Source organism: Xiphophorus hellerii, chromosome 4 (assembly GCF_003331165.1).
Source record: "Xiphophorus hellerii strain 12219 chromosome 4, Xiphophorus_hellerii-4.1, whole genome shotgun sequence".
NCBI classification, from domain to species: Eukaryota; Metazoa; Chordata; class Actinopteri; order Cyprinodontiformes; family Poeciliidae; genus Xiphophorus; species Xiphophorus hellerii.
The window spans coordinates 2,126,843-2,251,792 of NC_045675.1; the positions used below are offsets into that span (position 1 = coordinate 2,126,843).

A 124,950-nucleotide genomic window follows, 5' to 3' on the forward strand; every position below is an offset into this window, starting at 1 on the left:
TTTTTTTGTCTGCATGTAAAACAGTTGACTTTGTTTTGCTCAAGCAAAAGACAAATAAAAATGTGTTTTCCTAACCAAGGAAAAAGTTTGTACACCCTCCAGATAGCTAGTCTCATCGTCTTTGTCCAAAATGACTTCAGTGAGATGCTTCTTCTTCTCTCGCCCACTCATTACCGTTCTTAAATGTTCAACCCATTTCAAGTCACACCACTATATCTCGGTGAGACCCAAATCTGGGCTTTGACTAGGACATTCCAGAGCTTTCCATTTCTTGAGAACATTTCAGGATGTTTGGAGATTTCTTTTAGCATAGACAGAACCTTAGCATGTTGACAGTTGCTATGAATAGTTTCAGCAGCTCTTACTTTAAGTCCTCCAGAGTTTCTCACTGATTGTTCAAACTGAGGCGACCCAGACGGTTCAGCTCAGAACTGCGCCACATAAAATTTAAATATGTATGAGAAGATTGTGGAAAGATAACTATTTCCTTTTTGTTTTGATTAATATAAAAAATGTGGTCCTTCATGATATGATGAAAAACATTTTAATGCTTTAAATGTGCATTAAATTTTTTTTCACCATAAGTTGTGTATCAAAATCCAGTTTGCTTCGTTTTTTTGTTCAGATTTTTGTGAAATTTGACAAGTTTGTGTGTTTTACATTAACTCTACTGTAAATTTGTTTAATAAAATACACAGAGCCTAAGATCCTCCCAAAGGACAACAAACATGCACAATATGTTGCAGGTAAACTTCCTTAACTGAACTGCAGCCTTTTCTTACTGCCTCCACCTCCACCTTTTCATCATCGTTGTTTCTTTTTCTTTTTTTGCCAAAAGCAAGAGTTGCCTGGAAGAATTTTGCGGCAGAATATTGCTCCAGATTTCATCATCCTAATTAGTTAAGATGAAATAAAAGAGCTGAGTTTTATGATTATTTAGCAGAGTGAAGTAGCTGGCAGTTCTCTTTCACCTGCAGTAAACAGCCTAAGGAGGTCTCCTTGCATATTTTGCTCATTTCTGTCTCATCAAGATGTAAAAAAAACTTGTCCAGCTTGTCTTGGAAGCCAGATTCAAAAAGTAAGAATCTGCATTTTTAGAGCTGAGGTGACATTTTGTAATTATTTAGTCTAAGCTCTTAGTGCATGTTCAAATTCACTCTCCACTCACTCGAGGTGGGCAAAGTACCCAAAGTTTAGGGTAGCACTACTTCAACATATTTTACTCAAGTAAAAGTAAAAAGTATCCAACCAATAAATTACTCAATTAAGAGTAAAAAAGGCAAAAAGTCAACTCAAGTAACTGATCAAATTATTAATCATTTAAATTACATCGTCAGACAGACCAAAATAAAAAGTTAAGTGGAAGTTTTGGTATTTTAAGGAACAAAATGACAATAATTCATATAAATAAAGAATAAAATCAGGCAAAATAAAATGTTTCCAAATCAGTTTCTATCAATAAAAAACTTCTGAAACTTTAGCAAAAACTGCAGGTGTGTGTGTCTGTATCTGGTGGATCTTTGGTTAAATCATGTATGTTTATCATTTAGTGGGTAGAAAATCCAAAACATTTTACTCAAGTAAGAGCAGAAATACTTCATAATACAATTACTTAAGTAAAAGTAAAATGTACAGCATAGTAAAAATACTCCTAAAAGAACACATTTTCTAAAAGTTACTCAAGTAAATGTAAATGAGTAGATGTAACTAGTTACTATCCAACTCTGCACTCGCTGCAAAAAACAACTTTCATGCAACTTGGATGCATATTTTCCTCTCGTGGTGGCGCCCCCTTGTGGTACGCTGTCCTGCAGGAATTACTCATGTCAAAACAAGCCAATGCATACACCTGAACTTAATCTAGACACACTCACTTGTATTTTACACAGTAGATCACAGACTATCACTGAAGAGAGAATTTTGTTCCTAAATGTTGGCACTGAAACGCTTCCTGTACCAATCTGAACTCCCTGCGATCCTAATTTATGCAATATGACTTATTAAAATGCATCTAGATTCAAAGAGACCCACTGAGCGCTTATGCAGGGCATTATAATTTTAAAAGTTCCCTTTGTAGTTTAGTGTTTCATCAGTGCAGGATGTGATGAAATGATTGTGACACTCTGTTGGAGAAGTGAAACCGTGTGGCTCGGTTGCAGTGCGGGAACATCTGAGAAGGTTTTAATTTGATTCTCAGTGAAGTTATGCGACTATCATCCAACAAAAACACAGCAATCAGCTCTGAATAAAACTCCCATCTTCCGTCTTCACAGGGTTCTGCTGGTGCTTGAAATCCTTGAAAATTCTTGAATTTCTTAATGAAAGTCCTTGAACGTGCTTGATATTCAAACTGCACAGTTTGTAGTAAAGTGTGATCTAACATTTGATTAACAGCCTAAAACTGGAAAACATTTACAGTTATATTTTTATTATTGTGACATTAAATCAGACTTAACCTTTATTGTTTCAGGTCAGAAACAATTACCAAAATTATTTCGATTTGCTAAACATAAGAAAATCTAACATGAACATTTTTAGAGTTGTTTGTGTGACTGTGTATTCTGTTTAAGCATTTGAAGGTGATTTACATTAACAGGATTTGTTTGGATTGTTTCTATGTAATAAATGTTTATTATTCCTTTGGTTCAATGACTTATTGATTTGTGTCATTTAAATAAAAGTTAGCTTTTATTTTAAAAGTTGTACAAACATATTGAAATAATTGTTAGTGTTAAATTAGTGTTTCAAACCAGTCAGGTGTATGAGAGACATTTGAAAATGTGAAATTTTGTTATATTTTAGTTTCTCTTGTCTCTGCTGTACAATTCCATCACAAGACATTATTAATGTCAGTGATAAATTATACCATCAAATAGTGATTTGAAACTGTATTTTTTAGTTCATTTGTATTGTTTTTATCTCCAAATCGCATGAAAAGTTTGAAGACTTACGATTATAATGCTTGAAAAATACTTGACTTTCACAGTGGAAAAAGTGTACAAACCCTACTTTATTTTGGCTACAGTCAATAATTTGAGTTATTTCAAGATTCAAGTTATTTGTACTTGAAACAAGACAAAATGCTTGTATGGTTTTGCCATGTACATTTAGACTTCCAGATTGCAAAATTCAACAGAATGAACTTGAAGTCGGAATATCTGACTTGGAACATCTCCAATAGAAGAGATAACATGCTGACAATATGTAGAAATAACCTTTTTATTTGTATTTCTAATCACTTCTCATTAAACCGGCCAGTTCTGTGTAACGATGTTCCTTCACACTTTGAATAAATGGAGAAATGTTGTTCTACACACTCAAAGTCAGACGTCGCTCCCAGATCCGATCTCAAACTGCCGTCACGAACTGAAGGCGGCAGAAACTTAAAGAACAAATCTATTCTCCTGACGGCGGGAGCTGATTGCTTCAGAGGAGCTGGATGTTCCTGATGAGAGCAGAGATATTCAGCCAGGCGGTTTCACAGCGCAGAACACGGTCTGCAGACTCAATAATTCATACAGACAGAGCAGCACTGAATTATTGAACTGAGCTGTTAGTACAATGAAAACTCCAGCGCAAATGTCCTGAGAGCCGCTCTGCTTCCGGTGGAGATTCACAACAAGAAACTGACAATAGCTGTTTATCCCTGACCTTTGACCTGTTGGTGAGAGACTTTAGACACTAAAACCAGACAGAACCGTCCATCCCATCCTAAGACAGCCTGAGGTCAAATAAAATGTTTAAAATCCAACCAACTTACTTTGTTCTCTTATTTTGAATAAGGTGCAGATTAGAGACAGAGGAATCTGTTCATTCAGGAACAGAAACGGCAAATTATTTTTAATAAAACTCAAAAGTAGTGCTGCGACTAGCAATTACTTTAGTCATCAATTATTCTGATAATTAATCAATTAATCATCAGAATTCATTCAACCACTCATGCTAAAAAAAACTAAAGTGTCTATAAAGTTACTCCTTGTTTAATGGCTGAAATTTTTACATGTAGTTTGTTCTAAAACAGTTTATATCAATTGTTGCAATTATGTAACATACCTGACCAAATAATGACGAAGTTGACATGTTCGGATTTAACTTTCTGACCCAAATGCAGAATCAACAGAGTTCAAATAAGGAATTGGTTTTATTTTCAAAGAAATAAACAACTGACAGATCTTGATCCTTCAGGAGGATGGAAGGGGTCACGAGATCAGTGGCATTCATGGTGGATCTCATGTGACCAAGACCGAAAAAAAAAGGTAAAAATTGCCCTTTATTGAAGTTTCACAAATCAGATAAAAATTTCACAAATCCCAAACATGGTTTTAAATATTCTGCTATTAGAACAGAATAATCCAGTATAAAATATAGTTTTTATCTACCGCGACAGCCCATTGGTTGATTTCATTGACGGACACTGGGCTTATCCAATTAAATCCCTCGGTTCTGCTTGGCCCGCCCCTCTCCACCGAGGTTATAAATGGCGCCGTTTCAGCTACCGGAGTCCGAGAAAAGTGAGCGGATACGAGACGGGGTGAGTCAGAAAAACTACGACAAGTAAAACTAAAAAGCGTGTAAACCCATTCAGAAAAATGTGTTAAACTAACCGATATGTTAATTACCACACAGTAACGTCACCGAGGGTATTACTACCGTAAAGGAGGGGAGGGAGAGAAGCTAAAGTGAGAGGAAAATACAGTAGTTAAAATACAGTAGTTAAAATACAGTAGTTTCCCAGAAAAAACGGAAGACTTGACAGGTATGGGGATAACACAGGAATGATGATGGCCCGAGGAATTAATAATGAACAGGTTTTGAGATGTTCTTAGTAATAAGAATAATTGTGAATTTCAATAGAAAACGTAATAAGGAACAACAAAATAGAACAGCTATTGAAACCATTTTTAAAATGTTTAAAAACTACTAGACATCTTCACTAAATACTATCTAGGGGAGTTGTACCCAAAATGTTCAACATAGGAAATGATTGCAAGAATGTTAGGGTTGTGCAGTTAAATTGCTGTTAGTAATTACTACAAGTGAACTTATTGCACTACACCTCTGTTAAGGTGTCTATGCTTTATTATGTTAAATTAGTTTGTATATGTACATATGTATGGTAAACTTATTGTCAGTAAATTGGTTTTCATAGAGTAAAGAATAAATCATGTATTTTATGTCATTTGCTTGTACTGGTGAGGTTTGTTAATGAAAAAAAAAAAAACAGTGTCTGGTGAAATGTCTGTGTGGCTGGTAGAAAATTTCCACCCCTGGATATATCACAGATTACAAAAGAAAATAAAAACGGGAGACAGCGGATAATATTGGAAATAGCGCCCCCTTCAGTTCCGGAGTGCAACGGTCCCGTTTCCAAATAAGGTATGAGACTGCCAGCGGTCCGTTACCGCCCCCTGCTGTTAGCTGCAGGGAGGCGGACTTGGCGCCGCTTACGGTTTTGTGTTTCGTCATGACTCGTTTCGGTAAGTTAATTAAACATTAAAGCAGATGAATTCATAGTTATATCAGTAAGCTTTAAAACACAATAACATAACTGGTTTTAGTTGTACTTTATTTTTGTAAAGTTGATTTTAAACAGTTAGCTTTCCGTTTCTTGAAGCCAACAAACCGCTAACAACAGTTATGTAACATTAGTTTCACAATGGCGGCAGAGTGACGTAAACTGCCACTGCATCTGATATGCTCCTTGTTACAATAAGGAATAAGTACTTTTCACATTTAATTAAATTGTCTGAAATGTATCTTCGGATTTAAGATAATTTCTACTACAATCAGATTCGACCTCCGGTCCATCCAACAGTCTGGATGGAACCAGCACCAAAGACAGATGGGTTGACCTGAAGCCAGGTGGGCATCACCTTCCAGCTGGCATGCTGCCTCATGTACAAGGTGAGGTATCTAGTTGATTCATTTCTTTTTCAGAGTAACAGTTAACACAGTGGCTTAGATTATAAAATGAGTTAAACCCTAATATAACATACAAGGCTATTTTAAATGTTCAACTTGCATAAATTATCGATACACTAAAATGTAAAATCATTTAAACACCTTATTTGAAACAAAATTGACATTTTAATGAAGACTTTGTCACCCACCTTTATTCTTTATTTTTATTGAAGCTATTAAGACAAGTCAAAGCGGTGGCAGCAGATGAACTTACAGTCACATCAGTAAACTTCAAAACACAATAAAACTTAATGTCCCATGTTACCACTAATGTCATGATTGGTGAGATTTGGCAAATGGCTAACATACATACATATATACATGTATATATAAAACATATATACAGATTGCCTGTGTTGTCATAACTTGTAGTTTACTTCATCTCCACAAGGTGGCAGCAGTTAGCAAGAGATGTCAAATTAGAATGAGTAGAAGGAACATTTTTATATTTAATCATAGCACATTGGAGCACTGTTGCCTTGCAGAAAAAAGGTTCTGGGTTCGATTCCCGACCCAGGGTCTTTCTGCATGTTGTCCCTGTGCATGGTGGGTTCTGTCCGGTTTCCTCCCACAGTCCAAAAACATGACTGTCAGGTAAACTGGTCTCTCTAGATTCTCCCTAGGTGTGAGTGTGTGTGTGCATGGTTGTTTGTCCTGTCTGTCTCTGTGTTGCCCTTCGATGGACCAGCGACCTGTCCAGGGTGACTTCACCTCTCACCCGTTGGCAGCTGGAGATGGGCACCAGCACCCCTCCTGACCCCAGTGGGATAAGGGTGTTCAGAAAATGGATGGATGGATAGCACATTGGTTCCAGTGTTGCAAAAAGGATAAAACTATAACTATTGTGCAGTTATTTATCGTTTGTCAACCACTAGGTTTGTACAACTATATAAGGATTACATTAAAGTGGGAAAAGCAAAGCAAAGTCTCAATCCTAAAAAAACAAAAGCAATGTTCAGGGATCATTACATAAAGGCTTTATGGACCCATTCAGATGCATAATACCGGGTGTTTATTTTAAAAGCCCTGGTTGAAAACCAACAAGAAATAATCCAGATGGTCATCAGCTGGTTTTTGGTGCAACAAGGAGGATTATGAACATTGCTTTAAGGCTTTGTGATCTGAAAACTTCTAACCTGCTCCTTCTTGATTCTTCCAGGCTGGTGTTTGAAATGCAAACTCCTTGTTCAGAGACGACCTGAAGGGGAAAGGACTGGGAGAAAGTGTTCACAGGAAGCTAGAGAAGCCCTGCAGAGTTGGGATTGCTCCCCCACTGGTTGGTGGCACCAGGACAATGGGTGGGTAAAGTTTTGCCATTAAATGAATTTCCCCCTTTGTGGGACAATAAAAGTTTCTGACTTGTTCCATCTTCATGTTTCCACGCTGGCGTGAAGCAAAACGCAGACGTACGTAACGATGTGAAATGAGAAAAACAATTTCAGGATTCTTATTTTTATATAGATGTGAGTCCTTCATAAGCATCGGTAATTTTTGTTTCATAGTCAAAGCAGAATGAAGAATTTAACTCAATTATGCTGGAGAGTTAATATATGAAGTTTGCAATTTGCTAAGTGCTAATCAGTATGTTCTAGGCGAGTGAAATGATTTGTGTTCCTTGACCAGAAAGAAACCTGGGCTGCAGTAGTGAGAGCGCCGAATCCGAAGCAGCAGACCATCAGGGAGGTCACCTGTGAGGTTGTTGTTCTGCTTTACCATCTTACACCTTGGTATATACTATTGCATCTCACAAAATTAGAATATTGTGTAAAAGTGCAAAGTTTCTTTCCTGTTATCTCAGAAAGTGACATGGTCATTTTATGTAGAGATGCATTACGCAGAGTAAAATATTTCAAGACTCAATTTCACTTTTGGCTTAGAGATATAAAGGGATAGATGTGTTGTCCTTAGAAGCTCTTGAGACAACATTAAACTTAGGAGCACAAGAAGCAAAGATTTTTTGAGAAGGATTTAAGTAAACATGCAACTTTCACCTCCCCACCAAAAAAAAAACCAAAACACTAAAGAAACTCACAGGCCAGGTTAGAGGTTAGCATGTAGGTTGATCAACCAGCAGAGCGTGAAGGTCCTGCAGCTCCTTCAAGCTGCTCCAGGCTGCTGATGAGGTGATTATCACCAGGTGTGCAGCCTGCAAAGAGCCTGACCCGGCAACAAAGATCGTCTCTGAAAGAGAACTCTCACTCTCATAAAAACACACACACCAGAATCCTGACACAAACTGGGTCATCAATAAGACATTGATCCCAAACACAGCAGAAAATTTATTAGAAAATCATCATGATGCTGCAATGGCTTAATCAAAGTTCAGACCACAACCTAATTGAAATGCTGTGCTGAAACCTTCATAGAGCTGTGGAGAAACACATGGAGAGTTACTGTATATCCACATGATGTCAGTGTGGAGCTTCTTAGCACACCGTCCATTTGATACAATTAATTATATTTCACCATATCTGAAAATAAATGTACTTTTCTGCTTAAACAGAGTCTACAGGATGGTCTAATGATAAGATTATTGAGGAAAGGTCTAATTATTTTCTTGATCAAACATATTAAACTGCTAAGCACTTTAGAATAGCCATGAAAACAGAAACCAATAGATAATGAATTTATTCTTCAGCATCTAAAATTTCACCTGTCCGCATCACTCAAGCAGTAATAAAAGGTGTGGGAAGATTATCTGAGTTTTCCGCTGTGTTTTAACATCCAGCTGAGTGATTAAATATTCATCAAACAGAGCAATTCTATTAAAAAAAAAATTTAAATCCAATATTTCCCTTAAGACCAGCAGAAAAGTCTGAATGCTGTGCAGGTACATGACCTGAAGGAGACATTTACAGTCAGGTGAAAACGGAGAAGACCAGGACTGCATCCAGCTTTTCAATGTAAACAGCTCAGGCTTTTTACAAGGACCAGCCTGAAAGATCTGAATGTTTGCTAAAAAAGTCAAATTCTCTGTAGTTTAACCTTCAAAAAACTGGAAACACTTTACTTTAGCCACTGAAAACACAGGATGTTTTCACTGATTTAATAAAGAGGATTTAATTGAGGAAAAAGTGAATTTAGTTAATATAAACGAGCAGATTGTACTGATTGATAGCTCCAGTTATGTTAGGAAATTGTTTAAGGCAGAATTAATTCAAATATCACATTATTCAACAGCATTGAAGAGAAATCTGGCTAATATTTGGGTGACTCCAACCCACACACAACATTTTCAGAAGGTTTTATAAAACGACAGTATCATTATGTTTGGAGTGGAAACAAAAAAATGATTTTAATGAACATGATGTTCATAATGCTGATGTTTTAAAAACAACTTCAACCAAACCACTAGCAACATTTTATAAACTGACTTTCAAATACGAGAGAATTTTGACATTTATGTTTAAAACTATAAATGTTTGGGTTGTTTTAATAATGTCCTTCCTTATTTATTTTAGACCTACATATCTGAGTGTCTTCATGTCCGTTTCTCACTAAACTGCTGAATCTCTCAGCATTTTGTTGTGAATTCATGTTTAGCTGATGTTAAACATACAGTCATATTCAAAAAATAACTTCCACAATCAGCACTTATTCACACACATTCTTTAGTGATCGCTATAATTTTTACCTCTTCACTCATAATACAATACAAAATTTAAAGTTTATACAAAGCCAGTTGACATAGTCTCATGTTTTCTCACGTTTTGTTACGGAAATCATATTTATGTAATTTTATGACCAAGAGTAAGAAAAATAGACTTGTATTCATGGCTACAGAACTAAAAGTCAAATGAAAACTGGTTTTACTGGTAAAAAACCACAACTTTCTCCTGCACATGGCAAATTCCCAGAACAATTTTCATTTATCTTTTCTGCACTGAACTAAGATTAGCTCTTTATTCTTACAGTATTTATAATATCCAAGTTTCATGGAATATAGAATCATCAGCATAGGATGTTTTTTACCGCTCAACAGTACCGACCCGGTTTCTTAAAGTCTCTCCAAATCCAAACACGGTCCATATTTTCCAGAGTTGTGGTTGCGATAATCTTGGAGTATTCACAGCGACTGTATTTTATAGGAAAAACACGGAAGAGGATCCAGTTTGGGGGTTCTGTTGGACGGACACCCAGGTGTCTCATACATAAGCCCAAATATGCATCTTCAATGTAAAGAGGTTTAACGTGTCTGGAAGCCTCAATGAGCTTTTTGGTGAGATCCAAAGACAAAATGTAGCCCAGACCCAAAGCATAGGGAGGGTAAACATCTTCGCTGATAAGATCCACAGGCACGTAGAACTTGGACTTGGGATCCCTGGAGACTCGTCCTCCATGTGCCACCAGGCCGGTCATGTAGTTTGTCCTTGGAGCTTTGAGGAGCAAGTTGACCAGATTGGGAACATTTAGAAACATGTCTGAATCGATTTTCATGGCGTAAGCGGCGCTGGAGCAGTAGGAGTTCAGCCACTCCAGCATCACCATGGTCTTTATGGTCAGGTTCTTGTAGCAGTCCACAAAGTCTCCCTGGATCAGGTCCTGATGCTCTTTGCTCTCCTGCAGCAGCTGCCGGTGGACCTGCTCTGCATCGTCTCCAGTCTGCATCCCCAGCAGGAAGAACAGCGCCACCACTTGGTTGTTAGCCAGCTTCTCGCTTCCCCAGCTGTTACGGATGATGTCGCGATGAGCTCGGTTGCGTGGCGCCACTTGTACGATCAGAACCACAAACGGCTTCTCCTGCTTACATTTCAGTTCCTCATTGATAGTAAAGTGGTACTCATAGGGGTACTCCACCAAGTACGGTCCAGGAGACACATAAGGAGCCGCTGTCCGTTGGGCAGTCTGGGTTTCTAGCGCCTTCTTGGTGACCCGTGATGAAACTGTCCTCTGCCGTTGAGTCTGTGGCTCCTGCGTTGTGGCGACGCTCGTAGTTCCAGGAAGTTCAGCAGCGGTGTTTGTTGAATTATTTTGCATCAGCCGTTGAGTCGGTGGCTCAGGTTTAATGTCCTGAAGGTGAGGAGATGCAGATAAGTTGTTTGTGACAGAGCTTTGGTTCCTGAATGAGAAGAGTTTTGTCAAATTATTTTGCATCAACCATTTAAAGTTCCAATCAGGTGCCATGTTCCTTATGTTTGTGCTGCAGAAAAACACCACAACTCCTAGAACCAAAAATAAGAAGAAGCATTGGTTTCGTGACAGAGTGAAAGGTCTGTCACTGTTCTTCATTTTCTGTCTGGAAACAAAATGAAAGAAATGTAAACGTTATATTAATGTTTATCCTGCTTAATTACCAAAGCATTGAGTTTACTGAATAGAAATCGAAAAAGTGGTTAAAATAAATCTTTTATAATAATAATGCATTTTATCTGAAAGCTTTTTTCAGGACACTCAAGGGACAATTTAAAGCAAAAGCAACAATTAGAAAAGAAGTGCCATGAAAAAGAGACAGGAAGAAATGAACTAAGAAGAATCTAAAAAGATGAGTTTTCAGACCAGATTTAAACGAAGTTAAGGAGCAGAGCGACTCAAAGCTCAGCTCCCCATGGTGGACAGACGAGCAGATGAGAGGAGGATCTGATCTTAGGGATCGGGTCCGGCGAGACGACTTAGGGCTTTAAAGGGGATTAGAAGAAATTTAAAGACTACAGACATTCAGAGGTTTTCAGAGGCAGAACAAAGCAAAAGTGAGAAAAAAAAAATCAAAAAGAAATAGAGACTAATCTGAGCGTTTGAATTGACAACATTTCAAAATGCAGGTCAGACCTGGTGTGTGAGTTCATCCACTTTTAAATGTTTGAAAGTGTGAATTCCTGAATACTAACGTCATGTAGGGTGCGGCCATCGGAGAAGAACCAAAGTGCAGACAGAACAGAGTTGTCATATGAGCCGTGATTTCACGAATAAGGTCTAAAACACTTACAACAACTGGGAACTCAGAACATGAGATGGGGAGGACCAATGGCAAACTGAAGGAACCGATGGCCAGTAATGAGTCTGAGAGGAAGATATCCAGAGGAGAGAGAGGAGATGGCAAAGTAACTCATCAGGGAAACTGATTGCAGCTGGGAAGGGAGCAGTGACGCTTAATGAGGTGAATGAGGAAGGGAAGAAAATGGCAAAGAGACTAAGAAAAAAACAAAGATTAAAGTACAAGGAGAAAACCTCAATAAAAGCAGAAATAAATGCCAAATCTAACAAAAATAACACCTAAAAGGAGAAACTAAGCTAACAGAACGAGAAGATAACACAAAGAGCAAAACAAATGCAAAACTCAAGTACTGAACAAATTGAAAGAATAAACTAGGCTTGGTGAAATATATTGAAATAAGAAATTATTTTTCTAACTAAGGAAAATCTTGGGGTTTCACCAAGAAAAAAAAAAGCCAGCAGGGAAGCAGGGCTGAAATACAAAAGACACTTTATGTTGTGGGTTCATCAGACCCACAAAGGCTGAAGACTGGCATGAACATAAATTCATAAAATACAAATAATTCTGACCAGTCAAAGCTATTTCTCTTCTTAATTAAGTTTCTATTCATTAAAAAAATGCAATCTACATAAGACCTAATGTGGGAGTTAGTTAATCTGAGGTGGTTTTTATATTTTTCAGACCAGAGTGACCGTCCAAACCTCATGGTAGGAAATGTTTTGCACAAGCTGCAACCGTCACCGTCAGACATATCAACGTCCTCCAGCTGCAATTTATCGCATGTATAAGACTCTTATCTACCATATTGTCACCTTCCTAAAATAAGTCATTTTCTTTGCCAAGGTCGGGTAACAACATTCAAAGTGCAATGTAAAATATGCAAATGTTAAAGGTCACTGCAAAACTCGCTGCTGCATAGATTCAAATCTGCAGCACATAAATAAATCATCCTGCCTGAAAACTCCCCTGTTCTCAGTTTGGCAGGACTTGTGCTGAATTTCTCTGAAATGGAAGCGTGCAAATTCACATACAGGTAAAAAAATATTAAAAACAAAAACTAAGAATTTACAACATAAAAAAATAATACTGTATGGTTATTGAAAAGAGCATAATTAGAATGACAGAAAACGTGTCACAAATCTGGGAGGCAGAATCTGTGATCGACCAGGTAACATCACTACTTACATCAATGTGGTCTGAAAACTTTACTGCTGCAGCTCCAGACATCCTGTTCACAGAGCAAGTCTGTCCTGGCACACCAGCTTCTCTGTATGGAACACCTTAAATGCCAAGACAAGATAGTAAAAAAAACAAAAGGAAAGCTTTGTACCTTTGTCCAGCCATCACAGAGCTGCGCTCCACTGTATGCAGTGTTAAACCAGGACTCTGTGTTTCTGCTCCAAACAGCAGGACGCCAGCCGCACCTTTATTTGCTCTTGCTTTAAATACAAATCAAAACTTATTTTCTCTGACTCAGAAAGGAATCTGTAATATTTTCCTAATAATAATCAATTTAAGCCAAACTACTGCAACACTTTACAGAACCTATTTGATAAAAACCCTCTGAAAACAATTCCTTCCCCAAACATGAATCTGCTGACCATTCCCTGACCTGGAGCTAATGCTGGAGATTTACATCACAGCAGATTTGCCTTTGGTTCACGTTTTAAAGCAAACATCAGGCTGTTGGAGCTGCTCAGCTGGGTTTTCTTTTTTCACTTTAAAAAGTGTCTTGTAGAGAAAACCTTTGGAGGAATCAGTTCTTTCCTGCATCACTTTTTTGTTTCAGGAGTATCTACAATTAAACAAAACAGGTAAAAGCTCAGGTAAAATAAGTGAAATTAAAAGTCAAACTAGAATGAAGTTAAATCAAGGTTGCAGAAAGGAATGAGAGTTTGTAGCTTAGCTGAAGGTGTAATCTGTTTGCCTCAACCCGGTGAACTTTCCATCTGTAACCGACCACTCTACATCTGGACTCAAAGTTATCACATTTTAAAAAGTTACCCATTATTTTAAAAGCTTACCTATTTGAATCTTAAGGCTATACTTTAGCAAAATTCATGAAACAATCCAATGAGTTGACAATAAGTGTTTTCCTTCCCTTAAAGATAATTAATTATTTTGAAAAAGATTTGATAAAAAAAAAAAACGTTACGCTTTCTCTTTTATTTTGTTTGTAGGTTGAAAATGCAATAATAATAAATGTTTCCACATGAAAAATAAGATGTTTATTCAGATCTAAATCCAGTCAGTCAGTCCAGAGGGAGAACGTAAAATCTGTTGAAGAGAAGTTATGAAGTTATGTTTCTCAGTTGCTTTGGTGCTTTTCTCTGAACAGAATAAAAATTCTCATGACTGTTAAATCAGCCTCAACTTTAAACCGAAGCTGATGTGATGAACTCAAATTTATTTATTTGAGTTCATCACATCAGCAGTTTCTCTTTCCTTCCAGTATTCAAACATCCTTATGGACCTGGCAGTGGAACTAGTATTTTTGATAAATATTCAAGTATTATTGACGTAAAACAAGCTCCTATGTCTTGCTGAAAGATTACTTGTAAGTTAGTTGTCACTTGTGTGTAATTTCAAGTTTACTGAAATATTTGCAAAAGTACCTGGGAGATTTTGTGTTTTTTCTGTCTGACACCGTCCTGCATTTTCCTAGAAAGAAAGAAATCAAATCTTTGAATTAGCATTTTCATTGTTGGTATTTTTGGAAAAGTCAAATGAATTAAAAATGTTTAGTTTGGTTTTGACTGCTAAGAATCTCATGTTGTAAATATTTATTTGTGTTTCCATTTTAGAATCATGCAGAGAAACAGAACCGTTTAGAAAACCTGCCGACATGATTCACCTGAGGCCAGGTAGCCGTGGCTCTGCGTTTATTCAGGACTGCAGACATCCTACAGGTTTGACCCAACTTCTGTTTTAAATATTCAGGAGGTCCTCAGGGACGCCTCCTCCCACCGGACCTGCCGGTCCTGACGCTCACCATGTCAGAACCATACCAGTTCAGAGTGGAAATGTTAACCATGCTGCACTGGGAGCTTCCAAGTGTCTCTGCTGCAACGTCTGTAAAACCATTCAGTTTGCATCACTTCCTCTGTTCTTTGGGTCGACTTCGGATGAAATTCCAAAATTAAAAGTAGAAACAGAATTAAAGGACTTCAGAAGGTTTATAATTTTATAATTTAGGAAACCTGATGACATGATTTTTTAAATTCTCTGCTAACAGAAATTAGCCATAATAACATATTTAGACCAAAAATATGCAGATTTAGTTTTCAAACCCAGTTTAAAATTCCTGTTTAATATTTTTAAAGGTTTCCAGGAATGTAACATGGAAGCTGCATCTCATGTTTAATTATCTAAAATCATAAAAACTATAAATTAAAGTCAACTGAGCCGATTTGCTTCTGGATTTTTTTATTCAAACCTAAACTCAGAACCAAACCTGGTGAGGCAGCATTTAGTTTAGTTTAGCTTAGTTTAGTTTAGTTGTTGGCCATTCCGCCCAGGTGGAGTTACTCCGACCTGAGATCAGACATTTATTATCTTTATAGGCTCCAAACACAGAAACAGACCGAAGTGAGACCTCTTGTTAATACAACAGCTTTGTTGTTGTGTTGTTTTTTGTCTGATGAGCCCGAAGTTTAAATATACAGTAAACAGAACATATTGTAACTGAAATACTTTGAGATGTTTTAACATAATTATTAGCTACTGTAGGTATTAGATACAGAAGCTTTATGTTTATGAAAATATAAATAACAAAAAATGTTTCTTCTGAATTTATTTTGTGATTATATTTGTTTTACTGTTATGTATGATTAATTTTCTTTATGCAAACTATAATGTAAACATGTAAAGCGCTCTTTTATTTTCTTCTGCTACCTTTTTTACCGCTCAACAGTACCGACCCGGTTTCTTAAAGTCTCTCCAAATCCAAACACGGTCCATATTTTCCAGAGTTGTGGTTGCGATAATCTTGGAGTATTCACAGCGACTGTATTTTATAGGAATAACACGGAAGAGGATCCAGTTTGGGGGTTCTGTTGGACGGACACCCAGGTGTCTCATACATAAGCCCAAATATACATCTTCAATGTAAAGAGGTTTAACGTGCCTGGAAGCCTCAATGAGCTTTTTGGTGAGATCCAGAGACAAAATGTAGCCCAGACCCAAAGCATAGGGAGGGTAAACATCTTCGCTGAAAATTTCACGAGGTAAGTACCATTTGGAGTTGGGATCCCTGGAGACTTGTCCTCCATGTGCCACCAGGCCGGTCATGTAGTTTGTCCTTGGAGCTTTGAGGAGCAAGTTGACCAGATTGGGAACATTTAGAAACATGTCTGAATCGATTTTCGTGGCGTAAGCGGCGCTGGAGCAGTAGGAGTTCAGCCACTCCAGCATCACCATGGTCTTTATGGTCAGGTTCTTGTAGCAGTCCACAAAGTCTCCCTGGATCAGGTCCTGATGCTCTTTGCTCTCCTGCAGCAGCTGCCGGTGGACCTGCTCTGCATCGTCTCCAGTCTGCATCCCCAGCAGGAAGAACAGCGCCACCACTTGGTTGTTAGCCAGCTTCTCGCTTCCCCAGCTGTTACGGATGATGTCGCGATGAGCTCGGTTGCGTGGCGCCACTTGTACGATCAGAACCACAAACGGCTTCTCCTGCCTACATTTCAGTTCCTCATTGATAGTAAAGTGGTACTCATAGGGGTACTCCACCAAGTACGGTCCAGGAGACACATAAGGAGCCGCTGTCCGTTGGGCAGTCTGGGTTTCTAGCGCCTTCTTGGTGACCCGTGATGAAACTGTCCTCTGCCGTTGAGTCTGTGGCTCCTGCGTTGTGGCGACGCTCGTAGTTCCAGAAAGTTCAGCAGCGGTGTTTGTTGAATTATTTTGCATCAGCCATTTAAGTTTCCAATCAGGCGCCATGTTCCTTATGCTTGTGCAGTAGTAAAGCAGCACAACTCCCAGAACCAAAAAGAAGAAGCAGCACCGACTTCGTGACAAAGTAAGAGACCTCTTGTCTTCTGCAGGTTGATCAGTATTCCTCATTTTCTGTCTGGAAAAGAAAAAAAAATTTAATACGTTATTTTAATGTTTATCCTTCTGAATTGCCAAGTGTTCAGTTTATTGTCTAGGAATTAACAAAGCGATTAAAGAAATATTTTATTCTCTTAGTGCATTACATTTAATAATAACTTCACAGTTTGACTCGTTCACAAAAACAAAAGTTCTATCTTCTTTGTCTTAATGTCGGCTGATGAGCCAAAAATGCCTCACCAAGCACCTACCGCAGTGAGCTTCACTATTATAACCCTGTTTGTTGGAGATTTGCTCTGCCTCAGTTAGACATTGTTTCTCTGGTGAATGCAATGTGCTTCCGTACTTTGTCAACAAGGCACTGAAGGTTTGGTGCAGCCTGATTGGCTTTGTGGTGGAGGTCATTTTGCAATATTTGGATTTCAAATTATCCAGCAACCAAGTTGAACGTTGCACTGAGCTGTTCAGCAACGCATGTTGTGTCCTTGATCATGAAAGGATTGGAGATGAATGAAACATGTGGCATGGCTCCAGCTGATCAATGTCACAAAACCTGTTCTTGTCCAAGTCTGACTTTCCTGCACCTTTGTCAAATATGTAGAAGCATTGTGTTTCAGCATTAACCGCACAAATCGAAAATGCAACACGTCATGTTGGTGATAATCTTATCTTTACCTGGCAGCTCACATTTCAAATGGTTCAGTGTTGAAGTAACGCCCATTAAAAACCTGTTTTTCCCCAGCAGTGAGGTGTATTTGCCTTTGGATTGCATGTGAAACCCTTCCTTGTTCATCTCAGGTCCAGAAAATCAAGATGGTGGTTAACCTCAGTCCACCAGCTTCTGCCCCACAGCTACAGAGAAACAGAAAGACGATCATGGGATTTAACAGAAATTTACATCATTAGCACACATTACTAACCTCATCTTTAATATAATTCATATATATTTTTAGTACAGAAAATAAAATGATGCATATGACATTCAAAGACTATCACACAGTTGATAACTGAAACATTACTTTGTGTCAAAAATTAAAACATACCTGAAAGAGAGAAAAATCGAGATGGTGGTTCACATCAGTCCAGCATCTTCTGCCCCTATACCGGTGGGTCCCAAAAGTTTTCTTCTGGGCCCCTCAGTGGCTCCCAAAGGTTTTCTTCTGGGCCCCCCAGTGGCTCCCAAAGGTTTTCTGGGCTCCCCTATGGATTACAATAAAATCCCCCCCAAAAAGAAAAAGAATCAACTGGGCTCACATCGTTCAACCAGACATAAACCTAAACATATATTTTGCTTTCAAACTCCACTGAAGTTTATTTCACACTTCATGTTGCAACAAAACAAACTACAAACCGTCTTTATAGTGAAATACTTCTTTTGTGTTACTGTTTTTGTTGTGTTTTTCATCCATACCGCTTACCGCACCCCCCGCCCTGCAATGGCACTGCGCCCCCACTAGGGGGAGCGCCCCTCACTTTGGGAACCACTGCCCTATACATTAAATAAAATACAAAAAATAACCATAAACAGCAATGGTTCCAATGAAGAGTTGACAGAAGTTACCAGTTATAAAATTAACCACATAAAATGCACAACATTAATAATGTTAACAGTGAAAAACAAACAAAACATGGCAAATTTACACATGAAACCCTGGACACATCGAAATTTGTCAGACAAATATAATATTTGTGAATAAAACAGCTGATCCTAACACAGACCATAGTTACTGATGGCAAAGGAAAAAGGGGGCGGAGCTGTCTGTTACCGGTTGCTATGGTAACCACTAACTGCCTAGAGGCAGCGTAACAAACCGCCGATAAATATCAGGAGACCTAACACAAGGAATTCAAAGAATAAATAAATCAATTTTAACAAACTTCACATCTGTAATAACTTTAAAATAAAACCCTGTTACACATTTGTAGCATAAAATTATCAGTGTAAATTTTGATTTACCAGTAAAATCCAGTGTGGTCACAACATTTTAGTTTATTATTATGTAAAATTGATCCCAATGGTGTTCTAAATTAAACTTTAAGGTTTCAAAGGGATTAAAAAAATATCCTGTACTTATCAGAGTATACAATCCATCAGAACGGTGATTGAAAATGCAGAAATCAGTCAACAGAGTCTCATCCTGTCATCATTGGAGGGCGGCGCCTTTCAAACTGTTTTTAACGTTTTTAATTCATTTTAAGTTCACTTCACACTCAAATTAATTAATATTCTGAATCTTTTTGCCCAAGAAACAGTCTTTGGTTTTGTTTTATTAAATTTTTTCTAACCTACCAGGATTTTTAAAGTCTCTTCAAAGACGCACATGGCCCATATTTCCCTGAGTTGAGGTGGCGATTATCTCGGAGCAAAAGCACGTCTGACACCGTCCTGCATTTTCCTAGAAAGAAAGAAATCAAATCTTTGAATTAGCATTTTCATTGTTGGTATTTTTGAAAAAGTCAAATGAATTAAAAATGGTTGTCTTTGGTTTTGACTGCTAAGAATCTCATGTTGTAAATATTTATTTGTGTTTCCATTTTAGAATCATGCAGAGAAACAGAACCGTTTAGAAAACCTGCCGACATGATTCACCTGAGGCCAGGTAGCCGTGGCTCTGCGTTTATTCAGGACTGCAGACATCCTACAGGTTTGACCCAACTTCTGTTTTAAATATTCAGGAGGTCCTCAGGGACGCCTCCTCCCACCGGACCTGCCGGTCCTGACGCTCACCATGTCAGAACCATACCAGTTCAGAGTGGAAATGTTAACCATGCTGCACTGGGAGCTTCCAAGTGTCTCTGCTGCAACGTCTGTAAAACCATTCAGTTTGCATCACTTCCTCTGTTCTTTGGGTCGACTTCGGATGAAATTCCAAAATTAAAAGTAGAAACAGAATTAAAGGACTTCAGAAGGTTTATAATTTTATAATTTAGGAATCCTGATGACATGATTTTTTTAATTCTCTGCTAACAGAAATTAGCCATAATAACATATTTAGACCAAAAATATGCAGATTTAGTTTTCAAACCCAGTTTAAAGTTTCCAGGAATGTAACATGGAATCTCATGTTTAGTTATCTAAAACCATAAAAACTACAAATTAAACAACTGCTTCTGGATTTTTTTATTCAAACCAAAACTCATTTTCAGAGACTCAGGAAAACGCAGAGACTGAGGTTCTTGTGAATAAAGATAATCTTTATTCGAACAAGTTTTTCACTGTTCTTTGACTTCCACTGTTGTAAATTAAATGTAAAGACTAAAAGATCCCAAACAAAACCAAATGCAATGCTTATTAGGGAGGAAAAAAGCAGAAGAAAATTAAGATAAACTATTTTCCATCACATTTTGATATAAACCTAAAGGTTACCTGAGCTTCTTTTAAAACAAAAACCTGCAAGAAATTCAACTCATTTCTTATATCATGTTTTAGTTTTACCAACAGAAACAAAATAAAACAAATGGATGAAAACATTAAACTATAAAAACACCTCAATATATAAAATATTTCCTAGTCACCATTGCAGTAGGTGCAAATTTTTTTTTTGTGCTTAATTCACATTAATAAACGTGCAGCTGGAATCAAACCTGAGCTGAAAAACAGCTGACTTTCACAAGAAATACCCACAATATTTCAAAATATATTCCAAAACCTTATATATAAAGATATAATTTTGGCAAATTATATCACAAGCCTGTCTTTTATAATTAAAAATGTTCTAAAATTAATTCCTTCCAGTCTGCCAGGTGTTTTAAAAAATGTGGCTGTTTTTATTAAAGTTTCCCCAGGATGTTTATCACTGCCTGGTGTCATGAGGTGTGGTGAGGGTTGGTGAGGCAGACGCTGTAGACCCAGGTAGGATAAATTAATGGATTTAATGATGAATGTCCAGAATAACACAGTCCAAAATAACGGGCAGCACGGCCGAGCGGAAACCAGGGCTCGACACCGGTAGCAACCGTACAAAGGAATGGACACGGAACAACACGAACGCACATTAGACGAGGACCCGACGAGGAACAAAGAACACAGGTGGAATTAAATACACGGGAGGGTAATCACAGAGACGAGACACACCTGGGAACAATCAAGGGGAGGACAGGACAACGAAGAGACGCAAGGACACAAAAAACTCTAAATGAACACAGAAAACACAGATCCTGACACCTGGCAAACAAAAATTACAACCATGATCCTGTAAATTAATCTGTAGACAAAGCAAAAAAAAACCAAACAAAACTGAATTGAAATTAAAAAGGTTTGTGTCGATTTTTCAGTGATGATACTCAGACAGGTTAAAAGAAGAGTCTGGCAGAACCAGAACCAACCCAGGTGATTCGGTATTTCTCTGGAAAACCCCCGCTTTGTTGTTCTGTCATTTTCTATCTGCTGATCCTGACTTGCCTTTGCAGTTAACAGTACATATCGTCACTTTGCAACACTTAAACATAAATATTACCTCCTGTCATTATTAGATACAAAAACTTTATGTTTATAACAAATATTAAGAAAAATAAGATGTTGAAAAATGTCAATTTTCTGCATCAATCCAGTATTTTCTAATACTTGTATATATCAGAATGTGTGCCTGGTTTTTTGTCTAATTACATCTTTTATTTTAACAAATTATATCAGATCTTATAATCAAACTAAATACTAAAGTAAACATTTCATCAAATATTTACTTGATTAAACTGTTCGTAAAAACGGTTGATTTTAGGCAGGAAAACCTCATCCTGAATTACATTTTTGACACAAATACGTTTTCTAATATAACATGTAAACACAAAGTGTTCCTTTGTTTTAATTTGCTACCTTTTTTACCGCTCAACAGTACCAACCCGGTTTCTTAAAGTCTCTCCAAATCCAAACACGGTCCATATTTTCCAGAGTTGTGGTTGCGATAATCTTGGAGTATTCACAGCGACTGTATTTTATAGGAAAAACGTGGAAGGAGTAACTCGGAGGATCTGTTGGACGGACACCCAGGTGTCTCATACATAAGCCCAAATATACATCTTCAATGTAAAGAGGTTTAACGTGTCTGGAAGCCTCAATGAGCTTTTTGGTGAGATCCAGAGACAAAATGTAGCCCAGACCCAAAGCATAGGGAGGGTAAACATCTTCGCTGAAAATTTCACGAGGTAAGTACCATTTGGAGTTGGGATCCCTCAAGACTCGTCCTCCATGTTCCACCAGGCCGGTCATGTAGTTTGTCCTTGGAGCTTTGAGGAGCAAGTTGACCAGATTGGGAACATTTAGAAACATGTCTGAATCGATTTTCGTGGCGTAAGCGGCGCTGGAGCAGTAGGAGTCCAGCCACTCCAGCATCACCATGGTCTTTATGGTCAGGTTCTTGTAGCAGTCCACAAAGTCTCCCTGGATCAGGTCCTGATGCTCTTTGCTCTCCTGCAGCAGCTGCCGGTGGACCTGCTCTGCATCGTCTCCAGTCTGCATCCCCAGCAGGAAGAACAGCGCCACCACTTGGTTGTTAGCCAGCTTCTCGCTTCCCCAGCTGTTACGGATGATGTCGCGATGAGCTCGGTTGCGTGGCGCCACTTGTACGATCAGAACCACAAACGGCTTCTCCTGCTTACATTTCAGTTCCTCATTGATAGTAAAGTGGTACTCATAGGGGTACTCCACCAAGTACGGTCCAGGAGACACATAAGGAGCCGCTGTCCGTTGGGCAGTCTGGGTTTCTAGCGCCTTCTTGGTGACCCGTGATGAAACTGTCCTCTGCCGTTGAGTCTGTGGCTCCTGCGTTGTGGCGACGCTCGTAGTTCCAGGAAGTTCAGCAGCGGTGTTTGCATCTGTAAATCCTGTGTTTTTGGAGACGGTGCTTTGTTTTCTGAACACAGTGAGTAGTTTCATTGAATGACTGTTCATCCACTCTTTGGGGTTCCACTCGTGCCCCTTGTCCTGGATGTTGGTGCAGTAGACAAAAAGCACAACTGCGAGAACCAGAAGTAAGAAAAGGCTGTGGCGCCGTGAGAAGCCAAAACATCTCCTGTTTTCTACTGGTCTGACGCCATTCTCCATTTTCTGGCTTAAAAAAAGATTTAAAAATAAAACACTTTAGTTGTCAGTAAAAGTTAGTCAACTGCTTGAGTACATTTGCTAAGATAAACATAATGATGTTGTGCCTCCATGTTCTGTTATTCAATAAAGACTTCTTTTTTTCTTTGCCACTAAAGGAGAAAGTCTTATTTTTTGTTAAACTAAGAAAGCAGCAAAAACATTTAAAGGAGCTACATACCTTTGTCCAGCCGTAGCCGAGCAGCTCTCCGATGCGCTGCCCAGACTTTTAATTTGGGTGTCAGTTTGAGTCCATTTGCAGAAGGAAGTGTTGCTCCGTTAAAAAATTTATGCCTCTGCTTCTGCATTCTGTTTCACCCATGTGTGAGGCTCACCTGCTCATTATGAGGCACCAGAGGTTTGATAAGCCAAGAGAAAAAGGAGAAATGTCAAAAATGCTTTCCCTGTAGCTCTGCTCTTCAGGTAACAGGTCTCTGAAACAAAGGTCTGCAGCCGCACCTTTGTTTGCTCCACCTCCTCTTAAATACTCAGGAGCCCCTAGTAACACCTCCCATTACATGAGGCGGCGCTCCTTTGTGCCAGGCGTGTTGCTCTGCCGTTTGTGGGTGGTAGAGCAAGACATGATGGTTTTGCTGCTGATTCGTCAGACTCATTTACAGTAAATCCCCAGAAATATTCTTTTTTAAATTAATGCAAATGTGTATTTTAATACAAACGTTCCTGTTTTGTCTTGGGAAGTGTCTTCACCACAAGTTCTGTAAAATCATTCAGTTTGTACAGTACAGTCATGTTTTTTGGACCTCTTCATCATTTCTGCAGTCGGTTTTGTAAGAATTTGTAAAAGTCAAAGAACAATGTTGAAATTTGAGGAAGTTCCTGTTCCCTTTTTTTGTCATTTTACAATAACTTGAGTTTGTAAGCAGTTTGTCATGCTGAGAATAACATTGAAAATTGTTTCTGTTGATGCCGGCGCTAGTGACATCCGAGTCCTCGGATGTTTGGGTTTCGTAAAACCGGAGGAGCCGGTTTTACCCTGAACAGGTCCAGAACTGTAAGGCATTTGATGAAAAAAAAAACACAAACTGGAGTTTTGAAGATTTATGATTCTTATCAAGGCCTCCAACACGATAAGGTTCAGCCTTTGGCCTGCAGCCCTGATGGGAGGGCAGAGTCTGCTGGCTCTGCTGCAGGAGCCGTGCAGCAGACGCAAGTCTCTGACCTGCTGCTTCAGTTTGTCTGATAGCATCTGTGGCTTTGGTGTATCATACCATAGCAACTTTCTTTTTGAAGCCCTTTATACACCAACAGGACCAACGTGCTATACACAGTCATAAAATACAATGCAATTATAAAATAGAAAAGATCAAATATAAAACACATATTGATATACAGACACAAGAAAACAAAGTGAAACCTCTCAGATTGTGCCAAAAGCCAAAGAAAAAAGATGGGTCTAAAGACGGGACTTAAAAACAGTGAGTGAAGAGGCCAAAGGAAGATCATTGCATAGCTTGGGAGCTGCCACAGAAAAGCCCGGTTCCCTCTGAGCTGCACTTTGTCTTTGGCGCCTTCAGAAGCAGCTGATCAACTGACCTGAGGGGACGGGACGGTGTGTATGAATGTAACGGCTCAGACAGAAAGGGAGGGACAAGGCTATTAAGAGCTTTAAAGACAAATAAAAGGATTTTAAAATGAATAATAAAATGTACTGGCAACCGGTGTAAGGTGTAACCAGTGTAACCAGTGTAATCTATACAAATTTTACTGCAGAAGCTTTAGTTTCCCTTTTATTCTTCAAGTCGGTTCAGGTTTGGGGAAGGTTTTTTTATTCTATTTCCCTTTGTAGCCCAGCCTAATGTTTGACTTTCTTGGTTATATTTTATCCAAGGTGTAAATACATGCCTACGTGTTCATTTTGACTGAATTATGTGCTTGTTTCTATATTCTGCCTCACATTTCTGAAACCTACCTGCAGTTGATCCATTTCAAAGCCTATTATCTTCTCCATAATCTTCCCTCTTCTAAGAGAAAACACATTTTTATGGAAATATTACAGCTTTCTAGTTTTATTTTCAGTCACAGCAGAAACAGCCAAGTCCAACCTGGCAGGGCCATATTTTCTGTCACAGCCAGACGGATTCAGAGGAAACTCTATTATGAAAAAGTATTTCAGCTCAAACTTGAATTTGTCATTTTAACCAGATTTTGGTAACAAAGATCTTCCAAAAATTAGTGTATTGTACAAAATAATACTAAAACAGGCAGGTCAAGCTAAACCTTTCATTAATTTCAGTCTAGCTTTAACTTTAGCTTAGCTTTATTATTTTTAACTGTACACAGTAAGAATATACAGTAGAGGAACAGTATAGCAAAACAAAACAGGAAACAAAGATATTTTCTATAAAGTTTAACATTTAGCCTAGCTTAAGTCACAACTTTAGCTAAATGTAGCCTTAGGTTAGCTTTCACCAAATTTCAGCAAACTCATTTTAAGCAAATTTTGAAGCTAAAAGGTTTTTGTGCTACACATGAAACAGGTTGAACTAATTACATGCAGATCAGGCTAAGCTTTGTTTCAATTAAACCCAGTGAGTTTCAGTCATTTTAACCATAAACAGTAAATATATACAGTAATATTTATGTAGCCAAACAAAAACAGCAAAAACATTTTACATAAAGATTAGCTTAGCTTTAGTCAGACTTTAGCTAAATTTAGCATTAGCATAGCCTTTACCTAAAGTCCGCTCAAGTTCAAGTTGGTAATTTCACCCAAATTTTGGCACCAAAGTGAGCCTTAAAAAAGCTTTAGATCAGTTGTAAGTGGCTAATAAACTGTTAACAATGTCCTCTTTTCAAAGTTTCTATAGCAGGAAGTACTAATTTTATTATTGTAACCTTACAATAGTAAAGTTTAAATTGTTTTGCATTTGCAACTTTATTGCAGCAAAACTACTGTAATATGTTTATGACAATGATGATAGCAGCATGCATCCATCATCACCACCTCCAAAGGTGAAACATGAGTCACCACCTGTACTGCAGGTACGTGATGTTTGCTTAGTCGGGTCTGATTTCTGAGAAACTGTAAAAGTTCTGAGAAGCCTGCTTTTGTTTCAGTCCCTGCCCAGGTTTGGCCCACAGAGGATAGACGTTAGGGTTCTTAGAATTGCAGAAGCAACACAGAGTGCTCAGGCAAGAAGATCCGTGGAGAATGAAAGGAGAATAATAATAGCTGCAACTTCCTACCACTACTGCTGCTTTGCTTTAGACAAATATATCCTGAGGAAATACAAAGAAATTATTTCATTTATCAAGACTAAATGTAGAGAAGCCTGTAGACTGCAGGTAGGCAGTCAAAAAAACACTGGAATAACATGAATGAGAGGAAGTAACAAAAGACGTGTTCTAATTATTATAATTAGTGAATTGAAACTGAAAACGTAAAAATGTGAGGGTGAAAATAGAACAGTTTGAAAAATGTTATGATTAATCCAAATTAAAAATGTTAAAAATGATTAGACACATACTTGTGAAATACTATCTGGGGAAGTTGTAGCCACAATGTGGAAATTTTTCACACAATGATTACACGACTTAAAGGGGCAGTGTCCTGTAAAACCGACTTTTCTTTTTTAAAACTTTCTATCATGTTGTAAAATTATTCACTCATCAAAACATACATTGAGTGTTGCTTTGATTCTTTCATGCATGTTTGAGAAATCCTTTAATCTCCATGGCAACCATTCAGCTGCAAAACGCCTGGGTGGGCCTAGCCCCGCCTTCGAAACGCAGCTCCTTCAGACTAGCCAGCAGTAATTAGCAAACACTCAGCGAAACTTGCATCAGCGGAAACCATTTCTCATTGATACGCTGGTAAAAACATTAAAGGGTTAATAAAGGAGCCATGTTGTGATGACTTCCTGAAGGCGGAGCTTCAGAAAGAGCAGGCGCTTCTTAAAGAGACAGGCCCAATTTCAAAGCATTACTAAGTAAAATTTCTTGTAAGTCGCATTAACTGAAGATAACATAGTTATTTCAACCTATAAATGATTAAGAGCTGGAAAACACATAATACTTTCCCTTTAAACATCAATCAGACTTATAAGACGACTGTTTTGTGCACAAATTCTGAGAGAGAGAACTGATTTTATAGCCTTTATTATTAGCTCATGTTATTAGCTTATAATTATTATCACCTTGTAATATTAGTGAAACATTAATTTGCTGAAATGGATGATTTTTCAATGGTAGCCATAGTGAAATCCTGTTTGTTTTTTGAACTTTAAGGATCCGCTCTATATTTTATATGAATAATTGGTCTTGCTATGTGTACAATTGTGTATTTGTATGAGCAGTATTTTTTTTTTTTTTTACAAAATAATGATAAAACAAATGTAGCAGTTTATTTGACATCTACTTTCACTTCAGGATAGGAATTGACAAAAATATCTGAGTAGTAAAAGAGCTTTTTTTTTTAACATGGATATTCTCATGCACTTTCATTGAATTTTTTTTTTGAAACAACAAAACATGCAAATTTATCCTCTAGTATGTCATTTATCGTCGCATATCGTATAAATAATCATAGTGGAAACTTTGGCCAAAAATGCCAGAGTCATATATAAAACATAAAAACTTACAGTGTGGCACGAAGGATGAGAAGCCGGCATGAATGAACCAGAGAAGGTAACGAAAAAATCCAGTAATCTGAAGAGAAAACAGAGAGCTTGACTACAGAATGACAATTCACGGAGGTGAGGAAGGGAGGCGACAGGAAATGGCTGCAGAATAAAGCAAGCAGGCAGGGCAAAGGTGAATAATTAACACAAAGGAGATAAAACGCTAAGAAAATACAATAGGAGTGGCGTTCACTGTACCATGACTTCATATCAAAGTAGAGGAAAGGGTTGCAGAATATCAGTTAAAATCTTTAAAAAGGTTAAATAAAACAGAAAATGGAAGAGGTGGCAAAAGTAATGGGAGGAAGAAAGGAAAGGAAACGTTTTATAAAATCAGAAGGAAAATTTGGAGAAGTGAGAACAGAAAGGAACAGGAGAGGAGACAATTATTTCACGACTCAGAACTGGGAAGACTGGACTTAATGGAACATTATTCATATCAGGGAATCATCAGACTGGGAAAAGTGACTGTGGGAAAGCTGAGACAATACAACATGCTATTTTTATTGCAAGCTGAGAGAAATCTTTTCAATATGAAAATAAAAACGGACATCAGCTGCAACTCTATTGAGTAACTAAGGAAGAAAACAACACGGAGTGGTTGGAGCATGATGTTGACATGTTTTTAAATGATTTATCGTGTGAGCAAACTTATTCTCATGGGATTTTAATTGTGTTTCTTATTTAATGGAAACATCACAATTGAGAAATTCTGTTTTTTCCACATTAGCAGAACATTGACAAAGTTTTGAGCACATTTGTGCTCTTGCTATGTGTATAATAGCAACAAGAGCAGAATCTGTTGGGCTTGATTTAATTATTGTAAAACTTAGTAAGAATTATTATTAATTGGATACATAAAACATCAGAATTGAAAACGGGTGTACTTTCTTTTATTCTGACTTCATTATTTGTATTTTATCTAGTGACCAAAAAATGTTAGCAAGAAGCTAAGCAAAGCTAAAAAGAATCGCAAAACGTCTATGGGTCCCGTTGCTGTACGTAATGACGCAACGGGAGCACGTCGTGCCAGGCGTGCTGCGTCATATCTTCCAACACATCCACCGCTCGGTGGCCGGCTTCCAGCCAGGCAGCCAGCCGCCTCAGGCCCCGCTCCTCCCTGAACCGTTATCCGCTAATCACCATCACCTCCCCCGGTGGAAGCAGACGCGGCTCCGCCTCGGCCATGACTGGAAGGAGCCGCTGACACCTTCCCATCCTCCGCCGGAGAACCGGGACTTTTCGTTTTTAGCTCGGTGAGTGTTGTTTTTTAGTGACTTTGCGGAGTTAAAAAGAGTATCGTTGACGCTGAACGGATCTGTTTTTGTTCCGGAGATCCTGCTGGGTGTTTTTGTTTGTTTGTTTCTGCCTCGGGCTGGTTGAGTTATTTTCTGCCATGTGGAGGAAACGCTGAGATTTGTCTCCGTTTCGGACAGTTTCTGGCCGGATGTCCTGGATTAATCAAATCCTGTTTTCTGTTTCCACCAGAGACAGAAGCCGCCGTCATCCTGATCAACTTCAATCCGTTTCACTCCATTTATTCACCCAGAAACACCAAAAAGTTCCTAAATCACAGCCATTCATTCATTCACTCATTCATTTATTCATTCACTTATTGCTAAACTGTTTAAACCACCGGAAGATATTATCTAGCTAGATTAACAAACTTCAACATGTTTTACTAGGATTTAGCTGAAGGTTAGCATCTCTAAAGATCAGTTTTCAGGTTTTATCACAGACTCTCCGCCATATTTACAACTGGACTTTGATTAGGCCACTCTAAGGTGAAATCTGCTTACAATCTAAACCATCCCATAAGATGTAGGTTGGATGAAGCTCCACCCTAGTTCCATGTCTTCTGCAGCCTCTAAGCTAATCCTGTCAATTACAAACTTTGCTGGGCGATAAAATGTCCCCAAAATTATTTCTATAAACGATAATATCATAATTTTGAGACCATTTCCAGCCAATATATCGGTAATAACATAGTAATGGAGATACGCTCTTTCACAGATCAATAAATTTTGATTTCTAAAGAACAATTAATACTCAAGCTTAGATACATTTTAAACATCCGAAATAAAAAAATAAAAGCAAAAAAAAAAGTAAAACAAAAATCAAACAAACCGAAATCATAAATGAAGTGGGTTATAAAGTGGATTTAGGCAATAAAATGCTTATTTTCTTATTTTGAAATGTATTGAACAATTTATTTGCATCTTTAAAATGTTTATAATATGCAGGAAAAGCTTAAGTGGTTAGATGAAAAATCAGCAGAATTATAATTTTTTTTATCCAATTAATGAAATGAATAAATAATTATTAGCTGCAGCCCTGATCTGCTCCCTGAAGGAAAAGTTATTTTATCCTCAATAATGTTTTTACTTTTATTTCTAAAAGTGGATTCAGCAGTTTTTATCTTTCGAACCGAATCAATCCTTGATAAAATAGTTTTTTTTCTTTTTTATTAAGTCGGTTTGTGTGCGACATCAAGATGTCAGATTGAGATTCACTGAGCCACCGATAAGCACGGTGGTGGCAGCATCATGCAACGGGAGCATTTGTGGGGGTTTTAAATGTTTTTAAGTAACGGGTTTTAAAGCTGAAGTATGTAACTTTTATAAAATAAAAAGTTTTTACATATTATTAAACGTCACTGTGTTGTAACAGAATAATATGAGAGATATGTGAAAAAAGAGCTAACTGCAGAAATCCACAGTTCAGTCATAAACAACCAATCAGAGCCAGGAGGAGGGTCTTACTGCTGTCAATCGTCCTAGTGTACGCGCCTCTAACCCTCTCCTGCTTGCTCTCTGCTACGCTATAAGCTAGTTAGCAAAGCCACTAATTATGGCAGATAGACAATTTTCTGGAACAATAAATTGTTTCGCCGCCATTCGCACCTTTGGCAACGTACAGGAGGATGATTGACAGCGCTAAGCCCCTCCTCCTGGCTCTGATTGGTTGTTTTAGGTCATGATCTGTGCGTTTCCTAGTGGTAGATCAGAGAAGAGGTGGAGGAGATCGATCTTTTCACAGATTATTTGTCTCATAGTGTCACAACATAGAGTTTTATTAAATATGTGAAAATATATGTTCTAAAAGTCACAAGCTGCAGTTTTAAAGTGAAATGATGGCTGTTTGTGTCATTCCTCAGGTGTAAATGAGGCGGAGCCTGAGGCGCGGCGGCGGTGGTGATGGTGTTGGACTCAGGTGAAGTCTTCATGGATCAGGTCGAGGCTGAAAGGGTCAGGGACCGGTCCGACGTCCCTCCAGATCCGCCCAGAACCGCCAAAGCCAGACGGAGCAATGCGGCCAAGAAGGAGGCGGGGCCGTCCCAGAACGGGGTCGCGACCCCGAGGACCAGGGTGCCGCTCCGCCGGCCTCTCAGCATGGAGGTGACTCCGCCGCCGCGTCCCGGGGTGCTGCAGCCGCCGTGGCGCGGCGGTGCGGCCGCCCCGTCGCCCCGGGCGCGCAGCCTCACCAGCCCCAGCCTGTCGGCGGGCGGCTGGATGCGCCGCAGCGAGAGCTCCTGCTCCGTCAACTACGCCGCGGGGCCGCGGGCCGGCGGACGCTTGCGTCCCGCCACCTCCCTGCCTCACATCGCCAAAGGGGCGGTGGGCTCGGCGGCCCCCCCGCCGGCCCGACCCTGCCTGCTGGTCGCCCTGCGACCTTTGAACCTGGAGCAGGAGAAGCAGACGTTCTTCCAGTCTGACTATGAGTACGAGCCGCAGTTCGAGTACGCGCAGCCCGAACCGCGGAGCGTCCTCGACAAGTACCGGGAGGGGTCGGGCCTCTTCCTGGAGCAGGTGGGTCCCACTCTGACCTTTGACCCCGACCCAGCGCCCGACCGGCGGTTCTGATAGCCTCTGGTTGTCCGCAGGCCGTGGGGATCATGGAGTGCGTCCTGAGGAAGTTCGGCTCCTACGAGAACTTCGAGGAGGCGACGGGCGGCGGCGTCCTGCCGAAGAGTCAGGTCTGGGCGGCGGTCCGCAAATACCTGCAGAAGGAGGGCTGCGTGGGGGAGGTGAGGGCAGGCAGGGGGGGGAGGCGTGTCTGTTACCTGTGCAGGTGTTAACCTGTGTGTGTTTCCAGGTGGTGGTGCGTCTCTCTGATGAGCTGCTGTCGCAGGCCGTCATGGTGGTGGAGAGCTGCCGTCCCACTCTGACCATCAACCTGGCCGGCGCTCGCCAGCACTGGCTGGAGGGGATGCTGCGGCACGAGATCGGTGCGCCGCTAACACACACACACACACACGCCCACACACACACACATCCCAAAAGCAGCATTTCCCCTCATAGGGGCCAGACCTGGACCCCACTAGTATATAAAAACATGGCTCACACACTCAGCAGATCAAAGCTGCCTGTTTCTGAATCAATGTTACTTAAAACTGGACCAAACTGGGTTAAACTGGGTTAAACTGGACCAAACTGGGTTAAACTGGACCCAAAGGACTGATGATGTCACAATGAAGCCACTTTCAAACTGCTGAGGTCGAAGGAAACAGACTCTGTTCAGCTTCACATTGACATGAAGAATCTTAATCTTCTATTTTCTGACCCGTCCTCTTCCTCAGGAACCCACTATCTGCGCGGCGCCAACAACGCGCTGCAGCCCTGGGCGTCCGCCGAGGCGCGGCGGCAGCTGGGCCTGAAGCCGGCCAACCCGACGGAGGAGGGCCTGGCCAGCCTGCACAGCGTTCTGCTGAGGAAGCAGCCGCACCTGTGGCGCGCGGCGCTGCTCTACTACACCGTGTTCCACGCCGCCAGCATGAGCTTCAGCCGCCTCTTCGCCCACATCGCCCGCTTCGTCCACGACCCGGACGTCCGCTGGGAGTACTGCCTGCGGGCCAAGAGGGGCCAGACCGACACCGCGCAGCCCGGTGAGACACACACACACACACACACCGCAGCCCGGTGAGACACACACACACACCTCCAGGTTTCTGTCCTCAAGAGGACCGACTGCTGACTTTCACCTCAGCCAACCAGGAATAAAGTTGTGTTAGTTCGTAAGCTAACCGCTAACCTAAAACAGACTCATTCAGGCCCAGTGGGGGAAAAAAAGAAACCCACAGATTTTTACCGTTTTTCATCTCCAACGTGGAGCCGTTTGTTCGGTTTGTTCAGGTTTCAGAGCTAAATGTAGAGCGAGAGGAAACGTTAGCATCGTTTTCTGCAGAAAGTCGGTCAAGAGTCTGATGAGCCTGAGAGACAAAACCCAGGGAAAATTGGCTTTAGAAGAAATGTTTATTTCATCTTTTTGTAGAAAATCCTGGATCATCGTTTGTTTTTTTTCAGGTTGCTTCAGCAAAGATCAGGTTTACCTGGACGGGATCCTGCGGATTCTTCGCCATCGAAGGAACATCGACTTTAAGATGCTGACGTCTCTAGGAAAGGTGAGCGACTGGATTATCTGACGCCTGAGATAAACCGAGACAAACTCTTCAAAAGATGGAAAGAAATAAATGACAGGAACCGAGTTTTACGCCCCGAGTTCTGCCTGCAGGCATCAGTCTGTCCTGAAGCCAACAAAACGTCTTCGATGCTACAAAGTTTTCTAAACATGTTTCCAACTTGTCTCCTCTGCAGGTGTCTTTCGAGGACGTGGAGCGTCTGCGTCCTCTGGCGGCACTGAACCGGACCAGAATCCCTCACTTCATGCGTGACCAGGAGCGTTACCTGCAGCACCTGGACCACATCGTGGCCGTCAACGAGCTGGACGACGCAACGCTGCAGCAGCTGCTGCCCTGAGTCCCACGAAAGGTCGCATCGTAACGGCGCTCTACGGGGAAAAAACATCGTAACGACGCTCTACGGGGAAAAACATCGTAACAACGCTCTACGGGGAAAAACATCGTAACGACGCTCTACGGGGAAAAAACATCGTAACGGCGCTCTACGGGGAAAAAACATCGTAACGGCGCTCTACGGGGAAAAAACGTGGCATTGTAACAAAACTTTACAGGGAGTCATAATGACTCTTTGTATGGAAAACCTGCCTGGTGATTTTATTGATTCCCACCAAAACTTGACAAGAAAAAACACGTCGCATCGTAACGTCACTTTACGTGGAAAAACCCGTCCAGCGTTTTTATAAAACTTGAACGATCCAAACGGGACGACGCCTCCTTCGTTTTCACTCGGATGCATGATTGTGCTGCGTTTCCCACGCGGATCGGCGCATTTTAACCGCGCTCCCTTTATCAAGTTACCTCACTATTATCATACGTAATCACCATTATATATGTAGACTCACATAATCATAGACGGCTTTATTTATGCACTTGTTTACGTTTTTGTTGCGTTGCAAAAAGAACAAACTGAATGTCACTGGTGTTAGCTTTACGTTTTGTTTGTGAAACGACGGTTTTATGCCTTAGATTGTTTGCGTTTTTAAAAAGAACACCAAGGACACAACATTTAAAAACCGGAGGGGTTCGCAGTGACTGAGGCCATGAATCTTTAAAATACCAAGTGCCACTGGACTCAGCCGAGCGTTTCGCCCCCAGGGTTTTAATTATCAGTGTTATAATGAAGCTAATCAGCGGCGTTGTCTTAACTGTGTCCTTGGTGGGCTTTCTTAGTTCGCTACTGTGAGTTCTCCAGCTGCAACAACCAAACTTTACTTTGTTTGGTTCAATATTTGGGGTCTTTGGTGGACGTCTTCCAAAGATAACAGGTTTTTGGTGACCACTGCCCCTGAAAATCATGATTTTTAAATCAAAAATATAATTAATTCAAACTTTAATCTATGTTTTTGAAGGGAAATAACGATGTCAAGCAAATAATGAGCTTAATGATATCTAGGAATACTAATCGATCGCAGAGATAGAGATTTATGGATAACAAAATGGAAACCTAATAAGAAAGCAGAAGATGAGAATTATTTATGGAAGTCAATAATAATGGCATAATGGAGATCTAACAAATTGGCACCCTACAGAGAAATTTAAATATGACAAAAAAAAATTTTTTTTTAATAACATTTTATTAGATTCCTGGTAAATGTAACAATTTCTGGTCAAATTTACACCAACTCTCCAAATTATCCCAAAAATAATACAAAGAAGGTCATTAATAAGTTGTGGAGAAGTTGGATAAAACATAGCAGCAGTGAAGGGAAGCAGCCAAAAGTCGCACTTTTCTGCACATAATCATGGTTTAACTGTGAGTCACGCCTCTTTGTAGCTTCTTCAAGCTAATGCTAACCATCTGGTGGACGGATAGGAAGGTAAAGTATTGACACGCAAAGTTTGGAGGGGAACATTTGGAAAGAGAATTTATTTATCAGAACTGTGGTTGTCAGATCTTTTGTATTTTTATATTTTGAATTTTTTAGCTGAGAAACTTTATGCTCACAAACAACACCTGCAGTGAAACCATAAACCTCCCAAATGTTGAACCAGTCCTGATTTTTTAAATAGATGAAATGCCAAAGTGGCATCTATTGTTATCGGTTGTTTAGTGAAGCAGCTGAACCCAGCTGTCCTGGTTCTGAACCAGATGTCTCGGTTCTGATCCAGCTGTTGTGGTTCTGATCCAGGTGTTTTGGTTCTGATCCAGATGTTTTGGTTCTGAGGAGGCCGGGTCTCGCGGTGCCTTTGATGGGTGTAGCGCTCATCTGCTGTAGCTAATTACTGTGTTCGTTGGCTGCTTTTTACTTTGACACTACAGATGTCGGTCAGGGCATTCGGTTCGGGTCGGAGCAGAACCGGGTCACATGTTTTTATCTGGATGCTTTTTAAATGCGTGGGTTTGATTTTTTCGGAAGCGGTTGGACTTTTCTCTGCTGTGTTTACAGCTCACGTCGCCTCAGCAGGAACGTTTCGAATCCGAGCGGGCCGTCCCGTTCAGAACTTTGGCCCGGATTCTCCCAAAACGAATGCACCAACTTGTAACGCACGAATGTTGCACAAGTGTTTTCTGTTCTGGAAATACATGTTGAAGTTCCAGTGTTATTTATTAAACACGCACTTATTGAACTCTGCGGTCTGGCTCATTACTGTCAACAAAACCCAAACGCCGTCTTCATTTCACGTTTTTATTTTAAACTTAAGTTTGAACGCTAAAGTTCTGGACTTTTAATGTTACTGCTATGACCAAAACGCAAAACAGATTCTTACCACCTCAACATGCTCATTTCTACGGAAGCATTCAACTGCCAGAAATTGGAAATAAATTCAGGAGCAATAATAATATCTGAGAACTTTTCCTTTGAGGTTCAAAACTCGTTTTTTTGCTCCTGAATTTACTTCCAAGCCAAAGCGCTGAAACGTCTCTATATGAGCTCAACGGAAATCCATCATTTTTGCCTCCTCTAATTAATTTACTACATGTTGGATTTGTGTTAATATGTATTTAAAGATATTGAATTGTAACATTTCATTAATCTGAAATGATGGATATATTTTATGGTGTGATTATGAAACCTTAAACCTTCTTGATCTGGCCGGGTTTGTATTTTTAAAAAAAAGTATTTCCGGCCCTTTAATTGTAAACGGGATGAGAAGTCTCCGATGGGTCCTAAAGCCCGCCTGCTTCCTGTTGGCGCCTGAGACGAATCTCGGCCTGCGATAACAGAAACATGGTGCCATCAGTGTGTTGAAGGATCATTTATTGCCGCTCTGTTTATGAAGCTTTATGACTCAATATATAAAGATAAACGCACTTTGGCTCGTTATCTCAAACTAAACTCAGTTTCTTTTAAATAAAAATGAGTTAGGGCTGGATACCATGGAGATGATTGTTAAGAAAATAAGACAGTAAAAAAAACACAAGCTGGCATAAATAAAGTCTCAAAGATGCAGAAATTTATTAATCTTTTTAGAGACGCCAACAACAGAAATTAGTCATTTAGAACTGTGGTTGGATATGAGCAAATTAATAAATTTAAGTAAAACAAAATTTATATGATTTGGAATACTAAATGGATTAAATGCAAATGATATTAGATGAAATACAAATTTTTTGTTTACATTGGATCATAAAATCTGTTGGAAGCTTCAACTAATGTTGCAGTTTTGGCAAAAAGGGAAAAAGATACTAACGTGACTTTAAACATTAATTTATTCATATCAAACCCTGGGATGTTTTGGCTTTTTATTGGTGTTAGAAATCAGTCATGATCAACAAAACCTGGCTTTGTTTGACAATTTTTAGAAAAAAAACAAACGGTGTAAACTGATTTTTACAAAATACTAAATAAAAAAATATTTTAGAAAACTGCATAAACATTCACCCCCTTCAGGTCAGCATTTAGGAGATGGAAGTGTTTTTGTCTTTTTCAATTTTCAAAATAAAGATTTCATCGTCATGAAGGCAAAAAACCCTCAAAACCAAAATCTGTGGATTTTCTTAATTTTTGTTTTCATGCTAAGAAATTAAATCTTGGACAAGAATTTATATTTTCAGATAAAAAATGTGGGAAACTTTTATTTAGAGAGAAAGCTGCGTGTAAACAGCAACCTTAAGTGATTGTGATTATTTATATTTGAAGATATAAATTCTTCCCTCTGATTGGTCAGTTCAGTTTGAAATGTAGTTTCTCAGCATCCAATCAGCTTACAGGTTGAAATGTTTGTGTATCAGTATTTAATGATTTATTTTAATGTCACAGAAACAGTGAAATGCACTCTGGATCAGGGAAAGAAACTCGGACACGTTCTTTAAATAAAAACTGTTTATTCTCTTTCAATATAGCTTTTGTTCTATCATAGCAGAAAAGAGCCTCCACGTCAGTGCTAAAACCTGGAACTGGATCTCCTGCAACACGGTGCGGCCGGATTCGGATCCAGCGAGTCACTTAGTTTAAAAACGGGTTCAGATCCGATTTCCCATCCGAATTATGAGGGGCTGCGGGTTCCCTGGGCTCTGATGGGATTGGTTTAGTCCGTCCAGTACTGATCCATTGGGTGTGTGTGTATTGGGGTGTGTGTGTGTTGGGGTTGAGTGTGTGTGCTGCAAAAACTGACATCTTGCTCCAGTATGGCTGTTGATGTGGAGGCAGATGTTTCTGCCAAGAAAAGGTTGCAAGTTGAGGTAAGAAAGATTTTTTTCCTGAATGGGTGAAAAAAAACAAAGTTATTAAAAGAAGACAGAAAATCTGATTAATGAAATAAAAACAGATTTAATAAATCCTTTAACATTTCCTGGTGCTGTTTAAATCCTGCCTGGGACAGTTTAGAACTGTTGTTTGGCGTTATAAACACTAAACGTATATTTTGTGTTTATTACTCCTGTTTTTGTTTATTACGCCTGTTTTTGTGTTTATTTTTCCCGTTTTTGTGTTTATTACTCCCGTTTTTGTGTTTATTTTTCCCGTTTTTGTGTTTATTACTCCCGTTTTTGTGTTTATTACTCCTCTTTTCGTGTTTATTACTCCCGTTTTTTGTTTATTACTCCTGTTTTTGTTTATTACTCCTGTTTTTGTTTATTACTCCTGTTTTCGTGTTTATTTTTCCCGTTTTTGTGTTTATTACTCCCGTTTTTGTGTTTATTTTTCCCGTTTTTGTGTTTATTACTCCTCTTTTCGTGTTTATTACTCCCGTTTTTTGTTTATTACTCCTGTTTTCGTGTTTATAACTCCTTTTGATGTTTATAACGCCTGTTTTTGTGTTTATAAAACCTGTTTTGGTGTTTATAACTCTTGTTTGCTGCGCCGCTCATTAATTAAACAAGCTGATTTTATTTGGACCTTCAACTGGAGAGATAATCAGATGAATTCAGATGTAGAGCTTTGACCCTTTAAAGAGCTAAAATGTGGCATTTAACATAACATATAATAAAATGATGGATTCTAATATAAATAACAGGACAGGACATTCACGCATTAATTTAGATAAAGATATTAACTCTTGGTGTATTGTTGTTTCGATGCGATCCAGTAGGCATGGTGCGTTCACTGACCAGATTTTTGAGTTCAGTAAAGGAATATGGTGAATGTTTGCAGATAAATCTAATATTAAATAAACTTTTCCTGGACTGTGGTACAAACTGGCTGCAGCAGCAGGACGGTGAAACATGTATTAGTCATTTTCCGTTGATCTGTGTCTCCTAATAAGAACGCCTCCGTCTAGAAGTGGAAACTCCTCTTCCTGTAATTCAAAGGTTTGCTTCGTCACGTTTAATAAAACCTTCTGGTCACAACAGATGGAGTTAAACACAGGAAGGTGTGAAGAGTTATCCCCCCGTTTGTGATGTTTTCTGCCTTTAAAGCTGCATTTCTCGTTTATTAGTCCATGCCAGAGGGCCACCAGTGGGTTACCTGCTGTCTGGTCATCATGTTGCATTGGAGCTGCTTATTGCCTTTGTGCCGTCTGTGTTGGCGTTCGCTTGTTCCTTCACCACTGGATCTGCGGGACAAACAACGGGAGACGAGGAATGAGCGGAAAGTTCCTGGAAACGGTCGGAACCAGACTCTAGGAGTGTCAGGAAGATAACGGCAGCTCCAGTTTCTGGTCCTTTTCTTTCTGCTGAAAGCTAATTCCTCTCTGGAATGTATCACTTTACATATCTGCTGTCCTTCTGTTCCCAGAAGCTTTAAAAATTCAAAGTTTGTCCTAAAACTGGTGCAACGAGAGCTGCAGCCACGCCTCGGCCCCCTGAACGCATCGCCTGCTGCTTTCACAGGAAGAAGCTCAACTACTGAGGAAACATCCGGCCTCCAGAGAGTTAGTCTGACCACTGGATGGGAAGCAGCTGGATCCGACTGACAGGTCCAGCCCAAAAACAACAGAGAACCGGCCAAAACAACAAACAAAGAAAAGAAAAAACATCCAACTCCTATTAATATAGCAAACGTGCAAAATCTATGATGGCGTATTTGGGTTACTGTAGAGGAAAAACAGGAGTTTTCTTTCGCTCAAGAACTTAGAAATTTTTAGATTAATCTCATAAATTTTCTACAAAACATTGAAAATTTCAAAAAAAATTTGACTTTTGAATTTTTTTCTAGAGAATTTCTGAAATTAATCACAAAAGTTTTTGGTGGAAATTTACTTTTACGTCTTTTATTTTTTTATTTTTACAATAACCCAGATACACCGTCATAAAAATCTCTTGTTAAGTTTTGGATCTATAATAAATATCGATTTTGAAAAAATTAAAAATAAACCAAATTGAGCTACTTTATTTCAGGCTGGGTCGTTTGCCCTGCGACTTTTAACACTCCTGGACTAATCGTTCAACAGATTTCAGAACAAATTAATAAGTCCAATAATATGAGTTTATGAAAACTTTGGTTCCTTTCTGAAACAGAATACTTATTTTTAAAAGTTTTCCTCTGTAATATTTCTAGAAACCCTCCTGGTGCTTTAGAAGCAGCCCAGTTGGGGGAAACCCGTCCAACCTGGCAACCCGGCTGTGTGTGCTGCAGGTACTGACAGAAGTAGGCGTGGCGCATGGCCTCGGCCGCCGTCAGCCTCTGCTGGTGGTCGTAGCGCAGCAGCTTGTCCAGCAGGTCCAGCGCCTCCGGACTCACCAGGTGCTGGTTCTCTGACTGGATGAACTGCTCCCAGCGCTTCCGCGACTGCCTGGAACCACAGCGCCCCCGCACAGTCAGCCACGGTATGACGACACAAATTACTACAGGATTCATATTTAATGAGGCCAACAAAACATAATCTGGCTGCGTACGTTTTCTGAAACTAAAACTGTTAAACGTTAATCTCAGGCTTCGTCCAGCGGTCAGTGTACGACCGAATATTAAGACAAGACTAAGAAAATTACGATGTTTGAAATGAAAGAGAATAAAATTTTAATAATATCAGAATAAAGTTGTAATACTACAAGAAAATAATCAGAATAATAAGTGAATAACATAATATGTGAATAAAGTCGTAATACTACAATCCCATATTTGGAAACGTTCCACATTTTTTAGCTAGTAGACTGACAAAAAACATCCAAGAAAGAAAAAAGGATCCATTAGCAGAAATGCAACCCAGACCATGATGCTGCCACCACCCATTAGGCTACATGGTGCTCATCAGGTTTATTTGGGGTTCGTTTGGTTTCATCATCACGTTTGGATGCAAACTCCGTCTGCGACCCATTTGGAGAAATCAGGAGAACAGCGCCACCTGTTGAACCCAACCAGCGCCTGCTGGACGTTCCTGCAGGTGCTGGTCGGGTTCACCAGTTTAGGAGAAACTTTCAGTAAATTTTACACGTCTGTAAAAAAAACCCTCACCCTGACTAATACCTTTACGTAACGACAGAAACGCGACTCCAGAGTTCATAAAACTGATCAAAATCATGAAAAAAAACAAACAAAAGAACATGTTTGAGTTCTGTCTGGGTCAGAACCGGGTCGAGTTGGTACTCACTGTCCCAGCAGGTCTTTGAAGCGAGTGTCCAGTTCTATGTGATACTTGTGCAGGTAGCCGAACAGTTCGTCGGTGCCGAGAACTTTGGCGATGCGGACCAGCTGCAGAACAAACGAACACACACACCCCGACAGACACACACACACACACACACACACACACACACAGACAGGCTCAGTTAGAACCATTTGCATGTTTCCCAGAAACTGAAGGTTCATGCTTGCAGCTGTTTGTGTCCTGGAAAAAAACGGTGCAGCGGCTAATATCAGGATTTATGAAACCCAAAACTCAAAACTGCAATTCCAAGAAGTGCAGAGCTGAAACAATTGTTGACATAAACATTAACTAATTTAGTAACCGAATAATTGTTAACTGGAGTATAGAGACTCTACATAAAGTCATTTCCTAACAGAACAACACAATCAGAGCAGCAATGGAGCCAAAATTATTAACATTTTGCATTTAAGATAAAAAAAGCATATTTTCTGTAATTTTCCCCAGAACTCCCAGCTTTCAATCATTCACGTTTATCTGTGTAGCCAGTTCAAAGAGCTTTACATCGTAAAAAATAAAAATAAAAAGCCATAAAAACATCATACAGCCACCAATTTGAAAACAAATGTTACATTTTGTCCAGTCCCATCTTTAAAATCATCAATGCATATCAAACATGTTGAACCAGGTGAGGCTATAACCTCACCTGGTTCAAATTATGTAATAAATAAAATATATTAAATTGTTGGTTATTAGGGATATTGTAGACAGAAAAATTGAGTAAATTTCAGCCAAAAAACTCAGAAATTTTGAGATTGATGTCTGAAATTCTACATAATTATGTCTTAAAACACTGAAAAACGGCTAAAATCTGCAGTTAGTTTTAAATGTATATTTGAAAATGTTAAATGACTCTTTATTATTTTATCCAGAGTTATTAAGAGCCACTGTGAAGAATCCAGTTTGCAGCTGATACAGTAGCTTTGAGGGAATCAGTGGCGCCCCCTGCTGACTGAATACTAGTCAAGTTTCCACAATCACAAAAAAACAAAGAAAAACAAACTTCGAGTCTAAAAAATGCAGCATTTAGAAATCCTGAAGTCCTTCAGCACGACTGCCAAAATCTGCAGTTATTATTTTAATCTACATGTATATTTGTAAGTTAGTACACTAAAATATTTGCATTAGAAACTAAACTAAAATACTCGGTAAGATTTGGTTTTTTGCAGTGTATAACATCCAGCATTATTTATGATGATAGAAACGGTTTTTGCTTTGGATTAAATGGATCTCAACAAATAAGAAAAGTGTCTGGATGGTTAAAGCATAATTCAGTTGTGTTCATTTCAGAGGGATCGATCCTGTTGGGTGTCATATTTCCTACGTTTCTCTGCGTTGTGGTAAAGTGTGGAGGACCTGCAGGCTGTTCCCGCCTCCTACCTGGTCATAGTTGTCCTGGCCGTGGAAAAACGGCTCCTTCAGGAAGATCATGCTGGCCAGCATGCAGCCAAAGCTCCACATGTCCAAACTGTAGTCATACATCTGCAAAAACATCCGCAGAATCAGACCGACTGAGCCGTTTAAGTATGAGATTTAACTCAGACTAACTAACCTGATAGTCCACTAGCAGCTCAGGGCCTTTGAAATAGCGAGACGCCACCCTGACGTTGTATTCCTGAGCGGGATGGTAGAACTCGGCCAAACCCCAATCGATGAGACGAAGCTGCAGCACAACAGACTCCATTAGTCAACAAACTGATTACTGACCGTCTACGGTGCTGCGATAGGGCCAAGAAAATTAAGAATAAAGCCACAATATTATGACTTTTTTCTCTAAATATTCAGATTTATTCTCATGACTTTATTTCTGTCACATTACCACTTTATTCTGGTAAAATTATAATTTTTTTTCAAAATATTCATTTTATTTCTGTAATACAACTTTATTCTTGTTTTTTTTTTTTACTTTATTCCCATAACGTTGCGACTTTATTCCTGCATTGTGGAGATTTTATTCTCAAAGTGTTCTGAATTTATCCTCACTCAATACAACTTCATTCCTGCAATGTCACAACTTTATTTTTGTAATATTACGACTTTATTCCCATAGTTTTACAACTTTATTTTAGTAACTTTGTTCTCGTATTATTGTAACTTTATGCTGGTATGTTTTTTACTTCATTTTTGTAAAATTAAGACTTTATTTTCTGTTAGAATTCTATGACTGAATTTTCTTTTTTTTTTTTGAATCGGCTCTAATAATTTGTCGTATGATTTAACTTGAGACAGCGAGTAAAAAATATGTTTTTGTCTTTTTAGAATCTTTAAATATAAAACTATAAAACTACCAGAACAAAGTCAAAATAAAACGAGAATAAATGTTTAATATTATGACTTTATTCTCGTACTTTTATTTTTTCTTATCTTCTTAGCGAAGCTCTGATATTCTGCTGTATAATTTAGCTTCAGACAGTGAGAAACAAAATGTGTATTTATCGTTTTATCATATTTAAATATCTGGTTTTGACTGTAAATAAACTTTATTACAACACGGTGCTGTTTGAATACTAAGCACTTTCCAGGACTTTAAGCAGAAATCCAGCACTTTCCAAACCTTGAAAATGCCTGATTAAAATCCAGCCCTGTTTATTCGGCAGCTAAACGATCATTTTAGGGAGGAAGAGGAGCAGCACCTTCCTCAGCTGGTGGTCGATCATGACGTTGTGCGGCTTCACGTCCCGGTGCATGATCCCCATGCTGTGGCAGTAGTCCAGAGCCTGGAGCAGAAACAAACCAACGTTTCCTCCTCAGACAGGAATAACGAGAAATTCATTTAACCATCTGGAACCAAGCAGGACCAACAGCCTTCATCAACGCTCCACTTTTTAAAACATTATTCATAATTAACAGCAAAATAAATACAAACTAAGTAAAAACACAAAGAATACTCAAATCCTAATGACATTTGTCCCTGTAAAGTTTCCTGCACCTAAAAATATCCTGTAAAACCAAAAACCTTCCTGATGAGTTTAAGGTCTAAAAACCACAAAGTTTAACTTGATTTTACAGAAAACAAGAACACTGAGCAGCTCCATGTGCCATGTTGTGACAAACCTCAGCTTTTATATATAAAATCATGGTCACAACTTACGTTTACTTCAGTATTTTTATTTCTTTCTTTAATAGTTTTTCTCCACCATATTTTTTTATTTTACTCTGAGTCGAGTTCAATTTCTGGATACTTTACAAAATGCAACCAATTTCACTTGATGAAGAATAAAAATGCACCAAACAGAGGCAGAGATCTTCATGTCGTAGTGAGACCTCTTGTTCATAAACCAGCTTTGTTGTTCTAATATTTTCCATCTGCAGCCATTTGGAGATCAATAAGATGCATTTTTAGTGGAATAATTTCTTGTATGAATGTTTGATATTTACTTATCGCTGAAGTAATGCATCAAATAAATATTTCTTGTTCGTTCCATGTTTTCTGAGGTTTTATTCTCCACAGATCCTGGAAGTCACAGTTAAGCTTCGTAAGCTGATCTCACCTTGAGCAGCTCATACATGTAGTAGCGGATGTCGTAGTCGGTCAGCTTCTGGTACAGCTCCTGCAGGAACGAAAAGAGACACTCGTGTTTTAGCCGTTAGCCGCTCGGGGCTTCTACGCTAACAGGAAGTCATTCTGTTAGCTGCCTATCGGTGCATGGATGGTAGTGTGGAGTCAGCCCAACTCAAGTACCTTAAAATCTGTGTTATTGATGAACTCAAAGACAAGTGCTGGCGTTCTGGACTGCAAAGAGAAAACAACAAACACGGACAGCAGCTGCAGGTAAGTGGAGATCATTAGCCAGACTGGATTACGGCGGCGGGCATGCAGCGCTGCGGGCGGCCGGCCGGGCGCTCCGCTCTCACTCACCACCGGGTCTTTGACCGTGTCCACCAGGCGGATGATGTTGGTTCCTCCTCGCAGGTTTTCCAGAATCTTTATTTCCCGTTTGATCTTCTTCTTCTTGACGGGCTGAGGAGCAGAAACCAGGATTTAACCGACAGAGAAACGAAATGAGAGGAAGATCTGACTTAGCTCGAAGCCTGGAAAGGCTGGTCATGTTCAGATGTTCAGTGTTTAAACAGTTTCGCAAAGAATAATCTGAAATATACGACAACAAACCCGAGTCTTTGCAGAACAGCTTCCACTGCAGCTTTCGGCCTGCAGACTGAACGTTTTCCTCATTATTCTTTGCAAACAGTTCAAACTCAGTCTGACTGAATCTCTGGTTTTGTTACCAGCCGGGTTTTCCATCCAGGCAGAACGTTAGTCTCAACTTCACTGACCTCCTTGTTGAAAATGTTTTGCTTTATTTGGTAATTAGGTGATTTCAGGAGCTAATCAGAAGTGGTTGGCACTGCTAACTAGAAAGTTAGTTGTGTTAACTCTAAACCACTAACCATAAACATAATTTCCATTAAAAATCCTAACTGGTGTCAGATATCAGATTAAATAGCAGTTTCTATTTGTAAATCTTCAGTTTAAAAAGTATTTTTCCACTGTGTGTGTCCAATATTGGTTTTTTTATTGTAGTTTATGGTGCTGCCATTGAGAAGAGCCAAACCGTTTCCTGATTCTCATTAATCTGTAACAGTGAGGATGAGGATGATGAAGAGTTCTCACCTTGAGGATTTTCACCACCACCTTCTCGTTGTTTGTAATGTTTATCGCCTCAAACACTTCGCTGTACTTCCCCCGGCCCAGTTTGCGCACCAGCTGGTAGTTGTCCTGGTTGCTGAAAAGAGCAGAAACAACTCTCCGTTACCACGACAACGACAACCTCCCGGCGCCCGCTGTTGCTCGTCGGCACCGCCTCACCTCCAGTTTGGCACGTGTGCGTCGTAATCCCAGTACTCCCGGTTCTTCTGCGTGTTGACGTCGGTGTAAACCCGAGCCTTGCTGCTGGCCGGCGAAGATCCGGGCATCGCTGGCGTTGAGGCTCCGCGTCCCGGACCGTCTCCTCCCTCGTAATACTCGTCGGCTCGATAGCGGAAAGCAGCGCAGCGGCTGTGCAGGGTCTGCGGCTCTAAGGTCGCCCCACTGTGCTTACCATTGGCTTTGGCGGCTCGCGGCCTGACAGGGGAGGCGGCGGGCCGGTCCGGGGCGGCCGCGGTGCAGAACGACAGCGCTACGATCACGGAGTGAGTGAAGCTCCTGAGCAGGATATTGGGAAGGATGGGATGGAGAACCGCCAGCTGTGGGGAGAAACAGGAGGCCTTACAGTCCGCCTGGACTCAAAACATTTTATTTACACTGAATAAAACGACATCCACCAGCACACTGTGATCTACAGGCGCCACCTAGTGGTCATCATTGTACTGCACGTAAACGAATGTTTATGTTTAAAATGATAATGGACACACGTCTCAAGCCCTGGTCACTGAAAAGAACAGCTGAAGATACCGGTGGACAGAAAACAAATCACGATACGTTCTGCTGGACAATAAATTGTCCAAGAAGTTATTGTAATAAACGATAATATTGATGTTTTGAGACCATTTTCAAGTAACATAACGGCATAATAATGTAAGAACATATTATCAAAGATTAATAAACTTTAAATTCTAGTGAATATTTAACACTGAAAGATATTTTAAATATCCCAAACAAATAAACAAAACAACAAAAACAACAAATAAAATGAATTATGAAGTCTCTGCAAACAAAATTATCCTCCAAAAAAAAGTCTAGTTGAGGCCAAAACACCAGACTGAAGACTTTTATCAACCAGTTTTTGGTAGAAAGAGAGAAACGATGAATCATGGAAATTGAAATTATAGAGCAGTTTTAATTTATTACCTGATTAATGGATTTATTTCTTATTGCAACAAGCCTACTGACGTTTGGAGAAATGTATGTCTGCAGGAATATTTTTCAGTTTCTCTGAGTGAGATGCAGAACTTTTTTTTATAACACTGTAATGTTATACAGCATGACACCGGCAGGCTGTGCTGAGTATTGCTGCGCCCCGCGCTGACTAACTGGTGTAAAGGTGATTGATTAAATAATTAAACGCTTCATTCTTGAGATTTAAAGCAGATGTTATTATGTTACTGATTTGTTTTCTCTCAGTTTGACCTCGATCTGTGAAAACTTGTCAACTAAAACTTAGGTCAAATTAAAGGTAATAATGGACTTTAAAACACATGTTCTCAATCTATAAATAAATTAAACCTGATTTGCATTAAGGTGGAAAGATTCTGGATTAAATGTGATTCATATCTGCCTGAACAGAACGACGGACAATGATGAAACTGACACGTAATAATAATATTTTATCTACTTTCTAAAATTCTAGTTTTATAAACCTCTTTCTTGACAAAAAAAAGTGTGGACAGTTAAAGTTAACCAGCTGGTTTAGACAAACATTCAAAAATGGAGCTCAAAAAATATAAAATAAATCATAATAGAGGTGAGATTATCCGTTAGCATCATATCTAAACACTGTGACCATCATAACTGCAGACTGTCAAAGATCCAGGTTTCCACAGTTTAAATATCTGTAAACAGCAGTGCTGTGACACATGACCTCATGACTTGCTTAAATCAAAACAGGCTGGTAATTACAGTTAAACAAGTCAGTCTAACTGTAATCACCAGTTTTTAGTCCATCTGAAAGCCAGATGTGTGGGGATGGTTTTGTTTTGTCTTACTATTTCTGGATATTATTGGGTTTTATTGCAATATAACAACACACACACCTCAGCAAAATCAGTGGAGCCAGCCAGGTATGAATGGACAGGAGAAAACTACTGCAATGTGGAAAACAGGGGCCTATTAAAGCATAAAATTAGGTTAAATAAATATGCTTGATAACTTGATCAAATTCCTTTGAGCCTCATTATGAGCTGTTAACCACTTCATATTATGAATCTTTATACAAATATTTTATACAAATACCTACTATAAAACATAGGATTTCATAACTTCTGATTTAATTTGAATGATGCTTTTTATTTCCACTCAAACGGTGAGAAACAGACGCGCCGCTTAACCGTTATGAACTGATTATGGGTTAAATTGTTGTAATTTGAGCCTCTTTTAGCGCAGATTTCTCATTTTAAGTCCTGTTTTTGGGGCCTTTAAACGCTCAATCATCGTCTGTTTTCTCTTCAGCCTAAAAATCCGTTTTATTTTGCATCTAAATTCGGGGTTTGGTGTGAATCAAAGTGAAAACCCATCAATAACACCGGGGACTAGTCGTAACTCTGAGGCGGGATTAGTTAGCATCATCTGTGATGAACTCAACCAGCGCTAACGAGGCTAACTAGTAACGGTAGCCTAGCTGCATAAAACCGTTCAAAAAGCGTAAAGTTTCACCCAGAACTGTGGCGTCACAGAGAAATATACCAGCTAGACTCACCTGTGTGTCCCCACGCAGCTCAAACCGATCACACTATCAATCAATTGGATCGATTAGTGGCGTAGTTTCTGTAAACTGAGAGAGAGAAGCTAAAGCTAGCTGCTAACCTCGAGCGCAGAGAGGCTCCTCCGTCATCAACGGTCGTTCGCTCGCGACTTGAGCTGCGATGTCCTCGCGGCGATGCGAGCCGAACTTGGATTTCCAGATGATCGATGAGGTGATTGGTTTATTGATCCCGACAGATGGGCGGTAGTGGAGGCGTCTCCATCAGCGGCTGCTCTTCACCTCTGCAGTCAACATTACCCGGAAGCTAACCGCGCAGAGGATCCATCACCACACAAACGGTATAAAAAGAATACAACAAAAACATTATATTTACCATTATTTAAATTAGAAAACAAAATTATTTAAATATCTGTTTTCCAATAAACCACAATTTTAAAATGAGGGTTTAATAAAATATTTCAGAAATGACCTATTATTAAATTTTCAAATTATCTATGCAAAATTGTATTAATTTTTTAAATTATGTTTATAAAATGTAGACATATACAAAAAATATCAGGTTTTGTCAATATTATATATATACTGTATATATATATGTGTGTGTGTGTGCGCACACACACATCTAAAAGGGCGTTTGATTAAAGTATTTAATTGCATATTGTCCAGCTAACTCGTGATTTATCGCAAATATTTTTTTTATTTATATTAATCTTAGTCTTATAAGCATTGAAGTAGACAAATGTACTACTTTTTAAAAATAAATATATATATACATTTTTAAGGATTGTCGATTGATTAAAATATTTCATTGCAAAGATGTTTGGTTTAGGTGACGAAACTGTTAAAAAGGTAAGTTTTAAAAACGCCTGGACAACAAAATAATTCGTATGTTGTCCATAGTTGAGTCGGAATGAATTGCAAATTGTTTTTATTATTATTTTTATAAAGATATTAATAAATATCCTTATTGTAAGTTTATATATCTAGCAAAAATACCATTTATGCATGTTCTTGATTCAAAATATCCAAGTACATCAAACACTAAAAAATGAAATAAAATTGAAGTTTCTTGTTGGCAAAATGGTGGATAAATGTTTTACAGAATTTAGCAGAGGCGGAGCAGCTTATTATAAGGGTGGTTTATTTTAATATACAGTATGAACAGGGTTTATAATGATATCCTTACGCTTCGATGAACTCCAACTGGAGCTTCTGAAGCGAACTCACCAGGATTCAAACCATGGCCACCCTGTAAACCCCCCAAGTCCACGACTCCAAAATCTTTCCTTTAAATATACTGCAAAGATTGTACAGAATATAAATCCACACAGTAAACTAAAGTACACACATATTTTTCTATTTTTTTCTTACCTTTATCCTTGGTAAAAAAAACAACAAAAAAAAAAAACACATAAGTGGCAAGTTTTACTCAGATTTTTAAGTCCTGTTGGACCAGGAGGAGGCTAGGATTCAGTGGAAACAATACAAGGCCAATTCTTAAAAACAAATAACAATACTCAATAATAATAATAATAATAACTTTTGTTATATCTAAAACTAATGCAACTACATCTGTGGCAAGTGAGCAACATAATGCTTCGTGGGGTTAAAACTTGTGATATTTCCGGTGGAAATGAAGCTCATTCAGAGTGAATAAAAAAGCAGGTAACATAAGCACTATACAGTTATCAGAGTTTACATTGCGTATACACACAATCTATAATATAACAGAGTAGACTATTCCATGAATCAGTAGTCATAAATATTACACTGTCCATGTCCTATTGCACAAGTCAAGTGTTTCTACGACACGATAGGTACGTGGGTTAGTTACCTACATGTCGCTTGTTTTAATACAAAGATGCAACAACACAGATTTTATAGGAGACGGGCTGTACACTTTCACAAATCCATATGAAGTCTTTTCTTCTTCTTCTTCCTCTGAGGATGTCCTAAATAAAGCAACGCTATCATACAACAGTAATACTAATGTGGGAGAAGAATCCATGCACAAATAGATGGATCTACGTTCTACTGACGTGTTCGCTTTCAGCTTCACCGGACGTTAAATAAAAACAAAAACGAGTGAGCAGAAAGAATAAAAACTAATAATAACAATAATAAGAATAATAAAAAGGCACATGGACTGAAGAGGAGTCGACACAAATGGGATGACTGTCTGGAAACGAGAGCCATCTTTCTCAACAACGGTTACGGAACAAACAACCACATGCAACCACAGACTACGGTCCCAGACTTTACAGAGAAAACCGTCCCGCGCTCCAAGATTCACATCCATTTCTTTCTGCTCTAGTTTTTGTTCTTCAAATAGAAGAGGGATCCCGACTCCCTACGGCGGCGTCTGAGGGACAATGGAGATGGAATTTTGTAAAAAATAAAAGAAACACCTAATAATTTCAGAGCTTTGAAAGTCAAATGTTGAGCTGTTTGTTTTTTTTGCTAATTTTTGTCTTTGAGCTTGGAAATGTACAAGTTTGTTCTACAAAAAATATGTGAGATTTTCCTCAAAGTTACTGAGTTTTTTCTTGAAAATTTCTGAGCTAAAGTTCAACATTTTGAGTTTTTGCTTGCAAATTTTCAACTATGAGGACAGAAATTTCAAAGTGTTTTTCTAAAAGATTTCTGAGCTTAATCTTAAAATTTTTAAGGTTTTTTTTCTTTTGCAAATTTTTGACCGAGTTCAGAAATTTCTAAGTTTGTTCTAGAAAAATCTTGAGACTAATCTAAAAGTTTTCTTTTCTAGCAAATTTTCAACTTTTGGAGTGAAAAAGGTGAAATTTTTTTTTCCTTGAAAATTTCTGAGATTAAAATTTTTGAGTTTCTGCTTGCAAATTTTCAATTTTGAGTTTAGACATTTCAGTGTTTTTCTCAAATTTCTGAAGTTTTTCTTTCAAACTTTCAAGTTTTGAAGCTCAGAAATTTTCAATTGTTTTCTAGAACATTTCTGATATTAATTTTAAAATATTTTGTTTTTTGGGCAGAAATCCATTCCTTTTTTTCCCCTATCTACGATGGCCCTAATGCGCCGTCGTACGATTCCCCCCTCTGTGTCTTGGATTCACCAAAAGCAGGAGTCACTGGGAGTGTTTTCGGAGTTCATTGGATGCACGGCGCTTCGGGGAAGTTCTCGTTCTCCGCTGTGTGCTGCACCGTGTGCTCCTGCAGCGCCGTGAGGTCGACAAAGCGCTCGCCACACCACACGCATTTAAACTGCGTCTCCCGTGAATGCACGCTCTGGTGCTTGGCCAGGTGCTCCCGCTGCTTGAAGCTCTTGTCACAGTTGGCGCATTTGAACGGCTTCTCGCCCGTGTGGACGCGGCGGTGCCGCTGCAGCTCTGAGGAGTACCTGAAGCGCTTCTCGCAGTCGGGGCACTTCAGCGGCTTCTCCCGCGTCGGGTCGCAGCGGTGCTGGACAAACTCGGACGACGACACGAAGCGCTTGTCGCACAGAGAGCACTTGAGCGGCTTCTCTGTGCAGTGAGTGCTTTGGTGCCGCTGCAGCGTGGAATTCTTTTTGTAACCTTTGCCGCACACGTCGCATTTGTAAGGCTTTTCCACCTCACCGCCACATTTATGCCGCAACAGCTCCCCCGACTGGCTGAAGGACTTCTGGCAGGACGCACATTTGAAGAGCGACTCCATGCCGTGGACCTGCTGGTGGTAGAGCAGATGCGACGGCTGCAGGAAGCCCTTGTCGCAGAGGTTGCACTTGAACGGCCGGTCGGCGGGGTTCTTGTGCGTGCGGCGGTGGCGCACCAGCGCGTACTGCTGCTTGAAGCTCATCTGGCACTCGTCGCATTGGAAAGGCCGCTCCTCGGAGTGCGTGCGCTCGTGCTGCCGCAGGTCGGACGGCCGCTTGAAGCTCTTCCCGCACGAGCCGCAGCGGAACGGCCTCTCGCTCTCCGGCTGGCACTGGTGGTGCAGGAGCTCCGACGACTCTTTGAAGTGCATCTCGCATAAATTGCACTTGAACAGGTGCTCACCTGAGTGCGCGTACATGTGCCGCACCAGGTGGGAGCGGTGCTTGAAGCTCTTCTCGCACACGGCGCACTTGTACGGCCGCTCAGAGCTGTGCGTGCGCTGATGGTGCGCCAGATGCGATGACTGGCTGAAGCTTTTGTCGCACGTGTCGCATTTGTACGGCTTCTCCCCCGTGTGTATCCGCTCATGGCGCGTTAGCTCCGACAGATGGCGAAAGGACTTGTGGCACACGGAACACTTGTACGGCCGGTCGGGCGCGGATGCCTCGAACGTTGGCGGTGAGGCGGCACTGATGACCGCGCCACCGCCGGAAGTCTCGCCGCTGGAGGGCTGCTGGGGGTTGGCGGCGGACGAGGTGGGCGTGACGTTCCCGGAGCCCGGCCGGTACGTCTTCTCGCAGATGGAGCACTTCATCGGGTTGTTACCGTGCGAGTTGTGATGCTGTGCCAGCGAAGTAAGCAACGAGAAGCCCATTTTGCAGACGCCGCACACGAACGGCTTCTGCTCCACCTGAACGCACTGGTGCTCCAACAAGTCGGTCGCCTGGCTGAAGATCTTCATACACTGCGTGCACTGGAACGAGCGGTCCTGCGTCACCATGCACTGGTGCTCGTGTGGGTTGGCCAGGTGGGAAATGTCGTGGCCACAGGCTCCGCATTTATGCCCTCTGTCGGCCCCTACCTGCAAGGAGGCCTGCTGCGCTTGGACGACGTGCTGCTGCGGATGCTGCGGCTGCTGCAGGGAGGCGTCCGGCTGCAGGACGACACCGTACACGGTGCAGCTCAGAGAGTTGTCGCCTGCCTGAGGGAGAGTGTGCACAACAGAGGGTGGAGCCACTGCATGCTGCTGCTGCTGCTGCTGCCATGCCTCCGTCATCCTGGATGCAGGGAGGATATCCCAAATTTGACACAAGGATGGATGCAGCTGCAGGAAAGTCTGTAATGGATCGCTCAATGTCTGGAGAAACCCTGGAGGGGGGCGCAGAGTAAAGAGAAAAATAAATAAACAACAAATAAACAAGATAACACTGAAATAATGTAAGTATTTAAGCTGAAACAATGTCTAACAAAGTAATAATAAATTCAAAGTGATATAAAACTAAATAAAATACTTGTAAACTACTGTGTTAAGTGTTATTTCTGTTTGTAGCACAAGACTGTTTGCTCTTGAGCGCAAAGAAAGCCCTTAAGATGTCACTTCGTCAAAGTAGCTTTCGCTTCAGAAAGAAAACAGAATCAATGGGCTCGGTCTATTTCCTGGAGCGCTAATCAGACATATAAAGGTATTAAGTTTTCACACATTTTTTAATTCGGGTTTTTGTAAACATGTCAATAACAAAGCGCCTTGTTTGAAGATGTCATTTCTTTCAGGGCTTCAGAGTGAGCCATAAAAACGTTTCTGTTGCAGGATGTAGCTCGATGTTAGCATGCTAGCTGCTAACGGCTGGAGCTTCCTCTCATTTGAAAAAATAAAAGGAGAATAACATCCGGGGTTTCAAAGTGATTAAGTACAAAAACAAGCTGATTTCTAACTATGACGGGCGTCTGGAGCGCTGCAGCGTGTAGCGTCACGGTTGAAGCTGGAAAAACGGCTGGCTTGAAGCGAGGCTAAGCGGCGGAGGCAGCCCACATCAGAGCAGGCCTTCCCCGGAGCTGCAGGGGGAAAAATCCGCCTCCTGCAGCCGAGCCTCCTCGCATCCGCTAAAACGAACAAACCCGCAACGAGAGGCAGAGCGATCCGCCAGAGCTCACCGTAGTTGCTTATCGACGCTCCTTGTCGCAGTCTCTGGTTTGCGCTCGGTAACCGTGGGTGTTTTCGGTTCTCAGACCGGCGGCGGCGGAGGGGATGCGGTCGAAGCCGGACGCCATCCTCCAGCAGACGGACGGACACCGGAAACCGCCACGCAGCGACCCGCTGCCGCTGTGCTGCAGCAGCTACAGCCGCTTCATGTCGGAGGAGAACCTGGAAGTGGCTAAAAAGGAGCTCTGGCGGCAATAATCGCCTTTCAGCTTCCGTAAAATTGCTTTCAAACTAACACAAAGGCGATCTGGAGCTGGTTAAAATATTATGAGGTGTAGTCCCCGCTTTTGAACACCAGGGGTCGTTGTATCACCCAATGTAACCGCAACCTAGTTAAAAACTACTCGGTTGTTTTAAAGTCCTGCTACTATTTTCTTATTTGTAAACCAATAAAGTATAACTTCTCAAGATGGTTAAAATGACTCATTTGAAGTTTTTAGTTATTTTTCGTGGAGAAGTTCTCATGAAGTTAATACTTAATTTTCCTATATCATTACTTTATTCTGGTAATATTACGGAATTATTTTCATATTATAAAGACTTTATCATGTTATTACGACTTTATTCTCCTATTATTACAAGTTTATTCTGCTAATATGATTTTTCTCCCTGTAATATTATAGCTCTATTTTTGTATTGTAACAAATTTATTATGGTAAAATTATGACTTTATTCTAATATTATTCCGACTTTATTCTAAAATTCCAATTTAATTCTCATATTTTCATGACTGTATTCTGGCATTAATCTTATCCTTGAATTATTACAACTTTATTCTTGTATTATAACGACTTTATGACTTTATTCTGCTAAAATTATGACTTTATTCAGGTGAGATTACAGCTTTATTCTGGTAAAATTATAATTTGTCATATTTTCACAACTTTGGGTAAAATTATGAATTTATTCTGGCATTATAAGTTTTTATTCTCGCATTATTTACAACATTTTCCTTATCTGTCGGTCCCAACACTCCGTTGACTTTAAAAAATAGTCATACCTTGTGAACCTTTTGTCATTTTGTCAGGTTAAAACCACAAACTTCGATGTACCTCACTGGACTTCTCTACTTAAGACCAAAACAAAGTGGTGGGTAATGGAGAAGTGGAAGAAAAATGGAACATTATTTGCAAACCTTATTGCGAACGAAGATCTGAAAAGTGTGACATGCCACCACATATAATCTATCCTGCCTTTTCTAAACATGGAAAAACCTGATAAATTAGATAATTTACATCCATATTTCTGGTCTGCATGTGGAGTAAATTACGTTTTAAAACTTCTGGTAACTGAACCATTCTCGTCAGTGACTTTTTACAGAGTAAATATGCCCAGATAAATCAATCTCACACACCAGTGCCTCCAGTCTGGTCCTATGGGTTCAGCACTGCTTGCTGTTCCTTTAAATCAGGGGTCTCAAACTCCAGGCCTCGAGGGCCGCAGGCCTGCAACTTTTAGATGTGCCTCTGCTGCACCTGAATAGAATAATTAGGTCATTAGCAAGGCTGGGAGAACTGATCTACACAAGGAGGAGGTAATTAAGCCATTTCATTCCAGTGTTTTGTACCTGTGGCACATCTAAAAACTGTAGGACAGCGACTGGAGGACTGGAGTTTGAGACCCCTGCTAAATCATCCTTAAAACTCCTGAAAACTCAGGTGATTATTCACAGATGAGAATAATCACCTTAATTAGTTACTTTTTATTTTAGATTTACTGTATTATTTTTCCTGTATGTGTTATTTTAACTCCTATTTTGTTTTGTAGAGTTTTGTAACATCCCTTAAAATAAAATGGATTATTTGTTATTATGATGTGATTTATTTGGTAGCTAATAACTGATCACCACAGACAGGCTCCTGAAGGATGTTTTATTACCAACAGATATATGAATGATATAACAACACATTTTCCACTCTCAATTATTAAGATTGGACATAATTTGCTGCTATTGGTTTTGAAATAATCTTGTAGTGAAAGAAATAGAAATGGTGCAAAAAAGTCAAAAAAAACTGATAAAGTTGTAAAATTTCTATTTAGTTTGGGTTTCTGTCCCATTTCTTTGAGGATTTCACTACACTTTTAGATTAGAAACAGCTCTGAGACTTGAGTGTGTTAAAAAATGTTATGCTTTTATTTCACAGTTAGGGATTTGTGAAACTTTTACTCGTTAAGTTAAAAAGGGTATTTTATGAAATATTGCATGTCATATCTAATTCCATAATTAGTAGAAGCAGAATTTTGCATGTGTTGGTATAAGATGTTAGCATCAGCTGCTGTTACATACTGTGTTGTCATAGTGCTTCAGCTTTAGCATAGCTGATGCTTTAAGATTAGCACAAATAACTTTTAGCTAGCACCACTGGAAAAAACTGAAAAGATCAGTAAAACGGGGAAAATCACGCCCGCACTTCAGATGAGTTAAAGTTGGATTGATTTTGTGTTGGCTGTTTGTTTTTGAAAAGCTACAAATTAATATTTTTCCCCTGACTGAGCTTCACTGGGTGTGTTTGGATCTGTGTAGAGCAGAAGAATTGGGGGCTCATCCGGGACGAGAACATGTAAATGGTGTCAAAATTGTCTTTCAAAGGCAGATATAATTTTATTTGAAGTTAGCGCTTTAGCAATAGCTTGCACTAAATACTGTGCTGGCATAGTGCTTTAGAAGAGCTGATGCCTTAGGATTAGTACAAGTAACGTTTTAGCTAGCTGTGCGCACCACTACCAAAAAATGAAGATATCGATATTGGGGGGAAATTATCAGAGCACTTCAGATCATTTAAAGTTGGCTTGATAATATTTTAGCGGTTTATGTTTCTGAAAAGTTACAAATTTATGTTTTATCCTCTGACAGATTCATTTAATGTGGAGCAGCAGAATTGGACGGCTCATCCAGGATGAGAACATGTAAGCTGTGCCAAAATTACATTTTTGCTCGAGGCTTGTAGTCTTTCAAGGGCAAATATAATTTGAACAGAAGTTAGCGCTTTAGCATTAGCTGCCACGAATACGGGTGTTGGTATAGCTAATGCTACTGTGTTGGTATAGCACTTTAGCATTAGCTTTCATTGAATACTGTGTAGTATATAGCAAAATTGGGGGCTCATCCAGGACTTGTAGAAACCTGAAGTGTACCGGACTGAAGCAATAACCACACCAAGCCTGTTAATTTCAAACATTATATTATTTTCTCCACGTTGACTTTGAAACAACCTCATAAACCAAAGAGTAAGAAAGAGCATGCTCGGGCATGCAATGATGTCACAACATGATGATGCCACCGGGTGCGAAGTATAAAACATACAGTAGCAGAGTTTGTTCTTCGTATCATTCAGAAACTCGGGGACGTCTCGGTACCCGCTGAGAGGTAAAAGCTAGCGTTAATTTTACACCGCCCTCTGCGCCCAGCCCTGCCCTGCCGAGAGGGGAAGAGCTCACAGACCGACACCAGATTGAGCAGGCTAAACAAACATGCTGGAAGGAAGTAAATAAATAAATATATAATTAAAATAAATACATATAAATCTCATCCGGACCAGAGTGTGTCTGAAAATGACACGACGTGACTAGTCCAAAAAGAGGAGGGGGTGGCGAGGAGAGAGAGACAAAACAGTGCATGCCATTTTAGGATAAAGACGGGAGGCGGAGCTCTCCTCTAAGCCCCGCCCACTTGTAGTGTTGTTTTTTTGTTTGTTTGTTTGTTTGTTTTTTTAAATCACGGTCTGGTTAGAAATTAACATTTCAGAGGGGGAATGAATAAATACGAGGCACTCAGCATTCTCTCTGTCTTGCAAACTGCAAAAAGTAACAAATTCGGATAATAATGACACATCGACATATATATTAGAATTAGTGGTTATAACATAACAGTCTCCAGGCTGTACAAAGGGGCTGAAACCTCCTCGGTTACTTTATTCTCTGCGTGCTGATGCGTGTGTGTCGGGGTGTGTGTGTGTGTGTGTGTTTGGAAGTATAAATCCCACCCACTTTTATCCTTTATCGTAAATTCAGGCGTGTGCTTGCGTCCGATTCAGGGGAATCAAAACGCGAATGATGGATGAAATGGGGGGAGAGGGCGGAACCGAGTCGATTTAAAGGGATAGAAACACAGCCTCATGCAACGGCTGAAAACAAAAAGATGATGACAGAGCCCTTTAAAATGGATCTACTCTTGCAGCATAGTTTTGTACGTAGCGCATAGTGCCGATAGACTGGAGAGGGGAGGAAGGGGTTAAAGGATGGAGAGTGAGCCATGCTCTTGGCTAGCACGATAGTCATGGTAACCAAGAAACAAGGGTTGCTATATTCTCGTGTAGACCGGCGCCACCTTGAGTCCGTCGGCGATGGACATCCATGCATGTCCCGGTTATTAAAGCTGCTCTGTTGACTCAAAAAGCGTCTTCCTCCTCGTGTTTGCAAGCTCAAAACAAGCATCTGGAAAAAACTGGGAGGAGAAAACCGAAACAGGGAGAGACCAACGATAGAAAGGCTCTGCTGCGTCCGGTCCATCTCAGTTAGTAATAATATAATATACCGTAGTCATCAATAAATCTTAGATTATAACTGCATAATGTTTAAATAAAGAAGTGGATGAAAAGAATGGCTACTCCAATATTGAGTAAAATGACCAAAACCACCAGAATAGAGCTGGAGCCCTAAAAGACAAAACAAGAGAAGAAGAAACAATTAGTTCACCTTGTTTTTGGGATTTAACAGAATAAATATTGTTGTTACATTTTCCAGGAACAGAAATAAGGTTTTAATTTTTTTTCCCAAAAATTGTTGGATGAATCTGTGATTATTTTATTATGTGATTAAATGGGCAAATAATTTTGATTTGTATTCAGCATATGTTAAATATTTCAAACATATTTAAAAGTAAAAAAATATTTGAATAATTTAGCCCTTGTTATGGAAAGAAGGTCGGCCATCTTGATGCAATAGAAAACTGTAGTTCTGAAGAAAATGGCTGCATAATTAATGAATCTAAAAGTTGCAGGGCAGTGGCTCTCAATAATGGTAGATTATGTAACACAGCAGGTTTGGCGTTAACCTGAGGGAAGTGGACTCACTGAGTTTGATTTGAGAGCCAGATGCTCTCCTTCCTGCTCCAGAGTGATGGGCTGAGACTTTAGGGGCGGGGAGAGGGTGAGGTCCCTGTGCAGCGGCCACTCCTCCAGCTCCGGCCCCACATTCAGGTTCTCCAGCATCTGCACAGAGTCCGTGGAACCCTCCCGGACCGGCCGAAGGCCCCGCGACCGCAGCCGGTTGTTCTTGGGCGCCGGCGACTCCGGACAGTGCAGCCTCATGTCGACGGTGTAGTCGTTCATCCGCTCCTCGTCCCGCTCTGTGAGGCGGGAGTGGGCGGGGCTCCAGCGCAGCGTGCTTTCGGCCTTCCACCCCCCGCCGAGGCCGTCCGGCCGCTGGTCGATGACGGCTTGCTCCGTCAGCTTGTGGTTGGAGGGGTTGTGCTGCTTCGGATGGTGGTTGGAGTAGACATGCTCTCGGGCGTTGGCGCTAGAAGAAACGTGGTCCTTTGCGTGGTGATTGGAGGAGATATAGTCCTGGGGCTTGTGATTGGAAGAAGCATGCTCAGAAGTCTTGTGATTGGATATGTTGTGTTCAAAGGCCTTGTGATTGGATAAGATGTGGACCTGCGGCTTGTAGTTGGAAGAGGCGTGCTCACAGGCCTTGTGATTGGTGGAGGAATGATCCCATGTCTTGTGATTGGACGACGAGTACTCCCTCGACTTGTGATTGGAGCTGGCATGCTTGGACGGCTTCTGGTTGGGCAGGGAGTGCTCCCACGCCCGGTAGTCCCGCGGCTTGTGATTGGACGAGGGTTTCTCCCGGGGTTTGTGATTGGACAGAGGGGCTTGCTCGTGGCCGTTGATCTGGGTCTCCTGCTCCTCCAGGAGAGACGGCGTGGTTGAGCGGCTGCTGCCTCCACGCTCCGCATACGCGTCGTCAGTCCAACTGTTGGCGCTGGGCCTCGACAGGTCCACCCCACGCCCCTCTACCAACACCTGAATTTCAGCCCCGCCCTGATCGTCCACTGCGCTCTGCCGCATGAAGCAGGCGTTTCTGGGCCGGTGGACGTGCTTCTGCGGGCTGCGAGGGGGCGAGGTGGGGACGCTCAGCACGGGGCTGAGATCAGGTGTTGTTACAGGCGGCGTGGTGTCCGGAGTGCACAGCTCCGGACTGTCTGTTCCCGTGGAGATGACCTCGTGGTCTTTGTCCTTGGCGTCCTGGTGTTTGAGCGTCTGACATTCGAGCCCTAGGAGAGCAGGAGAGCGGGACCAGTGAATTAATTTGGCAAAGATCCACAGTGAAACCCACAGAGAGAAGGTGTTTGAGTGCTACTGACATGCAGGGAAGCAAAGAGGTGATGAGCTGCAACAAAATGAACCTTATGTTACTGATATTTATAGGAGTGTAACAGCAAACTGCTAAATTGCTCAAGAAATTTAAAAGAGGCCAGCCAAAGTGTCAGTAAAAACCTAACCAATGCTAAGGTTAGCTAAAATGTAGCCTGTAGCATGTGGGGTAACACCAACACGTTGATTAACATGGACTTACTCCATTTGTTATACAAGCAATATTGTGAAAGCTAAAATTAGCTTCATTGCTATCAATGCTACAGTTATCTTAAATGTTAACTGCTAACAGTAGTTTGTGGGGAAACTCTTCAAACTAAATATTTAGCTTGCTTACTAAACAATTAGTTTAGAACTATATATTTATTTAGCAAGCTAAATTTGTAGCTCCATGCTAAAGATTTAGTTAGCAAGCTAACTATTTAGCTTTTTAGCTAAATATTTAGTTTGTGTCTAAATACTTTGCTTGCTACATAAATATTTAGTTTGTATATACTAAATATTTTGTTTTGAGCTAAATATTTTCTTAGAAAGATTATTATTTAGCTTGTTAACTAAATATCTAGTTTGGAGCTGCTAAATATTAAATTAGAGCTAATAATTTAGTCCAAATTATTATTTTGCATTTATACATTTATTTAGCATGCTAAATATTTAGCCCCAAACTAAATATTTAGTAGGTCCAAACTGAATGAACAAGTTGAAAATATAACTATAAATTTGAAATTAAAATTAAAATATGATTCAACAAACATTTCACTTCTTTACCTTCTTGACTATTTTCTCAAATTTGCCTCAAACAGCAACACAGCTGAGCTTGTGTTTGAACTCCACTAATTTCTGATCATGCATAGTATTCACACACTGTGGATCATATTAAAAGCAATTTTCTGACATCCATCAGTCAGAGTTATAACCAAAAATGTATAATTTGCCTGAATTTAATTCCATAAACTTAAGGTGTTCAGGGCGTGCAGCAGGTTACTGCAGCAGTTCTGATGAATGAAGGAACCAGCGCTGGTCCAGCTGCGTTTGGTTTCTCACCGTTGCCGTAGATATGAAACGAGGGCGAGAGCTCTTTGGCAGTTATCCGGGCCAGTCGGCCCTCCTCCATCGCTTTCTGCGCCACCCTTTCAGCGGCCTCCGCCTTCCCACGGGCGTGGCTCATCCTGACCCAGACAGGGAGACACAGGAATAAAGGTCAGCTCCTCCAACGCCACCAGGTCTACGGAGTTCATGCTCTGTTATTTATCATCAGCTTTTTGGACCAGAAGTTCTTATAATCCGTATTTCATCCAGTAATCATACTAGCAAATTAAGAGACGGAGACAGTAAGAGGGCTGAAACAATTAATTGCTGAGTGGATTATTAAAATCGTCAACTAAATTAGCAACTGATTAATTATTAAATCAAGTACATAGAATCAATTAAAAAGCAATTTTCTGAAAGAACATATCCAGAGCAGTAATTAAACAAAATAGCACATTTTTAAAAAAAAACTCTTTGTCAGTAAATATGTTCTACCCACATAGCTTGCTAACTAAATATTTAGTTTGCAAGCTAAACATTTATAACTAGATAGTTCGAAGTGCTTTACACAATGAAAACACAGTCATAAAAAAACGCCTCACTGTAAAGCAGTAAAAATTTAATTTTGTCATCTATGATGTTTCAAAAGCAATTCCAACCAGGTGGGTTTTCAGTCTAGGTTTAAAGAAACTCAGTGTTTCGGCTGCTCTGCAGTTTTCTGGAAGTTTGTTCCAGATTTGTGGCGTATAGAAGCTGAATGCTGCTGCTCCATGTTCTGGGTCTGCTCTGCATTCAGAACCAAAACCAGAAGACCTGAGGCATCTGGTTCTGGTTGATCCAGACGTGAGTGTTCTGCAGTTTTGGGATATTTGGTTCCGTCTTACCGTGACATGGCGATCTCGGCCTTCTGCTTGGCGATCTCGGCGGCCTTCTCGGCGGCCTCCACCGCCCGGTCCACCTTCTCCCGGATCTTACTGGCCCTCAGTGGGATCAGGTTCTTCCGCTTCCCGCTCACCAGGACGTTCTGCTTGTACTTTCCTTCCTCCTTGGTGCCGTCGGGGAACGTGGTGCAGCCGTACCCGTGCCGCTTGTTGGCGCCCCACTCCCCGGCATATTGCAGCCCGTCGGAGCGCCGGCTCACGCCCCAGCCGGCCCGCTGGTCGCTGCGCCACTCCCCGGCGTACATTTCGGTGACCGTGGCGTCCACCGGGGCGCCCTGCTCGCTCTCGCTGGCGTTTGAGTGGATGTCGGAGGCGGCGGAGCTGACCGTGCTCATGCCGGCCTCGCTGCAGAACGAGCTCTGCTTGCTCAGCTGGCTGGCCAGGGAGCTTTTGGACTCAGACCGCCGCAGCTTCAGCCCGCTCAGGATGGATTGCCGGAACCGACCCTTCCTCTTGCGTTGCCGGTCCGCTTCGCTCGGCGTCGTCAGGGCGAACCCGCCTCGCCCCACCGGGCTCCCCGCCAGCCCGGCCACCACGCCGTCCGTGGGCGTGGTGGCGACGCCGTCCTCCAGGGCGGCCGGCGGCCCCTGGCTGTGCTCGGAGCGGAGGGAGTTTATGGAAGTCCTCAGAGGGAAGAGGATGACGGCGGCCATGCCGTACGGGACGCTCTGCCGGACGCCGTAACCATGGCGCATCCCGGCCAGCCACTGGCCCTGATAGGTTCCTGAGACAAAAACAAGTCAGTTTCAGATGACGATACGTCACCATGTCTCCATTAACCATGAAATATTTAGTTCCCACAAGACTGAACCGCCATCTTGGTAGGCAGAGCACCAACCAACAAAAAGAAAGTATATTGACACTTTTTACCAATGTGCGTCAGAAAGATACATGAACAAAATGGCTGCTGTCGGGATTGACAGACGGAGAATGGAAACGATATGGAGAAGCTGCCTCCGATCTCATCCTACGACACAGTTCACTAGTTACTGAAGAGTGAGATCAATGGACGCAAACAATCAATGTTTAAACGACGTACAAACTGTTCACGTGAATAACAAGGTTCTGGTGTCTAGAGTAAGTACATGTGGTAACAATCTTGTCTGTCTTAGCTAGCAGATAAAAGCTTCATTAGCTAAGCTAACGTTGCTAGCTCAGCAGTAAATACCACAGTAAATATCTGATATTTATCTAAGTATTACATGGAGGAGGGCAGAGTGCTCAGAAACTGACCGAGTAATAGTTGTAATGTACTTATATCGATTATAAGTATATAATCGTATATAATATAAAAGTGTTATAACAAGGCGAGAGCTAGTGCTAAGCTTGTAGTTTAATGTTGTCATAGCAACTCAATTGCAACTGCCTACCAACATGGCTGTCAGTTACAAAGTTCCCAGAAGCATGATGTCACATGAAAACTGCGTATTGGAACTAATTTTAATCTAATAAATTAATTAATTAATCCATTAATCCACAATTAGAAAATAAAGAACTTTCTCAACTTTAAAAGTTAAAACTTTGTTGGAAAAAAAATCTGAAGTTTTGTAAAGAATCTCAGGAAGTTTCTTTTAAAAAAACATCTATGAGTTTGAAAAGTCAAAAATTTGCAAGAAAAAATAGCAAATTTTTAGATCAATTCCAGAAACTTTATAGGAAAAATTGGAAATTTTTGAGTGTCAAAAGTTGAACATTTTTGACTTTTAGTCTCAGAATATTTCTGAGATTAATGTCAAAGTTTTATTTTATTTTTTTGTCAGAAATGTACTTTTTTCTATCTATAATGGCCCTAATATGCAGTTATACATTAAAAACAGCTGAAATGACAAACGATGAAAACGTTTACGCCTTCCTCCCCCCTCCTGAGCCTCTGACTGTCTCCAGATGAGTTTCTGTTTTCATTTTCCAGGTTTTGATGTTTCTGGACAGGAAGTGGCGTTAAACTCTCAGCCTGTCAGCTAAACTCACTTCGGCTCCTGCTGATGAAGTTTGTTTTTTCAGACCCGTTTCAGCGTCTGACGCCTCTTCCTTCAGGAACTGAGACTTCAGCTCCGCCTGACTCAGAGATAAAACTAACCAATCAGGCAAAAAGACTGAAACCAGAGCTGATTGGGCGATTCTTTTGATTTTGAATATTTAGTCTGCAAAAAACCTTTATTTTTTAATGTTTCTTGCTCTGTAATTCACTTTTTGTTTGTTATTTTTAAGTCAACTCCCTGTAATAATTCCTTTTGTCCTTTCTGAACTCAAAACTTGTTGCAAATTTCAACATTTTCATGATTTACTTTTTTTTTTTCTAGTAATGACACTGAAATTTAATTGATTTGAATGAATTTGGACGAAACTTGATTCAACAGATCTGGTACATATTGGACCCTTTTTTTTTAAGGTGCATAAAAATATTTGTAGTTTTATTTGGAAAAAATACATATGTTAAGCTTCCTAACTAAACATTTATTTATTTATTTATTTATTTCAAACAGACAAAAGTAAAATCAAGAAAGAAGATAAAGAAAATAACAAATTATCATTCCCAAGTGACATTTTATATTATCTGTTCGAAAAGGAGCAGGTAGAAGATACAAGATCTTATTATGTCCTGCCCCTTTCATACTCATCAACTTATAATCAATTAAATGTCGAAACACCAGAAAGACATAAATTATTTCCACCTTACATTATATTTAAATCTCACATTCTCATCTTTAGACGTACAATTATTTGTACATCTAATAATTGTACATCTAGTTGTACGATATAAAACACTTTTTATATCGTCAATAGCCTTTATGGACTTTAAAACACTCATCTGATATAACATATTTCCCAATAAGCTCCTTTTTAAACTGTTTTTAAGCTGGTTTATATTTCTACTTTTTTTAAACTCCTCATTTAATCCTTTCCATATATTTACTCCACACACCGATAAACAAAAACTCTTTTTGGTTGTTCTTTGTTGTTTAAGTAACAAGCTAAACATTGAGTCTGTAAACTAAAAATGTTTGCTTGCTACTTAAGTATTTAGTTTGGAAATTTGACATTTATAAATGAATGAATAAAATGGCAACCAAAACAAAGCCTAGCACTAGCAGAAAAAATGGCTCCTGGTTTTTAATCAAAGACAAAAGAGAAATCCTCCAATCGCTAAAATCTGATGCACCTCTGCTTTTTCTTTACATTTAATGTAGCAGGAGATTTTTGTGTCGTTTCCTTCAGTGGTTCTTGGCGCAGCGCCCCCACAGGCGAGGAGGGGAACAGGTTGCTCAAAGGGTTTCGTTGGTTTGACTCAGAGTAATGTCAAGCACGGCATTGCAGATGCAAAATAAGGGAGAGTACATTTCCGCCAAAACACTCCGAATTTTGAAATTTATCTCAGAAACTGTCTAGAAAAAACAAAGAAATTTCTGAGATAAAATAGTCAAAGATATAATAGAAACAAAAGAAGGGGTGAATTTCCGCCAAAAAAAGATATTGGAGATAATTTTTTTATTTTATCTCAGAAACTTTCTAGAAAAGACAAGGAACTTTTTCAAAATGGAAAACCTTTGGTTTTTAAGTTTCAACATTTTCAAATTTTTAATTTCTGAAACTCAGAAATTTTCTTGTTTTTTCTTGAAAGTTTCCCAGATTAAGTTTTTTGGCAGACATTTTTAACTTTTCAAACTCAGTAATTTTCTCTTTTTCTAAAAAGATTTTGGGGGAGTTTTGTTGGGGGCGAGGGGGAAATTTACTGATCTTTTATTTTCTATCTACAATGACTTCGGACTATGAGGTGGGAAAATATAAAATTTGTTTTTAAGTACCGCTGGTTTAAAAGTTGCTTTGTTTTTAAACCTGCAGCTGAGGAAAAAACTGGCGTAATTTAATCTCAATCTCATTCAGATTAACGAGGAGCAGCCTCTGCACCGTCCGGCCTACATTACAACCCCCAGAAGTCTGGAGACAAAAACGAAACAAAACGCAGGAGAGGGCCAATCAGGGAGCAGCGGCGTCTCCGGTGACCCGCTGTCTCCTCGTTACCATGGCGACCTCGCATCGCAGGGCGCGGGGACAGAAGGGACAGGAGCGATGATGTGCTGTGAAAAGTTTAAACCGGAGGGATAAAAACAGAAGGTTTTTAATGTTATCCTGTATTTATTGTTTTCTGATAATCTGAGGTGCTTTTTTGCTTTTCTCTGCATTTTTAATCTCTTATCACATCATTTTGTTTCCTTCTTGGTTTTTTCGTTACTTTGCATTTTTGTTTGGTTTTGTAGTCGCTTCAACATTTTTCTCTCATTTCATTTAGCAATTTTAAGAAGTAATTTTGCATATTTTTGTGCTGCTTTAAAAAAAAAGCAAAAGTCAGAGGTGAATTTCAGAAGTTTTATTATGCTATCAAGTACAAAAACAAACAACTAACTGAATAACTAAAGCACAGATGCACCGATTACGCTTTTTATATCCAATGTAATTTTTTCTCACTTGCCGTTTCTGATTTTGGCTGTTTCCATTTTGATTTTCTTGTCAAAATAAAACATAAAATGTGCTGCATGTTATTTAATTGAGGTTAACTTTTTGATTCCAACAGAAAATGAAGGAATTACAGAGTTAATACTATTTAAACGTCATGAGCCAAATCTTTATCTGATTTTTACTGAATGTTAAAAGAAAACAAAAGCAGAAGGAGAACTTAGTTTTGAGGCATTTAATGTAAATCAGGGAAAAATGCTCAACATTTCTCATTTTAATTAGTTTTTAGTTTTCGTGTTGGAGTTGCTACTTCAATATACTAAATTACGACTTTATTCTGGAAATATTAAGATTTTACACTCATTATTTAGAACAAGGGGGTTCAAAGTGGGGTGCAGGGGCCATTTGTGGACCTTGGACTGAGTGTGTGTGGCCTCACCCGATCACAATTCAATAATGAATTGAATCAACTAGAAAAAACTATAACTTTAAAAGTAAAACCTACTTACAAAGATGTTAGCTGTAACACAAAGTGGCCATCTTTTCCAACATTTCTGGTTTTGTTCTATTGTCATGGCAACTAGGACCACATCTATTGACTTTTACTCTAATGTACGACTTGCTGCCCAAATCTGATTTTAATTGCTAAAAGCAGCAGGACTGACCTGGATTCTGTTTTTATCTCTGAGAATAAACAAGATATTTTTCTGTTTTCTTCAATGGAGCTCAAAATAACGAGCATTCCTTTCATTTAAAGGGACAGGATTATGTAAAATCAACTCTTTTGAGCTTTTCATAATGTTTCAATGTTATTCGCTCATCAAAAACATACCTAGAGTGTTGCTTTAATTCTGTCATGCATGCTTGAGAAAAACTTTAATCTCCATGGCAACCATTCAACTGGGTGGGCTTAGCTCCGCCTTTGAGGCGCAGCTCTTCCCCCTCTGAGCTCCGTCAGACTAGCCACCAACATTTAGCTCATTACAGGACCGACTTCTCAGTGACGCTGGGAAAAACGTTATCAAAGGGTTAATAGAGGAGCCATGTTGTGACGACTTCCTGAAGGCGGAGCTTCAGAAAGAGCAGGAGCTTCTTAAAGAGACAGAGACCCAATTTCAGGGTTTTAATTTGGGTGTAAATTTCTCTTGAGTCAGATTTGATATATAAAGCATTTTTATAACAATTGAATGTAACATTACTACTTGATTGTGCTATAACATGTCAGGATGTGTCTGGAAAATACATAATACTGCCCCTTTAAACAAGAAAAACGTGCAAAAATTCCATTAATACAAGAAAAACAGATTATTTGTTTAGTTCCAATAGTTTATGCTTAGTTTATTATTGAGTAGTTAATAAATAAAATCACACTATATCACATTATATGTGGTTTTTGGCCTGCAAGAACCAGAACCTGGAGCCCCACATCCCAGAACCCACATTCCTGAAGGTTTGGACTGAATTTCAGAGTTTTCTGTATATTTCTACGACAGAACGTTGGTCTGGTTAAAAAATGTTTCAACAGCCCGACTCTGAAAGTGGAGCGACTTGCTTACTCTGCTGCTGCTGTAACACATCTCCAAAGCAGGCTACATAAATAACATGTAGGTCACTTCCACATGCACTGAATTCATATGATTCGGGGTTTTTTTTTGTTGTTGTGTCACAATCCTTAATTTTAATTAATATTTTTTTTAATTGTACAAAAAAAGCAAGATGGTTATCAGCCCAGAAAACCTGATTGGTGAAAATATGTTTATATTTTCATATTCAAGTTTCAAAGTGATTAAAATAATAGACTGGAATCGGTCAAAACTGGAAAACCAGTTTTAGTCAGAATAAGTCTGATGGGTGCATCTCAACTTCACTTGTTTCTTAATTTGGAATCGGTCAAAACATTAGATTGGTAAAAAAATAATAAAATAAAATTGATCTTTTCATAAAAGCAAAATTGTTATTGGTCCGTTGCAAACATGTTAATATTTTCTCCTTAAGGGTCTCAGTCCTTAATAAAATAAACTAGAATCGGTCAAAACTAGAAAGTCACTTTCAGTCTGATTGGTGAATTTTTATTCATTTAAATTATTAATTTTTTATCTTTATTGTGTCTCAAACCTTTAAAAAAAATTGTAATTGTTAAAAAAAACAGAAAACAGGAATTGGCTTAGAAAATCCTGATTGGTACAAATATGTTAAAGGGGCGGTAACTGTTCTTTCCAGGTATATAGTGCCACTTGATAGCACAATCTAGTAACTATGCTACCTTCAGTTGTTATAAAAATGCTGGATACATCAAATGTGACTTACAACAAAATTTGAATTTGTAATTTCACGCCTCGAATTTGGCCTCTGTCTCTTTAAAAACGCTACCCTCAGGAAGTCATCACAACATGGCTCCTCTATTAACCCTTTAACAACATTTTTACCAGCGTTGCTCTGAGAAGCAGTTCCTATAATGAGCTCTGCAGTTCCACCAGGTGTTGGCTAATTGCTGCTGGCAAGTCTAAAGGAGCTGGGTGGGGGAGGAGTTAAGTCTCGAAGGCGGGGCTAGGTCCACTCAGGCATTTTGCATAGCTGAATGGTTGGCAAACATGCCAGGTATGTTTTAAATGAGGGAATAAAATTAAAACAAAAAATGTGAAAGTTAGTTTCACATAAAACTGCCTCTTTAATATTTTCTCGTTTTCCTAAAATAAAGCAGAATCGGTGAAACCTGGAAACCGTTTCAGCGTGATTAAATAAACAGGAAACCTTTTCCAACCTCTGTGACCCCATACATCGTCCCTCAGGTGTGACCCTTACCTCCGTCGGAGTATGTCTCCGTGCCGTAGCCGTCCTGCAGCCCGTTGCTCCACGTCCCCTCATAGCGGGCCCCGCTGGCCGTGCTCTCCAGCTGCCCGTAGCGGCCCTTGAAGCCCTGGGTCCACTCCCCCCTGTACTCCCAGCGGCCCTTGCTCTCCACGCCGACGCCGTGCCGCTTGCCCTGCGCCCAGGTGCCCTGGTAGTTGTTCCCACTGGGCCAGGTGTAGACGCCCAGCACCTCGAAGCCGTGGCTCCAGGCGCCGGCGTACTCGCCCTGGCCCTGGGGCCCCGTGCAAACCCCCCGGCCGTGGGCCTTTCCCTGCTCCCACCCCCCGCAGTACGACCCCCCATCATCAAAGTCAAACCTGCCTCCAGTGGACATGCATGAAACAGGTTTAGGCAAAAACGTAGAATGTGAGGAAAAGCTGGAGCGACTGCTTCAGTCAGAGGGAATTTGGAGGGAGGTGTGGATCAGACAGCAGGAGCCTCAATAACTCGCCTTCTTGAGGCTCAAGATGTAAAAGCGATTTCACGGTGTTCAGTCCACTTTAATCCAGCTGTAGTAGGTCCACTTTGTGGAGGTGTGAATGCCTAAGCGGACCAAAAAAGGGGAGAATAAAAAAACTAGTCCGCCTACAAACTTTGGTCTCGGTTTAGTTCTGTGAACTCCAGTCCGCCTAAAAACTTCTGTTGAAATTAACTTTAGTCCACCGTTAAAACTTCGGTCTTGCTTCGGTTGAAATGAAGCCTAGTTCGCCTAAAAACTGAGATCTCAGTTCGGTTGACGTGAACTCTGGTGCTGTTCGAATGCATATGTGAACGCCAAGTGGACCGGAGACCTGAAGTGAACTATAGCGCGGAGCATTCTGGGTAAATACAACCAAAACAAACGCGTTAGCCTAGCGCTAGCCAGAGAAATGGCCCCTGGTTATACTCTAAAAGAGAAATCCTTCAACCGCTAAAATCTGACGAAACTCCATTTTTGTTCACATTTCCTGTAGAAGGAAGTTGCGCTCAGCGTCTTCTTCGGGTCCCTCAGGGATTCTTGGTGCGGCGCCCCCACCGGCGAGGAGGGGAACAGGTTGCTCAGCCTGAAAACGAACCGCAGCAGCTGAAAAATATTAGAAATGTTCCAGTTTTGGTCCCGAACCGAGCCGAGCCTACCGGACTACCAGGTGTGGAAACACCCAGGACTCGGCGGAGAGATGAAGGCTCCCTGCATGCCTCTTTCTCCTCCTCTTCCTCCTCCTCCTCTTCTTCCTCCTCCACCTTCCTGCTCCTCCAGACAAGCGAGGCCTATAGGCGTTCAAACCGAGCCACCTCACTCCGACATTAGAGCATCTTCACCTCCCTGCCGCACCGAGCCGGATGCGGGGCCGGGATGCGGGATGCGGGATGCGGGAGCGCCATTAAACTCACCGACACGCACACAGCAACACAGTGGCCTCAGAGACCCTCATCCATCACAAACAGACTCAGCCTGTAAAAACCTCTCGGATGGTGAGGATGAGGATGCAGGTGCGGCGGCTCTTCCTCCTCTTCCTCTTCCTCCTCTTCGTGTTTCCCCAAAATCCTGAATGTTGTTGTAAAATCCCAGAAAGCTCCCGCTGGTTTGAAGGCCTTTCTGTCGCTGGCTCTGTAAAATCTGCTCATTACAGGACTGTTCCACCCCAGCCGATACCCCTCCCCCACCAACACACACACACACACACACCGACACACACACTCCTCCTGGTGGCTCTTAAAGAGATAGAGACAGAAGGATGGTGCAAATAGCTGCATGTACGGAGCTCGCTGCTCTTTTCCTTTGGGGATACAGACTGCTTCTCCTAATTATCCAGCCTCATTTCACTCCTCCTCCTCCTCCTCCTCCTCCTCTTCATCCCAGCCCGCAAATCTGGTCACTCAGCAATCTGTTTTCCTGATAACTGGAGTTTGGTTACGACCAAGAATTAGGTAAAGGCTTACAAAACAATTGAATTACGAGAATAAAATCATGAAATTACCAGAATAAAGTAGTAATAATATGAGGATAAAGTACTATTATAAGAATTACAAAGTTATAATGTTATGAAAATAAAGTCGTAAAATTGCGAGAATAAATTCGAACAACCAAAACTAGTGATAAAATTACCAGAAAAAATATAAGTAACATGAGAATAAAGTAAGAAAATGATCATAATAAAGTCGATTTAGTAATACGAGGATATAGTCATAATATTTAGAGAATAAAGTGGTAAAAGTAAGTTGTAATTAGAGAATAAAATAGTAATATTACCAGAATAAAGCCGAAGTAATAACACGAAAAAGTCATAAGAATAAAATCGTAGCAAAAAAAAATCAGCATGAGAATATTATCAGTTTGAAAATAATCAATACATTATAATTTCTCTGGCGTTAAAACATTATTTTCTTATTTGAAAAACCAAACTTCACAATATGTTCTTCATTTCTCATTTTACCTGTTGAAAATAATCTGTTTTTGATCAGTTGGATGATTTTGTTGAGCCGTGAAGAGAGAAAAAAACAAACAAAGAAACAAAGATAACGATCCGCAAAGTGATGGAGACCAACCTCAGCTGAGCTGCAGGTGTAGAAAAATAAAACAAACAGGAGAGGAGATAAACACAGTGGGGGTTTTTAATTTAAAAGGGTAAATGAATAACGGCGATGACGTCACTGCGTTCACATCACGAGTTTGATTTCTCACTGAATTTTATTTTTGTCTTTTAACAGCTGCAGTAAAACCGAGACGAGTTTTATGATTTAAAAAAAAACTGCTGCTAACGCCGCTAAATGTGTCAGGAAGGTTGGAAGGTTTCACCTTTCATCACCTTACAGCTTCCTCACCTGTTCAGGTGTTTCATCTGTTCCAGTCTGCGGTTCAAATAACCGCAGGTTAAACTAAAACAAGCTGTTTTTGTTTTAAGGAAGTTACTCCGTTCAATTAATAAGTCACAAATATTGATATGATAATTTGTATAAAATGGAAAAGGCATAAATGTTCCTGTGTAATTTCTAAAAATGTTTAAATACGTAAAAAACATAATTTAGTATAAGAAATGTTTATTTTTGCCAGTTGATGAGGCTAAAAATGAGTAAATCTGCTGAGTTGTAAATCAAAACACTAAGAAATTATTTTAAAAATATTAATAGAACTTTATTATAGTTGGATTTTTAGAAGAAAATAATGTTATGAGAATAAAGTCAAAATAATATAGGTATAGTTATATTTTGAAAATAAAGTCTTTCTATTACGAGAATTAACTTATGGAAGTAGTTGAAATAATATGCGAATAAAGTCGTGATAATATGAGCATAAAGTTAGATTTCAAGCATAAAATCATAAAATTACCAAATTAAATTCAGAATATTGCAATAAACTCATATTAGAATAATGTTGCAGTAATGTGAATAAAGTTGTAATATGAAAATAAGGTCAGAATATTAAGAGAATAATCAAAATAATACAAAAATAAAGTCATGAGTATAAAATTATATTTAGAAATTATTACATACAGTACAGACCAAAAGTTTGGACACACTTTCTAATTGAATTCAATGAGAAGGTGTGTCCAAACTTTTGGTCTGTACTGTATGTCATATTACAGAATTAAGTTAGAATATTATGGCAATAAGTTGTAATTTTCAGACTTTATTCTTTTTTTATTTTGGCCCTAAAACTCCGTTGTACAAAACTGTAAGAAATTAAAGGGAAGAATCATTTTTATATGCATTTTATTTGTATTTTGTACAGTTTGTGTCTTTTTCTGGGGATGATGTTACAACATAAATGATAACAAACAGTGAGGGTAACAGAAGAAAGAACATCCAGTAAAAAAAGGACAAAGAGCAGAAATGTTGGTGATATTTTCCCCCTCTGCGGACCAACGGAGACACCTGCTCAGGTGAGGATGTCGTGAGCCTGCTGCTCCACCAGAACCGTCATGTCCTTAACGTCGCTGCACCACGAGTCCAAACGGTCCTTCATGCCTTTAATCTGAAGCAGAAACCGGCGGTTTATGGGTTACTTTATGTTTAAATCAGGAGGAAGTTTGAGGTTCTGAGATCGAGCTCCAACCTGCTGCAGGTCCAGAACTCTGGGCTGCACCCAGGTCATCTGGACCTTCTGGTCCACTTCGTCGATGTTCCCTTTGATCAGGCCCACAGACAGCGCCTTCATCACCAGAAGCTCCACCTGCAGGAGGAACGCAAACGTCAGCAGCCCAGCAGGACAGCGGCAGCTAAGCTGCAGGAAACAAGCTAACCTCGTTGACGGGGATCTTTGCGCTCTGAGCGATTTCTGTGAAGGTGAGCTGTCGGTGATTCGCAGGACGAGTGAACGTCATCTGGAAAAACACAAACACCCATTATGACGAAATATCCCAGCAAAACCGTTCACATGCGCACACCAGAACCTAAATGGGAACAGATGTTCCCGGTTAGCCACTGAAATATTCAAGATGGCCCCCATGGTCAAGGAGTTTACTAATACTTATCACAGATGACTGCTTTTGGTTTAAATCATACATAAATGGAGCCACAGTAATCATATTTACTGATACTGTTTTCATGTTTCAAGATGGCCACCAGGCCTGTCAAGGAAAATTTATTTTTCTGCTAAAATCAGCAATTAGCCAAACATGTTTGGTGTCTAATGATAACCAAAGAAATCCTAAATATATTCTTGTGTTTTTTTTCTGATGAACATTTTTCAAAATGGCTGCCGTGGTTGTAATGACTGATCTATTAAGAGTAATTATTGCCAGGGGTGGGCACAGCTAACAATAAAGTCAGGTTCACTAGCTACTAATTTACTAAACAAGAATCTTATCTCTGCTAAACACATAAAAAATTTGCGAGAGCTAATGCTAAACACACAAAAATGAGCAGAAACTAATGCTAAACCGCGAAACAAAAAAAATAGCAGATGCGAACACTAAACATAAACAATTAGCCAAAGCTAAACAAAAAAATTAACAAGAATGGCTAAGCACAAAAAATTATCAAAGCTAATGCTAAACAAAAAAAATGTGGAAGCTAACGCTAAACATAAAATCATTAGCTAAAGCTAACAACAACCGCTAAAAACAAAACAATTGTGGAAGCTAATGCTAACCCACTAAAAAACAAAAACACATTTAAAAAAATTTGCGGAAGCTAACGCTAGCCATTAAGATGACTGACTGTCTGTCTGTCTGTCACTCATTTCCATCTCTTTCCAGTTGACAACTGGTGTGAAACCAGCAAAAAGATACGTTTTCAGTCTTAGAATCTGATTTTTCTACGTTATGACTTTAAAGTTGTATGAATAAAATGACCAAAGTCAAAAACAAATGATGTGACAGAGTTAACCGAGGTCATGAAACGGGTAACAGTTTAGGGCAGCCACTGGTTTAAAAGGCTCAAAAACGGCAGCCATCTTGAAAAATGGCCATCATTCTGAAATTCAAGTGAATTGCATATGACCTGAAGACCTAGCATGCTACTTTATATACTTTATAGTCATACTTTAAAGACTTTTACAGTAATATTCTGAACTAACAGCTCTGATCAAACAGGAAGTGAAAAACCAACCCACCTCCATGACGCAGAGCAGCTGGATCTTCTGCATCAGTTTAGGTTCATGAGCTGCGAGGTCAGGCTGTGGGTGATAAGAGAACAATATATTGATGCAAAATTGATCAACAATCAGTGAAGACAAATCAATTTAATTGGCTGCTTTTCAGGTTTAAAAAACATAAATCATACTTTAATTCCTCTTGGAAATGAAGAATTGAGTCACTAAAGGAGTTTTTTGGTCTATATGTCCAAAATGTGCTTTGATTTACATTTTTAAATTAAGGGAAACATACTTTGATGCAAATATGGAGGTTTTAGTGTGGAATCAGTGCAATCGTTAACATAAAGTTGTCATTTTTAAATAAAGAGCGTTCGGCTGGCGCTCCACCTGCTGCCCCCATGCAGACTTGAAGCCCTGGAACTTCTCCACGTTCCCGGCGTTGAAGGCGTATAACGTGTCAATGAGCCACTGCTTGTCTGTGTTCCTCAGGGTCTCCAGCACTGGATGCATCAGCTGCAGAGCAAACAGCAGGACAGTCAGCGTCCCGCCTGTGGAGCCGAACAATAACATCAGTTTTCAGAGGAAACCCCACCAGCTCTCCGAAGTTGTAAACTCCCTCCCCCAGGAGTCCGGCCAGGCCCAGGGTGAACGCTCTCTCCTGCTTCTCTGTTTCTGTGGACAGGAAGTGAGTCAGAGACGGTTTTCTCAGCTTCAGATGCTGTTGCCACGGTTACAGTTTCTCACCTGGAAGGTCTTTGATGTCCACGCAGCCCAGATAGCGCAGCGCGTCCTTGTAGTAGGCGGCGTGGTTCCCGATGATGCGGTAATACTTGCTGGAGAGGTCGTAGAACCGTCCGTGGACCGACGTAATGCCGGGTAAGTTATTCAGCATTTCCTCCACCTCCTCAATGATTTTCTGGAGGTGGAGAATGAAGAGACAGAAAGATCAGCAAACACAGACCATCTTCCATTCATTTCTCAATTGGTTTTTACGTTGTTGCTTTTATTCATTCCTTTCCTTTTATTTTTTTTCATTTTATATTTTGCTTTCACTTTTCTTTTTCCTATTATTCATTTTTCCATTTTTTCTCTTCATTCTCTCATTTTTTTCCATTTTCTATTTGTCTTAGTTTTGTTTATTTTTCCTTTAATTTTCCCTTTTATGTTTTTATTCATTTTTTTCCTTTTGTTTCTTTCTGTTTTTATTATTTTCTCACTCATTTTTCTCATTTTCTTTTTATTTTTTGCATTTTTTTTTCTTTTATCCATTTATACACATTTTTCTTTTGATATTTTTTAGGGTTTTTTCCTTTTATTCATTTTTATATTTTAAAAAAACAACAACAACAGACTCATTTTTTTAATTTTCAAATTTTTTTTTTTCATCTTAATTTACTTTACCCCCCATTTTAACCTGACCTAGATTAACCAATCAGCTGAGTTTTCAGAATCGCGCCTCCCAGCGTTTTAAATCTGCGTCACCTTGGTGGCAGGAAGATCGCTGATCTCCAGCTTCAGCCTGCCGATGGACGTCTTGCAGAGAATCACAGCTTCTTCACTGCTTTTCACCTGGATGGTACGAACACACGGCCGGACCGATCAATAACGGTGATCGGTAAAATTAACAGAAAAATAATCTGAGGCTTAACTGACCTTCTCTTTGGTCTTCTCCAGAAAAGTAATGGCATCTTTAGGATCTGGAAACCAGAAGAAAACATCTCAATGAACACAAAAAGAAGTGAGAAGAAAACATTTGAAGAAAATCTGTCCTCTGGTTCTCACCTGAAATCTGCCTGGCAACATAAAGGATGATTTCTACCAGAGACAGGGGGTTGATTCTGTGTTCAAAGTCACTGATGAAGTTTTCATACAGCTACAAAAAAAAAGTAATTTAGATTAAAACCTCAGTTTCTGGTTCCTGGAGTAGTTTGAGGAACAGACTCTGTATGCCACACTGAGAGTCGGTATTTACCTGTATGAGGCCGTCTCCTGTTTTGAAAAAAGGATCTTTGACAAAGTCTGTCAGCTTCAACGTCAACTGATGCCACAATCTGCAAAAAATAAAAACAAAATCACCAATAAAACCCAGGGAAATGCACAAATCTGCTGCAGATCAGCAGTAGAGACTGTAAATATGATTGTGACTCTATTTATTGCTTTTAAATACCAAAACCCTCTATCCTCAAATCTCAACTTCTCTTTACAAGTTTGTAATTACAATCATGTGAAATTGTTTACATTTACATTAAGGGTTTGCATAGAAATTGGGTTATAATCATCTTTATCAACAATTGTATATATAAATAGGAGAAATAAAAAAAAAAATCATTGGTATTTTAAAAATGTAACTGCAAATAAAAATTTAAAGCATGAAATATATTAAAAAAAAGAAAATAATTGACAGCAAAAAAAATCTGTATGCTTAAAAATTATTTTTTAAATATTGCAATAATGACAATATTGCAAAGGAGGGTCCTTGACTGGAATCATTGGTATATAAAAAAATATATACAAATATGAAAAAAGATATTTTCTAAATCATTGGTATTTTTTAAAAAGTAAGGAAACAAAAAATTAAAGCGTGAAATAAAATAAAAATAACATTTTGACAGCTTAAAAAAATAATCAGTCTCCTTTAAACCAGAAATAAACTCATTGTTTAATACTGCAACAATTTAAAGGAGTGTGCACAAATGCAGTGAATGTCCTTTCAAATGACCAAACTGGGTTTGAATGCATAAAATGCTGCATCTAAGCACGTCTTTGCAATTTCTGGTCAATAAATAGTGATTGCTATGGATCACAACACAACATCACAATAATACATTTTGACGATAAATTATTTAATACATTAATGTGATAAAAAAATAATCATGATCTCCAGGATCAATAACTTTGAATTTCTAAAGAGTTTAGAAATTCAATTTGAGCTTAAAACTCAAACTGGAAGACATTTTAAACAAATAAATGACCTAAAACATAATTATGAACTATAAAGTTCCTAAACAAACTTGTCCGTCAGCAAGTAGTAAATATTTCACATACTGAACTCAAATAAAAACCTCCTCATTATGATATAGTCCGATTAAATGTTTACATAAACCATTACAATAAGCTTTTAATATTGTTTTTAGTTAGCTATCCTTAGCTCAATGACTCAGCGTGCCATTTAGAATCAATGGGAAAGCTAACGGAAGCTAAGCTAACAGCTAACTTTTTACCTTTTGTTGTAGAAATCCTCCATAGCGTGCCACTCCGCCGCCATTTCTGGCGTGGAGCTGCTGCTCTGTTGTTGTTTGAGGTACCCGCTGACATCTTTCATGGTAGAAACAAAATAAAGATTTTTTTTAGACAGAAAGCTGGTGAGTGTTGTTAAACTATCCGCTAACGTTATGTAGCCTTCTGTGCTCACAGTCTGCGTCTGCGCAGCTGCACGTCGCAAAGGTGTATGGGAAGTAAGATTTAGGGTCCCATCAGCCGTCCGTTCATCAAAAATAAGCGTATAACCTAGCTGATTCAATGTTATTACGATCTACAGAAACATGATAAGTAACCACGTGTTTCATTTATGTGTGTTGAACCACGGATCAATCTAAACGTGACACAAGACACCACTGACGTATCCAAACAAACTTAATTGGGTCTTGTTTAACCTGCTAATTCCGAGTTACCATGAATGTAGCATTCAAAAAAGGACTACAGCAAATATCTTAGCAGGAAAACTGACAGCTTCCCTCACGTTGGCGTGATTTTAAGGGTTGCTAGGAGGTGTCGGTCTTCATAAACCAACAGAACCGGATCCGAACCGATCCTGCGGGATGGCTGGCTTGTCTTTAACTGTCAGACTGTGTTGTTTGGACCGCAGGTTGAGTTCAGTAGCAGCCAGGACGATTCGTGCAAAAGGTTAGTGGACTGACAGCTAAACTTTTCCACCAGAACTGGTAATAAAAAAATAAAACAAATAATAATACTTGACATTGCGCTGGTTTTCTTTGCAGGTTTCGGTCCCTATAGGTTGAGTCCAGTTGAAAGTTCAGTATCTTTGTTCAGGTACTTCTCCTGCTGAGGTGACATATGTTTTTATAAATAAACCAGGATTTGAGTAAAGTACTCAAAAATTGTACTCAAGTAATAGTAGAACTACTTCAACATATTTTTTACTGAAGTAAAAGTCAAATGAAATTACTCAACAGTAAAAAGATACTGAGAAACTGGTAAAATCATTAGTCATTTGATATTTAAAAATCCCATCATGAGACTTACAGATATATAAAGATATTTGGAAATCTTGGTATTTTAAAGACCAAAGTAACAATTAATTTTACAAAATAACATCAAATAAAAGAAACATTTTCCATAATTTTTTAAAATATAAAACGTATGAAACTTTTCCAAAAACTGCAGGTGTGTATCAATATTTGGTGAATTTTTGATTCAGACAAGATTGTTCTTGATTCAGAGAAGTTACTCACAGACATAAGAGTATCCAGAAATTTTACTCAAGTAAAAGTAAAGCAATAAAGTTACTCAAGTAAAAGTATAATTTGCAGCGTAGTTTAAAAAAACTCCTAAAAGTAATTTTTTCCCCAAAAATGACTCAGGTAAATGAAGTTACTACCCAACTCTGAAATTAAGATAAACAGTATTATACCTGAACTACATGTTTCCTCTTGTTTCCTGGGCTGGAAAACAGTTTAAATCAGTTACAAAAACTTTTTTTTAGCTAAAAGTATTAATGATTTAACTTTAAATGTGACATTCAAATGTAATAAGAATGAAATAAATCTGCTTGGTCTTTGTCTCTGTTTTTTTAGTGAAGTTTTTGCTGATAAAAATGTTCAGTTCTTCTCAGACAGGAGTCGTTTCTCCAGAGGATAATAATCAGGGGGCTGTTTGGTGGTGGAGGTGAATCCGTTCAGCCGCAGACTCTGCAGGATGTCGCCAAAAACATCCGAGAGCGGCGCTGCAAAAGGGTGGTGGTGATGGCCGGAGCCGGGATCAGCACTCCGAGCGGCATCCCAGATTTCAGGTGCAAATACCCGCCTCTGATTGGTAGACAGGAGAGGATCCTGAAATAAAATCCCAATTTTAATCTCAACTTCTTCACCAGCTGTTGAATGTGGGAAGTAAAAGACAAAGAATCATCATTTAAAAATCCTAAATATTCATACAGTGACACGTTTTCAATTTTCAGATCTACAGTTGTAGTAATGACTGGAAAATCCTTACTTTCAAATTTCCAATTAGAATACAGCATCACCTTTGATTTATTTGTACTTAACTGAGCATTCGCCTGTTTAGTCTGCTTTAATCCAACTCCAGTCCGTTTGCCTAGAAAGTTCGTAATCAGACCAAAAAAAGTGACCTCTGGTCTGCCTACAAACCTCGGCCTGGGTTCGGTTGAAGTGAACTCTGGTGCGGTTTGAATGCATATGTGAACGCCAAGCGGACCAGATACTGCTACACAGTGGTGGAGAAAGTACTCAAAAAATGTACTTAAGTAAATGTACAAATACACAGCGGAATTATGTAGCGGAATTCTATTACTGACGATTAGACAGACATCTTCTCCCGCTCAGAGGAAACCACTGCGCATGTCTTGGAGCTCCGCGTGCGAGTGAAACGGGGAGGCGATGGGTGACAGCAGACACACGTAATCAGTGAGTCACGTTATTGCTTGGATTTCACAGCGCCTTCTCAAGTCCCTCAACTTCACATTTTAACGGAAAAAAAGCGCAATGCCACTTGGATGTAACGAGTAACGCGACAGTTTTGTAGAAATGTAGTGTATAAAGTACAGATACTTACTGTAAAATGTAGTGGAATAAAAGTCGACAGTATCCATTATTAAATCTACTCAAATAAAGTACAGATACACGAAAATTGTACTTAAGTACAGTAACAAAGTACTTGTACTTCATTACTTTCCACCACTGCTGCTACAAAAGCAGGAAGTGGATTACAGCGCAAGGCATTCTGGGTAAATACAACCAAAATTAGAACATGCTAGTCTAGCATTAGCAGGAGAAATGACAATAGAGAAATCCTTCAACTGCTAAAATCTGACTCCACTCCATTTTTGTTTGCATTTGGTGAAGAAGGAAGTTGCACTCAGTGACTCCAGAGGGTTTTGTGTCGTTTCCTTCAGTGGTTTTTGGTGCAGTGCCCCCACAGGCCAGGAAGGGAACAGGTTTTCCAATTAGTTTGGTTCATTTGTCACAGTCCAGCGTGGAAATGAACTGCAGCAGCTGAAAATGTAGCAAATGTTGCAAATTTGGTTCCCAATCGATCCAAATGTACCAGACTATCAGGTGGGAAAACAGCCTAAAACAAGACTTAGTTGATAAAGATTTGACTGTAAATGATTAAAAGCAACCAGCACCCCTTGCAACCTCATTAGGGATCATATTAATGATCCCTTGGTCATTAGGGATATGCATGTAAAATAATAGCTGAATGGAAGGATGCTTGAAAGCCAGAACAATATAAAACAGAATCATCAGCATAAACACAAAATTTTGCATGAGTCACATTTAAATTAAGACTATTTACATATATAATTAACAAAAATTATATATGTAATCTTTGTTAATTACATATGTATAATTACGTATATTATAACATATACAGTATAATACATGTAATTATATATGCATATATGCATTTTTGTTTTCTGGACCTGCAGGTCTCCGGGCAGCGGCCTGTATGACAACCTGCAGCAGTACGACCTGCCGTACGCCGAGGCCATCTTCGAGATCGGATTCTTCCATCGAAACCCAAATCCCTTCTTCGCCCTGGCCAAAGAGCTGTACCCGGGTAACTACCAGCCCAACCTGACCCACTACTTTGTCCGCCTGCTTCACCAGAAGGGCCAGCTGCTGCGGATGTACACGCAGAACATCGACGGGCTGGAGAGACGTAGGTATTTCCAAAGCTGCCTGCGGTCCAGTTGGGTGTTGTTGTGTTTTAATGTTTGCTCTCTGCTGTTTGTGGATCAAGTTGCAGGAGTTCCTCCGGAGATGCTGGTGGAGGCCCACGGCACGTTTGCAACGGCCACCTGCACCTCCTGCCTGCGGAAATATGATGGCGAGGAGCTCAGAGTGAGTCACAAAGTCTTCACTTCACTTTATGAATTTAATGGATTTGACTTAAATGGGACTGTGAATATTACTGAAAATACACCTCATTTTGCAAAATGCTAATTTTGCCAAGTTGGAATGAAATTAGCAAAATGCTAAAAACTTGCTAATAAATACGTCTCATATGACGCTACACTTCCGGGAACTTTGTAGCTGGCAGCCATCTTGGTAGGTATGAACCAAGCTGTCATGTTTTCAGCCAGAGGTGATGAGCGGGGCCGTCCCTCGGTGTCCCACCTGTAAGGGCGTGGTGAAGCCTGACATCGTGTTTTTTGGGGAGGAACTTCCTCTGAGTTTCTTCAAGTACCTGACAGATTTCCCACTGGCCGACCTGCTGATCGTCATGGGAACATCACTGGAGGTGAGCGTCATAGCAACCAAACATGCTGACACTTTGTTTTCTTCGCTCCACGTTTTTTAAGACAGTGGTCCCCAACCTTTTTATCACAGCGGACCGGTCAAGACTTGGATATTTTACTGCGGCCCGGGCGGAGGGTGGGTGGATCGTCAGATAAGGCTTCTGCATGTTGGTGTGTCAGCTAAAGCCTAGTTCACATGGCACAATTTGACATTTTTTGCCCTGGTTTCCCTAACTGGGAGCGAGAACGCAACCTGTTGAAGAGACTTTATTCTAGACCAGGGGTCACCAACACGGTGCCCGCGGGCCCCCGGTCGCCCGAGGGGACCTTGTCAGTCGCCCGCAGAGCAAGTTCTAAAAATAGCCATTGTCATTAGGGAGCACTGCCAACGAAATTATTTAATTTAATGTTTTTACATTGAATTAATAACATTTGTTTATATTAGAATTTTTTTTTAAAGCAAATTACAAAAAAATGTTAAAATTAATTGCTTTATGCATAAAGTTTTTTTTTCTATGGTTAAAGTTCAGAACTGCGCAGACGCCTGCAGGATTTTATCGGAGGGCAGCAGCGCCTGCAGCTGTACGGCTGCACCAGCTCTGTATACCTTAAGATTTTCCTTGAAGTAAAAAAAGAAAATAATAATTTCTGAAAGTTTTATTATCGAACCCTCTTTACAATTCACAAAATTGTGGAGAAAAAAAAAAAGATCTTATGTGTCAAAACATCTTGTACGTAGCGCACGTCTGAGTCTGTGGGGGGAGGGGAAGGGCACGCCAAAGCTTAAATCTGATTGGTCAGTTTGCTTTTGTTTATTTTGCGGCTTGGCGCTTTTTCTGTAAGATAAAAATGAATGACAGGAGTTTGAACCTCCCGTAGTTCTAAGAGCGGTCGTTTGGATCCCGGCGGAGCTTTTTACAGTGTCGGTTCTGGCGGGTCGTCGGTTTCTGAGCTTCTTTGATGTTTCCCGAACTGGAGAGCTGATGGTCACCTGTCGGCTGACATCTGCTGCTCTTCCTGAGCGTCGCGCTAAGACTGCGAGTTAAACAATTTAATCTAGTCGAAACGTTCCCCAAAAGAGTAGAAATTAAGCAAACATTGTTGCTTCACCTTCTCCTCCTTTGGACGTCTGACTCCACCTGAACCTGGGAATCAACATCCTCCTCTTTCCGTGGATCACACGGGTCGGCTTCGCTTCCATGTCTTTATTATTTAGCATCGTTTGTGTAAAACGAAAAAAAGGGTGCGCTGCTTTAGTGGTTTAGGTTTGTGCGGCTTTTGTGCGACGCCACATGATGAGCGTTGGAGAGGTGGTTGTGCTCTTGCAGGTCAGGTGCAGTGATACTTTTATACGTACCTTCCAATCTGTCGGACAGTTTTTTTTCCGACATCTGCTGGTGTCAGCCAGCTGGTGACCCGTCAGCTTTTAAGTTTGTGAAACCACAAAAAAAAGCTAATAAACCGGCGACTCGCCAGAACTGCACACTGTAAAAAGTTCAGGTGGGATCTTAGAACTATGGGAGATTCAAACTCCACTCATCATTTTTAGCTCACAGAAAAAGCATACTGACCAATCAGATTTAAGCTTTCGCGTGCCCTTTGACCCCCACAGACTCACACTGATGTGCGCTACATACAAGATGTTTTGGCACAAAATAACTTTTTCTTCTCTCCACAATTTTGTTAATAGTAAAGAGGGTTGGATAATAAAAAATACAATAACATTTCTTTTTTTTATTTAAAGGAAAATCTGTACAGCTGCACCAATCCAGACTCTTCAGTCACTTGTGGGCAATTTAGAATCACACAGAAAAGCTCCAAAAGGGAATCAAACTGAAAACTCTGAACTAAGAATTTCTGATCACATAATAGCAATTAACCATAGCTGCATGGTAAATTATTACTGCTAACTATTGTCAGTAGTCCCTAACATTAATATGATCAGGCAGCATGCAATCATATGTCCATATACTCTTATTATAATGGCTGAGCCAAGAAAATTTATGTCTGTATCAAACAAGTAGCCCTTCGTGTTACTCTGTACCCGTGAAGTAGCTCCCAGTCTCAAAAAGGTTGGTGACCCCTGTTCTAGACTTTATTTTTTAAACAAAGTAAATGTTAACGTTTCATGATATTTATATCCATTTCAAACACTGATTATGGTTAGCATGCGTATATAACATAAGCTACATATATGGACGATACATTGTCCCAGAAGTTTTTGTGATAAACAATAATATTGTTGTTTTGAAACCATTTTCAAGTAAATTGTAATGGCGTAATAATGCAATGACACTCTCTTAGAGATCAATAATATTGAAGTCCTAATGAACATTAACACTGGAACTGGAAGACATTTAAAATATCCAAAATAAATCAACAAAACAACAGAAACAACACATAAAATGAATTAGGAAGTCTCTGCAAACAAACTTGTCCTTCAAAAAACTAAGGGCTAATTGAGACCAAAGCACCGAACTGAAGACTTTAGTCATCTAGTTTTTGGTTGAAAGAGAAAAACAATAAATCATGAAAATGGAAATGATTGAGCTTGGTTTAATTTATCATGTGATTGATTAATTGATTATTATTTATTGCGGCACACCAACATATTTAAATATATAATTCTAATGTGCTGTACATTGTTTCAGCATATATTAAAAGATAATGATAAAAACTTAATTCTGAAGGTGTGGTGGGTTTTATCTTGAGCCGTTTCAAAAATCTCCCGCCTGTTAAGTCACGTTCCACAGGAACTGCGCCGTTACCTAGCAACCCCAGCCACGTTACCTAGCAACCAAAACTTGTCTGCAGGACGTTTGGGCGGCTGGCTTTAGCGCTGAAAAGCCACGTTTTCTGGCCTGCAGGTGGAGCCGTTTGCCAGCCTGGCCGGAGCAGTGCGCAGCTCCGTGCCCCGCCTCCTCATCAACCGGGACCTGGTGGGGCCTTTCGCGTGGGGGCGGCGGCCTCATGACGTCACTCAGCTGGGTGACGTGGTCAGCGGCGTGAAGGAACTCGTCGACGCTCTGGACTGGACTCGCGAGCTGGACGCTCTAATGGCGGCCGGAAGTCAGGAAGTTTGATGATTTTTCTGGGTTTTTAAATTTGTTAAGATTTGTTGATTCTTCTTCTGAGTTTTGCTCTGATTTTCAGAGCAGAAGAAACTGAGCAGAACTCGGTTTGTTTGCTCTCAGTTTTATGAGAAATCAAAGTCTGTGACGTCCGACGGCGTATGAGGGCCATTGTAGAAAACTCAGAAATGTTCAGGTTAATTTTAGAAAATTTCTGAGTTTAAAGTCAAAAATTTAGCTTGAAAAAAATCTGAAATTTTTAGATTAATCTTACACACCTTTGAGAAAAAAACGTGGAAATTCCTGAGTTTTAAGTCACAAATTTGCTAAAAAGAATAAAACTGATTTTTTTAGAGTAATCTTAGAAGTTTTCTAGAAAGAAAACATGGAAATTTCTGAGTTGAAAAGCTGAAGAGTTGAACATTTTCCACTTATGAAATTTCTGAGTTTTTGGCTGAAATTAACAAATTTTTTTTCTGTCTCCGATGGCGTAATATGCTGCTGTGGTAACAGTTGCTGTGGTAACAGCTGCTGTGGTAACAGCTGCTGTGTTCTGGTCTCTATTTTACTACCATCACTGTAGCGGTCACCAGATCAATTAAGGTTTTAAGTTTTGAATAATTTAGTTCTCATTTGAACTTTTAGTTACATCTGAAATGTTTAATTTTATTTAATGTTTCTTTCTTCTGGTTTCTTTAAACAAGCAACTTTCAGCTCCTGTAACTGAATATTTGTTTGTGATTAGAAAACTGAAATGAAAACGTTTCGGCTCCTTCATCATGGAGAATGTTTGCATTTTTAAACATTTAGTTATTTATTAAGTCAGATGCATGTAATTTTAAAATTTTTAAGCTACTACTGGTTATTGTTTTGCAATATACAATGGTCTTCAATTTTAACGTCATTGGCTTAAAAGAATAAATCTGCCAATATCACTGAATAAAACTATGATGCTATTAAAATGAATTATTTTATTGCTATTTATCTATTTAATTTATCTATTTATTTATTTATAATTGTCTTCCGCTTATGTTTCTAAACGTAATTCTGTATTTTCCTTTTTTATTAATTTAATTTTGGCCTTCAGAAATGTTATTTGCACAGTTTTACTCACATATTTCCATATGGAATATTTCCATAAATATTCCATATTTCCATTTTTATGTCGAAGTGTAATAAATATTTAGTTTTAGATTTTATATGTTCATTTCTTTATTAAATAAGTGCATCCACAATTCTTTAACTGTCAATAAAAAAGTATTTAATTGTATATTAAAATTAAAATAATTTTAGTATTTGCACCATGACACGATTAATCTCTAAGGTAAAAGACAAATGTAGAATCTATTTAACTGGCCTTAGATTAAGCAAATAAGTAGCAATGAGTCTCAAAAATTGGTTTACATATATTTTAAAAAAAGAGATTCTGAAGAAATTCGACTAATTTATCAATTGTTTGTTTTTATAATCGATTAAAACTCATTACAAATTCTCAAAAAAGAGAGATGCTGTGAATGAATTTTCCTTTAAATGGAAATCAAACAGGAACGTTTACAGCGGCCAGCAGAGGGAGCCAGAGTGCAGCTAAAATAGTTTCCTGTGTCTTAAACATGTAGAAATGTTGTCCAGCTGACGGAACACAGCGGAGCCCGTAAAGGTAAAACAATAAAGGACCAGATTTCTGAAAATAAAAGCAGTTCTGATATTTACCCGCAAATCTGGATTGTCAGAAAAGAAGACAGAAAAATCTGAAATGTTCCCAGCGACGCGTCAGTATGTGTGATGTTTTCTCCCAGCACTGAAAATATCTTTGATCAGAATTTACAGAGTAATATATGATGGCACATTTAAGACCATTGCAGAAAGAAAAAAATACATTTCTGCCAAAAAACTCAGAAAAACTTCTAATCTCACACATTTTCAAAAGTTGGAAATTTTCGACTTCAAATTTTCTGTTTTTTTCTTGCAAATTTTTTGACTTTTGAAACTTAAATTTCCTAGTTTTCCTGGATACTTTACCCACTGTGAGTAACCAAACATTTACCAGACACAGACACTTACCTGCAGGTTTTGTTAAAGTTTCATAGGTTTAAAAATTTACTTTGTCTCTACTTTTTGTCATTTTTAGATATTGAATGATTGATAAGTTATAAATTATGCAGTAGTTGAGTAGCCTTTTTATAAAAACTTGACCAGTAAATATGTTTAAATCTTATAAATGCAATGAAACATCTGCAAAACAATTAAAAATGCTCTTCATAGATTTATTTCTGTTTATTCTTTTCAGTTTCTTTCCACATTATGAATCCTAAAGTTTCAACATGCAGATTCAGAGGGAATGTTTAGGAGTTTTCCAACAGTTGCAATCACATTTCCTGATGCATTTATGATCTGAAGTGTGAAAACTGATCAATCAAACGGACCACCCATGAGCTAATTTATTTGTGCTTAACGTTCAAATAAACTAGCATTAACACAATTGCAAAAGCTCTGATTTCCATTTCATTTCGTCGCCACGGTGACGGGTCCATTACCAGAAATCCTGCAGAGAAACAAAAGACCTCTCACCTTTTTTAAACCTTCATTGTGAAGGAATACCGTGCAGTAATGCAGCTGTTACACATTTTGATTTAAACTGAACTGGTGGGAAAGAAACGGTGAAATGTAGAAGAGAAGTTCACTCCTCCTCAGGCTTCATTTTATTTAAACGAAGTGGTAAAATTTTAACAATTTTACAGCAAATTTACTGGCATTTAGTGCTTAAACCTATGATGGAGTGTTAGGGCTACACTAAGAAAAGAAACCTAAGATTACGACAATAAAGTTAGGTGGACCGGAGTTCACTTTTTGGTTTGATTAATCATTCACACCTCACCAAATGAACCAAACTTTCTACACATACACAATGGTATTTAGTTAAAAGTGGACTAAACAGGGCGAGTGTGAATGCACCTTTAGTTCTCCTGCTAAATATCTCACCTTAAAACCCAGCAAATAGATTGTGCAACACATTTTTAAATAATTGTTGATGTGAGTTCAAACCACAGCTTTTCTAACTTCCTGTAACCACTAGCTGGACTGCAGCAGTAACACCAACAGTTATAAAATAGATGCAAACACAAAGTGGAGATTTAGCTCCAGTTTTTCCTCTATTTTATTAAAACTTATGGTGTTTTTTCCTGCACAGTATGGATTTACTGTTAATTTGGCTTTGGGTGCCAACAGGGGGCGCTGCAGCTCAGTAACATCCCTTCATCCTTTGCTAACGCATTTGGATGAGTAGAAGAAGTGACTGTGAAGTTTCTAATAAATTTGTTGTCATCTCTAAGATGATGATGATAATAATAATAATAATAATAATAATAATAAAATAAAACTGAGGATTTGGGAGGTAATTAATACTCTGGGATTGGGATAAACCGCAGAGATCTAAATGTATTTTTTATTTGAACCTGAACACGTTTTCAGACTCTGATCTCTGTCAGGTTTTTATAAGTTATTGTGTTGCAGATCATTACAGATCCGACGGACTTCAGCGCCTCCTACAGATTCTTAAATCAAATCCTCACACTGATCGCACGTTACCTGATTTTCCGTCCCGTCTGGAGCAAAATGCATTTCAAAATGCTGCTTTGAAAATAACAAGTAATGTGGTTTCCGTGAAACCTTTTCTGTGTGTGTTCATGTTCTTCTCGGAGGAAAAACGTTAAAACATTTTGGTTATTATTCATCATCTGTCTCACTTTTCACGTGGTTTGTTTTAATTGAGATCAGCTGATTATCATCAATAGTTTTACAATATTTATGTTTTATTGTTGGTTTTGTTTGTATGCTTTGGCTACACTGTGTTGAGGGGTTTGTGTTTAAAGTGTTTCAATGTTGCGACTATTTACGAGGCACAAAGTGCCATTTCATAGCACAATCCAGTAACTATGTTAGCTTCAGTTATTTAAAAGTAATTTAAAGTCAACCAAAATTTAAATTTGGCTCACTTTCATATTTTCATTTTGGGTCTCAACTGATTCTGAAAAAACACACCCAAGCACTTTTTGGCAATAATTTAATATTTGTTTGAGGTCTTGAAAATTAACTGTTTCAAACTTTTGAAACTGCTGAATTCAGCAGGCACCGCTCGTTACCTAGCAACCCCAGTGGAACTCTGCCTGTTACCTAGCAACCCAAGCGAAACTCCACCACGTTTAGTCAGCTGGTGTCTCCGCTGATTGCGCTGTACAATGGCTGCTGGCTGTCATAATGTTATGACTTTTTGTCGTATGACATTTGGTCTTATATCTATTTTTGTAACATTACAACTTTTTTTCTCATTCTATCACAACTAATCTCACAATATGACATTTGTTGTGTAACTTTGTTCTTGTAACACTATATTACTCTCATAATATGAGTTTTTAATTGTGTTACTACAAATTTATTCTAATATTTTTGACTTTTTGTCATATGACTTTATTCTTGTAATTTTTTTTCTTTGCCTGGCACTAACACTCTGACTTAGATAACTTCTAAAGTTGTAACAAAAATAATTTATGTGTTTACTTTTTATTTATTTTATTTTTTTGACAGGCCTTTCTGGGCTTCCATAGGATTTTTCTGATTTATTTCGTTGCACAGCAGCAGACTCCAGCTGTTAACTAGATTCTGGATAATGAAACATTTCCTCTGCCTTAAGGTCTAAAACATATTCTGAAGGAACAGATAGTTGTGTTTTTGAGAAATAAGGTTTTTCAAATGAGGACATTTCACAAGTCACAACGACTCAGGTGCAGAACTATTTAAATATATAGGAATAGATCACAAAGGAAAGTCTAGTTGTCTCTTGTAGGGATGAACTCCTCTGTTTCTGCCTCATCCCGCTGACTAGGCAAGCATAAAGACATTCAGAGCTGAAAAGGTGTCCAGCGTCTCCATTTATCGCCTCTCCAGCGCCGCCATTTATATCCTGCGCACATCTGCTCACAGGAAGTCATTCGTCCACTGAGCAAATTTAGCATCATGTAATGATGCATGAAACACTAGAAACAGCAGACAGCTCTCTGCTCACCAATCAGTCACCATCTGAAGTATTCGGCTGCGACAGATGGAGGTTAGATGAGAGTCAGAATGAGAAGTTATTCTTCATGTATCTAACAGCAAATGCTCTTTAGATGTGAGGATAATCACCAGTTTGCCTCGGTTGCAGCTGTTGGAGCCGTTGGCAGTGGTTGGGTTAAGGCGTTATAACAGGAAATCAAATTTCTTATAAGTCCTGTTTGACATATGTAGCATTTTTATAACAACTGATGGTAACAGTTACTTGATTGTGATATAAAGTTTCACTAGGTGACTGGAAAACACACAACACCTTTAAAAGCTGTTGGAAGAGATTAAAAACTGAACGCTGCCTCACCTTGATTAGTTCTGGTTCTGGTAACAATGATGCAGTTTTTCCAGATAAACAACTCTGGAACAAGTTGAGTTCACAAATGTTGGTGTTTTGTTGAGAGCTGACGCCCGTTTCTCCTTTTTGGTCCAGGATAAACATCAAAGTCTGGAACGCTGCTTCATTTCTGACGTCGTCTCTAACCTTCCTGCTGCAGGACTGCAGATTGGAGCAGAAGACATTTCTGCTTAATATTTAATGACACCCAGTGTGCGTCCTCTGGTGTCCAATTTGCACGTCTCAGCTGGGTTTCTATTCAGAACTCGTCTCATTTAATGTAACATCGATCAAAAAGCATCGCTGTTGGTGAACCAGAGCTGCTCTCAGTTTCTTCATAAGCTTTAAGTATCTTACAGTTTTCTCTCACAGAAATAAAAATCTGCTCTCGTGTGTCGTCAAAAACTTGCTACACCTAAAACATACCAAAGTATGAAAAAACTACTGCTGTAACTAATGAAAACTAGCAAACACACTTTAAAAACTTGTTAAAACTAACTGAAGTAGAAAAACAAAAAGACATTGATGAATAACCCAAAACTATTATAACCCGTTTATAACATGATAATCACCGAATCGGTTCGATTTCGGACCAAAATTGCAACATTTACATTTTCCACTGCTGTGAATCACTTTCACGCGAAACTTAGCATCCTAGCACTTTAGCATTAGCTTCTGCTAAACACCATGTTGGTGTAGCACTTTAGTACAACTGACTACTAGAGCCATGTAAACAAAAAATAAAAACATAAAATGACAAAAAATATAAACAATATAGTGTAAATAATACGAGAATAAAGTCATAATATTATGAGAGTAAACTCATACGAGAATAAAGTTGTAATATTTTGACTTTCTGACAATCCAACTTTTATAAAGTTGTACAAGAATAAGGTTGTAATATGAGAACAAAGTTGAAACAAAATGACAATAATAAAGTCATAATATGAAGTGGAACAAAAATTTATTTAAATAAAGTCAAAATATTACAAGCATATAGTTGTAATATGAGAATAAAGTCATAAAATTTCACAATATTCTCACAATACCACAACTTTATTCTCATACTATTTTAACTTTATTATTGGAATACTATGACTTTATTATTGTTTTATTCACACTTTATTCTCATTTTATTTTTAAACATTTTCTTAGCGTGGCCCCAATACTTTGTTGTACTTTAGCGTTAGCAGAACTAAAGTTTATGGTTAGTGCTTTAGCGTTAGCAGAACTAAAGTTTATGGTTAGTGCTTTAGCGTTAGCAGAACTAAAGTTTATGGTTAGTGCTTTAGAGTTAGCAGAACTAAAGTTTATGGTTAGTGCTTTAGCATTAGTGCAGCTAGCTTTTTAGCAGTGCCCACCAAAGGTTTTGCTATTGGATAAATCTTTCCAGATATCTTGTGTTCTTCAGTCTCCTTCTAAATCTTCTTATCCAGGGCTGTAGCTAGCAGGTCCAGCTATAGGTGGACGGACAGCATCCTCCCACAAAAGATCTGAACTGGTCAAATAAATCTTTATTTCAGACCAAACAAAGTCTGTTTGTATTTTACATAAAATCCATAAAAACCTCCAATGAAAATTTTCTTCCTCTTATTTCCAGTTTGGCTCGCGAACTGGAAACATCCCAGTCTGAGGTTATGAACCCAAACCTCCTCTGGTGTTTCAGTCTGTGGAGGCAGCAACCTGCTGTCAGCAGCAGCTGCGGAAACATTTCTTGAAGAACTTCTTGAACTCCGTGTTGAATATGGTGTAGATGATGGGATTGAGGGCGCTGTTGACGTAGCCGAGCCAGGTGACGGTGCTCATCAGCGCGTCGGGGATGTTGCACGTCAGGCACAACGCTCGCATCGTGTGCACCACGAAGAACGGCGTCCAGCAGAACAGAAAGCAGCCTGAACAGACGAAGAGGAGAACCGCAGGTTAAGAGATCCGAACGGTGGGAATCTGGTCAGATTTAAAGAGTCAGGTCTGATTTTACAGATGAGATGATTAAAATTATTAGGGCTAGGCAAAGAAAAAATAATAATAAAGAAATGAGATAAAACGTATTATAATAAAGACAACACTACATGTCTGACTTTATTCTCATGTAGTTTTGACTTTATTCCCACAATTTTATGTCCTTGATTCCAAATTAATATGACTTTAATCTTGCATTATTTTAGCTTTATCCTCGTAATTTTATTATTTTATTTTTGTATTATTTTGACCTTATTCTCATACGACTTTATTCTTGTAATATTACAACTTTATTTGTATTATTATTTTGACTTTAGGCTTGAAATATTATGACTTTATTCTTGTTGAACTTTTACTGTATTCCCTTATGAGTTTATTTTTGTAATTTTAGGACTTTTATTTTCTTATTAATACAAATTTATTGTATAAATTGTATACAATCTATTTATATTGTATACAAATTTGTTGTATTTATTGTATTTTTTGTAATAATGTAAAATGACATTATTTTTGTAATTTTATTTTTTTGTTTTTCTTTGAGTGGGCCAAAACAGTCAAATTTGAGGCCCATCAATTCGGCAGCAGAAGATGAACCAGACTGGATTATCGACAGAACAATAATGATCAGCAAGTCAACGAGAGAAAAACTGAAATAAGAAAAGAATCAAGATGTTGCAGTGGCCTACTCAAAGTCCAGACCTTAAGGGAGCTGTGTAGAAACAAAGAGTAAACTACAGCTTGTCCTCAATGATGTGAGAAATCGAGAGGCAGACGGAAAACATCTGCTTTGTTTTCAGTAAAATTGATTTCGTCACTCATTATTCTGAAGAGTTTAATGTTGTACAACCCAATGTAATTAAACCAATGTTGAATTAAAATCTGCTTAGCTGAGCGGTTTGCACCCAATTATGTTTGTTTTGAATGTAAAACAGAACATTTTATTTTGCTTCTCAGCATGATGAGGAATAAAACCCGTGTGTTGCTGAAACCAGCCGCTGACTGGATCTCAGGCTGTTTCCTCAGTCTGAGTTTAACATCTTGTGTTGTGTGATAATTGGATTGCAGGCTTTAAGCTGTGACAGAGCTACATGAGGAGCTACGGTTGGTCAGGAGCGCCGCTTTTATCCCGGGACTCAGGATGACCTGCAGGAAGGTCGACCTCCTCGCCTAAGAGCTCTGATCAGAGTCTGCAGGAAGATTCACAAACCAAGTGAGGTTGTTTAGTGTCATCAGTGACCTGAATGCTAGTATTAGCTATTGCTAATGGCTAATGGCAATGAAGTTGGTGTCTGGTTCCCATCTTTAGTTGGCGCTAAATTAAAGGACTAATTTGCATTTAAACGTTCTGGACCTTGTTTGGTCACCATGGTTACCATGAGCTTTTCCACCAGGCAGTCCGGTAGACTTGGTTCGATTGGGACCAAAGTTTTAACATTTATTTTTATCTCCATCTGCTGCGGTTCTCTTTCTCTCTGCTCTGACTCAAACCAACCAAACCCTTTGAGCAACCTGTTCCCCTCCTGGCCTGTGGGGGCGCTGCACCAAGAACCACTGAAGAAAACATGAAAGCCTCTGAAGAGGACACTGAGCACAACTTCCTTCTTCACCAAATCTAAACAAAAATGCAGTGACATCAGATTTTAGTGCCTCAAGGATTTCTCTTTTGTCTTTGCTAAGAAAACCACTAGCCATTTCTCCCGCTAGCGTGAGCTTAGTGGATCGGGTTTGTTTTTTTTACCCCGAATGCTCTGCGCTGTAGTCCACTTCCTGCTTTTGGAACGGTTTCCAATCCGCTTGCCGTTCACATATGCATTCGAACCGAACCAGAGTTCATTTCAAACTGAAACCTAGATTTGTAGGTGGATCAGAATTCAATAATGCATTCACACCTCAAACAAACCGAACCTTTTGGATGGACTCAAGTTGGACTTAACAGGGCTGGTGTTAATTTACCTTAAGGGTATTTCCCCACCAGTCCTGTTCAGCCCACTTTAATCCAAATCCAGACCGTTTGGATTTGGATTTTGAACCCCCAGAAAGTTCGGTTCGTTTGGGGAGGTGTGAATGCTCAATGGGACCCATAAAGGGAATCTGTTTCTCCTACAAACCTCGCTGTGGGTTCAGGTTAAGTGAACTCTAGTGTGGTTCAAATCGATATGTGAACACCAAGCAGACTGGAGACCGCTCCAAAGGCAGGAAATGGACTACAGTGCAGGGCATTATGGGTAAATATAACCAAAACAAATTATAAGACCAGCACTAGGAGGAATAATGACTTGTGGTCTTTAACCAAAGAAAAAAAAGAAAAACTACAACCGCTAGAATCTGACATCACTGCATTTTTGTTTACATTTCATGAAGGAAGTTGTGCTCAGTGTTTTCTTCAGAGGTTTTAATGTTGTTTCCTTCAATGGTTCTTGGTGCAGCGCCCCCACAGGCGAGGAGGGGAACGGGTTTTTCAAAGGGTTTGATTGATGTGAAAGAGAACTGCAGCAGCTTAAAATGTAACTAATGTTGCAACTTTGGTCCCCAATCAAACCAAATCTAGTGGACCATCAGGGTGAAACAACCTTTAGCTTCAGAACCAACATTAACGGATTGAAAAATTAACCACAGATGACAAGAGAAACTGACAGAACCGCCCCAAGTTGGGCGCCATTTTGTTGGGAGTTGATCAGTGACAAAAATATTAAAATAAAATCACCAAACGGCACTCCACATTTCTGCTCTAAATTAGGCCAATTTATCTGAATCTACCGGACTATCAGGTGAGAAAACACTCCAAGGGAGAGATTGAGTCATAATCTGGATTTGGGGAGCCATTACTAGTCTCCAGAGGGACCACCATACTAAAAATACTCCAACAGCCTCATCCAAGAGGTCACAAAAGCACACAGAATAATATTTAAAGCAGTTCTCATTAAATCCTGGTTTTCCATTTTCTTTTACTCACCTACTACAACCGGTAGGACCCTCATAGCTTTCCGTTCCCTGCTGTTGATCTTCGCCCTCTTCTTGACTTGCTGCTGGTTGAATCTCACTGTTGGCACTGAGTTTTCCCTGTACTGCCGTGGATAAGGAATCTCCTGCTGGATGTAGTCGCCCGAGTCGTCCATGCGAGACTGGGCCAGATCTCTCTCTATGATCCTGGGCAGCGGCATGGGCAGCGCCCCGGGGATGGTGCCCATCATCGGGGGCAGGGCGCCGCCGACCACGCTGCTCTGCTGCAGCTTCCGGCACGCCTCGATGCTGCTGCGCAGCTTGGCCTTCCGCGTCTCCTCCCACCGCTTCAGACCTCGAAAAATCCCAAAGTAGAGCAGCACCATGATGGGGCAGGGGATGAAGAAGGAGCAGACGGACGAGTACACCACGTAGTTGTTGTCCTCCAGTTTGCACTCTCTGGTATCGCGGTTCGGCACGTTGTTGATGCCGAAGATGACGGGCGAGGCGACGGCCAAGGCCAGCAGCCAGGTGGCGGACAGCAGGATGAGCTGCCGGTAGTCCACGTGTTTACGGTTGTAATTCAGCGGTATGGACACCGCAATGAACCTGGAAAAAGAACATGAGCTACATCAACCGAAGTTTGGTTTTCTTTCAGGTTCTAAAACAAAGGAAAACTTTGATACTTTTTAACAAAATTAGGACCAAAAAAAGCTCTTTGACCCAAAGCCATTTTTTCTGGATTTCTATAGGATTGCTATAATGCTAAATATTTTCAAATCTACGCTATAAGTTATAGCATAATGAAAAAGACACGGTGTAGTAAGTAGCTGAAAGAGAATTTCTTAATGAATCGAACAGATTATTTCTAGACATTTGCTGCAGGAAATGTCCTTGTAATGTAGCAGCTAGCTTAGCAGCAAATGTTGGATGTAGTTTACATTTATTTTGTTTCAAAGACACAAGAAAACTCCTACAGCCGCTAAAATCTGATGCCACTCCAGATGCCACTTTTGTTTGTTTAAATTTTATGAAGAAGGAAGTTGTCCTCAATGTCTTCTTCAGAGGTTTTCCTGTTGTTTCCTTCAGTGGTCTTTGGTGCAGTGCCCCCACAGGCGAGGAGGGGAATAGGTTTTTCAACTAGTTTGGATCATTTGACACCGTGCAATGTGAAAGAAAACCACAGTGGCTGAAAATAGGCCTGTCGCAACTAGCAATAAATCAATTAATCATGTGATAAATTAAAACGATTTCAATAATTTTCATTTGAATAATTTTTTTCTCTCCTTCTGCCAAAATCTGGATGACAAAAGTCTTCAGTCAGGTCCTTTGGCCTCAACCAGCCCTTTTTTTGAAGGACAGTTTTGTTTACAGAGACTCCATAATTCATCTTATTTGTTGTTTTATTTGCACATTTAAGATGTTTCCAGTTCCAGGGTTAAATGCTCATTAGAATTTAAAGTTTATTGAGTTTTCAGATGTGCTGTTATTACCATAATATTACTTGAAAATGGTCTCAAAACAGCAATGTTATCGTTTACTGCAATGACATCTGGAACAATTTATCCTGGGCAAAGTTTGAAAATGTAACAAATGTTGCAATTTTGTTCCAATTAAACAAATTGAGTCTATCAGTGAAATTACAGCAGCGTTATTACCTGAACATCTGACAGGTGAAGATTTATTCTTTCTCAAAGTTTTAAATGAACTCAGTCAGTAAAAGGGTTTTTGTTTGGTAATTAGCAGAACACAGAGTTAAAAACCTTGACTGACTGAAAAAGTGGCTAAAATCCAAACAGATCCAGTAAAACCAGTGATCCGGACCACAGTAAGGTGGAAACCCACCGGTCCACGCTGATGGCACACAGGTTGAAGATCGATGCCGTACACAGCATCACGTCCATGGTCATCAGACCGTCACATATCGTCATGTTCAGGGTCCAAACTCCACCCTGAAACTGCTCCAGAACACACACACACCCACACACACACAGCACGTCATTAGCTGACCCAAATCCCAGTGAGAAAATGTGTAATCCTGAACACAAACATTCAGGCCCCGCCCACTTTCCCCGGCCGTCTGCAGGTGAACACACGCTGACGTCTCTAATCCAGGGCCTGCATGCCGGCGGTGTGACGCCTCACTGCGAGGTAACAAGATCAAAAACTGGGCTTTTTAACAGGCAGAGCCGGCCCAAGGCATATGCTTATGACCCCCACACCACCAGGGGGCGCCCATGGGAACCAAGCTGGCAGGATTAAAATATATGTATAAAATACTACTATATATATATATATATATATATATATATATATATATATTTATATTTATTTATTTAAAATACTATTGAATAATACAAACTAAATGCGATTACTCATTGAAAAACTATTCCTACATTGTTTTTTATAGTTACTACAGAAATAATGGTTCATCTGTGATAATTTCTGCTGTCCATTTGAAATATAAAATATCAAACATGTTTACTTTAAATTTAGGTTGCAGTCAGCTGATGTTACTTTCAAGTATGGGACACTTAAATACCAATCTGCATTTTAAAATATAAATAATATTTTTATATCTGTTACTCATATAAGGTTAAATTAGAAATAATAAATCTGTCATGATGTAATTACAAATAATGCTCATGATAGTTAGCTTAGTAATGATAAAGCATCATACAGGGGGCCTGAAATAAAAATCTGTTTCGGGCCCCAAAAAGACTTGGACTGGCCCTGCTGACAGGGAAGAAAAGCAAGCAGGAAGCTTTCAAACGACGGTTAGATTACACCTTTCTCACCTGGATAACCTGGGAAATATGAATTATAGCCGCTCATTTACCCGGTAGAGAAACTCGCGTGTTCCTCTGTTGGTGATTCATGTTGATAATCTCCGTCAGGAAGTCTAGAATCATCTGCAGGTGTTTGCATCCAAAACACCAGATCTATTTTCTGAATGCGTTTAGGTTTGTTTTGTATTTCTGTTGCGTTTCTGCCTGGAAATGGACTCCAAATATGTAGGCTTGTTGTTTTTTTGTTTGTTTTTTTATTTATTCTTTTGTGGGCTCTAGTGTCCCTTATATGATAGTAGGCTGACAGGAAACGGGGGGGAAGATATGCGGCAAATGTCGACGGGTCCAGGAATCGAACCCGCGATGGCCACGTCGAGGACTCAAGGCCTCCAAATATGGGTCGCGCTAACCACTACGACACCACGGCACGCCCGTAGGCTTGTTTTTTTTGCAGCATTTCTGCCTCATTTCGCAATTTGGAACCATTTGTATATTTTGGATCACTCTCCAGTCCACACTCGCCTCATTTGTCTGTAATTTTGTTACTTTGTAGTCTTACGATGTGATCTACAACAATAATATCTACAACACAAAGACACCAATGGCATAAAGCTTTTAATGTAAAGGGGCTTTTTTATGCTCCAAACTCAGAGTTTTAGATTTTTAAATGGGTTTTTTCTTTTCACATATTTATTGAAAAAGCTTGCTAATCAAGTCTCATTTTAGTTAAAAAATAAAATAAAATAGCCAGGGTTTTTTGTCTTTATCAAAGTTTGTCACCAGCTATAAAAACTGTGGATTTCTTGTGTTTTTATTTGCTTAACTTAGTAAACTTATTTTTGCATATATAAAATTGCTTGTTTTTAATTGTTTTAAGTACTAACACTTATTTTTTTAATCAAGTTATAATGAAACAATAAATAATTGTTGTGTTTGACTCAAATTGTAGTGTCATTTTTTAAATCCAGTGTAAAAAAAAATTAACTAAAGTGCTCAAACATTGTTATGCAGTTTGAAGCTGGTCAGGCTTCATGGGATGGATGGAGAAAAATCCAGGACAATCCTGGAAGAAAACCGGCTAGAGGCTGCAGAAGACCTGAGGCTGGGGTGAAAGGTCACTAGCCTTAGCACACCCGCATATGAGCTAAGTTGATGCTTACAATTTAGCTCATATCAACATTACTTTGTAGAAAACTTTGGTTTTTTAAAAAAATATTTAGCTAATTTAGACAAAACGTGTTAGTTAATAAGTAGTGGAAATCACCATTTTCTAATTTTCATACGATTTTTTTATGAACAGCTCTGTTAGCCAGCTAGCTAATAAGGTAGCCAGCTAGCGAACTATATGTGCATCTAGTTTGTAATTTCTAGTTTGTAGAAAACTGTCGTTTGTTTTCTTTTAAACTCAAAAAGTCCAAAGTTTGCCAGAAAAACATTTTAATTTCTGAGTTCAAAAAGTTGAAAATCTGCGTGCAAAGAAAATCTGAAATTTTGAGATTAATCTGAAAAATCTTCTATAAAAATAAAAACTTAAACATTTTCTGAGCTCAAAAAGTAGAAACTTTTCTAGAAAAAATCTGGAATTTCTGGGTTCTAAAAGAAAAAATAAATCGACATTTGGAGCTCAGACATTTCCATGATTTTTTTACTCTAAGAACTTTGCATTGAGATAAACTTGCTGCCAGTCGAACTGTTTTTAAGTTGTACAGGAATTTATTTAGAGGTAACAGAGTGAAGAGGCACTCATAAAAAAAAAACGGGAATATTTTTTGCTACTCTTCACGCAAAAACCACCTCACCTCTGCGTAAACGAAGAGCGGCAGAACCAGAACCGCCAGCAGCAAATCCGCAAACGCCAGACTCACTATGAAGTAGTTGGTTGTAGTTTTCAAAGCCTTCTCCAAGTAAACACTGAGGCACACCAGCACGTTTCCAGCACTGACGGTGATGATCAGTAAAATCCCGAATATGAGCGCCGGGAAGTTGTAGTGCGCGACCGGAGCCGCCGGCAGCGACTCGTTGATCAGGTCCGAGAAGTTGTCCGCCATGGTCCCCGGCGGTGGCAGACGGAGGGGCCCCCAGGTCTCTCCGGTGGGGTTTTCATCTATGAAGCAGAAATCCGGCAGCTACGCAGTAAACGGCGGCGTTCTAAGCGAGTTCCTCCGGTGCGCAACGCTCTCCGTGCGCAAAAACCTCCGCGCCGCAGCCGCAGACTTCATCCGATCGCAGTTTCCACTTTCTTCCACTGTTGTTCCCGACAGATTCCTGCAGGATCTGTTTCCTCCCGTCGTGTTGCAACCTGCTCATGCAGAAACAATTTAGCGAATCAGAAGCCAAGAGCAAATCCGTGCGCGTAAATCTTCTTACTGCGGCTCTGCTCGGTGTGTGTGACCAATCTGCGCAGGGTGACGAATCAGCTTCAGAGCGGCCGACTAAACTGGAAGTAAAACACTTTAGTCTCCAAGTCTGACAGGAGGCTTAATAAATAGTTTATTAAGGGAATTAATGTAATTATAGCAGATGAAGACAAAAACTGGGAGAATATAATAACATCTCACCTCTTCATGCATCGTCCAGACAACGGAGTTAAACTGATAAACTGCAAAAACAAACAATTTTACCAAGTATTTTTGCCTAGTTTCTAGTGTGAATATCTCAGTACACTTGAAATACGACAAAACTAACGTACAGCTTTTTCAGTAAGAAATGGGAGATTGTTTTAAGCCAATAAATTCTTAAAATTGATTATTGATTATACAATTGGTAGATTTTTTCACTTGCAACATGGGAAAAAGGTTTTAAAAGTGAAATAATCTGCCAGGAACTAGCACTGTTTTTAAAAAAATCAATATTAAGCAGTTATTTACTTTAAATAATAACTATGGAGCTAAATTGAGGCCATAAATTTTGTTCAAAAGAAAAAAAATCTTGAATTTGGAAAAGCAAAAAAATCTAATATATATATATATATATATATATATATATATATATATATATATATATATATATATATATATATATATATACTTGGTAAAATTTTGTTTTTGCAGTAACAAATATACAAATAATTAATACAAAATAAATCACAAAAACAATTAGACAAGATGCTGAGACAAGTAACAGATATTGTCTATATGGTCTGATTCTACATCAGATATATTCTATATATTCTATAACTCTGCATTTAGTCTCAGGTCTGGGAGTTTTAGTCCCACAAGTTCTGGAAATGAATCCAATTTTCTCCAAGTTTTTGCTTTAGCAGCTTTCCTTCTGGATGTTCCTCAACCTCTGGAGAATTAAAAGCAGAAAATGAAATGTTTTTGAGGCAGAACACTTTGAAGTGCACATGTACAGAGTCTTACTTTTTTCAGTCTATAATTAAATTCATCATCAGTAAAAGTTACAACTTTGATCAAGTTTGGGACTCTGAACTTTGCAGAGCCGGGAGGGAATCAGGTCAAAACGTTGCTAAAATAACTGGGAAATGCAAAAATCTACTGAGATAATGACCATCCATGAAGTGTGTTTCTAAGGAGACTGATGTATGGCCCGATCATTAATATCATTTTACCTGAGTCTCCCAGATATGTCTGTACTTTGGAAGAATTGAATATTTTAACTACTGTCACTCCCTTGGGGTAATTTTGTGCATGAATGATGAACTAGTCTCCCTAAATTAGGAGGAATTCTCATTTATAAATTGAATTTATGATGGATTTTTAGATCAAAAACCAATTTAGTTTCCAGTATTTTGTGTGCACTCTCATCATACAATAATTTCTGTTGGAACATTTTCAACACAACAACAACAACTTTGTTTTATTTTGGCAGATTTATGTATTTAGTTGGTAGAAAAACTGTTTCTATGAAATAATTCAACCCTCTGCATTTTAAAACAATAAAAATGATGATTTTAATTATCTATGGTAACATTAACTGGCTGGCTAGCTAACATTAGCCTCCTTAGTTGACAAAAGAAAACATGGACCAATAAAAGGCTAAACTAAACAACTAGACCCTATTTTGGACATTAGATTTGTTTCTAAACAGCAGTGATGAATCTGAAGCTAATTTGTATCAGTTTTCATTAGCTAACAAGTTAGCTTAGGTCGGCATAATTAGTGTGAAGAAACTGGGGTGAGGGGTCGGTCGTGTCGCCCCCCACAAGATGCCGCCCTGGGCGGTTACCTGCGTCGCCCATAGCAGAATCTGGCACTGGCTGATTAATCACAATTAATCACTATTCCTAACTTTGTAAGCTTGGAATATAAATATGCACACAGCTGTGCAAACCCCTCTTGCTGCAAGCCAACAATTTAAAATCCAAGCAATTATCTAGCATTTGTAATCTCCCATACTCAACAGCAACTAAGAGAAATTTACTCCACTACAAGTAGTAGCAAACATCTGTTTTATTAGATCTATTTTAATTTCTAGTTCTTGGATGCCCCACTCTTTTATGACACCATGAAGCTCATATCAAACATGCACAGTCTCAAAAAATGTTTTGTCTCAAACCAACCATGTCTGAAGATTCTTAGTTTTCCAGGTTTTTATATTCAAGAAGGTTTATAGAAACTCAGTTTGTTTTAAACTTTGGTTTAGAAATATTCCTCTAAATTCATTTCCTGTGATGAAGCGACACTATATTGTCCTCATCCAGCCAGTGAAGACCGGAGTAATGTGCGCAACGTTGGCTAAAGACTCAACACAGGAAAGTTGAAACTGTTCAACTCTGGTTTCTGTCTGCAGTCGCAGGAGAAAATATGTGGCTGTTCGTAGCTCCCGGTGTGTGGCGCGTTGCTGTGGACTAGATAAACCTCCGTGGGAGAGAAGCGCTGGTGTCAAAATAGATGGTTAATTGATCTGCGTTATGTTATATTAAAATGTTGATGTTAATCGCGTGCGCTAACGCGTTAACGTTGACAGTCCTGTGTGCGCGCGAGAGAAAAACAAACAGTTGAGGCATTTTACCCTCAAACAACTTCCGCAAAAAGACCAGAATACCAGAATATAACCATCTGCGTATTCTAGGTGAACTAAAAAACACGTGTGTTGCACATAATGCTAGCTGAGAAACAACCGAAGCCAGAGTAGCTCAATATAACCACAAAAAATATATTTTTGCACACAAACACAAAACTGCAATACGATGTTTTTTTTTTAAAAGTACTTACCCGGTGAAAGTCATTGTTGGCCCTCCAGCCTGTGAACTTTAGCCTCCAGCCGGTAAAAATCCCACAATGCAACTGTACATTAAAAATTTACAGTACAGCTGTAAAATTGCGCACGTGATCCAGCGATCCAATCACGTCCCACATACTTTCCATACACATTTCAGATCACAGTTGAAAGCTGTATTTTCCAAACCCAGCCATCTTACTGAGTTTCCATGCTGTAGTTTTTACAGCCATTTGTTACAGTTCAGCTTCACTGATATGTTTTAAAATAAGGTTTCTCCTATAATGACTCTTTTAACAGTAATTACCTCCGATGTCACATCATCTAGTATTTATTTTACGCCATTTTGCTGAGGTTCTTAGCTAATAAATATTTCAGTAATTAATGACGGAGAAACAAAATCTCATTGAACACTAATTATTACATGTCAGCGACCCGTCTGTTAATCTTCCCCTGAATGTGCTGTTTTCTAAAAAGGTAAATATTCGCTTTAATTTGAGGATTTCACACCACAGAGACAGAATCTGCTGTCACATGCTGCAAACAGCTGACAGGCTTTCCAGCGACTCTTACTTTTGATTAAAGGTGTTCGGGTCACAGCAGCTCCTGTGGCGTGAATATCATTAGAATAAAGTCAGCAGCAATTAGCTTTTCACACGTCGTGCAAGAGCCCGAGGAGGAAGAGGAGAAGAAGAAGTTGGGGGAAAGCACACATGCTTTGGAAAACACAGCGCAGATGCTAAATTCACCCCGAGTCCTTTGGCTTCACGATGCACAAAGACGTGACATCACTGGCACATTTTATTCAGCCTCCATATCTGCATATGGGTAAAATCTGAGTAAGTCTGAAAACTCAGTAATTCTGAGACTAATCTCAAAATTTTCAAGAAAAATCTTTTCTGGGTTTCAGAAGTAGAAAAAAAAAAAAATCCCAACATTTGAAAATGTGACATTTTTGAAACTCAGTTTCAAAAGTCCAAGTTTGAGTTTAATCTCAAAATTACAATTTTTTTTTCTATAGGAAATTTTTGGCTTTTCAAACTCAGAAACGTCTTTGCTTTTCCTAGAACATTTCAGAGATTAATCTCACAATTTTGGAGTTTTTTTGTGCAAATGCGCTCCTTTTTGTTTTCAGCCGCCCAAACACGCCGTCCAACAGTCTGGAAGAATAAACAGCTTTTCTTTTTTTACAGCAGTTAAAATGTTTTAATTCGTTAATTTCTCACTTAGCTCACGATGGTAAATTTTTCTGGCGCATAATAACTTTTTCTGATCTCATTGTAGATGGATTGCTTTGAGCATTTTTCAAGTTTGGAAAAGTATGAAAAATATGAAACTGTATGGAAAAATACAAGAAGTTCTTAAAAATACAAGAAGTTGTTAACAGTTGTGGAAATTATACCTAATTATCCTCCTGAGACCCAGCAATACATTTTTGTCCTCTGTGGAGGACATAGGTTTTTTTGTTCATAACTCTGAAACCATACATGCCACTGTGTTAAATCCTGTTGGTCCTTAGAGAGGACATCCTGGGCCTCAAAATGTGTTCATATTTGCCACAAGAGAGTCCCGATGTCCTCTCCAAAGGACATACTGTAATAAATAAATAATAACATGTTTTGAAACTTTTTCAATTGTAGTGATGTTTTTTCACTCCAAAGAGTCATGTAGTGAAAAAAAAAAAAAATTCAAAAACTTTTTTTTTTCTGGGTCTCAGGAGGATATATGATTTAATCTTTTGATTTCCCACTTCACAATTTGATTTTAACTTCATAACCTTCAGATCATAAGTCATTCCAAAGATAATTAAGGCTCATTTCACAGATTTTTAGACAACTTTAAACATGAAAATACTGAACAAGGAACTAAATCTGCTTATTTTAATACAGGAAACTCAAGAATATGACTGTAATTTTTAAACCTGATGTGAAGAAAAGACCATTCAATACAACATATTCCCTAATGAGATTTTTATTAAAAAGAATTTGTTGTAGTGTTGCCATAAAGAAAATCTTTTATGCCAATATTAACTCCATTGGTTGTTGCCATGGCTGCAGCTGTTTGATGCAGGTGGTTTCTGTGAACTCCTTGCAGAATTAAAGGTTTGCTTCTCTTGATTTCAGATTCCACAAAGGGGGAAGATTTTCTCTGGAGTCGCTTTAAAATATTCATAAAAAAGGAGAGCGGAGAGCCGCAGGGTGCAGAGCGGACTGATGGGATAAATTACTGAGCAGCTTCCAGGAATCTGCTCCTGCTGCGGTTAACGATCACTCCTGACCCTCAGAGGCAAAACAGAGACCAGAAACAGAGATTTAAATTAAGGATGTTCAAGAAGTGACAGAAAAATCTTAAAGACAGGAGAGAAACTAGAAGAAAACAACATCCTGCACTGCAAAACCACAAAATCCTACCAAGCATTTCTAGTACAAATATCTCAGTACACTTGAAATAAGACAAAACTAACTCAGAAGTAACTTCTCTGCAAAATATAGGAGTTTGTTTAAAGTAAATAATTTATTAATATTGATGTAAAAGTTCTAGTTCAACTGGCAGATTATTCCACTTATAACAAAACATTTTTCCTGTTAGAAGTGAAATAATCTGGAACTAGAACATTTTGTCCATTTTCAGATATCATTTACTTAAAACAAGCTGGTATATGTTGCTAAAAAGTTACTGCTAAGTTAGTTTTTCACAAAATAGATAAATTAGATAACGAGATTTTAGTCAGCCTTCTCATAATGAGCCTTTTTAGGGCCTTTATCACTTTAAATCCAAAAAAGCTGCTGCTGGCCACGAGGCCTCCGCTTTGCCTCATGCACAACCAACAAGAATGCAGCAAGTTGTTTCTGGATGGTAAGTCAACAGGAAAACAAACTCTTGCTTTTTCCAGCAGCCATTGTACAGCACATACAGCGGTAAAACGGAGTTCCATCTGGGTTGCTAGGCAACGGGCGGAATTCTTCTGGGGTTGCTAGGTGACGGGGCAGTGCCTGCTGATTTGTGATGTTACACTCTGGAGGGTTTTGAAACGTTTTTCAAATAAAAAACCATTAAATTAGTGCTGAAAAACCGTTGGGTATTTTTTTAAGTGCTTGGTTTGTTTTTAGAAGCAGTTTAGACCAAAAATGTACAAAAACACTCAAAATGTGATTTTTGCGTAATAGCTTCCCTTTATGGTCTACTCATTAATGTTCTGCAATTTGTATAACATATTGTATAGTGGGGCCCCAGAACTGGCCCTGCCTTTGGGATGTGACTGATTTCAGCATTTTGGTCGTCTCTACGTCCAGAAATTATTCACTGGATTTCGTGAAAACGCAGCAGAATCTCAGCAGGTTTCTAACAGGATGAGGAACCTAAACCACCAGGAACTAGCTTGGTTCTCTGCTTTAATTTACCAGAAGAAAACAAATTTCTCAGATGCCTATTTTTCCTGTCCTGGTGGATTAGTTTCTGGCTTTACAGAAATGTTTCTCAATCCTGGTCCTCATGCTGCCTCCATGTTTGAGATGTTTTCCTTCTGCCACACACCTGGACTGAATCTGTGGGTGGTTAATAGGCTTCTGCCTGTTAATCACCGTCATGTAATCATTTGAATCAGCTGTTCTGGAATAGAAACACATCCAGAACATGCAGAGCAGGGAGGCTTGAGGACCGGAATTAAGAAGCTCTGCTTTACAGGAACAAATCTGAGAGCTCAGGAATTTTAATCCATTGTAACTTCCTGCATCTGAGCATTTTTTCCCCAATAAGTCACTATAAAGCGGAAAAATTAAGAAGCGACTCTGTGTTGCGACTGCAGGCGGATTAAAGATGCTAAAGCAGTTTTCTGCTAAACACAAAGTTTCAGTTACATCGTCAGCAGCAACATTTCACCATAAATATGTCATAAAAATGCCGGACAGGAAACAATCGCTTCGAATGTTTGGTGAGAAACTCTAAAAATTCATCCTGCTGGTGGGAATGAGGTCAAACTTTGTTGAAGTTTCTCACTGCATGCATGAAGAGATTAGGAGGAAATCTGCATAAACAAGCAAGATCTTCCACAGACGGAGAAAAAGTTGAAACCAAACACCATAAAACATGTTTACTGCAGCTGTAAATCTTTGTTCCCTCCTGACTTTTTGTACGTTTTATTGAAGAAGCAGTTTCAGATCTGAACAGTTTCTCATCTTCTCCAGGTATTGTTGTAAGATTTGCAGCTTTAGGTAAACGATACTTCTAAGGAAATAAAACCTTTCCACATTCAGATAAAACACAGATTTTAATAATTCATTGTGATTTTATGAGTCAGAAAAACCTAAAGTGGGACAGAATTATGTTGTAGGTGCATGATTTGAGTCAATAACTTTTAAATATTGACAAAAATTACTATTTATATTGACAGTTTATCAAATGAAAACATTTCATTTTCTATATTTGTAAACTTTTTTTATAAGTATTTTTGATTGCAGTTCATAAAAGACATGGATGTCACCTAAATTGACAAGTTCATGGTTTAAGGGATTTGTTTTGCAGAAATAATTTAATGGACATCAAACAAACAGAGCTACAAATCAAAGAGTTCAATTCAATTAAACAAATTAAAAAAGACAGAAAATACTTTCAGAAAATTACCTGAACAAAAAAATGGAGAATGGATAATTTAACACTTTATCATGTTAAATTCATTCACCTTTCTGTTAATACAAAACTGAAACTTTCTGTATCCCTAAAGTTTGAAAACATTCAAAAACATTAATATGAAGAAAACTGAGGAAAAACATCCTTTAAAAGTCTTAAAGGAAAGTTTTTTCACATTTCTATTTCATATTTACCCATTTTTTAAATATTATTTTCACATTGTGTGTTGAAACGTATGTCAAAACCCAGTTGTTGTTTTTTTTCTGGTGTAAATCCAAAATTAAGCTGAGATGTACGGAAGAGGATTAGGGCCACCGAAAAAAAAAGAGTTCTGACTTTCTGACTTTAATCTCAGAATTCTGAGATTAAAAGTCAGAAAGTTTGAATTCTGAGTTAAACTCAGAATTCTTTCTTTTTTTTTTTGTTGGCCCTAATCCTCTTCCGTAGAGATGAGTTAAAAACTCATCAGTTTTTCCTGTTACGTTCATTTTCTTGGCTGATCTGAGAGGCTCTGGCGCCTCCTGCTGGTCAGATATCAAAACTGCAGCTCTTCTTCTCCAACCTGTGAAACAATAAGTCCAGAAAAATTTCCCAGCAGCCTTGGGCCGAGTGTTGCATGTTGTAGACATAATGAATGAGCTTCATGTGGCTCTGTGAGCTTGTTGTTCCCACACAGATGGGGGACAGAGCTGCCTTGTCCACATGTGAAGCCGTTAGCGTTCCACTTTGTGCCACGTTATTATTACTGCCAGGTACCAGACGGGGAGGGCAGAGAGGAAAACCGCCCCGGCTGTTTACTCTGTGTTTATGTCAGAACCAGAAGAAGGAAGTTGGGCCGGATCAACAGGAAGTGGTTTTGTTTTTGTTCAAATCCTTCTTTTTGTTTGCAAAATCCATCTAAACGTCATGCTGAAGATGTTTGCAGGGGAATTTTCTGCACTCTAAAGGATGGACAGGATTTTCTTGGTTGCAAAATGAGCCCAAAGTATGATAGTTCCACCACCGTGCTTTACTGTTGGAGAGGTTTAGTTTTAGTTGCCCTTTAAACCACAAAACATAAAAAAGAACATAAGGAAATATTTAGTTATTTAGTTTGCCTAAATATATAATTTGAAGCAAAATATTGAGCTAGAAACCTGAATATTTACCTTCAAGTTAAATACTTAGCTCACCAACTAAATATTTACTTCCTAAAATAAAAACTTACCTCCAATCTAAATATTTAGTTAGCAAGATAAAACCTGCTAAATACTTAGCTCCAAGTTAGAAATGTAGCTTAGTATGTAAACAGTTTATGAACTAAATACTTATTTGGAATCTCAATATTTACTTTACAAGAAAATGTAATATTTCGCTTCAAAGTAAATATTTAACTTAGTAACTAAACATTTAGTTTTTAAACTGAATATTAACCTTGAAGCTAAATGTTTAGTTATCAAGAAAGTTAAATATTCAGCTTCAAAGTAAATATTTAACTTGCCAAATAAATATTCAATTTGTAAACTAAATAAATAACTTGAAGCTAACTATTTAACTTGAGGGTATATATTTAGTTTGCTAAATAATGTTTAGCAAGCTAAACATTTAGCTTCACACTAAATAATTAGTGTGAAGCAAAATATTTAGTTTCCTGACTAAATATTTAGCTCCAAAGCAAATATTTAGATTAATAACTAAACATGTAATATTTATTTAGTTTTAAAATATTCTGTTTAAAAACTAAATGTTTTGGTTGAAGCTAAATATTTAGAGTCAGCCACAAATGTTGAGCTTTGCAGATAAATGTTTAGCTTGAGACAAAAGCTCCATATCTAGCACCAAAGTAAATATTTAGGTTCCAAGCTAAATATTTAGCTTGCTAATTCAATATTTAGTTTGGAACTGTGACATTCATAAATTAATGAATGATATGGTGAGAATATGTGTCTCTAAGAAGAAGCAAAGTGTAAGGTAAACAACACAGCTGAGAGAAAGGGGGAGGAGCTGCGTCTCACAGGCGGAGCTTAGTTCAACCAGGTGTTTTGCACAGCTGAATGGTTGCCATGGAGATCAAAGGATTTCTCAAACCTGCATGAAAGAATCAAGGCAACACTCCAGGTTTGTTTCTGATGAGAGAATTACATGATTTTACGTGACACTGCCCCTTTAAGTAACGCTTTCGCCAACTGGACTTTTGTGATGTTGGGATTTTTAAACTAACAGGAAACTTGGCACCGGGTTTCAAAATAAAAGAGGGATGTAAGAAAATGTCCGTACTTGAGCGCGTCAGGAACGTTTCCAGCTGGTGACATTCCTCTGCAGGCTAAAGGAGATGCAGCTATTCCAGTGGGAGGCTGGGAGCCTGCTGCTGGCAGACAGCGGCCCTGATGAAGTCACAAACATCGCGACTGTAGTCGACTCCCACTCCCCCCGGGCGGCACAGACGGGGCATTATGTGGCCCGGTACCAGCTGGTACCGCGGGCGCCTCGTCCTCCTCTGGACTTCATTCGCCGCTGCCTCTAGAACCGGGACATGGAACTGAAATCCAAGAAGCAACCTGCGGACGTTCTGCTCGGATGCATCGTCGCCTTCTGCTTTTCCACGCCGTGCTGGGCTCAGAGACGTGAGTACCGACGACGCACCGTCCTGCTGACGACCTCTGACCTTTAAAACACTACAGATCAAATCTTCTAAAGACCAAAACCTTCTCGGATGAAGCGAAACACCAAATTTACTTTGCTATGTTTTGTCTGAGTTCAGCTTCGGATCAATTCACAATTTCTTTAAATCACTGGAGCTGCATTCTCTTTTTTTAGTGTATATGGTTCACTGCAAAAACACAAAACCTTACCAGGTATTTTCTGTCTATATCTGATTTCACTGTAAATACGACAAAAGTAAGTCTTCAGCTAAATATATGGGCTGGTTTTAAGCAAATTCAAAAAATTCAGCTCAGTTAAAAAATACTTTATTGATCCCAAAGGGAAATTAAATAATTCAGTTAATATTGATTTTAAAAAACAGACTAGTTATTATTTCATCTGTAATATGGAGACCTGGTGTAACCTACCAGTGGAACTGGTACATTTTTAAAATAAACATTAAGGAATTATTAAAACAGTTGTAAGTTAGTTTTGCCTTATTTCTAGTGCAGTAAGATATTTGTGCTAATAGTAAATTATTTTATTTATAACACATTTTTACATTTTAAAAGTGAAATAATCTAACAGCGTTTTTCTTAAAAAGCATTTTTAAGAAAACATTTATTTCCTACTGAACAAACTTTTTGGCCCCAATTTAGCTCCATAGAAAAAAACACTAAAATTTGAACCAAGTTAAACAGAAATCAATCCTTTATAGAGGATTGATTATTTATTGGGGATTAATTTGATCAGTTTGGTTTGGAAAAAACCTTGATGCATCTTTTCATACTGGTTCTGCTTTTTACTGGTTCTGCTGTTTACTGGTTCTGCTGTTTACTGGTTCTGTTCTTTACTGGTTCTGCTGTTTACTGGTTCTGCTCTTTACTGGTTCTGCTGTATACTGGTTCTAACGTTTACTGGTTCTGCTCTTTACTGGTTCTGCTCTTTACTGGTTATGATGTTTACTGGTTCTGCTGTTTACTGGTTCTGCTTTTTACTGGTTCTGCTGTATACTGGTTCTAACGTTTACTGGTTCTGCTCTTTACTGGTTCTGCTCTTTACTGGTTATGATGTTTACTGGTTATGATGTTTACTGGTTCTGCTGTTTACTGGTTCTGCTTTTTACTGGTTCTGCTGTATACTGGTTCTAACGTTTACTGGTTCTGCTGTTTACTGGTTCTGCTCTTTACTGGTTATGATGTTTACTGGTTCTGCTGTTTACTGGTTCTGTTCTTTACTGGTTCTGCTGTTTACTGGTTATGACGTTTACTGGTTATGGTGTTTACTGGTTCTGATGTTTACTGGTTCTGCTGTTTACTGGTTCTGTTCTTTACTGGTTCTGCTGTTTACTGGTTATGACGTTTACTGGTTATGGTGTTTACTGGTTCTGATGTTTACTGGTTCTGATGTTTACTGGTTCTGCTGTTTACTGGTTCTGTTCTTTACTGGTTCTGCTGTTTACTGGTTATGACGTTTACTGGTTATGGTGTTTACTGGTTCTGATGTTTACTGGTTATGATGTTTACTGGTTCTGATGTTTACTGGTTCTGCTGTTTACTGGTTCTGTTCTTTACTGGTTCTGCTGTTTACTGGTTATGACGTTTACTGGTTATGGTGTTTACTGGTTATGACGTTTACTGGTTATGGTGTTTACTGGTTCTGATGTTTACTGGTTCTGATGTTTACTGGTTCTGCTGTTTACTGGTTCTGTTCTTTACTGGTTCTGCTGTTTACTGGTTCTGTTCTTTACTGGTTCTGATGTTTACTGGTTCTGATGTTTACTGGTTCTGCTCTTTACTGGTTCTGCTTTTTACTGGTTCTGCTGTTTTTGGTTCTGCTGTTTACTGGTTCTGCTCTTTACTGGTTTTGATGTTTACTGGTTCTGCTGTATACTGGTTCTAACATTTACTGGTTCTGCTGCTTACTGGTTCTAACGTTTACTGGTTCTAACGTTTACTGGTTATGATGTTTACTGGTTCTGCTTTTTACTGGTTTTGATGTTTACTGGTTTTGCCGTTTACTGGTTTGATGTTTACTGGTTCTGATGTTTACTGGTTCTGCTGTATACTGGTTCTAACATTTACTGGTTCTGCTGTTTACTGGTTCTGGTCCCGTTCCCAGTCTGCACGGTGCCGCCCGGCCCGGTAACCATCCCTGAAAACAACACGGCCGACATCCAGGTGGTGAAGATCATCTCCAGCAGCGATGCGACTCTGAGCGTCTCGGTGAACCCGGAGGATCTGTTCTACGTCAAAGGCAACGTCCTGATGGTGAAGAAAGGCCTGGATTACGAGGTAATAACAATAATAATCCCCTGGATTATCAGGTAATAACAATAATCCTCCCAGATTATGAGGTGATAGTAATAAAACCTTTTCACAGTTTGGTAAATGTACAGTAATCAGAGTAGGTAACCAGCAGTGTTCTGGTGTTCCCAGTCCCTTTCCAGTCCCACTCTGGTGGTTTGGGTGAAGTGCAGCAAAGCCGGCTCCAGTTCTGTGAGTAAAACCAACAACACGCTAAATGTTCCCTGTTCCGGCTCAGCCGGCGCTGAACTTTACATCCTCCAGAACTAGCTGTTCATCTCCTCTGCAGGTGAACGAGTCTGTGGAGGTTCTGGTGGAAAACGTGAACGATAATCCTCCGAACTTCGCCCAGAACCACTACGTTCTGGACGTGAACGAGGTGGACGGAGTTTTTCTGCGACATGTTGGTAAAATGTTTCGGCTCTAACTCTTGTGTTCCTGCAGCTCGCTCCAGTGAACTCCAGCGTCGGACTCATAGAAGCAACGGATGTTGATTCAGAGCCGCTTTATTATCGCTTAGAGTCTGCAACTGTAAGGTTTCCCCCCATTATTAATGTTTTTATTATTATTCATTTAACAAAAATAGTATTTGTACCTTTACATTTCTTTCTTCTGTCTTCTTCTGGTTATTTGTGTCAACATTGTGGATTAAATCACTGGCATATTGCTGCATATAAACACATTATTTTGTGCTGCATTAAGAGGGAAATAAAATGCTAATTAAAGGTGCAGAATGTAACTTTATTAAAAATGTTTTTTTATATATTATATATATATCTTGAGCAACACCACACATGATAGTGATTGACAGCGCTAAGACCCGCCTCCTGACTCTGATTGGTTCTCTAAAAGTTACATACTGTACCTTTAAAGCTGTAAGGTAACAACATTTCTGAAAACAGGAGATGTTGTCACAATCCGTCAGATTTGGAAAATTATCCAGCTGAGATGTGAAAAACTGATGGACTCCTCAGTGCTGGAGTAAATCAAACTGTGTTTAAACAATTTATTATGATTATTATTATTTTGGTGTTACTAGTCCTGACAGATTTCAGCTGGTTTTTCATTCCCCTTAAAGGTGTAAAATGATCGGAAATAATTGATCTTTCTTACTTATCCTTCTCACCGACAATATTAGACACAAATTTCTCAGGAGAAATATTTCCGTCTGGAGAACATCAACACACCAAAGATCCTTGTGAAAAGCCTCCTGGACTACGATGTGGTGCAGAAGATCTCTCTGGTGTTGCACGTTCAGGTACAGGAAGGACGTTCGTCTGTTTTTCTTTTGGTTTGCTCCCTGACGTTTATCTTCCACTCCCAGGACACGTTCAACGGTTCGGCCTCCAACGAGCCGTTCTTCACCTCCGTGGCCACGATCACGGTCCAGGTGAGGGACGTGGATAACCGGCCGCCCTGGTTCCAGCCGTGTCTCAGGACAAGCTTAGGACTGGCCAAGCTTTGCGTCAGCGGCGGCTACAGAGGCAAAGTCAACCTGACCGAGAAGGAAGTGAGTTTGTGTCAAAGCTAGACGCAGTCTTATAATATCACAACATCTCTATTTAAAACTAAAAATCTACAAATGTTTACTTGGAAAAACCAGGCCACTGTCTTCTTGTGGGTGACTATTACTGTCCAGAACATGTATAGCGCTTGTACAAAATGTAAAATAATTTTGTCTCTAATGTTAAATTATCATAAAACTTTACACAAAAAACAAAACAAAAAAATTAAAAAACTAACAAATTTGAACTTAGTTCATTTGACAGGGTTAGAACTAAAATCTGAAACAAAATGTGAGAAACATACATTATAATCAAAATTCTTTAATTTCAATCTGCAGATCATATAGTGGTGTGATTTTCTTTTTTTTAGTTTTTAATATTTGTAAAATATGATGAAGTTTGACTCTAACTTTAGCGACCCGCTAAAACGGAAGCAGTAAGTTGTTTATTTTAGCAAAAGGCCGACTGTCACTGATGATTTTAATTAACTTTCTATATCATATCTACTGTGAAAAAATATGATTATACTGACAATATTTGATTAGGATCCAGAATCTGAACGGTAATTTAGTTTAATTCTGAGATCGTAAATGAAACCAGACTGATTTAAAACACAGGAAGGCCCGTTGGTTCTGGAGCCCGGCCCGGTTTTCGCCAGAGATGGAGACAGGAACCGCAGCGAGCCGATCAGCTACAGGATGTTACGAGGTTAGACACAAGAGACTAACTTGTGTTTATTTTTATTTTTTCAGGTCTCATCTTTTGACTTGATAACTTTATAAAAAGTGTCTAATTTATTATTCATTGAGAAGAATTAACAGTTCTGAGGTTAAAAACATACAAAATATCATTTCTTTTTTATACATAATGTATATAAATACATAAGAATCTCATGGTATCACACTGAATTGTAAGTAAAAATATGTCAACGTTTTCTTTTTTCCCTGTTTTGGAGGTATTTACTGAATATAATAATAAACATTTTGACAACTTCTCTCATCTATTTAAAGTATCAAACTGGTAAAAATATTTAATGGGGTTAAATTTGACCTAAATGAAGTTAATAAATTAACATTTATAACCTACGTTAACCATGAACCAACCCTAATTCTAAAGCAAAACTATCCAGATGAGTAAATAAACAGAAATTAGTTTTGGTTTCTTGTCTTGATCAGAAATTTCAGGAAAATATCTTTATATAAATATGTTTCATTCAGGAATTAGATTTAGTACAACCAAATAAAACAAAAAATTAAGAAGCTAAAAACGTGACAGCTGGTGCTAACTGGTCATGCTAAGCTAGCTGGCATTTACTTTTTCTCTAGATTTAAAAACAATTTAAGTCAGCTCATTAAATATGACAAAAGTTATTAGTTCATTACTTAAAGAAAAACAATAAACTTGTTTTTTAAGTACACTAATGTTTCAAAAGATTTTAAAAAAAGAATCCAGAGTTTAACAATTAGCTTTAGCTCATTAGCTTAGGAGCTACTAGCCAAAATCTTTCTCAATATTTCCATAAATACATCTGTACAATTATTTTTGGTATGTAAAAAAACAGTCATAAGTTTTACTAGCTTTGTTATATTTGAGTTTTTGGGGAAGTTTTAGATTTTTTTGTGATTTATGTTTTCTTTCATCATCAGGGAATGAAGGGAATATATTCCAAATTGATGAAGACACAGGGAACATTACAATGACCAAAGCTGCAGATATCGTTGGCCCAATCATTCTGACAATCCTGGTAAAACGGGGAAAAAAACAAAATTTTTCTAGAGATCATATAAAAAACATCCAACAATGGGAAGCTCTGATTTTGAACAAGTTTTCCTCCGTCAGGCTTCGCAGGTGAACAACAGGGATCAGTTTGCAGTGACTCAGGTGACCATAGAGGTGATGAAGAAGAGCAGGAACCCTCCGCGCTTTGAGAAAGAGCGATTCGAGGGATTCATCTACAGCAACTCCATCCCAGAGAGCATGATACTCCGAGACCGGACCACCAACAGACCCTTCAGGGTCCGAGCCCGCGACGAAGACTTCGCAAGTGTAAGTGACCCCCATTCACACAAACTCCTTAAAGTCTGCTTTAGTAAATATAATGTGGCATAAAAATAAACCAAAAGCCAAGTCCAATAAAGTGTGTTTTACAGAATTTTCTTCCAGAATAGATTCATGCTAGTAAACAAAACAGGTGTAGCTAGTTTTATTTTAGCTTTATTTGTTGTTTATTCCATTTTTATAAATTGACACAATTTGATAAACTCTTAAAAAAGAAAGTGATACAGGAGAGAGTGATGCAGTGTATAGTGTCTTCAGTCAGAGGCTTTCTCAAAACCACGGTGATACAGACTGCTACAGGAGATCCTTCTTGCCCACAAATTAAATTTACAGTCTAGTTAAATCCTGATGTTTCATGGATAATAAATGCCTTTGTTTGGTGTTTTTGGTGTCAGGGTCTGAACCCGGACATGAAGTATGAGGTTCAGTACAGCAGCTACGTCAACGTGACTCCCGACGGCTTCGTGATCCTGAAGAGAGTGGTGAAGACGGAGTCCTTCGCCCTTCAGGTGACCCACGGATCCACCGTTATGGCCAATGTAGAGGAGTACATTCCTGCCAAAAAAGTCAGAAATTTTTAGATTAATCTCAGAAGGTTTGTAGAAAAAAAAGCACTTTTGAATTGGAAAAGTAAAAAAAAAAAGAAGCTAGAAAAACTCACATTTTGATAAATTTTTCTCAGATATTTTAGAAAGAACTTGGAAATTTCTGAGACTGTTGAAACTCAGAAATGTCCATTTTTATTTCTAGAAAATGTCAGTTTCTAAAAGCAAATTTGCAACTTTTCTAACTCTAAATATTCATGTCTTCTTTTCTAGAATATTTCTGATTTTATTCTGTCACATTTGCAACTTTTCGATCAGAGAAATGTCAGCGTTTTTTTTCTAGAAAATTTGAGACCACTCAAAATTATTGAGTTTTTTAGTTTTTCTAGTAATTTTACCATTTTTCAAACTCAGAAAGTGCCAAGTTTTCTCTAGAAAATGTCTGTTTTTCCAGCAATTTATCAACTTTTCAAACTCAGAATGTTATACTTTTTTCTAGATAATTTCTGAGATTTTTCCAGAAAATTTCTGAGATTGTTTTGCCGCAAACGTAGTGGCGCCAATAAGCCGTCGTACTGACCAGCTCGTTGCTGCCAGGAGACTCTTTGCTCCATCTTGTTGTGACTGTAAATGTTGTGGCTGCAGCTCAGAGCCGTGGATTCGGTCACAGGAGAGTTTGGGACTGCAGCGCTCTCTGTTCAAGTCATACCTGGTAACACAGAAGTACTGAAAGTTCAGCTCTGGTTTTGTCTGGAATGAATCTCTGAGCCCTCGCCCGTGTTTGTCTGCAGCCGTGGCCGTCCCGTCTCCGTCGAACATCGGCTATCGGCCCGGCGACATGGCGCTGCTCGGTCTCATCATGGCGGCTCTCCTGGTTCTCTCCCTCATCGTGATTGGCTTCTTGATTTCCCGCCTGTGGAAGGAAAACACGAGTCTCGAGAAAATTTGTGAGGTCAGTTTGCAAAATCCAAAAGACAGAAGAACTGTGAAAAATCTTCCCAGGCGTTTTCCTCACACTTTGTTCTCCAGGGTTTCTGAAATGTTTCTTTGGACTTTCTTTGCTTTTTCTGTCCTCAAACTAAAACTCAAAGATTTGGCCCGCTGGAAGCAAAATATAAAACTTTCGCAGAATAGAAAATAAAACAATAAAGATTAATATACTGGTCTCTGGACCTAAATCCTGTGGAAAACATTTCTGTAGAAAAGAAAAAAAAATCTAAATGTGCGATTTTTCTTTCACTTAATAAATAAATGTTCCCAATTTTACAAGGAGGTACAGGGCATGGTGAGTAAATAACAAAAGTAAAATGAAAAGATTCAAGTTATAAAATTACAAGAACAAGGTCACAATATCAGAAGAAGAAAGTCATTATGACTTTATTGTTCTATGAGTTTGTTCTCATATTACATTATTCTTATAGTATAACTTTATGGTATTATTTTGACTATTCCCGTAATATTATGACTTAGTTATTGTACGACTTTATTCTTATGACTATTTTTGTAAAACTTTGACTTTAATCTCTTTTTTGTAAAACAGACTTTAATACTGTGACTATTTTTATAATTTTGACTATTCTTGTAATATGACAACTCAAAACATGACTTTATCCTCATGTATTGACTAAATTCTCACACAAATTAATTTTATTTTTTCTTCGTATGGTCCCAATACTCTGTTGTACAGTTTGAAGGTTTTTAAAATTCTGCTTTAAAAAGATGAATTTATTTTTACCAATATTGTGGAGAGGTTAACGCGGGGCCCCTGTGTTGACCCCTGCAGTGCCTGGGTCCCTGCCTGCGGTCCGACCGGCCTCGGTCCGGCCACAGAGACTCCCTCCAGTTCACCAACGACGGATTCCAGAACGAGGCCGACCCGAGCCGAGGCAAACGCTGGAACAACGTGCTGCCCCGGCGCAGCACCTTCCCCCAGCCCCGGAGCCGCATCCTGCCCCTGGAGAGGCGGAGCCGCCACTGCTCCACCTGTGGCGTCTACGCCAACCACGTCACCAAGGGGAGCCCATCGGTGCGGAGGAGCAGGAGCGACGGCGACGAGTACGGCATGAGGTCCATCCTGTCCAAGCAGCGCCGCAAGGAGGGGCAGAAGACGGTGTGGTTCAAGGAGAGCGAGGACTCCTCGGACATCGAAGTGGAGATCATCCCCGACTCGGTGGGCCGGGTGGAGGAGGAGACAGAGGAGGAGCTGGAGGTGGAGATGGAGGGGGTGGTGAGAGACCCCGCCGCCCCGCTCAGAGACCCGGAGACGGAGCGGGAGAACCAGAGCGACGAGCCGGATCCGGGAGACGGCTCGGAGGAGAAGGAGCAGGAGCGCTGAGGTCAGAGGTCAGACTGAGCTGAACGTTGCTGGTTTTATGATACAGTTCAGACTCTGGTCCAGCAGTTCCAGGATGGCGTTCCCAGGATTCCCTGAGCTGCTTCCAAACAGGAACCCACAGATCGGAGCAGCTTTTATCCGGAGGTCCGGAAACGTGGCGTCACCGACCGGGACCAGAAACTCTCGTTGGCGAGTTCAAGATAACCTGGGACGCCCGTTTCCTCAAAGTGTTGGGAGACAATTTTTATAATAAAAGACAAAACAAAAAAAAAAAAAAAGGAGTTGAAGGATTTATGGCAAAAAACAGTCAACTAAACATTTCTTGTTAACAGTCTAAAATGATTGCGTGTTAAATTGGTGTGTCATTTTTTTCCCTATTTTGATTCAGTTTTCAAGGCAGCAGAAAAATAAATTCCTAATTCATTATACAAATGATTTGATGCCTTTTTCCTGAGTTAAAAGCAAATATTAGAATGTTTGGAGTGACTAAAGTGAAACATTAAAAACAAATGTGCAGAGAAACTGAAAATAATTCCACGTTGGGTGCCATTTTGTTGGGAGTTAATCAGTAGGAAAAATATAAAAATAAAATCCCCAAAAAGCAGTTAGGGTGAGTTCCGGGCAGACCCGCTGGGCCAACCTCCAGTTCGGTTGTCTGGACAGCTTTGGTTCAGTTGCAGTGAACTCTGGTTCGGTTCTAATGCATATGTGAACGCTAAGCAGACCAGAGATCGCTCCAAAAGCAGGTAGTGGAATACAGCGCTGGGGGAGAAATGGCTCATCCTCTGAACAAATACCAGGTTATTTAAACATCTGAGCAGAACCAGAACACAATATGTTCTTTTAAAAAAAGAATTTATTGAGCCTAATCACCTTGATAAAAACATCAGTAGTAAAACCGCCTTCTGTTTAAAACACCAATTAATACATTTTAAAACAAATCCCTGATTAAGACGGAAAAGAAAATTACTTGGATGTCTCAAAAAGCAGAATCGATGCCGTAGCACAACTCATTGCATCCAGGTTCTGCTTCACGCTCCATCAGAACCGGTCCAGACTCCTCAGCAGTGCATGTTTGCTCTAAAGTCTATGGTTAGGTACATTTTGATCACAGAAACAGGAAACAAGCAGCTCAGATCCAGAGCGTTGTGTTCAGCTTGCAGTCCAGGTGCAGGATGCGTCTTTTCACTTGGATTTGGCGAAGCCGACCCGGTTGTTCTGGCGGTCGAACACGGTGTAGTACTGACCGATGAAAACGTCTCCCAGGATCCACAGCGGCCCGGCGGGGGGAGGGATGTCCAAAGCCATGAAGCCGCTCAGACAGATCGTCTTCCCAGCCTGACTCTCCTGCAGGACGAAGGGCAAAATGTTACCGTTACGCTTCCCTGAACGTGTTACAATGGGTCTATACAAAACATGCTCAATACATTTTTTGTGCAAACTCATTTTTAGATGATAACTTAGTTTGATTATCCTTCCAGAATGAGTCGTTTTAGGACCTCTTGATACTTTAGATCCAAATGAGCTGCTGCTGGCCACGCCCCCCCAACTCAACTCACACCTTTAAAATGGCTGCAAACAGATGAGCTATCATACAACTGTACATCTTTGTTAAGGAGGCTCCACATCTGCTTTTCAAACAAGAATGCAAGAAGTTATTCCTGGATGGTAACTCAACACTTGACCTTTCCAGCAGCCATTGTACAGCGCGTAGAACTATAAAACTAGCTGACCAAACATGCTGGAGCTCCGCTTGGGTTGCTATGTGATGGGTGGAACTCGACTGGGGTTGCTAGGTAACGGGCAGTGCCTGGTGATTTGTGACGTTACATTCTTTTTTTTTTTTAAAGGTTTTGTTGGCTCTAGTGGCCTTTATTTGAAAGTAGTTTGACAGGAAACAGGGTAATCAGAGAGGGGGAAGACATGCGGCAAATGCCGCCAGGCCGGTAATCGAACCCACGACCACCGCTACAAGGACTAAGGCCTCAACGTGGGTCATGCTTTGCCCCTGTGCCACCACAGCACCCGTGATGTTACATTCTAGAGGTTTTTGAAACATCAAATAACATTAACTTATAGCTAAAAAAGTTATTTTAAAGCATTTGGGCTGTTTTTAGAAGCAGTAGAGACAAACATGGAAGAACAAAAGTTGTGCAAATGTGAATTTTGCATAATAGGTCCCCTTTAATGACCTGTGAGTAAATCTGACAGAAGGAGCAAAACAACTTCTCTCTCCAACAGACCTGCCTCCTCAGCTTCAGAGCTGCACTTGTTCTGCTTTTAATGATTCAGAGTCAGTGTGTTTGTGTGGTACCATCGCCCCCTGCTGGTTCACTCACCTTGAGGATGTACTGGTCTCCAGTCAGACTGTAGGTCTGTCCGCCGATGTTGAAGGTGATGATGGGCAGCGTTGGGACCTTTTCACAGGGCACCATGTACTGAAAGACATTAAAATAAAAAAATGTTTATTGTCAGAAGGCAAAATTCTTTTTTCACAAAGTTTTTAAATTTTAATTTAATGAATTTTGTGGCCTGCCAGTGGTTTAAATTTGCCAGTTTTAGCCTCCAAAACAGAAAAATAAAGATAAACATATTGGTTTAAATCCAAACCTAAAATAAACGGAGAGTCTGTGGAAAGAGTACTTCAAGCCTCTGAAATTCTCAGAGGCTTGAAGTGTTTTACAGACATGAAAGTGAAGAATTATTCTCCTAACACGTCTCCATTCTGCTCCGTTTCTGTGTTTATCACATAAAAACCACTGAAACTTGTAACATGACAAAATGTGAAAGGTTAAAGCCGTGGCGTTTCCTCACCTCTCCCTGGATGAGCGGCAACGCGCCGATGGCTTTCTGCAGAGCTTTGACCTCGGCGGCCGGGCCGGTGATCAGAGACGTCCCGGTGTCCACGATGGCCTCACAGCCGCCTTTACACAAACTCAGCTGGCTGCCGATCGTCATCCTGGAACACAACAGAAAATTAAAAACAGAACTTTGCTTTCCCCACCTGAGTAGAATAAATAAAGTGCCATAAAATATTAAAATATTTGTTGCATTTCTAAAAAGTCAAAGAGATAATAGTACAAAAACACCAATATTGTAATACAGTTAAGAGCCATTAAACTTATTTTAAACTATAAGCAACGATGCAGCAGCTCCTGATCAGTTTTGAGGTCAAACTTCCAGCTATGTGATCAATAAAATGTAGAAAAGAGGACAGGGTTACAATAGTTTAGCTTTATTTAGCTGTGAACTTTTGTTCGTCTAATTCTTGGTTTTTATTAGTCAAATATTGTTTAGTTTTTATTAGGTGTAGCAGTTTAAGTTTTTTCTATACCTTTGTTAATCTTTTTAGCTGCAGAATTAAAAAAAAGATCAAAGTATTGTGATTATGTAAACATCAACTGGGTAGCGAAACAGACAGAAGATGCCATTTTCAAAAATTTCACTAATTTATTGTTAAATAACCAACTGACTTCTGTGTTTTCTACCGACTTTTACTGTCACCATTTTGTAGCCTAGCATAGGTGCCGCAATTTGCCGACAGCTGAAAAAAAAAAAAAAAAAAAAGAAGATTCGTAACCAGAAAAAGGAAGGGTATTATTTCTGTAATTTCACAATGTTTTAGTTTCATAAATGCATTATATAGTTACAGTTATTGTTTTTTTCCCCATTAATCACAGTTTTATTTCAGTTAGAAGGTTTTCTGGATTTCAGTTTTTGTTGGCTTTGATTAACTATAATAACTTTCTTAAAGAGATCAACCTTTGGTGTGTTCATCTTAAATGAAGCATAAACAGAAACTGGTTTAGTTTAACTTTGGGGACTGCTGTGCAGGTTTGTGTGACTCTTACCCGTCCATGTGGACCTGCCAGTAGGCCTGCCGGCTGATGTTGACGTAGTGAAAATCTCCACTGTAATATTTCGGGTCGATTCCTCCCAGCAGCAGCTCGCCTCCCGGCTCCGTGTCCGGGTTCCTGAGCAGAACAATTAAAAAACAAACAAAAAATTATTTCACCAAAATTTATTTAAACAACTTTTCAACTGCAAAGGTCTGTCTGTTTACAGAAACTGCAGGTTTTTAGCTCAAAATTAAATAAGTTATTTCTGTGGCACCACTAGAGGGAGCTAGTGCAACATCTACTTGCTGAAAGCTGAAGAACAAGAAGCTCAAGATTCTCAGATCTGCATTTATTTTGTTTATATGGGGTTAAAATGTGAACCTGTCCATCTTTAAATCATGATTTCATCACCAGCTGCAGTTTGTTAGAGTCAGTAGCAATTTACTGATATATTTAACTTTAAAGTAACATTTCACAGGCTAACAGACAGACAGCCTTTTCTATTAGAGTATTGCTAGAGATGCAAATCTTTAAGTGTCCAGAGATTCAGTTCTGATTTTTAGGGTTTGTTTTTCAGCATGTAACAGATACAAAACATTTTTTTTTCCCCATATTTGTTGAAATTGTCACTATGACAGTTTAATAAGAGACTCTGAAAAGACCAACTAAGTCTGTACTTTACATTACTGACCAGCTAGCATACCAAATGGAGCCTTTCATCCATCGTTTGCACATCAAGGTGTTTGATTCCTGTGAAGAAAAACATCCGTCTCACCTGTTCAGGTAGAAGGAGAAGACGTTCTGCTCCACCTTCTTCTGGTTCATGATGTTATCGAACACAGGAGCCACGCCGTCCACAGAGATCCGGGGATACGC

General features: G+C 39.3%; 12 protein-coding genes and 1 long non-coding RNA gene across 22 annotated transcripts in view; 3 read left to right on the forward strand and 10 right to left on the reverse strand.

The window, feature by feature from the left end:
- Window positions 1-9,555: 9,555 nt before the first annotated feature.
- Window positions 9,556-15,193, reverse strand: LOC116719276 (beta-1,3-galactosyltransferase 1-like). Of its 2 annotated transcripts, XM_032561773.1 has the most exons (3): window positions 14,509-15,193; window positions 13,079-13,173; window positions 9,556-10,971 (listed from the first exon to the last, which is right to left on the reverse strand). In XM_032561773.1, the coding sequence occupies exons 2-3, from the start codon at window positions 13,118-13,120 to the stop codon at window positions 9,937-9,939; spliced, it is 1,077 nt and encodes a 358-aa protein (XP_032417664.1). In that variant the 5' UTR covers window positions 13,121-13,173; window positions 14,509-15,193; the 3' UTR covers window positions 9,556-9,936. The 2 variants fall into 2 exon arrangements, with proteins under 2 accessions (XP_032417664.1, XP_032417663.1); XM_032561772.1 differs by lacking the exon at window positions 14,509-15,193 and having other exon boundaries at window positions 13,079-13,989.
- Window positions 15,194-15,302: 109 nt separating this feature from the next.
- On the reverse strand, window positions 15,303-18,142 carry LOC116719274 (beta-1,3-galactosyltransferase 1-like). Its single transcript, XM_032561770.1, has 3 exons — window positions 17,986-18,142; window positions 17,612-17,794; window positions 15,303-16,961 (listed from the first exon to the last, which is right to left on the reverse strand). The coding sequence occupies exon 3, from the start codon at window positions 16,952-16,954 to the stop codon at window positions 15,800-15,802; it is 1,155 nt and encodes a 384-aa protein (XP_032417661.1). The 5' UTR covers window positions 16,955-16,961; window positions 17,612-17,794; window positions 17,986-18,142; the 3' UTR covers window positions 15,303-15,799.
- Window positions 18,143-19,117: 975 nt separating this feature from the next.
- On the reverse strand, window positions 19,118-24,401 carry LOC116719270 (beta-1,3-galactosyltransferase 1-like). Of its 3 annotated transcripts, none has more exons than XM_032561764.1 (3): window positions 23,200-24,401; window positions 22,093-22,989; window positions 19,118-19,338 (listed from the first exon to the last, which is right to left on the reverse strand). In XM_032561764.1, exons 2-3 carry the CDS (start codon window positions 22,980-22,982, stop codon window positions 19,296-19,298), a joined length of 933 nt encoding a protein of 310 aa, XP_032417655.1. In that variant the 5' UTR covers window positions 22,983-22,989; window positions 23,200-24,401; the 3' UTR covers window positions 19,118-19,295. The 3 variants fall into 3 exon arrangements, 2 of the variants coding, with proteins under 2 accessions (XP_032417655.1, XP_032417654.1); XR_004339153.1 differs by lacking the exon at window positions 19,118-19,338 and adding an exon at window positions 20,049-20,743 and having other exon boundaries at window positions 21,108-22,989; window positions 23,200-24,400; XM_032561763.1 differs by lacking the exon at window positions 19,118-19,338 and having other exon boundaries at window positions 20,049-22,989; window positions 23,200-24,400.
- A 4,255-nt stretch (window positions 24,402-28,656) lies between these two features.
- kiaa0895l lies at window positions 28,657-35,650 on the forward strand. Its single transcript, XM_032561761.1, has 8 exons — window positions 28,657-28,914; window positions 30,816-31,467; window positions 31,542-31,685; window positions 31,754-31,886; window positions 32,238-32,543; window positions 32,962-33,059; window positions 33,253-33,431; window positions 33,546-35,650. Exons 2-7 carry the CDS (start codon window positions 30,856-30,858, stop codon window positions 33,412-33,414), a joined length of 1,455 nt encoding a protein of 484 aa, XP_032417652.1. The 5' UTR covers window positions 28,657-28,914; window positions 30,816-30,855; the 3' UTR covers window positions 33,415-33,431; window positions 33,546-35,650.
- Window positions 35,651-37,327: 1,677 nt separating this feature from the next.
- Window positions 37,328-48,714, reverse strand: LOC116719277 (casein kinase II subunit alpha'-like). Of its 2 annotated transcripts, none has more exons than XM_032561774.1 (13): window positions 48,502-48,714; window positions 45,850-46,226; window positions 45,655-45,766; window positions 44,902-45,003; window positions 44,725-44,775; window positions 44,534-44,593; window positions 43,676-43,759; window positions 42,595-42,705; window positions 42,423-42,524; window positions 40,989-41,089; window positions 40,045-40,193; window positions 38,927-39,014; window positions 37,328-37,719 (listed from the first exon to the last, which is right to left on the reverse strand). In XM_032561774.1, exons 2-12 carry the CDS (start codon window positions 45,954-45,956, stop codon window positions 38,941-38,943), a joined length of 1,053 nt encoding a protein of 350 aa, XP_032417665.1. In that variant the 5' UTR covers window positions 45,957-46,226; window positions 48,502-48,714; the 3' UTR covers window positions 37,328-37,719; window positions 38,927-38,940. The 2 variants fall into 2 exon arrangements, with proteins under 2 accessions (XP_032417665.1, XP_032417666.1); XM_032561775.1 differs by having other exon boundaries at window positions 48,395-48,714.
- A 2,707-nt stretch (window positions 48,715-51,421) lies between these two features.
- LOC116719264 (zinc finger protein 319-like) lies at window positions 51,422-54,640 on the reverse strand. Its single transcript, XM_032561757.1, has 2 exons — window positions 54,154-54,640; window positions 51,422-53,370 (listed from the first exon to the last, which is right to left on the reverse strand). Exon 2 carries the CDS (start codon window positions 53,276-53,278, stop codon window positions 51,518-51,520), a length of 1,761 nt encoding a protein of 586 aa, XP_032417648.1. The 5' UTR covers window positions 53,279-53,370; window positions 54,154-54,640; the 3' UTR covers window positions 51,422-51,517.
- A 2,727-nt stretch (window positions 54,641-57,367) lies between these two features.
- jph3a (junctophilin 3a) lies at window positions 57,368-71,588 on the reverse strand. Its single transcript, XM_032561743.1, has 5 exons — window positions 69,804-71,588; window positions 62,493-63,273; window positions 61,624-61,748; window positions 59,275-60,479; window positions 57,368-58,857 (listed from the first exon to the last, which is right to left on the reverse strand). Exons 1-5 carry the CDS (start codon window positions 70,183-70,185, stop codon window positions 58,777-58,779), a joined length of 2,574 nt encoding a protein of 857 aa, XP_032417634.1. The 5' UTR covers window positions 70,186-71,588; the 3' UTR covers window positions 57,368-58,776.
- Window positions 71,589-73,524: 1,936 nt separating this feature from the next.
- psmd13 (proteasome 26S subunit, non-ATPase 13) lies at window positions 73,525-78,798 on the reverse strand. Its single transcript, XM_032561771.1, has 12 exons — window positions 78,588-78,798; window positions 77,339-77,417; window positions 77,149-77,239; window positions 77,020-77,063; window positions 76,849-76,935; window positions 76,111-76,282; window positions 75,959-76,038; window positions 75,754-75,879; window positions 75,385-75,447; window positions 74,072-74,152; window positions 73,885-74,001; window positions 73,525-73,803 (listed from the first exon to the last, which is right to left on the reverse strand). The coding sequence occupies exons 1-12, from the start codon at window positions 78,686-78,688 to the stop codon at window positions 73,708-73,710; spliced, it is 1,137 nt and encodes a 378-aa protein (XP_032417662.1). The 5' UTR covers window positions 78,689-78,798; the 3' UTR covers window positions 73,525-73,707.
- A 235-nt stretch (window positions 78,799-79,033) lies between these two features.
- sirt3 (sirtuin 3) lies at window positions 79,034-88,416 on the forward strand. 3 transcript variants are annotated; one of them, XM_032561776.1, is made up of 7 exons: window positions 79,034-79,269; window positions 79,365-79,416; window positions 80,219-80,395; window positions 82,052-82,284; window positions 82,366-82,466; window positions 82,705-82,866; window positions 85,732-88,416. In XM_032561776.1, exons 1-7 carry the CDS (start codon window positions 79,185-79,187, stop codon window positions 85,945-85,947), a joined length of 1,026 nt encoding a protein of 341 aa, XP_032417667.1. In that variant the 5' UTR covers window positions 79,034-79,184; the 3' UTR covers window positions 85,948-88,416. The 3 variants fall into 3 exon arrangements, with proteins under 3 accessions (XP_032417667.1, XP_032417669.1, XP_032417668.1); XM_032561778.1 differs by lacking the exon at window positions 79,034-79,269 and having other exon boundaries at window positions 79,365-79,433; XM_032561777.1 differs by lacking the exon at window positions 79,034-79,269 and having other exon boundaries at window positions 79,372-79,416; window positions 80,209-80,395.
- Window positions 88,417-92,447: 4,031 nt separating this feature from the next.
- Window positions 92,448-101,840, reverse strand: drd4b (dopamine receptor D4b). Of its 3 annotated transcripts, XM_032561767.1 has the most exons (6): window positions 101,616-101,840; window positions 101,425-101,494; window positions 100,857-101,356; window positions 98,114-98,226; window positions 96,282-96,877; window positions 92,448-93,261 (listed from the first exon to the last, which is right to left on the reverse strand). In XM_032561767.1, exons 3-6 carry the CDS (start codon window positions 101,103-101,105, stop codon window positions 93,059-93,061), a joined length of 1,161 nt encoding a protein of 386 aa, XP_032417658.1. In that variant the 5' UTR covers window positions 101,106-101,356; window positions 101,425-101,494; window positions 101,616-101,840; the 3' UTR covers window positions 92,448-93,058. The 3 variants fall into 3 exon arrangements, with proteins under 3 accessions (XP_032417658.1, XP_032417657.1, XP_032417659.1); XM_032561766.1 differs by having other exon boundaries at window positions 101,425-101,840; XM_032561768.1 differs by having other exon boundaries at window positions 100,857-101,840.
- A 9,463-nt stretch (window positions 101,841-111,303) lies between these two features.
- cdhr5a (cadherin-related family member 5a) lies at window positions 111,304-120,529 on the forward strand. Of its 2 annotated transcripts, XM_032561754.1 has the most exons (14): window positions 111,307-111,467; window positions 113,608-113,780; window positions 113,925-113,984; window positions 114,082-114,171; window positions 114,237-114,323; window positions 114,931-115,050; window positions 115,117-115,302; window positions 115,915-116,005; window positions 116,944-117,041; window positions 117,137-117,343; window positions 117,751-117,864; window positions 118,546-118,612; window positions 118,692-118,852; window positions 119,684-120,529. In XM_032561754.1, exons 1-14 carry the CDS (start codon window positions 111,377-111,379, stop codon window positions 120,233-120,235), a joined length of 2,097 nt encoding a protein of 698 aa, XP_032417645.1. In that variant the 5' UTR covers window positions 111,307-111,376; the 3' UTR covers window positions 120,236-120,529. The 2 variants fall into 2 exon arrangements, with proteins under 2 accessions (XP_032417644.1, XP_032417645.1); XM_032561753.1 differs by having other exon boundaries at window positions 111,304-111,467; window positions 114,931-115,302.
- On the reverse strand, window positions 117,490-118,590 carry LOC116719280 (uncharacterized). Its single transcript, XR_004339154.1, has 2 exons — window positions 118,481-118,590; window positions 117,490-117,910 (listed from the first exon to the last, which is right to left on the reverse strand). It is a non-coding gene; the product is annotated as an uncharacterized LOC116719280 (long non-coding RNA).
- A 544-nt stretch (window positions 120,530-121,073) lies between the features above and the next one.
- The window catches only part of ctsd (cathepsin D), an 8,330-nt gene continuing 4,453 nt past the window's right edge, over window positions 121,074-124,950 (reverse strand). The window contains exons 5-9 of the mRNA XM_032561765.1: window positions 124,850-124,950; window positions 124,087-124,209; window positions 123,050-123,194; window positions 122,575-122,673; window positions 121,074-121,582 (exon numbers count right to left, since the gene is read on the reverse strand). The exon at window positions 124,850-124,950 is cut by the window's right edge and continues 99 nt beyond it. Of these exons, the coding sequence (XP_032417656.1) occupies window positions 121,421-121,582; window positions 122,575-122,673; window positions 123,050-123,194; window positions 124,087-124,209; window positions 124,850-124,950 (630 nt within the window). The 3' untranslated portion in view covers window positions 121,074-121,420. The remainder of the gene's footprint in view (window positions 121,583-122,574; window positions 122,674-123,049; window positions 123,195-124,086; window positions 124,210-124,849) is intronic.

Bases quoted from the DNA above. Each gene is read 5' to 3' on its own strand.
- kiaa0895l (XM_032561761.1), top strand. From the start codon at position 30,856: ATGGTGTTGGACTCAGGTGAAGTCTTCATGGATCAGGTCGAGGCTGAA. The intron at 31,468-31,541 runs GTGGGTCCCACT...GGTTGTCCGCAG, and splicing joins CGGGCCTCTTCCTGGAGCAG to GCCGTGGGGATCATGGAGTG. The intron at 31,686-31,753 runs GTGAGGGCAGGC...GTGTGTTTCCAG, and splicing joins AGGAGGGCTGCGTGGGGGAG to GTGGTGGTGCGTCTCTCTGA.
- LOC116719277 (XM_032561774.1), bottom strand. From the start codon at position 45,956: ATGCCCGGATCTTCGCCGGCCAGCAGCAAGGCTCGGGTTTACACCGAC. The intron at 44,776-44,901 runs GTGAGTGAGAGC...TTCTCTTTGCAG, and splicing joins ACACGGTCAAAGACCCGGTG to TCCAGAACGCCAGCACTTGT. The intron at 42,706-43,675 runs GTGCTGCTCCTC...GTTGTGCTGCAG, and splicing joins TCGACCACCAGCTGAGGAAG to CTTCGTCTCATCGATTGGGG.
- sirt3 (XM_032561776.1), top strand. From the start codon at position 79,185: ATGGCTGGCTTGTCTTTAACTGTCAGACTGTGTTGTTTGGACCGCAGG. The intron at 79,270-79,364 runs GTTAGTGGACTG...TTTTCTTTGCAG, and splicing joins CAGGACGATTCGTGCAAAAG to GTTTCGGTCCCTATAGGTTG. The intron at 80,396-82,051 runs GTGCAAATACCC...CTGGACCTGCAG, and splicing joins AGCGGCATCCCAGATTTCAG to GTCTCCGGGCAGCGGCCTGT.
- LOC116719276 (XM_032561773.1), bottom strand. From the start codon at position 13,120: ATGTCTGGAGCTGCAGCAGTAAAGTTTTCAGACCACATTGAT. The intron at 10,972-13,078 runs GTAAGTAGTGAT...CCTCACCTTCAG, and splicing joins AGTTTTCAGACCACATTGAT to GACATTAAACCTGAGCCACC.
- jph3a (XM_032561743.1), bottom strand. From the start codon at position 70,185: ATGTCCACTGGAGGCAGGTTTGACTTTGATGATGGGGGGTCGTACTGC. The intron at 60,480-61,623 runs GTGAGAAACCAA...CTGCTCTCCTAG, and splicing joins GTTTCATATCTACGGCAACG to GGCTCGAATGTCAGACGCTC. The intron at 58,858-59,274 runs GTGAGTCCACTT...TTTGTCTTTTAG, and splicing joins TGGCTCTCAAATCAAACTCA to GGCTCCAGCTCTATTCTGGT.
- cdhr5a (XM_032561753.1), top strand. From the start codon at position 111,377: ATGGAACTGAAATCCAAGAAGCAACCTGCGGACGTTCTGCTCGGATGC. The intron at 114,172-114,236 runs GTGGACGGAGTT...GTGTTCCTGCAG, and splicing joins ACGTTCTGGACGTGAACGAG to CTCGCTCCAGTGAACTCCAG. The intron at 114,324-114,930 runs GTAAGGTTTCCC...CGACAATATTAG, and splicing joins ATCGCTTAGAGTCTGCAACT to ACACAAATTTCTCAGGAGAA.
- LOC116719264 (XM_032561757.1), bottom strand. From the start codon at position 53,278: ATGACGGAGGCATGGCAGCAGCAGCAGCAGCAGCATGCAGTGGCTCCA.
- drd4b (XM_032561767.1), bottom strand. From the start codon at position 101,105: ATGGCGGACAACTTCTCGGACCTGATCAACGAGTCGCTGCCGGCGGCT. The intron at 96,878-98,113 runs GTGGGTTTCCAC...TTCTTTTTCCAG, and splicing joins TGTGCCATCAGCGTGGACCG to GTTCATTGCGGTGTCCATAC. The intron at 93,262-96,281 runs GTGAGTAAAAGA...TCGTCTGTTCAG, and splicing joins GGTCCTACCGGTTGTAGTAG to GCTGCTTTCTGTTCTGCTGG.
- LOC116719274 (XM_032561770.1), bottom strand. From the start codon at position 16,954: ATGAGGAATACTGATCAACCTGCAGAAGACAAGAGGTCTCTTACTTTG.
- LOC116719270 (XM_032561763.1), bottom strand. From the start codon at position 22,982: ATGGAGAATGGCGTCAGACCAGTAGAAAACAGGAGATGTTTTGGCTTC.
- psmd13 (XM_032561771.1), bottom strand. From the start codon at position 78,688: ATGAAAGATGTCAGCGGGTACCTCAAACAACAACAGAGCAGCAGCTCC. The intron at 76,936-77,019 runs GTCAGTTAAGCC...CGTACCATCCAG, and splicing joins TGGAGAAGACCAAAGAGAAG to GTGAAAAGCAGTGAAGAAGC. The intron at 73,804-73,884 runs GTTGGAGCTCGA...TTTCTGCTTCAG, and splicing joins GAGTTCTGGACCTGCAGCAG to ATTAAAGGCATGAAGGACCG.